General features: G+C 41.7%; 8 protein-coding genes across 18 annotated transcripts; 7 read left to right on the plus strand and 1 right to left on the minus strand.

Annotated features, from left to right (window-relative positions):
- The first annotated feature begins 1,027 nt into the window (after positions 1-1,027).
- mbd1b (methyl-CpG binding domain protein 1b) lies at positions 1,028-12,857 on the plus strand. Of its 6 annotated transcripts, none has more exons than XM_084349503.1 (17): positions 1,028-1,132; positions 1,754-2,379; positions 2,763-2,903; positions 3,626-3,767; positions 3,856-4,145; positions 4,252-4,334; positions 4,468-4,511; positions 5,434-5,574; positions 5,668-5,754; positions 5,899-5,919; positions 6,249-6,341; positions 7,590-7,751; positions 7,849-8,025; positions 8,191-8,271; positions 8,355-8,432; positions 10,129-10,218; positions 10,319-12,857. In XM_084349503.1, the coding sequence occupies exons 2-17, from the start codon at positions 1,970-1,972 to the stop codon at positions 10,790-10,792; spliced, it is 2,514 nt and encodes an 837-aa protein (XP_084205629.1). In that variant the 5' UTR covers positions 1,028-1,132; positions 1,754-1,969; the 3' UTR covers positions 10,793-12,857. The 6 variants fall into 6 exon arrangements, with proteins under 6 accessions (XP_084205629.1, XP_084205633.1, XP_084205632.1 ...); XM_084349507.1 differs by having other exon boundaries at positions 7,870-8,025; XM_084349506.1 differs by having other exon boundaries at positions 5,668-5,745.
- Positions 12,858-15,147: 2,290 nt separating this feature from the next.
- Positions 15,148-31,241, plus strand: ccdc120b (coiled-coil domain containing 120b). 2 transcript variants are annotated; one of them, XM_084349129.1, is made up of 12 exons: positions 15,148-15,614; positions 18,844-18,969; positions 22,638-22,796; positions 22,882-22,981; positions 24,133-24,263; positions 24,859-24,960; positions 25,056-25,176; positions 25,337-25,396; positions 25,750-25,903; positions 26,435-26,536; positions 26,879-27,916; positions 28,849-31,241. In XM_084349129.1, exons 4-12 carry the CDS (start codon positions 22,933-22,935, stop codon positions 28,937-28,939), a joined length of 1,848 nt encoding a protein of 615 aa, XP_084205255.1. In that variant the 5' UTR covers positions 15,148-15,614; positions 18,844-18,969; positions 22,638-22,796; positions 22,882-22,932; the 3' UTR covers positions 28,940-31,241. The 2 variants fall into 2 exon arrangements, with proteins under 2 accessions (XP_084205255.1, XP_084205254.1); XM_084349128.1 differs by lacking the exon at positions 18,844-18,969.
- A 1,938-nt stretch (positions 31,242-33,179) lies between these two features.
- LOC311255495 (SRSF protein kinase 3-like) lies at positions 33,180-44,656 on the plus strand. 3 transcript variants are annotated; one of them, XM_084350021.1, is made up of 15 exons: positions 33,180-33,288; positions 34,530-34,834; positions 34,918-35,026; positions 35,149-35,236; positions 36,363-36,450; positions 37,438-37,544; positions 37,689-37,854; positions 38,032-38,057; positions 38,174-38,230; positions 39,861-40,227; positions 40,443-40,534; positions 43,472-43,579; positions 43,697-43,766; positions 43,849-43,941; positions 44,144-44,656. In XM_084350021.1, exons 2-15 carry the CDS (start codon positions 34,603-34,605, stop codon positions 44,326-44,328), a joined length of 1,788 nt encoding a protein of 595 aa, XP_084206147.1. In that variant the 5' UTR covers positions 33,180-33,288; positions 34,530-34,602; the 3' UTR covers positions 44,329-44,656. The 3 variants fall into 3 exon arrangements, with proteins under 3 accessions (XP_084206147.1, XP_084206149.1, XP_084206148.1); XM_084350022.1 differs by lacking the exon at positions 33,180-33,288 and adding an exon at positions 33,529-33,715; XM_084350023.1 differs by lacking the exon at positions 38,174-38,230.
- A 1,464-nt stretch (positions 44,657-46,120) lies between these two features.
- comtb (catechol-O-methyltransferase b) lies at positions 46,121-53,965 on the plus strand. The gene is made up of 6 exons (XM_084348033.1): positions 46,121-46,231; positions 47,387-47,558; positions 51,886-52,003; positions 52,112-52,305; positions 52,397-52,528; positions 53,639-53,965. Exons 1-6 carry the CDS (start codon positions 46,137-46,139, stop codon positions 53,816-53,818), a joined length of 891 nt encoding a protein of 296 aa, XP_084204159.1. The 5' UTR covers positions 46,121-46,136; the 3' UTR covers positions 53,819-53,965.
- Positions 53,966-54,975: 1,010 nt separating this feature from the next.
- Positions 54,976-70,136, plus strand: grm6b (glutamate receptor, metabotropic 6b; the record flags this gene model as incomplete). Its single annotated transcript, XM_084349941.1, is given in 12 exon segments — positions 54,976-54,990; positions 56,386-56,416; positions 56,419-56,978; positions 61,472-61,688; positions 62,786-62,921; positions 63,074-63,228; positions 63,523-63,663; positions 63,783-63,983; positions 64,713-64,852; positions 66,147-66,770; positions 66,844-67,155; positions 69,298-70,136. Coding segments are annotated over 12 exon segments (2,772 nt in total). The 3' UTR covers positions 69,538-70,136.
- An 87-nt stretch (positions 70,137-70,223) lies between these two features.
- On the minus strand, positions 70,224-75,655 carry traip (TRAF-interacting protein). Of its 2 annotated transcripts, none has more exons than XM_084349943.1 (16): positions 75,494-75,655; positions 75,172-75,290; positions 75,022-75,079; positions 74,849-74,932; positions 74,614-74,653; positions 74,395-74,522; positions 74,190-74,284; positions 73,615-73,728; positions 73,415-73,502; positions 73,236-73,325; positions 73,064-73,152; positions 72,803-72,958; positions 72,641-72,686; positions 72,459-72,563; positions 72,323-72,373; positions 70,224-71,491 (listed from the first exon to the last, which is right to left on the minus strand). In XM_084349943.1, the coding sequence occupies exons 2-16, from the start codon at positions 75,267-75,269 to the stop codon at positions 71,384-71,386; spliced, it is 1,350 nt and encodes a 449-aa protein (XP_084206069.1). In that variant the 5' UTR covers positions 75,270-75,290; positions 75,494-75,655; the 3' UTR covers positions 70,224-71,383. The 2 variants fall into 2 exon arrangements, with proteins under 2 accessions (XP_084206069.1, XP_084206068.1); XM_084349942.1 differs by having other exon boundaries at positions 75,447-75,655.
- A 527-nt stretch (positions 75,656-76,182) lies between these two features.
- mon1a (MON1 secretory trafficking family member A) lies at positions 76,183-82,598 on the plus strand. Its single transcript, XM_084346957.1, has 6 exons — positions 76,183-76,446; positions 76,923-77,074; positions 79,237-79,620; positions 79,712-80,477; positions 80,613-80,760; positions 81,456-82,598. The coding sequence occupies exons 2-6, from the start codon at positions 76,951-76,953 to the stop codon at positions 81,594-81,596; spliced, it is 1,563 nt and encodes a 520-aa protein (XP_084203083.1). The 5' UTR covers positions 76,183-76,446; positions 76,923-76,950; the 3' UTR covers positions 81,597-82,598.
- An 896-nt stretch (positions 82,599-83,494) lies between these two features.
- Positions 83,495-103,084, plus strand: mst1rb (macrophage stimulating 1 receptor b). Of its 2 annotated transcripts, none has more exons than XM_084347982.1 (21): positions 83,495-83,641; positions 86,405-87,711; positions 92,045-92,221; positions 92,315-92,437; positions 93,001-93,171; positions 93,275-93,435; positions 94,474-94,609; positions 94,708-94,844; positions 95,203-95,382; positions 95,536-95,635; positions 95,773-95,991; positions 96,087-96,233; positions 97,274-97,427; positions 97,601-97,690; positions 97,775-97,990; positions 98,097-98,177; positions 98,308-98,489; positions 98,609-98,718; positions 98,846-99,011; positions 100,091-100,227; positions 101,978-103,084. In XM_084347982.1, the coding sequence occupies exons 2-21, from the start codon at positions 86,506-86,508 to the stop codon at positions 102,207-102,209; spliced, it is 4,125 nt and encodes a 1,374-aa protein (XP_084204108.1). In that variant the 5' UTR covers positions 83,495-83,641; positions 86,405-86,505; the 3' UTR covers positions 102,210-103,084. The 2 variants fall into 2 exon arrangements, with proteins under 2 accessions (XP_084204108.1, XP_084204109.1); XM_084347983.1 differs by having other exon boundaries at positions 97,778-97,990.
- Positions 103,085-137,186: the final 34,102 nt, after the last annotated feature.

Below are 137,186 nucleotides of genomic sequence, written 5' to 3' on the forward strand. Positions count from 1 at the left end.
ACAGAGCACTTGAATTGAAAAATCAGTACATATTCGTCTGGTCATTTTTGCCTTAATGTAGCCAACAAGAAGCATATTCCTTTTTAAGAGTTACTATTCATGTGGGGGAAAGATACAGCCTGAATGAGCAGAGCAGCTAGTGCCTCATGAGGATAACTGTATATTAAAAAATAAATAAACTGGTGGCTATATGTTGGTTCCCTCATTATAAGAACATTACAAGAGGTTCTGTTGTTGGTGACGTTGATTCCCAGGAACCTAAAACTGTTCACCTGCTCCACCTCAGCTCCACTGATGTACACAGGTGTGAGTGTTTCCCCTTTTTTTTCTAAAAACAACAGTCTTGGTTTTGCTGACGTTTAGCAGTAGATTGTTCTCTGTGCACCATTCTGCAAGAGTGTTGCTTTCCTCCCGATGTGGAGTCTCAACAATGTTTGTAAGGCTGCCAATGTTAAAGTCACGCATAGACGACTCTACCCGGTCCTGTGCGCTCACTATTCTTTCTAATGACCCGTGAAGGCATCATAGTTAAATGACAAAGATGAAGCGTATAATCAAAGAGGATGAAGGCGGGATGAGAGAAGTCGCTCCATTCCGTCTCCACGTCCTCATCCTCATCACATCCAAACACATTATAACTTGTACAAGTTTTACTTTTCTATGCAGTCCGCTGTGTCTCATTCTGCTTTTCTCTGCTGGGAGAACATAAGTATGAAAGGAGTAATATGTGGACTATTGAAATGTCTCATAAACAACAAATAAAATCATGTGGGGGCTTTTATGGAAGCATGGCTAACTGATAAATTATAATTCCACAGTCACTTAAACTTAAACTTGTTTTAAAAAAAACAATTGAGTAATTGTATTTGCTAATGGAGAGTATGTTGTGTACTACAGCACTATTACAGCTGAAATGCTGGTCGTCCTTTCTGTAGGCGGCGTCGCAGTCCACATCCATGGACTGGACAGATTTGCATTTTGGTGTCTCGCCTTCCTTTGTCCCGCCACTGTTTCCGTTAGTGCTAGTTGCATGGTAGCTAGCAAACATACGTCAGCTCCAGCTTACCTCGAAAAGTGTTTTGTTGACTGTTGTGAACAGAGTGTCAAGCATCTGGGAAATATAAGCCTAAAGGTGTGTGTGCGTGCGTGTATTGTTGGCCCGCCTATAGGGCAAACATTTGTAAACTGGTAGCGATACACAGCTCTCAACTATCAGCATAAGGCATAGAGACCATGGAGGTACGCTAACTATAGCTAAAGGTTGCTAACGTTACTTACGTTTTCGGTTCCAGTGTTTTTAACACCAGCAAACCTAACGTACGTGGCCTTAACATCGCACTACGTAGGCCTTTGTGGTATGTCGCAAAACTACGTATTAAAAAATACTCGGTGCCAATATCAGAGCATCTGAGCATATCCAGCAGTTGGTTAGCAAGTGTCGCTAACGTGTTTGCCGGCTAAGTATTTGCTACATCTCAGTGCTAGCTAATTTACTATGGATAAGCTGCAACCTTAGCTAGCTTTATATTTATGGAAGCTAACTACCAACGTTCACGAAATTGTGACACACATACAGCCTGTATAGTTATATTGAAATGGTGTGCTAACTGTGCGTTAATGTCTGCTCGTTAAGACTACAAAACAGCTTAGTAGTAACATAACCAGCGAGCTAGGTTAACTGTGTGTGCTGTAACAGTTACTGGATATATGGCGTGTTTAATCACTATTTATAAACAACTTATTCTTTTTCCAGGTTACCGGTCTGTCATGTTAAACTGAGCAGCTGTCAACCCTCCTGACAGTCAGTCCATACACCTGCCTCAGACCTGTGCACCAAGGTCAAGTGGCTCCATCCACGGACAGTTTGAGAATGCACCACTTTAATGGGATGTAAGATCAGCTGTAGAGGATATCTTATTTGTCTCCAGGAAAACACTTTGGACTGTTTGCGACCTAAACAGGTGCATCAATGAACGAAGAGACTCCTGAAGAACCTCCCAAGAGCCCGGTCCCTGGCAGTGAATCTGTGGAAGAAGATGTAGGACAAAGCACAGAGAAGAAGAGCAGCGAGGCGGAAAACACCTCTCAGACAGCACCAGCTCATGAGCCCATGGCTTCCCCAGACAGCCTCGATACAGAGGAAAACCCCAGCTCAGATCCAGTAAAGGAAAATGAGAAAGAGATCAAGGAGGAGGAGAAGGACGACATTAAGGTCACTGCTGGTGAGCCTCCTGTTGACTGGTTTGAGCCTCTTGAGGAGGATGATGACGATGCCGATAGTGTTAGTAGGAACGATGCAGAGGAAGAAAGCCTGGCAGGAGAAAGCGAGAGGAGTGAGAGCGTGCCAGGCAGTGAGAAGACCTTCAAAAAGATTTATCAGTAAGTTGAATAATGTTGTTTTACTCCAGTTGTGCAAGCACAAGAGCCACAGCATTATCATCACCATCATGGAGCTGGCAGTGGTGATGCAAATGTGTAAAGATGACATACTACTTTTCTGACTGAGATTAACAGGAAAGTATATTTAATTAAAGGGAACGTTACAAAATAATGTACACTATATATACTTCATTTATTAACGTCTGTCTCAAAGGTTGAATAGTAATATTCAGAGGAACTTCTATGTTCCCTCAATCTATTGAAAGAAACACAACATAACTTTGCATATTAACATTGTTTTGGCATCTTGTGCAGGCTTTTTTATCCCATGTGTTATAAATGTTTCTTGCATGTCTGATTCCCATCTCCACTCTTAAATTTAGGCTTAATGCTCCCCGCCGGAAGCGATCACATCCTGATGAAGGATGGGTCGAGTGGCCAATACTTGGAGAGGGGTGGAAACGCAAAGAAGTCGTTCGGCGCTCAGGTTCCAGCATTGGACAGAAGGATGTATATTACTTGGGGTAAATACTTTCTATTATAAATTTAAACAGTTCAAATGGACAGCTGTTTTTCAATTTAATACATTTGATAATTTCTTTAAGTACTTGTGCTGATATTTATACTCCACCTCCACTGCTTTCACCTTTGTAAGCATTTATAGTGGTCACACAACTTGTTGTGCATTAGGGCTCGGCAATAAAGCAAAAACAACCAATATCAGAATAACGTTTCATATTTATAACTAATGATAAATTGATGACGATAACAAATTTCACAGCCTGAACAGAACTGAAGTTTCTCACCAGAGCTGCAACAGTCAGCCAATGATTCGATTCATTTTGATAACTATGATAACTATTTGAAGACATCATTTTGGGGAAAAAAGTTTTTAAGATTTTATATACTTAATGATTTCTTGATTAATTGTAAAAATAATGAGCACAGCTAATGATTGACTGATGAATTGCTGTCCTAATTTTGTGCTTTTTTCTTCTATATGTTTATATTCTGAATGCCTTTTGTTTCTGAACTGATTTAAAACCTTTTCCCCCACATTTTATAGATTAAACAGTTGACTATTTATAAAGAAAAAAATAATGAGCAGTTAAATCAATAAGAAAAATAATTATAAGTTCAGCCCTAATACATTCTGTGACTGTATGACAATAGGAATTGTAGTTTTTTTGTGCTTGGCCTCCAACTCTTTGCAGTTGTAATTGTTTTGTTTGATTTTCCTTTGCAGTCCGCGGGGGGATCGAGTGAGAAGCCGAGTTGAACTGGTTTCAGTGCTGGAGGGATTTCTTGACTTGTCAACATTTGATTACAAGACAGGAAAGTTCTACGAAGGTGTAGTACCACCCACAAGAGCTCGAAACAGAGTGAAGGTATTGGCCTCTTTTAGCATTTAACACTTAAGACATTAGAGATGTGTATGTCTTAAGTTAATTTTTTCTTCACTTTCAAATCCATTAGAGAAAGATCCGGGAGCGTTCTTCTTCAGAGTCCAGCTGGGTGGAAAGAGGAGAGGGGGCTGACACACCAGACTCCCACCACAGGCTCACCCCCAGTCAGGTGCCCAAAAACCTCAGCTACAACCAGACAAGTTTCTCCTCAAATAGTACGACGGGAACCTCAAACCAAGCTCCTCGCAATGAGGAACGATCTTCGGAAGTTAGAATTAAACTTCCTCCTCCCTCGTTATATTCCAAACCGATCCCGATCCCTTCCATAAATGGAGACGTTATGACGGAGGACAATACTCTGTGAGCTCCTTATTACTTCAGTTCATACTTCAAGACTTAATCTTATTATAACTGCTGGTGTAATTAACAAGACAAATGTACTGAGCTTCATCATGTTTCTCTGCAGGTTCTGTGCCAAATGTGGCATTTCCTTCATAGGCACATGGTATGACAAACAAAGGAAGAGGCCCTGCTGTCCCGGCTGTTGGGGTATGTCACTTTAGGAGTGTGTAATGTCATAATTGTGGGGTAAACATAGTGTTAGATATAGGACAACATCATGGAATTGACTGAGGTGCGGTAAAAGTGACGACCTATGTTTGTTTTATTTTTCTTATTACAGCGGCATCAAAGACGAAAGAGCATCCGATGATTCGTTTCAGAAAGGTAAAGCATTATCTTACAACGGGCTGTTTGAATGGACTGAGATATTTTAGCTACACTAGCTACCTTAACCTTTAAGGTAAAGTCCACCCCCAATCAAAATACTTTTCCCTTTATCTGTAGTGCCATTTATCCATCTAGATTGTTTTGGTGTGTTACTGAGTTTTAGAGATGAAGGGAACTAGGTGGCACTTGGCTTGAGATGAGAAGTCATGACCAAAATAGTCCACAGATCTTGTTGCTTTCACGTAGGATTTAAGGATTTACAGTATATTAATATAGTAATTTACAGTAGGATTCAATTTATAAACTTGGTTACTCATACCAAAACAATCTGGATGAATAAAAAGCACTACAGGTAAGGGGGGGGGGGGGGATGTCTTTTTGATTTTGGGGTGAAATGTCCCTTTAAGCATATTTTCCAATAAAAACAGTATTTGAACAATGGATGGACATTATTTCAGTTTTCAATATAAGTGATCACTTTTTACAGTGTGAAACTTTTTAATTAACTTTAAAGAAAAGGTGAAATTTGGGGCGCAGAGGCTCAGCTGGTAGAGCGCGCGACCCACACACAGAGGCTGTGTCCTCGCTGCAGCAGCTCAGGGTTCCAGCCCGACCTGCAGCCCCTGCATGTCATCCCCCTTCTCTCTCCTCCCATTTCCTGTCATATCTCAGGCTGTCCTATCAAATAAAGCCATGAAAGGCCCAAAAAAATAGAAAAGAAAGGGGGGGAATACAGAAAAAAGAAAGAAAAGGTGAAAATTATGAAAATATTTTTCAACAGTGAGAAGTCACTTTATCTATACTGTATGTGTTTCAATAATTATTCTGATGAAAGTGTAAAATGTATAAAAACAATACTAAAGTGCATATTGATGAATTAACAAACCTGCTTTTCTTTTCTTGTTCGTGGCACCTGTAGTGGATTCCTTGTGGACAGTGTGTGGGATGCCACAACAATGTAAACTGTGGGCTGTGTGCCAACTGCAAGCACGGCCTGCAGAGCCCAGAGTCCCGGAAACGCATATGCCGGAAACGGAAATGCATATGTCCCATTCGCAAGGTAAGTTGATGAACAGTTATTGCTTATTTTGATGCTTATTGTTGTGACCTTAAATTTGCATTCATTTTCATTTTTTCCTGTATGTTCCCCCAGGGCCCTGGAAGTGCAGGCTACATGCCACCGACACCTTATAATGACATTCCTGACACATTTGATGACCTTAGTTTCCAGGTAATAAAGGTTTGTACAGTCAAATTCACAGTTTATGTTTACTGTGCCTGCTGGAGGCGCTTTGCTCTGAGCTTTTTCGATTTGTTGAAATTGTGTCTTTGTTCTGTGGCAAATTTGGCACAATGTTCTAACAACAACTGTTTTGTTTTTCAGAGTGAAGTTACAGAATCACAGGTAACTTTTGTAAAATGCAAGCAAATTATGTTTATTAAAGGGGCTCTGTGCAACTTCTGTGTTGTGCTGGAAGCTGGTTGTTGATGTTAGTGGACTCCATTTCTAAACTAGCATTAAAACAAATCCACAGGCTTGTATAATCAAGCGAGAGACGGGGAAGGTCTCATTATTTACGTTTCCTTCCAATCTGCTCACATAAGGCCAATAAAAAAGTGATTAATACATGTTAGTTGATACAAACTGGTACATAAAGCCCCTTTAATAATACTCCATATGATTGCTTTTATCTGCTTTTTCCTACTCTCACTGATGACGTTTTATTCACACAGCACCTGAGCCTCAAAAGCAGTGACACAGAGAACTTCTCCGTCAATGTGGACGTCGATGATGAGGATGACTTGTCAACCGACGACGATGATGATGTGAGTTTTTTCTTAACCCACTCTCCTACAGACAGGACGACATGATCACCTCAAGTGATACAAAATTAACCAAAATCTGTTTTGTAACAGTGGCTCAGCCCTTAAAGGCCTGAGGTAGTGGCAAGTGAAAGCAGGCATAGTTCTTCTTCATAGAGAATCGCTTCAAGTCATAGACGGTACAAATTGGAGTGAAATCTGTTGTGCAGTGGGCAGCCACTGTGCGGCGCCCAGGGACCAACACTCAGACCAGTGCCTCAGTCAGGGGCACTGACAAGAAAATTGACCTAACATGCATGTTTTTGATGTTGGGTGAAACTAGAGCACACAGAGGAAACCCATGCAAACACAGGGAGTACATGCAAACTCCACAAAGAGGCCCTGCCCTGAACTGAAATTGAACCCCTGGTTAGCTTGAATTCATGTTAGTTGCTGTGTTACCCCAGCAGTAACTATTCATGTCAGGGAAACAATGATCATAGAGATTCACAAACCACGTCTGCAATATTTTTTCATGTTTGTATGCTCAGTACATTTGTTAGAATAGGGCTCATTGTACACTTTTTTTTTTAACATTAACCCACATTGACTGTTCACAGCAATGCCAAACGGGGTGAGGTCTGTGGGTTTTGACAGCGTTTATATATGAGTAATTGTTTTTGGAAGGGTTACTAGTTGTACATTCACTAAGAAAAGTTTGCATCCAAATGTAGCCCAAATTTTAAGGGAATTTCCAGAAATTCGGTACAAAATAATGCAATTGAACGCGTGTTTGTGGTTTAAAAGAGTCATTCACACCTCAAATGATAGAAAACCACTTCGAAAATGTGATTTAATAAGGGATTTCTTGTTTGCATGTATTAATGTGAGGAGAGCGTCAGTGGAGCTGATACATGCTTTGTGTACGTTATGATTTATTCAATGATTTGATTTATTCCATTGCACCTAGTCACATCCTCACGCTATCTTTCTAATGTTTTTACTCAGGTTTTTCATGCAAATTCAAAATATGTATAAAAACAGGTAGATGGATTTAGGATGAGTTACTGTCATGGAAAAAAACGCACACATCACTTTTCAAAGGTGTAGAAGGTTTTGAGTTGAAGTAATCAGACACATTTTGATAAAAATGCCCCGTCCTCTTCCTATGTAATTGACAAAATTATAAAAGTATAATTGCTGCTCATTTTTTGACCTGTTACATAATGCCTTTATATTTGTGCTAAGATTTCTTATTGTTCTTGTTTTCAGTGGCATAAGAAGCGGAAGCGGAGATCATGTGGTGAATGTAAAGCCTGTCTCTGCAGGAAAGACTGCGGCACATGTGATTTCTGTATAGACAAACCCAAATTTGGAGGCAGCAACAAGAAAAGGCAGAAATGTCGACTACGGCAGTGTCAGAGACAGGCAATGGTTGGACCCTATCAAGTTTGAGTGAATTAATTGTCTGTTGCATTGATGATGTAACGGTGCAGTTTTTAAAAAAATGTTCTCTGCTTACATTTGGCAGAGACATTTGCTGCCTTTCCAGATGGGACAAGGTGACTTCGGGCCAGATGGCCAAATTCTTCCGGGCAGGCCTAGACCTCACTACACATACAGTCGGAAGTCAAACTTCAAGAAAAACAGAGCGTCGGCATTAGGCTTGGACTTCACTGACAATGAAGATGATGACAGTAACTTACCAGTGAGTTCCCTGTGCCTTTAATGTTCAAGCCTTTTATTGTTTCTTTTTGCTTGTAGTGGTTGTTTTTTGAAGATTGTTGCAAAAAAAAAAGTCAACACATTAGCATTAAAAGGTTCAGGAAGAATGAGTGGTTTCTTCTTACCTTTCTTATGTTCCACTGTTAAGATGAGTTGGATCTCTGAATCTGCCAGTGTTAGCAAACACTCCTACGAATTGAGTTTGAGAAACCATCAATCATCTATGCAGGTTAGAATAGATTATTGTCTGCATGTTTCTGTCACTCAACACTCTCAACAAACTGATGTCAATGTGCTTTTGTCTTTCAACAGTTTAATCATTTGGATTTCGGACAGAGGAATGGATTGCCTGACAGAGTCCCTCACATCGGCAACCACAACTCTGAACTGGTAAATTTACATTCTTCTTTTTTTAATGTTTTTCTAATAATGCACATTTTTTCTTCATCAGGTGAAATGTATTGCATTCTGTAGATAGTTGTAGTCTTCTGGCTGATGGTGTACGAATCCTTGCTGCCCTATGCTAAACAGCACTGATCATGTGTCATCACAGCCTCCTGTTTACACCTTCCCTCACAAACGCTCCTGGCGCCTTGTCCATTTCCTTCTGTGTATCTGTTATCATGCTGTTCTGTGGCCTGTGGCTCAGTGTGATGAATCCAGGCCTGGCTCCAGCTCTGTTTGACCAGTTTTTTTGCCAGTCCATAGTAATGGAATACATATGTCTAATTGTTCCACTTAATGAATCCTTTTGCTAAGGGTGTGCATATGTTGATTCGTGTTGTCTTGTCTCAAGTTTGGGTGGTCTTTTCCTCTGTTATCTTGTCCATACGACAGTACGGAGGACATAGACGGGCATAGAGGGAATGAGTATATTGACAGAAAACATGAAGAGGGAAAGAGAGAGGCATATGACATGCAACAAAGGCGGAGGGAATGGGGATGAAATTGAAATGGGGATGTTGCAATTATAGGATACATGCCTTAACCACTTGGCACTGAGTCCCTCCCAATAGTTAATTTGATCTCCTTATAAAGGATGCATATCACTGCCAAGTTGTTTGCTCTGTGTCCTCATCACCCCTCTCTTCTTGGCCGTCCTTCAGTCTGTTCTTGTGGTCACTTGAAAAACATCTGATGCTTTGTGACCCATCATCAGTGCTGTAGCTCTCAGTTACTGTGTTTCTTGAGCTCTGCCTAATTAAATAGAAGTAGGAAAAATGGAGATTTTCGTATTTGACCCCTTAGCAGTTAGTTTTTCCTTTCATTTCCCCTTAAGTATAAACAAGTCATTTGTATTCCACATTGTGTTTCATCAAAGCTATACTGCATGTTTACGCAGACTGCTTTTTGTTATGGCTGCACCATTACATCTAATAGAAATGCCCTGTAGGTTACGGTAGATGCCTATTGCAAAACCTTTATACACGTTTTGCCAGATATATGTGGCATCTTTGGAGACTTTTCACTGGAATTTATAATACAGTTCTCCATTGTGAACAGTGTTTACTTATACAGCTTTAATTTGCAATTTCTGACCCACAGGCGCTTCATTGGGGTTTAAGAGTTAAGTGGTGTTTGCCACATGTCGCACTGCTTCTTGCAAAGGCAAAACTATTAATGTTGTTTAGTAAAGTGTGCAGGAGGAGGCCTCATAATCCTGGCTCTATTGCATTTACTGATACTGGACGAATTTCCTGTTTTTAGTATTTTCGTCACGTAGAATGTCTCAAACGCTGATGAGGTAGAAATGTAGACACTCTTAGTTTGGTGATCTTGCTTGTTGCTGGCAAAACGTGTAAAGCATCTTGATCTTCTCTACTCTTCTAACACCCCAATGGCTGCTGAGATGTCGAGCTTTATAAACAGACAGATAATGATGATTTGGCACATTGTCCATGATCGAATCCAAACAATAGATACAATCATCACATTGCAAACTCATTTTTTTTAAAGCTGATCTGATGCACCTAAAATTCAGTTTCAGTTAAGTGTTGGTTTGAAATGATTTGTATGACAGATGAGTTTTTACTGTCAGTAGTTATAGTCAATAGTTGAGCTCATGAAATCACCCTTGTCAATCCAGGACCAGCTAAGCAGATGGGATGCAGAGAGATCACACTCAAAGTATGTTGATGATGATGACGATGACGAAGATGAAGATGAGTTGCCCATGGTAAGTTTCGGGCTGAGACTATTCATAGTAGATTTCTAAATAACCACAGATGATGCAAACCTTTGTTGTGTATTTATTCTCATTCTGTTGCTCCCTGCAGATCACACAGATCTTCAGTTTGGCTGATAACCCGGCTAGCAGCAGTGTCGACGTAGAAAACCAGCTGATGAAGCTGTTACACTCTTTGCGCTCCTCGGTACTGCCAATCCTTTGGTATGCCATAATGGTGGAGGGACCACAGCTGCAGCTCATCCAATGTTCTAAACAGTCCACCATGTCTGACACCATTGTGCTGATCGACCCGGGCTTCTGCTATCAGGTCACCGTCCAGAAGCAGCCGCTGCTCCCCACCCATTCGCTATACGACATGTACCCAGGGCGCCTGACCTCAGTGACCGAAGTGGTCAATCTGCTTTTGGGCCTGGAGAAGTACGTTATGTGCCAGGGACTGCCACCCAAACAGCCATCATCTAATAAAGACCCAGTCATACTGGCGCGGGCATCAACGTGTGATTTCTTGGTAAAGAGGAAAGTGAGCATCTGTGTTAACTGCAGAGCACTAAGAGGACTTTAACGCCAACAGAGACAGAAGCCCACTGGTTCTATGGTGCAACTTTGTGCCATTTTCTTGCTTTTGTTTCTGTTGTTCTTTTGGTATAACACATATGACAATTTACAGATTTACCTCTGGACTGCAAAAGTATGATTTAAATATCTAAATCACCAAAGGCATTCCAGGAGCTGTGACATTATAATCCAGGCGTGTTCCTTCTAAGATGTTTTCTGTTACGTTGGTTTAGGGCTGGTCTTCATGACTGTTACGTCAGATTTTGGGCAGTGTGATGGGTAGAGCCCACTGTGTGGTTATTGTGCTTTTAGTTGATTCACACTTTTACTTGAGGAATCTTTAACCCTCACCCACTCAACCTTATTTCACTTTTTGTGGTCGTTTAACCCCAAGCTTTGCCTCTGTTCCCAAAAATGAAAGTGAAATTGTTAGCTCTTAACCCTCTTAACCCCCTAAAGCAGCAATTTTGGGCATGGTGTCAACAATGTTGTCATGCTATCTGTTTATTATGTTCCAAATTGGAGGTAACCAGCAGACTGATGGTTTATGGTCAAATTTAAAAAAGTGTTTTTTTTTTATGTTCACTCATTTCAATTTAGCAACAATTCTGAGATTTTTTTTTGTAGAATACTGACACTAACGTTATGTTAAAACCTCGAAACAAGCAGTATGTGCAGTTAAAGTAATTGTAAAAGGAGACTGTGAAACATGCTAGACTCTGATGTCATTAGACAGATCAGTGTACTTTTAAAATAATAATAAAAGAAAAAACAAAGAGCAAAAGGGGAAAACAAATCTCCACAGATACAAACAATTGAGTGAGTCACACAGCGTTGAATAGAGAACACTTGTGTTACTGAACAGCACTGGTGGAGTAGGATTCTAGATCATCTTCAGGGCGTGGAGCTCAAAGGTCAGTCTTGATGACCCTCATGGCTCCATGGCTCATGTGGCAGACGGTGTTGAGACTGTTTCTTTAACAGTTGCAGCTGCATGTCAGAGAAGCAATGCTGCTATTAAAACCTCAAGGCATCTGAGGTTGTGATTGTCATGTGGGAGACTGAAATCAAGTTAAATAATGTTCTTTAGTCAAATGGGTTTAAAAACAACAATGCTATTGTCTGGACATCAGATCTCTCTGACATTTATTGCAAGAATAAATACCACCATTTAATATTGACTCGACAGGAGTTATGCAGTCGTTACGTTTGTGTCATATATTTGTACTAATTTAAATCAATTTGATCTTTTTCGCAGATAACATCTACTCAGACGCAATGTTTTAAAAATAGCATTAAAATGGGGGGGATGCTTTTTTTTTTTTTAAGCACTGTAATTACAATGCAGTAAAGCTGTTCTGTTGTCACATTTAACAACAAATTAACATTTTACAATTAACAAACATGTAATTGTTTGGTGCTTAGCAAACGCTCCTCTCTGAGACAATAGCACTTTTAGTAGAAGAATCTTTCCTCATTCAGCATCATTTCTGGCTGCATGAGATGGTTTTGTACTTTAGAGGACGTATGCTGGTTTCGGCAGATTCAAAACCAGAAATATGCTGAAATGTAACAATACTGAGATCAGAGTATGTCACTTCTTTATGCTTGTAGGATCAAGTAAGGTCCTCAAATGAAACTGGTAGAGGTGGTGAACTTTGTTAGGTCAATACAAAGTGTGTTAAACCACACCCTCACATTTCGCCTGATAAAATTGGTTTGAATTGGTATTTGTTGTATTTCAAACCTTTTGAATGACTTTTGGAAATTGTATAATAATTGATTTTTTTCTCCCGTCCGCCGCTTCATTGGGATATTTATGGAGTAAATGAATAACTTTAACAATGTGAGCATTTTTGCATTAACATGTATCAGATTTATTTTGTTATCTTCATTTTCCTCAAGTAATTGTGCAGATGTTGAAATGTTTGGGATCTGTTTATTATTCTTTAAAAAGTTATTGTTATTAAGTCTTTGAATTAAAACATTTAAAGAAGTGAAACAAAGGTTTTCCATATTTCCTGTCTGTGTGTTTTTCTGAAGGCAGCGTGCAAATAAACTTTGATCGCTGACTTGCTTTTAATATTTATCAAATCTACCTGATGGACTCACTACATCTGATACACATTAGGAGAAGAACTAAGTGTGAGCTGACTCAGAAAGAAGATGTGAAAGCCCAATAATTTATATTCAGTGACAGCGGTTCATATTATCCACTACTTCATGTTTATAAGGAGCTATTTAATCCTTGTTTGTCGGGCTGCATGACGTGATGGGACAACAGTAAACTGAGCCAGATACTGTTTCACTGACTGTCAGAGTGGTTTACTTGTTGGCTGAGTTATTGGTTTTAATATAAAGCATTGTTTCTGTGGGAACCACAGCTAGTGCCTTTAAATTAAGCCTGAGCTGTATTTTATATTGCATAAGAGACTTTGATCTGTGGTCCACTAATGTCTGTATGTTTGAGGTGAAGCATCTCTGATGCCCACAGAAACTAGTTTAATTGATTTACAGTAGCCAAGCTTGTTATGTAGGCATGTAAACATTTGGTATGCTTGTGTTCCTGTAAACCAGGGCTGTGCAAACTTTTTCCCTTGGAGGGCCAAACTAAAACGTAATGGTGGGCCATGGCCAAAAGCAAACACCTTTTGTATTGTATTGTATTGTTGAGACTCACTGGCATCCAATGTTTCCTTTCAGCGTAACTCCACCCATTTCACACATTAAAGTGTGTGAACAGGTCTTGGGGAGAACTTCTGCATATGTGGAAAAGTAATATAAAGCCTTTTATGTCTCCAGCAGAGGCTGCATGTAATCTTGCTGAATGGCATTGTGGGTAATGTAGTTGCCAGGTTCTGAAAAAAGTCACACTGGTCAGACATTGCACTCCTGTAAGACTGTTGGTCTCATTATGGACAGTTTAAAAACACATGGTCAAGATCAATACAGAAGAACCAGAGATATCGCCTTTTTATTCCATGCATTCTTCTCTCTTTTCAAAACCTGGTGCCTACATTACCCACAATACAATTTAGCTACATAGTGACATCACTGGAGGCAGTTTATCAGATTACATGCAGCTTCCTCTGGAGCTACTTTTGTCACACATGCAGTCGTACTGCTCAAGACCTGTAAACACAGATTGTGTGAAAGTGGTGGAGTTACCCTTTAACTGCCAGACTTCCTGTTCAAAGTGTCACTGCCCATTGTGCTCAGATTATGAAAAATAATAATTAGGATTAGTTAGGAACCCACATAGTTAAAGCTGCTGATAGTGGTATATACAGTATATATATATATTTTGTAATCCATCAGTAATCACAGTGTTTGGTCAGTAACCGACATCTCTCCTCCACCTGCTCATGCAGTAACAGAGAAAATAAATTATCTGGTATCCCTGCCAATTTTATCCAATCAGGACAGAGAATTCGATGAAGAGGTTCTGCCTGCTCTGATGACAGGCAGAGAGCAGGATCCTCCTGTTCTGGTACCGACACCAGCAATGGTGGAACAGGTAAAGCCATCAATTCTAGTTTGCTAAAACGACAACAATGCTTACAGCAGCTTGAAACACCTTTTATACCTCACAGAAAATAAAGCTAAAAAACCTGAAATTTATTAAAATAAATATTTATATTTTTTTCCCTAGAGATATCTGGTGGGCCACAGTGAACCTTATGCTGATCAACATAGGCCCCAAGCCCCCAAGAAGAGTGCATGGCTTTGAAGACAGTTTATGTAGTGGCCAAACTATAGATACATTACAGATTTTAATGTAATGGCCTCGGTTGGCCTGCGGGCCTCACTTTGGGGAGCCATGCTTTAACTAAAGGAAAGAATCAAATCCAACCTACGAACATTTTAAAATGTCATAACGCACTAAAATTATGTTTGTGATGCATTTTCCGTGGTTTGAACTAAACAGTGTTTGAAAAAGGCTTACAGGCTAGTGTGTCGGCAACGTATTCATGGGTAAGAGAGAGTTGTAATAAAGTAGTTTAGAAATGTGTAGACATTTTTTAATCCCAGTAGAATTTCTTCATCACTTACTTACTACTTAAAAAATATATTAATTTAATTTTCTTTTGGCTACCTGTATCGACAACCCACAACATGCCAGCGTTAGCATGCTGGCTATGGCACTATGTTGGTTTTGATATCTCAGCTTTGTTTTTTTTTTACACATATGAGGGTTTTCATGACAGGATAAGGAGGTTTTGCACTTGAAACTTATTATATCACTATATTTAAAGTATTCTTCACAGAATAACTGGATAAGGACCGAGCACATGAGCACCACATACCAATTCAAGCTAATGTGCCCTCTCCCCCTCTTTTCTATTGAGCGTCCCTGAACGCAACAACTAGGTGAGCATCACGGACCTGTAACCAGACGAGGATACCTGTATCACAGGACGGACTGGCGCACATTGAAGGCATGTAACATCTGGGAGGGGCGTCGCTGCTGGCTGTGACAGTGTGGAGTCAGTGTGGAGTCGGTGTGCTGAGAGAAACAGAGGGTTTTCATCCGGCGCAGAAGGGAAAAGCTTTCTTGTGTGCTGAGCTCAGATGCGCAGAGGCTCCGACACAGCGGAGAGGTCGCGACGCTGCTGGTGAATTACAATCGGGACACGAAGCTGCCATGAACGAGGGGGGAGACCTGTGTCTCGTGTAGCACGAATTGCAGCACGTTTAATTAACCAAAGCTTTCTTCAAGGGGGGGAGGATTTTTACACCGTGGACCCCAACGCAGGAATGGTTTTCCTCGGCTTGGTTTTGCTACAGCGGACCGTGGAGACCTCGGAAGGCATCGGTCATGCTCTCTGGTAAGAGGAGGATTCAAGCTCCAAGATGTCCTTCTTCATCCTGACTGGGGCGTATTAATGAGTAGCCGACAACATAACCTATATTCTCTGTCATGAATTGCTTGGCCTACATAGGAGACTACAAGACGCTATTTTATCTCTCAGTCGGACGTGCGTTTACCTTCGCGATTGACACACCTGCGATATGTCTCCGTGAATTAGTCCGGCGTGTTTCATTATGAGGCGCCTGCACCGATTATGCAGATGCAAGGACGGCTGTTGTTGCAGCCTGAGGAGCCGGGCTGTAATGTAGGGGCACATAATGCTCTCCACGCTGAATAACACGCCTGTAAATGAAATGCAAGCACCGGAGGAAATAAAAAGCCCGGCGCCTCTCTCATCCGTGCTATCTCTGCAGCCTGTAAACACAGCAGCGTTGAACGCAGCCCGGTGCCTCAGCAGCCATGGATGTGGACGCAAACAGGCAGATTTGAATGAGTAAATAAAATGTGTCACGCTTCTTGTGAACACACAACTTCTCCTTGCTGCATTGTTGTGGAGCAGAGCAGGCATGTGTCTGCTGGGCCCTATTGATTTCACTGTCCTCGCATATAAATCCTGCTCGTTCTCATGCAACAGTGTTAAGCCCCTATTATTAACAGATTCCTGAACAAGGATGTCTGTCTGGATCTGAAAAACACTCATCCGCATGTATGTGTGTGTGTGTGTGTGTGTGTGTGTGGGGGTCAGTCAGTGCCTTCAGTCAGGGGTGATCACTGCTAGCCCACTGTTTGGTGTATCTGGGAAACACCTCTCTGTTTTCAGAAGAGGATTTTCCACTTTGCTGCCAAGCATTCTCCAAAGTGCTGATCGCTCCTATTTTGGGGTTCTTGTATTTTGCAGAGGGCGTTGAGTTTCTCGGACCGTCAGGCCATTTGCAAAGAGGTCTGGTGGAGTTGTTTTATTACAGGGGAAGCCTGGAGGCCATTCATGCTCTGTTTTGTCTTGTTCGGGGGGGGTTTGACACGTGTTGGTGTTTGTTTTCGCCCCTCTCTGTTCCCTGTTATCTTCAAATTGGTAACATGGCGCCCGCCTTTTCTATGAAGCAACTCCCTGTTGTTTTCATGCCACTTTGAGTGTTACAATTCAATCAAACACCATGGCATTGGACCATGACCCAGATGGGTGCAAACACAATGGTAGTCTTTAGCCATGCTGTTGCATCAAGGTGACACTGCTCCTTTTATGATGCCCCCAAGACATGGACCGACATGATTGTAGCATCTGGTTCAGGAGTAGTTGACTGACAAGCATGCAGGTTTATGATCTGACCCTGATCTGGATCCTGGACCCTTCAGCAAAGCCTTTTACCTGGACATTTGCATGGATTTAAAATGAAAATAAGCTTTCGGCTCCATCCAAAGTGGTGGGTAGCTGTGTGTGCGAGCTCAGGGAACCAAATCCCAGACCTTATCAAGTGTCGAAAATGTAGCAGAGCAGCACGGCTTCGGATAAGGGAATTCACCCACATTTCTTTTGTCGTCAGGAACAGAGAGCAGAGAAGAATCAGACTAGGCTGTTGTACATGTGAAGCAATGAAGTGACTGGCTGTGGCTGCACATCAGAACCAAACAAGGCGGATTACAGCCACATTGAGACATGAAAACGACAGTGGGAATACATACTGTACAGAAATCCCTCCAGGTGTTACGGAGCAAAGGGGAAATGCATAGGAATAATCCCCTCGGACGTTAGAGCCACATTCCTTTCTTTATTACTCCCCCTGCCTCAGCTTAGCAGAATCCAGGTGGATAGCAATCACCAAGATTGCTCTGTTTCACCCGCGGTGGTTGTGTCAAACGTGCAAAGGTGAGCGTCAAGGCCGGGGAGGAGGAACGCTGAGCCCCGCGATTGGTCTGTCCGAGCTAAGCTGCCCTGCTGTATGCCGATAAGCGTGTTATAAATCAGTATTTCATGGATATAGAGAGCACAAGAAGAGATCATATTAGCGTGGGGGGTGGGGAGTTGGGTCGCCTGACCTTCTATAAGCCCTTCTTTGGTTGGGGTTGGTCAGGTGGAGGTAGTTCAGTAAATCCTCTGCACTGAATCAGCTGTATGTCAGCTGATCTGTGTTCCTGGAGTTGCATCCCCCTTTTCTCATCACTTCAACTCACCAATGGGGGGAGAACATCCTTGGAGTTTGATGCTGAATGGCAGGGAGAGCCCTCAGATAAAGGTCACATTATCGTTCTCTTATAAATGAACAAAGCTGGGTTCAGAGGTCAGACGCATCAAGAAAAAACCACCGGAAGCCACTGAAGTCATTGTGCGAGCCGACCTTGCAACGTTTCATCTGGATTTTTTCAAACCCACACACTCTGCAACACTATTGGCCTCGTTCTGACTCCTCCGAAACAGTTTGCGGAGCGTCGCCCGTCTCTGTCAGGGCTGGCTGTATAGCGGTAACCCTGCCCTGGTTACCATGTGTAAGTTCACAACAGCAGCAGCTGTGTCAACACCAACAGTCAACATGCGGGCTGCCAGCCTCACCTGTCTGTAGAGAGCAGGAGGTGATATCTCAGCTGCTCTCTTACATCTCAGCTGCTCTGTGCTGCCTGTTGAAAGAGACTAACAGAAGAATCTGCTGTTCCTATTTAAGACAAGCTGCGCTGTAAGTCATGAATATATCTGTTATATAAATGCTGTTGACAACAGTAGCCTGTTCCTGGGACTCTTGGGCCAGATAAAAGCTGACAGCAGACAGAGTGAATCTCTCTGAGAAGCTGGGAGGCACCGTGTTTATCAAGGGATGAGAAAACTGGATGTAAGAACTGTTGCCTATAGTAATTTAGCTATAGTAATATGTATGACTTCTAAGCCTAAGAGAGAGCAGCGTGGACATGGTAGGATTGGATCTACCTTACAGGCTTCGGCGTTTAGCCCGTCGGACCTGAATATTAAACCCCCAGCTGATTTGCATTCGTGTGATGCACGCTGCACAGGGACAGCTCACTCTCATCGCACGGCTCATGTTTTAATCAACATGGCTCCCACAGTGCTATCTACAGCCCCATCACCACCCAGAGCCCGTCCCTCACCCCCGCCTCGCACATGCTAAGACAACATGTGTTTGATGATCGCGTTGCGTTCGTATCTCTCGGTGCTCGTTTCTCCTCTGATCCCTCCTTTGATGCTGCTCTCAGTGACTCCGTTTATCTGATTCTTCATTGTCCCGCCATCTCTCCTGCAGGCTTCTCTCTGGAATGTGATGAGGTCTCTTGTTCTGCTACCTGTACCTCTGCACACATCTGTACACCAGATGTTTAAAAGCAGTTAGCACCCCGACTTGAGCTGGTGAGACCGCTGATCCTCTCAGGTGTGTTATTTGTCAGACTCAGTAGTGGTTAGAGGGGGACTTGTTGCAGTTGATTGATTCACCCTCGTCTTTAAGGGATACTTGAGGGAGCCCTGGGGAGCCTTCATGTGTGTGTGTTTTCTTGAGTGTGTGTAGGGGAGTGTATTTGGCATTAAGCACCGACTACTGTGGTGTTTTTGCTCACATATCATGTCAGAAATTGTGGCATTTTCTTTTTTTTTTACTTTGTTTTTTCTTCATTTCAGTTCTCTTTCTATACTTGGCTCATTTTCTCCTTCAGTTTAGATGTTAACTGAGCTGTAAGTGGTGCTGCTAGCTCGCAAACTACATTCATCTTCTGTTCATTCCAAACAAATAGCAACAGCTGTTGTTGGAAATCTGTCACACACAGACTTACAAGAGTGTTGCAAGAAGCAAATGTAAAAAGCCTTCATGAGATGGAGAGTAAGACTTATGTGTAACCTGTTGTGCAGCCTTCGCAGAACAACAAAGCAATTAAGGGATGATGGTAAATGCAAAAAACACAGTGTGAAGTGCATCACACGCTGCCTGTTTTGTGCAGCGTCATGTTATTTCACATGCGTCAATCGATGCCAGTGGCACTCAACCGAACGCGTGACAGAAGGAGTTGTGTCGGTACAGTAGTCACTGTGTGTTGGAGTGATGAAATTACTGTTTATGTGGAGGGCTGATGTGCGTTGACGCCACAGGTGTGTGTTGCCCTATACAGAAGTACAAATCAGAGAGTTATTAAGTTAGTTAACTGATTAAGTTACTCTGCAGTATTTACTTGCTAGTGTTGGTTAACATCAGCTATTGGCCTGAACGCTATAAGGAAAATATGCAATGTGCCATAACGTGATTAAATGAAAAAGACAACAACAAATATTTAAAGTGTAAACAGACACAAGCATTTCCCTGTGGTATTACTGGGATACTGTCGTAAAGACGGTGTTAGCAACATGGCTACAGCTAGCAGCCTGAATACTGTCCAAAGCAAAAACAACTGTAAGAATCCCAAATTGACCAGGAAATCCTGATTCCAGTGCTTTTCAGTGCTTATGTAAAACATCCGGTTGTATTAATAAGTTGGCTTTAGGGCGTTGTTTTGCTGTTAAGGGGAAACACATATCAGCATATCTATCTCTCTCGTTCTTTGCCTCCTCCATCGGGGCTCTTTCTCTTTTGCAGCGTAGAGTTTCCACAGTTAGTCCAGTTGTTCCAACAATACCTGGGGATAGCATCTGGGGAAAACAATGCCTCTTCCTGTTTTGGTTGGAAAAGGCTCCGGGAAAAATCAAGCCCGGGAGCTGCCTGAAAATAGCATAGTGAAAGCGAGACTTGGAGTGAATCAATCTATATTGGGATGGTGTTATTTATTCACAGTCATTACACTTTGCAATCAGTATGTACTTAAGAATGATAAGTTACAGAATAAAAGTTGACTGCTGCAAGTTTAATCACTCATATGAGCCCCTTTCTCCTTCAAGCCATCAAGCTAGCTAATCTCACAGTGGCCACCAAACTTGCATCAAGTAGTCTGACGGTTGCTAACGGCTATACAGGGCTTCATCTGATTGGCCAATTGAGATGGGTGAATGGGTGAAATGTTAGCATGATAAATAAAATGATTATATTATTATTCATCATCTTCAGTCTTTTGTGATGCATTTCTAACAAATGTAATATCAGGATGACGACAAAACTGAACTGAAAGCTAATGCTCATACTAGACGGAGGAGGGCTGTAGCAGTAAAACCCCTGAGTTTGTTGAAGAAAACAACAGTTGGTTTCATTGGTAATGCATTTAACATTTGGTGTATAAGAGGAGGAACCCTTTGTTTCTTTCTTTGAAAGGTTACATCACTATTTTGTAGGAGCATAAATGAAACATCAGTTAACCCAGAGCACTAAAGTCAAAGGATTGTTACTTTGATAAAGAGATAAAGGACACATTTTAGTGGGTGGAAAGTATAGCACCACTTTCTCAAGCAAATGTTTTGTTTGCTGAACAAAGCCATTCGTGAGAGGCATGGCAGCCTTTTGGCTCCTGTTCTCAGCTGCCCAGCGACCATCCAGATGAATACCAAATGTCTCTGTCTGTCTTCTCTTGACTGCTTCTCCCAGAGGGTTTACTGCTCAGCCTCGCTGTTCAGCAGAGACCAGACATGACACGCTGCCTTGTACATTCCCAGGTGAAAGTCCTTCCCGGCATATTAGATTAACTGAAAATCTGATTATCACAGACTCGCTTGTGTTTAACGAGGTTCATGTGATGAGCTTTTGTCCGAGTGGCGGTCGTTACTCTGCCACTTGTTTGTGTGAAAGGCTCCTACTTGTCTGTCAATGGGAGGTCAAGCATGCCGGGGGTTTTCACACATACAGGAGCAAACAGCAGCTACTGGTTCAGCTCCAGCACAGGAGCAAACTTGGTACAAGTATTTCAAGTATGTCCTCACACAAACTAGGCCTCATTCTCTATGTTGTTTGAGAAAGGAAAACAGAGCTGTGTCTTTCTGACCTGAAAAGCACAAAAAAAGCTGGCCAGCTGCGTTCAGAGCCTCGACACAGCCGCTCGGTAACTGATAGATAAATGTTTCCTTTTTGAAAGATGTGATGCTGGCAGAAGCAGTCTTTGGATGGGTAATTTTGATTCAGCCCTTGAGGCCTTCCGTCTAGATTTGTGGGTTGAATGGAGTCGTTTTATGATTTACTCGACTGGCAAGATGCTTGTTTATGGCAGCGATTTGTGAGCAGCGTTGAATGAGAGGCTTTTGGCAGAAAACGCTGTCGCTATTTTTGGATGTCAAGTCTCCACTGGGTATTAGGGAAGAGGCTTTGTTTGTAATGAACCTCCATTATGTGGGGAGAAGTGCACATGAGAGGTTGCTCACTCGCTATAGACAAGTGAAGGCAGCATTTCTTGTAATTTCCCAAAATTTGGCCACTTGTTCAATTTTAGGCAGTAACGGTTTAATTTTTTTCTTCTCTTTCCCGGATGATTTGATATGTAGAAGCTATAAGATATAGTAAAAGTAATTCCATGAAAAGTGAATTTCATGTAAACCTGCATATTTATTACGGCTGCAAAGAGGAAACTCCTCTGAACGCTGCTTTTATTCCCCGCCTGTGTTATTTATTCCATCACTTTGCTCCTGGCTCTATCCCTCTGGCTCCCTCTCTTGTGTAGCTACTGAGACATAAAACACACAGGGATTAGATTTCTCCCTCTCTGCTTCTGTCCATACATTATTAATGTTACTTTTTCTGTCTTGCTCTTCCTTCTCTTTGCAAATTAATTGGTTGCTAATTGTATCTGAGAGCTAATTTTAGACCATAACTCATTTTCAGAATGCCTCGAGGAGCAACTTAAGTTATGCTCAGACTTTTGATATTTTCTAAATGTTCTATAAATCCAACTAAATGCATCTGATATGTTTTTAAATATGGCTTCATATATTGTTAAATCTGTTTTTATTAATGCTTTTAGCTATCCTGATAATTATCTTTACAACATGCAGTTAGACAGATCCACTCCCACCTTGCTGAGTCTCTGATGAGTCATGTGTATGTTACAGTCACAGAAAAATAAAAATATTGTTCCACTATTCTTTTCTTTTTAAGCTCTATTACTAATGTTTTTTGTTTTTTTTAAAATCTTTTTCAAGGATTCAGCTATAGACACCTGAGCAGAGGTGCGGTGGCTCCCCCTCATGGTACCTGCTGTAATCTGATCTAGGAGAGACCAATGCTTATCTACTGCTGACTTGCCAGAAATGCAACCATTGACTCTCCACCTCAAGAAAACACATGGCTGATACTGCAAGGTTAGAGAGGGGACAACATCCAAATCTGTGCACATTTAGTCGTTGCATCTCAGCAGCAGTTAATCCTCAGTTTGTTTTTCTTTAGGTGAGGGCGTGGCTGGGAGCGTGAGTTGTAAAGTCCCCAGAATTACATCACATGGAGGTCAAAGGACATCTGATCACATCCATGGGTTTGGGGGCTCCTGGTGAGTAGTAACGACTTCTCCCACTGTGAAGGCGGACACTTTCACGTCTGGACAAGCCTGAAGCGGCCTGGCAAATCTATCAGCTTGTGTTTTTTCAAACAGTTCAACAGAAGGAAAACAAAAGTGTTTTTCTCAAGGGAACAGCCAGCTGAAAAAACAGCTGTATGTGTGAAGGCCATTTGTTGACGTTCTGTCACCACAGCTGTCAGATAATCTTATCAGAGCACTGAGGAACAGACACAAAAAGCAGGCATTGTGAAACAGCTCAAGCCAAAACACTGCATTTTAAATTTAAAAGTGACATTTTTTAGTTCTGCATTCCTGATTTGGTCTTAAAAGAAATCTTCAGTCTCATGCTGTTTAAAAGAAGTTTGTATTTTTGTGATGGCCAAAAAAATCCCATCCGAAAAAACCAACAAGGTGTTAACCCATTTCTCAAAACGTTCTGACTTCCCTTCCCCGTCTGTGGCTCTTATGCTGTTTCTCGCTGATAAAAACAAAAACATAGTGTCATTTTTCTTTTTAAAAAGTGCTCTGTAACTTCTGAAAAAAGCTGGGCAGTGTGACTTTTAGTTAAAGGTGCCAAATGTTAGAATTTTAGTTGAGAGATTAAAAAATTGAGCAAAATTATCAACATAAAGTGAAGACATAACAGTTTAGATGTTATGTCAAAGACATGCTAACTAGCTAGCCCTGTGTCTGAATACCTCGGTCAAAGCTGGCTGGCTACACTGCCAAGTGACTAACTAGGTCAGTTAGCGACAGTTAGCAGTTACTCTGGTGACATTTGTTGGCAGTATGAATTCAGCAGGTAGTCAGTTCTTACATATTGCACCTTTAAAACAGGAGAAAGTTGAGAAAGTTGAGTGAGTGAGTATTCAAGCAGCAGGTTGGTTTGTATGTGCCGGACTCAAAATAAACCATTTTCAATGTAGACTGTAATGAAGGAACAGCTCCAGGAGCTCTGTGCAGCAGAAGAATAAGATATACATGTATATCGCTTTAGATACAGACACATTACGTGACAGTACGATCGACTCATTGGTGGTCTTTTCATTGGATGTGTTGACAATAAAAAATATAGAACATTGCCAGCTTTAAAATTTAGTTAAGTCTTTCTGAAGATGCGTTGCATGTGCTGTGCTTTGTAGATGTTCAAGGCTGCCAGGACGGCAAGCTGCAGGCTGAGAGGATTGCAGCTCTGCAAGAGAGGAAGCAGGCCCTGGAGGCTCTCCTCAGCTCCAGAGTGGGGGAACTCAAACAAGTCTGTTTGCAGGAAGCAGTGAGTAGCTCTCACTTCACTTTCAAAATGTATTCATCTCATCTCACTCCATACTCACCCCAACTTATTATGACAACTGCAGTTTGTTACTGCAGATATCGCAGTGCATTATGAATTAAAGTATATTTTAATATTCTGTATATTTGAACCTCAGATCTTAGGAGCAACTTGTAAAGAAACCGTGATAATCTTTAGAGCCCGACAGAGACATCAGTTGACGGATATTATCAGCTGTTATTGTGCTGTATTATTAAGAGCTGTCTTAAACATGTTTACACCTCGATGTATGTGAGTGACTCACTCTGCTCTATTCTAGGATTCACAACTTGTCTAATTCGTTTTCAGTGTAGCTAATTTAAAAGTGTGAATCTCTGCTCATCTGTGCAGTTCTCCTGTTTCTGTTTTAGCACAGAATTATGATAGAAATAGTATTTCTTATTTCATCTTTTTCAGTGCAGTCAACTATTTAAAGGGTGTTTTTATTGAGACTTACAGTAATCTCTTCAGTGGTCTCATTTTATACAACACTTTGGAGCTTACAGGCCAGTGAGACGATGGATTTTAGTTACTGGGGGCTAATGAATGTCCTCTGCAGGAGCTGACCGGGAAGTTGCCACGTGCTTTCCCCCTAGAGACGGGAGAGAAACCCCCAGCGGTGCAGCGCAGAGTTGGCCTGGCGCCCAACACCAAGGCAGAGGTAAGTCAACACCTTGAATATCAATAGTGTTTACGCAGCAGCTGTACCTCTATGTGTACTTGTGTACTAACACTGCTGGCTGTCTCTGGTGTCAGGATGAGGCTGCCCAAAGAAAGCAGATGAAAGCTATCTTCACTGGTGCTCTGTACAGACACTCAGAATCAGACCGAAATGTCCCAAATAGCAAGAGGACAGTTCATCGAGGCTGTCACACAGGTATGATTTCAACACCCCCACTTTAAAAACAAGCATATCTGTGTTGTTGTTAACATTATTTGCCTCTTTAAAACACACTGAGCTTTGCACTTGTGTCAGCAGATGTGTCTTAATCCATGTGTCATCATCTGTGACCTGTGCATGGTTTGTTTTCTTTCAGAGGACACTGTCATGTCGGAGAGTACAAGCTCCATGTCAGATTCAACATCCCATGACAATGGTGAGTCAACCGAATACAAACTGTCTTTCAACATCTCTCTGTGTCTCTGGTGGATGTACAGCATCTCCATATTCATGATGAGCTTAACTGGCGCAGTAGTAGGCAGGCAGCAGAATTAGCTCAATGTATTTGCATCGCATTCAAAATACATCACTCACACTTAGCGGGTGGGAGACTCATTTGCACTTCTGGTGTTTAGACACTGAATTCAAATATGCAGTTGCATCTCAGTTGTAAACCCAAAATAGCACGCTTGGCTCTTTGTGTTGTTAATGGACGTGATCAGTTTTTTTTGTCATCTGTGAGAGGGCTTCATTAAAACACAATTTCTTTGTTTTTCTTCCCCCAAAAAGAGTCTTCTCCCAGCGTGGCCGCTGACCAGCGCTCTCTGTCTCAGCCCCGGCTCACTGTGGGCAGCCCTGACCACAGGATCAGCAGGAAGCTGTCTCCAGTCGAGATTTACTACGAGATGAGGACACGCCGCAACTCTGTCACAAGCTCTGTCAGGTACTTCTCTTAAAGTGACCCTATACTGCAAGCTGTGCAGTCTGCTTTTTACACCAACATTAGCATGTATATGCAGGTTTTTTAAACATTGGTAATCCTCCTAAAACTAGCGGATTCACTCCCTCCAATTATCAGTAGACGAGTTTGCCTGTCTGTGTTTTTTTTTCCTGGTTTGTCACATTCACTGTCACAAACACACTCTTTCAAACTCAACACGGACTAAACAAAGTATGAGTGCTGCTTGAACGGAGATAGACAGAAAACCATCTATGCTGCAATGCTCAGAACTTTAATTTGCATCATAACATCACACTGGAAAAGGGGCAGAAATTAGCGTGTCCACGTGGGTGTCTTGTTTATCACTGCGGATCAGTGCTGGAGCTGATAAATACCCATGTACAACCCGAACTGCAGAGTCACTTGACCGGGGAATGAATGCTGGTTGAATCTTTGTCCCACTGAAGTCAAAAGCCAGATGTTAGTTTAGCAAATGTTTAATGCACCCATGTCTTCTTGTGTTGCTTCTCACAGCCCAACTCACTCTTTACCGAGAAGTGCATCTAACGTTGAAGGCAGAAGTGTTCCGGCCACTCCTCTCTTGGCCCGAACTGCTCCAATCAGCGTTCACGTCAGGTAACCTGCGATACAGAACTGTCTGATCCGTCTGATGAATCACAGCTACAGCTCCCTCCCACTGTGATAACTGTGTGCTGGGAATTGGCTTAATGACTTAGTTGAATGCAGACACAGAGTCAGGGTTGTTACAACGATTAGTGTCAAATTTAGCTACCAGCAAGGGCTTGAGCTCGTCGTTTGCTCTTTGAGCATTAAAAATTGTGTCCCGTCTTAAGTGATTTTCTGTGAAATGCTGTTACACGGTTTTGATTAAAATTGCTTTCACTCTCTTTTCTTTATCCACAGCTGCTGCGAGTCCTCTCCTAATGTAATTTGTTGTTGTGCTTATCTCTGCCTCAGGTCGGATGCGTCAGGTGGTAATGGGTTGAAGCAGTGGTCTGGCAGTCTGGATGTTCCCTACATGATTCCACTGGCCCAGGAGGGCTCCTCCTCAGACCGGAGAAGCTGCCCTTACAGCTCCCGGGCCAGGCGTAGTAACAGCTCCGAGGCCCTGCTGGATAGATCGAGCCTTCCTGACGATCCTGCTCCCAGAAACGGGATGCCTCCCCGAGGAGGGCCCTACAAGAGCTCTGAGACACTGACTGATGGCAAGCTGCGACACATTCACCTGGGCAGCCCTGAGAGACACGTTGATAACTCTGTGGAACAGGCCAAACTGCGTCTGTCCATGGGTGGCAGAGGGGCTGGTGGAGGCTACAATGAGCTACTGATGGACTATATCTGGGGGAAACAGCAGAGGATGCAGGTGCAGAACCACCTGTACCAGTCCACAGGCAGGATCTGGCAGGACATGTCCTCTCCTCGCTCCTCCACTGCAGCGGCGCCTCCCCATGCCAATGGCTTTTCACATTCCCAGGTGCATCTCCCCAGTGCCGCACCTCCTTATAGCCCCATGGTCCTCCGAGGGTCCCAAGCTGAGCTGCGCAGGGTCAAAGTCACCAGAACCAAATCTTGTGGACCCTTTATTCCTTTGCAGCCACATTCCCAGGATGCCATCCTGCTGTCAGCATACGAGTCTCCTCTTCCTGCCTCTGGCACCACCACGTCCTCCATCCCCAACCTGCTCCCCTACCAGACCGAGCTGTCTGGCCCCTCCTTCAGCCGCAGACCCCCACAGTTCTCTCTCCCGACCCCAGAGGACTCGACACGAAGCTTGCATAAAGCCCTGGCTCTGGAGGGACTGAGGGACTGGTACCTGAGGAATGCTCTCGGCTATCCTCCTGCTGCCTCAAAGAGCCACGAGGCGGGGATCTCTCGCCTCTCACACCCCCATCCGCTGGTGCACCAGGCCCAGTCTGTTCAAGGTGAAACAGCCAACCTCCACAGGTCTTCGATACCCCAGTCAGCCAGCTTCCATGGTCACCCGTTGCATGGAAGGTCAGTACTTTTGTCATTTTTGTGTCTTATATATGTATATGTCTTAAGTGGGAAGCATCATGAACGTTGTGATATGTTACCTGATTTCAAGGGACACTTTGTTTGTTTTAGTAGCTGTATAAGAATATATTTAATTAACTACATATCAATATGCATGTTTGTAAATACAATCAATCAGATTTGCCTAAAGGTGCAATATGCTGTTCCTTCATTACCGTCTACAATGAAGCTGTGGTTTATTTTAAGTGCTTAAATACTCACTTACTCAACGTTTGAGTAAACTTAAAGGTGCAATATGTAAGAACTGGCTACCTGTTAAATTCATATTGACAACAAATAAAGGCAGCATATCACCAGAGTAACTGCTAACTGCAGCTAGTTAGCTCATCTCTGCGACACAGTACATAGACACCAAAACTGTTATGTCTTTACATTCTTTTGATTGTTTAGGTTAAATTTTTTTTATGTTTCAAACTAAAATTCTTACATATTGCACCTTTTAATATGTTTCTCACTGGAAGCCTGGCTGCTAGTCCTCCAGCAGAGGATGGTGCTATTACTCTCACTCTATTCCCCTCCTATCCATCGATCACACTGTGACTTTTACAATCCTGGCTGTTTTATTTTTGTTTGTCTTTGTATTTTGTGAGGTCAGCATTTCCTGCTGCTGTCTGCCTCATGCCAACATCCGGCCACTCTGATGTCTCCTGATAAAAAACACTCAAGTTTTCTCACATATATTCCTCGATGTTATCTGTGAGAGACAGTAGTTACACATGAACTTTCAAGGACATCCCTCCCCAAGCTCCCTTCTAGCCATGATCCATACTTTACTTACATTTCATGACTATGAATCCTCACTGTGGCTTCACCCTCCATTCCTGCCTCTGGTTTGTGAATCACTGTATTGATTTGTCTTTCCTCCCCAACAGGTCGATGGAGTTCTCTCTCTACCAGGAGACTCCACAGATGCAAGAAGCGACCCCAAAGGAACCCAGTGCAGACCCAGGCACGCTAGTCTGAAGCAGCAGAACACACACACACTACACTATATGAGCAAGAACACTGTAGCCTCACACACACACACATTCACTCAGACTCACACAGATAAGTTGATACAATGTGACCTCAACAGCAAAGCAAAACACGGCAACCTCAGCAGAAAGAGACTGGAATAAATGACAAACTGTAGCTGTACAGTGTGAAAAAGCCTTGGCAAGTCCCCCCTGTTATAACTAATCCCACCAGTATATGAACTTCAAACCCAGTGATCCCATGTGGATGTGCACTGGGACTCACTAATAAACAATATGGTCATGCTGTACTTCATATATCAAAGCAGTAAAATCCTTCCTAACCCTGAAAAATCTCCCGAGATATACTTTTTTACAGAATATATACAACTCTAAATCACTATTTTGTATCTTCTGAGATATAAATAACAGTTATATTAAAGAGGTAATTTATTGCTCATTAATCGTGTGATATACGAAGATGTTATATGAGCTCACATCATTTGAAAAAGTATTAATACATGCCGGTGAATGTGTGTTTGTAAAACTATATAAAAACGCAAAAAACATGCTTCGGTCTCCATCTGCTGTTGATTTCACAGCCATTTGTATTTTTCATGTTTGATAAATGAAAGGGGCCATGAACTGTAGCGTGCAGGTGTAGCGGACGGGAGTGCCTAAAAAGTTTTAATATAAACCTTGGTTAGAAAACTTTAACGTGCTTTCTATTGATCTGAAATGTTAGCAGTAAGCCGTGTGAGCTTAGTCTAATCAAATAGTGAGAGCAGTTTACGATGTCACTAAATTAGGGTATTTGGAATGATGTCATAAATATTGTGATTTTTCAGTTTGTTTTCTAGATTCAGCTCGGTGCTGGCCGATAAATGTAGCTTTCTCTGTGCCGACCTTCACAGAACAATTAGACCAGTTTTAGGACAAACCTGAGGGCTGTTGTGAGACCTACTGTGTGGCAGTAGCACATGTCTGTATGACAAGTATTTACTCATATCAAGATGATTTTTTCTGCAGTTGGTTGTGGAGGATTTGAGTGTCATATGGAGCACTTTATGAACATCTTAAGCCTTAATTCCCTATGAAATTGTCTCCAAGAGAGATGAGAGGCAGTATGAAGCTTTTGACAGGGTTTATAATTGGGGGAAAGTTTAAGGAAAGCAAGTTTTATCAACATCTACTGAAGGTCTATCTGAGTCTGTATATAGCGTGGATTGTACTGATGAGTTTCAAGCTGATATTTTATCCCCGTACTAACAATGTAATTTCTCAACTAACGACATCAGTATTTAATCAGAATAACCTCCCCAACTCATTCCACCCCCAAGTGAGCACTATTTAATTGGTTGTAAAAAGTGAGGTTGGTGGTTTGAACAGAATAGGGCTGCTGCAGTTTTGAATGATGGTGTGAGCAGGTCTCATGCCAGTGAATTTGTTAATGAGAATTCATGCTGGCTGATTTTTTGTATTTGTAATGATTTCAACTCATTTCATGTGCTTGTTTGTGTGTCGTTTAAAAAAAAAAAAAGAATTAACTTTACATTTTTTAAAAATCAGAGTAGTTATGTGTCATGATATATTTGTAATCAGAGTCTTAACAGCTGCAATGTTCAGAAAAATCAGAAGAATAAAATCCTCAAGGAAGCTGAAAGTATTTGTCTTACTGTAAACAGAAGTTAACATATTTTTAAGTATTTTTCCATCGGCCATGTTGGGACTCATTTGAATGTAATTCTTTACGTTTTTCACTCATGATGTTGTTTTCTACTCTGTTACAATCTGTAGCACACAGAGAATGTTACCTGGTTTCTTCTGCTGTCTGATGTGTTCACATCCTCTCAGTATCCAGCTTCATACAGCTTCTTACAGCTGGTTAAAACCTGAAATCAAAGACCAAACTGCTGTGCACTGGGGGTCGTAAATGTATTTTTCATATAATGTACTCTGTAAGTTTAAAGTAAATGATATAAATTTAGCTCTGAGGCAAATTTATTCAAACTATATTATATTTATGAACCTATAACATTTTGTAGCTATCTACTGTAGCTCTTTCTCATCAGTGCGGGAATCGGTAATGTGTGTTAAATTTCATTTCATCCAGCAGTGTGACGTGTTAATATTTGATTCTTCTTCTTTTTTTTTTTCTTTTTTTTTTTTTTTAGATATTTAAGTGCAGCTGTTTTCTCTATCCCTCCTCTCTTTATAACCAGGCCTATGAAATATGACTTTAGGCCCGCCCTATACTGTATGTATGAGACTGTGCATTCATTCTACTAAATAAAGTGTCATGTTGAAATCAACACAGGTGTATAACATTTCTTTGTTAAAACATTAAGTTTTCCTGTCTGTTTCTGTGTCTTATGACTCTTTATTCTTTGGTCTGTTGTTCTTTTTCTGAAATAAAAAGGAAAAGCAATTTGACGCGCCATAATAAAATCTAAATGTTAAAGGAGAAGTTCACTATTTATCTAGTCTGTCATAAAACAATGCACAGACGATTGCTTGCTGAAATGATTCCTGCTGTTTAAAGTGGCCATTAAGACATTCCTTCTTAATGTGTTTCCAAAGTAAGAGATGGAGACAAAAGTCACGGTTTTCTCTCTCACTCTCTCCTTTTGTTTTAACTTTATAGGCCCTACACATCCATAAGTGTTTTCAGTTATTCTGACTACTCTATTACTTTAACTCATCAAAAACAATCCTCACAATTAACCGGTTTATATTTTTGGCGTTGTGCACATTTTGGATGTGCACCTTTATTGAAATTGTATATTTGCATAATATCTTTCTTACTTTGCACTGCATCATTATCAATCTTCACAGCAAGCATTTTGTTTTGACTTGTCAGGGTAGGAAATTACGGAAGCCCTAAAGGGCCATGCATTGATACATTTTATTTCCTCCGTTTTCCCGGGATAACGAGTTAATTTCATTTGTTTTCTCAAAATCTCAAGTTATTATCTCGAAATAACAACTGCCGTTTTCATGAGATAACGGGATAATTTTCACGAGATCTCGAGATAACGAAACTTTGTTTTCCCGAGATAACAATATAATTAATTCGAGATCTCGAGATAATAACTGTGATATAATAGGCCTGAGATTATGGAGACGCCCGGGACCTCGTCAGCTATGTAGTTAACGACGACATCAGGCTCACTTAGATTGCACTGCCGATATAGCTGAAGCCTGCTAACCGTCTTTTTAGATTATGCACACTAATGTGTATATTATCTGTAATAGCAAGGCATAATGCTATTTCAGCCTGTGTCAGGCCTTGATTGAAAAGATATGTGACGTGGTGATCGATATGCTCCTGCTCCTCTGACATTGCTACACTGAATGACGTTTCCCGCAATGATTTAATATACTACACTATCGTTTTGTTTTCTCAAGATCTCGAATTAATTATTTCGTTATCTCGAGAAAATGATCCCGTTATCTCGGGAAAACGACAGTTGTTATTTCGAGATAATAACTCGAGATCTCGAGAAAACAAATGAAATTAACTCATTATCACGGGAAAACGGAGGAAATAAAATGCATGAATTGTAGGGTGGTTGACGGTCAGCCAGTATACACTGTTGCAGCGTCTTGAAACTACAGTAGTAACACTAAGTGGAGCATGGCACTTAAACTTGGTATCACTAATCACACCTGTGGTTTTGCTGCTATCAGTCAGCAATGTCCCTGATTTGAGTTCAGCCAGGACATGTGTTTATTTTAGACCTATATAATAATGGAGTGGAAAAAATAATGAGGATTAATTATGTATAGAAATACGTAAATAAAAAGAAAAAAACCCCCAACTTATTCTAATAATTACTTCATCTCACCAAACTGTATGTAGGCCTACTTGTAAAAGTACAAAAGGTTTAGGTTGTCCCATAAAAACAGGAGAGACAAAAGTATTTCAATTAATTTCCTTTAGATAAATTATGTCTTTGGCAAATCTTATTTCTATACAAGAGTGAGTTAATACTGACCTTATGTGTTTATTATTATATTTCCTGTAGCACTATTCTCTCATGGAGACCTGCTGCACGTCTAGAGGCTGTAATTGGATTATAGGAAAGTCAGCCACAGATAAAATAATCAATAGACAGATAACAGAATGACCTCTGGAAACAGAAGTGGTAGCTGCATGGTGACAAATGTCAGAAACACAGGACAGCAGCGGCAGCAGCAGCGGCAGGTCTATTCCTAGACCTGACACTGTTTTTCAGTCACGCTGACCAGAGCGAGGAGGAACCGAGCACGCGGGCGGAGGGACCCTGCTGACCTCGTGCCAGAACCGTTTTATTTCCCGCGTTTCAAATATTAAAAGTGGATATATCACACACGGGGGTAAGTACTGTAGGCTCCTCCTCTGGTGTTGATTTCTATTAATTACGAGCGAACAAGACTGAGTTTCAGTTGTCTCACCGTTAAAACCGGCGACAGCTCGGGACAGCACGAGAATAAACTAGACATCCTGCTGAAACCTTCACAATAAAACTAGTCTCGCTGCGGGAGTGTGAAGCAAAATAAGTAAAGCATACGCGGTAAAGCTAGAAGTAGACTATAGGCTAAACATTTAAAAAAGACTTGCTATAAAGCATTACAGAATAATGTAAAAAGCACGTGTATATCTGTAAAGTGTCATGAATTACAGACAAACCGACCGTACAACTGGCTGAGGACAAACAAGGCTAGCTTTCATGAATATTCGTGGTCGTTTTTATTAACTTGAACGCCATTGCTGGATTTTCTCTCCACAAGCAAGGCTAATACGGTATGTTGTTAGGTAAAAGACAAGAGTTTTGTTCCTGAAAAAAAAACGTGTTAAATATTTCCTTACTTTAATATCCAACAACATGAGAAACTTTTTAGCCTGTCAAGCTACAGATAAACAAGCTAGCTAGCTGTTTGGTGTACAGTTGTTAATTTTTTTGTTTACTGTATTAATATGTGACAGGATATGATGACTTCTCAGAATTTAACAAGCAAATTAAGACACATAGGCTGATGCAGGGCCAACATTTAGACTTTTATTTTGAAGTCGCAGTAATACTTTGTATTTTCCTGTTTTTATTTTATTCAACATCAGATAACTTGCTCTCTTGTAGCCATCAGCACCTTTTGACAGTCCCATGACACAGTGGGTACAACCACACAGAAGTAAGCCCAGCTCACCGCTACTGAATACAGTTAGAGCTGTATGAGAGACCATGACTTTACTGTCTTAACAAAATAATTGCTCTTGTCAAATAGCCCTTGAATGGAAATGAATTCATTTGAATTGCCAGCCGTTCGTGTTTACAACTGTGGCGCCCACACTGTAGTCGTCCATACAAAATCAGAGAGATAGAACAGAGTTCAGTTGCAGCTGGGCCAGTGACAGGAGCTATTTACGTTGACATGCCATTCGTCCAGCTAAAAATAAACGTACACATCCACTGGCCCATTTGAAATGTCACCGCAAACAACCTCCTGTAACAAACAAGCTGCCAGAGACAAACAGCTAATGAACTCTTGTTTCAGGGATGTAAGCATGATTGAAGAACTCCTTCTGTGTTTGAAAGTATGCAAATGCATTTTTCTTGTAGCTTTCTCCCTGAGAGCTGCTGTCATCTGGGCCTGTCTTCAGCTGTGCCTGAACTCATCAGGCTCCAGATAAACATGTCATCTTCATATGCTGCTGCTATATCAGCCCTCCTTACAACAAACTCACTGAATCCACCCATCAAACCCAGCCCTCACCCCTCCCCAGACACAGTGGGGCGTCCCAAACCTTCTCCCCTGCCCAGCAAAGCTGCCCACTGCCCTCCAGCTGCACAGAAACATCCTCGTTCCCCCGAGCCTCTGGGATTTTACGATGAGCAACAGGAGAACCCTGAAGACTATGGCATTGGTAGGCTGCAACATTATCAACACCAAACTCCAACACACTGGTTGAGATCTTTTCTTTGATGCAGGCGCTACGTTGTGTTGCAGGTGGCTACTATCACGTAGAGATTGGAGAGATTTTTGTTGACCATTACCAAGTGGTTAAAAAGTTGGGATGGGGTCACTTCTCTACTGTGTGGCTCTGCTGGGATATGGAGTAAGTACAGGCTTGACTTTTTGACTTTTTATGTGACTTAATAACAAAATAGTGATAAATGTAGTGATAATATGATATAAACATCATTTCATTAGCTAACTTCCATAATTGTTTGCATGCAGGAGGAGGCGTTTTGTGGCTCTGAAGGTGGTGAAGAGTGCTCAAACATTCACAGAGACGGCACTGGATGAGATCAAACTTCTGAAATGTGTCAGTGTGACCAGATTGCTTTTGATTGAGATGCGTTCTCAGTAGGTTTTGATCATGTTAGAGTGCTCTTACAATCCACTAATCTACTAAGTGTTGATTGCAAGAGTACTTTGAAATTAAGTGTCTGTTCAACACCAAGAAAATATTGTCTTTACTGTGGTGGTCGTGGAGCAAGATTCACTAAGAAGCAGGCCCAAGAGTTTTTTCCAGTTTTCAGCAAAATGAGAATGAGAAGAATTTAAGGGAATGTTTTTTTTTGGCTTCTTTTTTACATGTAATGTGAAAGACAATATGCATTTTAGATCACAAAGATTGATTTTGAGCAAAAATATTAAGTAGATTTTAGAAGGACCTTTGAATTTAAGATTTGATTTCATCACCAACATGAGGGACTTGAGATGCTCCTCAGGTAGTCCGCGAAATGCTGACACAGTTTACCGAACAACACTTTTCTGTGTGCGTTAAGCTATTGGAGAATACATTTGCCCGATCCCTCGCAATTTTCCATGTTGACAAATCTTCAGCAGCAAATCCAATTTTTTGCCATATTGTTACGCTACACCACTAACTTTAATCTTAACACTAACTGAAAACAAAACACACAAACAGCTTCTCTATTCCTTTAAAATCTGCAGAAAGTCCTCAGAGTTGTTATCTGAATTCTGCGGGTGCAGATTCCGTGTGGGCCTGCCAATAAGTGAGACTGATACATGTGGCAAAAATTGATGTCATGCCATGTCTGATGTCAATTTAAAATCTCTAATAAGAAACACGTTTGGGCTTGTATCTGATATTGAAAGTGTGGGGGAAGATGATCTTTCTGATTGTGTGTGTGGGTATGTGTGAGAGAGACAGGGTGAAGCAATTTGAATTACAAAATTAATATACGCACGTACTTTGATAATGTTGAGTTCAGTGCTCTCTGGCTGCTCTCAGTCTTGGTAATATTAATACGACACCACCAGCATCTCTCACAGTGGCTTATATATCATTAAATCAAAACAGTCGCCATGTTATTGCATTTTAGATGTTAGCAAGTCATTTGATAACAGTGTGATTGTCTTTATCATTTTTACATAGTTCAGTTTTTGTTGATATTGTAGTATGTTCACTCTATGACGGGCAGGTCAGGGACAGTGACCCTAAAGATCCACAACGCGACAGAATCGTGAACCTCATAGATGACTTCAGGATCACTGGAGTAAATGGAGAGCGTATCCTTCAAAAAGACTATCCATCCATCCATCCATCCATCCATCCATCCATCCATCCACCCACCAACCCATCCAATCCATCCAATCCATCCATCCATCCATCCATCCATCATCCACCCATCCATCCATCCATCCATCCATCCATCCATCCATCCATCCATCCATCCACCCATCCAACCCATCCATCCATCCATCCATCCATCCATCATCCATCCATCCATCCACCCACCAACCCATCCACCCATCCATCCATCCATCCATCCATCCATCCATCCATCATCCATCCATCCATCCATCCATCCATCATCCATCCATCCATCCACCCATCCAACCCATCCAATCCATCCAATCCATCCATCCATCCATCATCCACCCATCCATCCATCCATCCATCCATCCATCCACCCATCCATCCATCCATCCATCCATCCAAACAAACAAACAAATAAACAAACAAACTATAACAAGCAAGTTCAACAGTATTAAACAAGGTCCTTCACTGCTCACCAGACGTCTGCATGGTTCTGGAGGTTCTGAACCAATCCATCCAATCCATCCATCCATCCATCCATCCATCATCCACCCATCCATCCATCCATCCATCCATCCATCCATCCACCCATCCAACCCATCCATCCATCCATCCATCCATCATCCATCCATCCATCCATCCATCCATCATCCATCCATCCATCCACCCACCAACCCATCCACCCATCCATCCATCCATCCATCCATCCATCATCCATCCATCCATCCATCCATCCATCCATCATCCATCCATCCATCCACCCATCCAACCCATCCAATCCATCCAATCCATCCATCCATCCATCATCCACCCATCCATCCATCCATCCATCCATCCATCCATCCACCCATCCATCCATCCATCCATCCATCCATCCAAACAAACAAACAAACAAACAAACAAACTATAACAAGCAAGTTCAACAGTATTAAACAAGGTCCTTCACTGCTCACCAGACGTCTGCATGGTTCTGGAGGTTCTGGGCCATCAGCTGTTGAGGTGGATCGTCAAATCCAACTACACTGGTCTCCCCCTTCCCTGCGTTAAGAGCATCCTCCAACAGGTGAAGTGCAACCCTTTAGTCCATCTTAAATCATCCCCCATCCTTTCACCACTGACTGAGCTCTTTTTTAAAAACACATTATCCTCTATTTTTGCTCCTCATTGACATGGAGTGCAGTGACAGTCTTTTCATTCCTTATTGCAGGTCCTGCAGGGTTTAGATTACTTGCACACTAAATGCAAGATCATCCACACAGACATCAAGCCAGAAAACATCCTGCTGAGAGTGGACGAGGTTTACATTCGGAAACTGGCGGCCAACACCAAGCTGTGGCAGCTACCAGTGTCGCCTGCTGTCACCAGCTCCTCAGGTTAGTGACACTGCATTAGCAATGTTTAGGTGCAATTATAAAGAAATCTGTGTGTACCAGGCTGACGGAGGCGTTCTTGATTAAATACAAGAAAATTGTTTCCTGCTGTTAGGTTTTTTCAATTAATTTCACATTCACTCCTCCTCATTACCTGCTGGTGTTTTTACTCCCTGCCAGTGAACAGACCCTCCAGAGAAAAACAGGTGTGCAACCTGAAATTTATTCTTCTGTTCATTATCATTGTATTCATTTTAGTAGGACATTTGTATTTTTGAATAATTGCATCATGACCTGTGCATTTCCGTTATGATTTCCTAAGAGTTTGTCCAGCTTGTTGGGGAAGCTGACTGGGGTTTTCCACACTCTTGGAGAGTGGGTAAGATAGAAGTTGTGTTTTGCTTTTGAACTCGAGCTTCTTAATTGCATCTTATTAACATGCGGAGTGTGGAACTGACTAAAGGACATGAGAAACCATGAAAAGGCAGGGCATGAGACATGTACCAATTGACTCTGTCAGATTACAGTCCCAGATGAGCACATCGCATTGAGATTTATTGATTCTGTTTGATATAATGATGACTGTGATGCTCAAGATGGAAGAGACTTGAATCCTTCATCTACACACACATTTATTTATGATGTTAATATTGCAGCAATTTCAACCCTCCACCGTTATGTTACAAAAATAACTAATTTTCACAAAATATTTGAGCAGAACAGCCTTGTTCTCGAATAAAAAAGCAAACCGCTTTATTTTGGCTAAAATTGGGATCTGTATATACAGGGGGTTTTGCATTTGCACTTACCTACTTGCCGCTACGGATCTCTCAATCAAAACAAATAAAACAAAAGACGTACTTTAAGGAAGTCGAGAAGTAGCGTGGGTTCATTGGAGTTGTTGTCTTCATGGTTTAACAACCATCATTGCCATTGAAATTCTATCTTACGTGATTCAGGCAGGTCATTCAATGTTCATGGACAAGGTAATGTATTAAAGTAAAATTCACATAATGTTCAGTTACACTTGCTGACTTCCTTTCTCACTCTCAGAATCTTACTTGGAAGTTAGAGCGACCAAATGAAATATTTTGTTACTTTATATACAGTTATATACACTTTATATACAGTACACACTTATTATATCTTGAAGAAATATAGGTCCGAAGTAGGTGTCCATCATACTGATTCTGTTGTACTTTTGCAATCACTTTTTGATCTTAAAGACACAGTGGAAACATCTTACAATATGTATTTAATGTTTTTGGTTCCTATGTCAAGAAAAAGGAAGAGCAGATTATCAGGTTAGAAAACAAGAAAATACTGTAATGTAATAACGTATTTTTACTTTCTGGTTGACTTTTATATCTGACAATAACCTAGTATCTGTAACTATCACAATTAGAAGCTGGAGACAGAAACACTGAACTAGTCCCTGATTATATTTTGCATGGTGACCTGTGCTCGTGTTGAATATGTGCTCACATTGACCAGCTTGCTGATGTGGCTTTGTTGTGTCACTTACAGGATCCCATAGTCCAAAGGGCTGGGTTACATGGGGGGTAGAGGGGGTTGCTTGTTGTGAAAACAGACAACTGCAGATTTTGGTGACCTTCCAACTACTTTTGTTTTGGTTTCAATATATCTTGTTGTGAGCAACTTACTGTTCTACAACAAGAGCAAAGTAACAGCCTCGCAATTTATTTTTGAGTTTTTGATACATGGATTTCATGTAAAGCTCTATTTTATGGGTCTTATGAACTACGGATGATTTGTGTTAGATGTATTAAGTTAAGCGGTTGATAAAATGTAATTCTTCTTTAACATGTCAATGTGATGTTGAATATTTTTGATGCTGCCATTAGGGGGCACCAATGTCATTTTCACTTCTTACACACAGTGGCTTTAATTTGACTGATTTTCTTTACTTTCAAAATGATGACAACTCAGTGAGTACTTTTCAGATAAATTGTTTTACTCAGTGCTCACCTCTGATGTCACCCATACAGTCCAGCAAGGTGTCCAAGAGCCCCATTAAGCGACTGACGAGGAGAGACAAGAGTCGACGAGGACAGGAGAGTGCATCTGACTGCCATCAAAAAGACAAGCTTAGTGTGTCCCTCTCTGACATCACTGCTCCCTCTGGTGCCCGTAGCTCCACCTTTCGCTCTAAACTCACAGGTCCTAAACTCACATTAAGGAGGCACACCCTGCTATTTGAAGACCGTCTGGACTCAGCTCCACGCAGTCACAGAGACGCCACCTGCTCCTGGACAGACCTCCACACAGATGCTCCTGTCTCTGGCTCCAGATCAGTGTTATTACATCAGACAGGAGACAAAGAGACGTCTCTACCTTCACCACCCTCTCCCCCTGGTCAGTCTCATGACATTGTGCTTTTTTTCTAAACTGTGTTTAAAGCAGTTGTGCTTCTTCCTGAGAGTTAATGTTTACCATTTTTCAAATGTCTGTACCTTTGTTAGCGTGTTTACATCAGCTAATATGTTACTATATAGATAGCCTAGCATCAACAGTACACTCAAAGTATATCCTAGATCATCACAGGTGTCACATTGTTTCCTGTATTTTAGGTGACTCGGATGTACTTCTGGACCTACTGAAACCCCAGAATGCTGATAAAATCGTCATCAAGATTGCTGACCTAGGCAACGCCTGCTGGGTGGTGAGTGATTATTTAACAGGCAAACTAAACCTGAAGATCTATAGAATCATATTTCATCTTCAAACTGCAAGGCTGTCAGTACACACCTCCTCCATGACATCATAATCCATCATTTATGTTGACAGAGCATTTCTTATTCTGATTTTTTTTTATGCATTAAAATATGCACAGTGAGCATCATGCTGATTGACCACGTATTTGGGTAATACCTGAGTCCAGCATCAGAATCTAGATTAATATCTGTTTATATTGATCATGCTGTCAAATTTTGCAGAATTTCGTAGAGTTGATATGTACATATGTCATCTAAATTCAGCTGCAACTGCTCAGTGTGTTTATGAGTTACGTGAAAATACCAAAACACCAATAAGAACTGTATAAATAAATAACAAGTTGATAACTGCTAACTATTATTTTATGGTTTATAAAAAAATAGCAAACTAAGTGAAGATTAGATAAAATTGGTTAAATTAGACAAGAGTGGTTAAATAAATCTAAGTAGTATTAGAATGGCACTTAGTAGAGCGCATACCTCAGCCAAAACCCAACAGTCCCCTTAAATTTAATCAATCCTAATCCAATATCAAACTCGATCAACTGGTGTCGCTCTAAACTTTAAACAACCCATAACTGCTTAACCATAATTTAAGCCCACTCATACTGTAGATAGCCACCTATCCATCCATCCATCCGTCCATCCATTATCTGAAACCACTTTACCATTTCAGGGTCACAGGGGGGCTGGAGCCTAACCCCGCTGACATTGGGTGACGACGGGGTACACCCTGGATAAGTCGCCAGTTCATCACAGGAAATAGCTACCTATATACGCCTGATTTTTTTTCACCAAGATCTATTCATTATTCCCTGAGTAATTAATGAAAATGTTGAATAACACCCTCATCTCGCAGAGAGAGAGAGAGAGAGAGAGAGAGAAAATCTGTCTCTCAAAAAGTTAACAGGGTGTATTCTGGGCCGAGACCCATCCTCCATGCAAGTTTCAGGGAAATTCCATTGTGTGTAATCCGGCTGACAAAACGAAGAACAAATAAAGGGACACGTGTGAAAATCTCATTGGCAGAGGAACTAAAAATCTGTTCAGCTGGAAACGGATGAGGCTTATCTTGACAGATTAGTCCTAAATCACAGACTCCAGGATAAAAAAAGAGTTTTGCTTCTATGTGTCACAGTTGTCAGAGCCATGAAGCAAATTGTGGTGTTTTATAAATGGCCATATATCTAGTTCAGGAAACCCCTTCAACCCATCAGTTATACAGAACTGAATGCAACAGATGGTTTCTGTAGAGCAGAGTATGAAAGCATTATTTACTGTGCCCTCCAGTGAAAAACACAGCAGCCATATGTTTCCAGTGAGACAAGACTGTGTAGGCTGATTTGAAATGTAGCTTGAGAAAGAAGTATAAAGCATGATGTGGTGAATTTCAGTGCTACCCAGTGGTGGTTATGCACCTCTTTTCATTGGCAGAGTCAGGGAAAGATGTTGTTTTCTCTGATGACATTTTTTTTTTTTTCATTCTGAATTATTTTTAGCCATGCTGCCGACATGGCTTTAGGAATGGGAATATTGCAATATTGCACAAAGTTCTACAAATACTTTTTTTCTTGAAACATGAAAAATGTATTTAGCATATTCAGCATTTATAATCAGTCAAATCAAATAACCCTCACAAAAACAGCACTGGCACAAACCACAGGTGTGCTGTGTGTTTTCTACAACATGTCGGATGCTGTTTCTTATGTGTGCTTCTTCAGATTTGAAGTCCATCTTTGCGGATGACAGCACCTTTATTTTTGGCTTGCAAAGTTTGCACTGGGCAGAAGCTGTTTTGGAGGGATGTCAGAGAAACTTTTCATGGGTTGATAGAGCTTTGGTCATCATGAAAACAGTAAAAAAAATTAAGTATATAGTCAAAAATGTATCAAGGAATCCTCGACAATGCCATTTTAATCTAATGACACATTTTTTCAATTGTAACCTGGACTGATTAGAGTTACTTATTTTTTGTAATCTGAATGCATAACATGTGATCCTTTACTACCCAACAATAAAAATACTTTGTAATTGAAATTGTACAAACATTATCGGTCCACAGAGGATGAATCAGACTAACTTTTGGTGATGTTTTCCTCTAGCACCAGGATGTTTAGTGTTTTTAGTGAAGCTTTTCGACAGCTATTAGATTGATTGCTATGAAATCTGGTACAAACATTCATGTCCCTCTCAGGATAAATTTCGAATATTTTTGTTGATATACTGACTTTTAATCATCGGGTCCAAATTTGTCCCAAAACATTTGGTGTATGACCGAATACCGACGACATTCCAAAAAGCTTTTTCTGTGTGTTATCACGCTCACATGCTTAACTAAGCTAGTGAACATGGTTAACATCACACCTGCTTAGTTTCAGCATATTAGCATTGTAAGAATGTTAGTATGCCAATGTTAGCATTTAGTTGAAGCCTGAGGTGACGGGAGGGATTGTCAGGATTAGAACATGTGAGGAATTCATATGAGGGGCAGCAAATCTGTTTGTGTCAGGTTTTATCAGAAAGTTAGATGAGCTGACATTTATTGTCCTGCAAAACATCAGAGCCATTGCTTTGGGGAAGGCATGATTAACAACTATCATGAGGTACGTAACCCCTGTTCTGTTGTTACCTGATACTACAGTATAGACTAGAGAGAACACTGTCCTACATGCTGCATTTATTAAAGAGATCTGATCATCACACCAAGTCTGATATTAGTTCAGTTTTGTAGTCATGATACTTAAGTCATTGGTAACATACCACATATAATAATTATTGAGATAATATCCTCATTTTGGGCAAGATAATATAGAGTATGTGGACAGATGATAGTCATGTAGTTCATTAATAGTGAAACATTAAGACCTCATCTCTCCTGTTGTCAGCACAAACACTTCACTGAGGATATCCAGACATGTCAGTACCGCTCTGTGGAGGTTCTGATCGGCGCTGACTACGGCACACCGGCCGACATCTGGAGCACCGCCTGCATGGTGAGGCGAGCACCTGCACAGATGTTCTTCATCTCTCCTTTCTGATGATGTTTCATTCCAGCATTGCTAGTTCTAGATGTGTCACAAGCATATTTTGTCCCTTAATGTGTGCTGTAGGCATTTGAGCTGGCCACAGGGGATTATCTGTTCGACCCCCAGTCAGGAGCCACATTCTCCCGCGAGGAAGGTTTGTCTTCTTCACAACATCCCTTTTGTCCTTGATCAAACTAAATGTGCTTATAATACTGTATCTGCTTGTGTTCTCTCAGATCACATTGCCCACATCATTGAGCTGCTAGGACAACTTCCATCCCAGTTTGCCCTCTCAGGGAGAAATTCCAAGCGATACTTCAACCGAAAAGGTAAAATGTACTAAATTCTTACTGCAGAGTAATACTTGCTAGTAATACTGCATCTTGCTCATCATACGATCAAATCACCTGCATTTCTTTAAGTAAGAGACAAAATTTAAGATAAGTTAAAAACTTGATATTAAAGAATTCTTCGCAAAAAAGTATTTAGTACAATAAAGCAGTGTATCAGTCTAATTCTTACCTTGTGCAGGAGAACTGCGACACATCTCAAAGCTGAAGCCATGGAGCTTGTTTGAGATCCTGCTGGATAAGTATGAGTGGCCACGGGAGGAAGCCGCCCAGTTCAGCTCGTTCCTCCTCACCATGCTGGAGCTGCAGCCAGAGAAAAGAGCAACAGCTGCCCAGTGTCTCAAACACCCCTGGATCATATCCTAGACATGCCAGTTCTGTCTTGTTCAGAGCCCAGTGGACTAACTCTCTCAGGAGCAGGCTCGGACACATCACACGTGACATGGGGACTCGGACTGCTGTGGGATGTACAGTAGTAGTCTGGTGCTGGCATCATGAGCACAGCTTTCATTAATATTAATCAACCTGAGTGAGAGCCGTTTCCCAGTTGGGTTGCTTGGACTTTTAGTATTGTAATAGCAGTCACATTTAATTCAGGCACAGAAATGACAAAAGAGAAGTCGTGTATTCTTGGAAAACCACCTTATGACATGATCACAACATTTTTGAATGTCAATAAATTTGCATAAGATTGGCTGATTTTTTGTTTTTTTAAAGGAAGCTGAATCAAGCGCTCACCTTAAAGAAATGCTTGTTTAAGTACTGAAAGGGTAAACCAGTCTGAGGCAGCGATGGAATGTAACTAAGCACATTTACGCAAGCACTGTTCTTAAATACAATGTTGAGGTACCTATACTTTCCATTTTCTGCTACTTTATGTTCCAGTATTTTGGAGGCTAATATCCTACTTTTTACGCCGCTAAATATACATATCATATCACCAGAGCAACTGCTAACTGCTGCGAACTGTAGCTGTCTTAGCTAGTTAGCTCAGTTAGCTGTGCAGCTGGTGGTTGTCCCTGAGACTGGGAACTCAGGGACAAGGGGACTGCTAGTGTTTACACCTGTAGCAAAGCAGCTCTGGACAAGGATGAGCCATCGCTAGCTGATTACACAACACAATACGTAGACGTCATAATGTCGAAAACTGCTATTTGTTAACATTCTTTTGATAATTTTAGTTAATTTGTTATTTTTGTTCATACATATCCCCTTTAAAGCAGCTACAAGCAAGGTGCTTTAATTTATTGTTGATTCTAGCGACCTCTGTGGACAAAAGTATTATGAGCACAACTGCCTCATCAAGTATTTTAATACTATTTTCTTTAAAAATAGCTGTTTTCAGGATGCATAGCAATGAGGTGCTGTATGTATTTGTGGCTGTGTAAGATTAATAACTGAAATTTGACGATGGTGAAAATAATTAAAATTTGTTTTAGTGCCGTACCACCAAACTACAGCTTCTTGTCTGAGGCTGTGAAACCCGTTCATCCTCAGCGGTCAACCATGTAAAAAAGCTTTTATTTTCTGACTAATCCAAACCATATCTGTTGGATCTGTCCTGGTGACGGACATTAAGAACATTATAGTAGTCATTAGGAAATAGGCATTCTTCTCTGTGATAGTCTTGTTTCCTAATGTAGGTTTAAGTACATTTATTGCCAGAGAATTCCTTTAGATATGTAATTACATAAAACACTAAACAGAGTACTGTTTGTATGAGTGACTCTTACTTTTACCAAAGTAATATTTTGATATGATATTATTTTGTATGACTTCTGGGTACTTTCCCAGAAGTAACACTTCTACCTCAAGAAATGGAGGACTACCTCAATGACTCTCGCAGAAAAAGGCAGTTTATTTGCTTCATTATTCAACAACAAACTGTGATAGGAACCTCATTTTAGGTAGTTTTGAAGAAAAAGCTGAAAATGTAATAAAAATGGAAATGAGACATTTCCGACAACTGGTTGCCACAGCCCTCACAGTTAACCTGAAGAAATCACTAAATGGCAAACAGAAATTACTCTGTTGCGCCCACTTGATTGTGTGTGTGTGTGAGTGCTGACCGTAGAGGTTTGGGCTGTTGGGCATTCCTTGCATGCTTATATTCAGCAGAGCTCCCAGTGGGGGATGGACGAAAGGAAGAGGAGGGAGGAGTTAGCCTCACGTAGATGCAGCCATATGTCCGGCTGTTAGAAAACTCACAGATTTTCCTCCAGCAGCAAGAGGAGGTAAGAGGAGGACAGGGAGCGCCGCCTGCCCTCACGTAAGTCTTGTTTTCTGTTAAATTTTAATTAGAGACTCTTTAAGAATGCATGAGTTGTTTTTGTTATTGCCTAACAGGTGTTTGTTCCAGTGTAGCTCAAGTAAACCATGGCTCAGTTTGGTTTTAATTCCTGCTTTGGACAGAAGAGTGTGTGCACATGTTGTTCTGTGAGATGTAGTGCCAAACTGTTGATACTCAGACAAACCATTTTCACAACAAATAAATGTATTATATCTGCAATAGTGAGCAGGTTTTTGATATTTTGATAACCTTTAAATGCTTCCTGTTCTTTTATTTGAAAACTTTTTGCTACATTTGATGTAAAATTTAAAGAGAGAATGAATTCTGTTAGTATGCACGGCATGTAACCTGTGCAACTGTCTCACTACACAATGATGAGAACTACAAGTATATGTGTTTATCAAGGCGTGCCATACTGTTCTGCATTTCTGCCTTTGAATCTCCTGGTTGTGTGTACGTTACGATGAAGCCAAAGTAAAGGTTAAAGCCACAGAGCTGTGTCTTTTGTGACACAGCTCTTAACCCTCAGCCAGTTGCCACGCAACTCAAACTCCAAATCAAAAGGAATTACCTCAACCACCACTGGTCTTCCACAGTTGCATTATGAGTGCAAGGTAATGCCGTTTTCCAGCAATGCTTTCCCACAGAAGGAGCCCTTGTTCAGAATCCTGGCTGTGCTTTTCTCCTGTTTTTGTTCTTCACAATTCATCTGTGCTCAGGATATCTTAACAGACTAATTACCTTGGAGAGTGGGAAAGCTGCACACAAAGCACTGTGTTGTGTGTTTTCCAGGGCTTATTGCAGTTGATATTAAATGATATCCTATAGTGATATCATCTTATTGAGGTGTGTGTTTGTGTGTGTGTGTGTGTGTGCAGCTTGGACCTGTCAACAGCAGCAGCTGATAATGGAAACAGCAGCAGGGACAGTATTGTACCTGCATAGTAAACACCCATCTCATTAGCCCCACACAAAGGGAGAGGTAGAGTGGAGGGAGATATGAGAGCTTTCATTTATCTCATGCAGATGTGTTGTTGTTGCACTGTGTGTCTGAGGTCTGTTTATCACAGCCTCTTCCCATAATGCAGCACCATATTGTGAATTGATGCTCACGGCTCTCTGTCTTGGTTGCAGGATGTGGCTGACTCTTTTTTACAGTTGCACCGGTGGAGCAGCTCTTATGTACACTCTGTATAGATGGGTGATCCCCGCTGCTGTTCAGTATCACGGAGGATTGGCACTCATGTGGCATGATGTCATTGTGGAGCGGATGCTGGACACACTGACCCAGTCCACACGACCTCAGGTGTGTCTTCAATACACAGTATTCATCTCTAACAAGAGCAGCACCAACATTATTGACTAGGTCTATTGCAAGTAGAGAGACTGAGTGATGAAGACTATTTGGCTGACAGAATATAGGGCTTTGTAAATAAAACAAGAAGGAGCGGCCACACTGTGGGTCAAATGTCAACACCACTAAAGTACATGAATACTTGTAAATACATTGTAAAGCATGTTTATAAATACTCTAACACAAATTAAATTGACCTTTAATATATATACCTAAACGACACAAGTCTACAGACAAGCTAGCTCACAAGCTAGCTCTGTGAGGCTGTATTCAGGCACAGTGGTGCTTCGAGCTGAATGCTAATCTTATGGTGCGTCCATCTGAGCTAAGAAGTCGGAATTTCTGAGTTAGCAGTTGGCAATTTGAACCGGAACGCTCCCTGAAGTCGTATTTCAGACGCACCTCACTAACCCTGACCTCCAAATCCAAGATGGCTGTGAAAGCTGTAGATTATATCGTTTATTAGCACTTCTGTCTTATTTGTGTGTCATAATCAGTCTTACACACAGTCCAGTCCAGCTTTTCTATTTGTGGACATGTTTGCTCAGTGTTTTGTAGTGCAAGGTACCGCGTAATGCGTTGCTATCAACTGTGATTGCTAACAATTGCTAAAAATGGCTAACCTGACTTGTTGTACTGGAATGCTGTCAGTTAGGTACAACTTCTGAGGTAAATCTGTTTGTTGGCACGAGAGGGAATTAAGCCCTTTTCATACAGTGATGTTAAAGATCTTATCCAGGTTAACTAAGCTTTTAGGAAAACAAGTCAGGTGCAGGTCAGGACTAGATTTAATATGAAACAACAGACCTTTCACATGTGTAACTAATACCATTCATATAGCTGCATTCCATTTAGGTGTCCCACTGCCCTGCGATTGTACATGCTGTACTTTTATGGCTATGACAAGCCAAAACCTTTAACATGCTGATGAGCAAAAAATAATCTGTTCCTAACACACTGGTCAAAACTCAACAAATCAATCAACTATCTTTCTCCAGAACCACTCACATGCTCTAACATGCATACTGTACATGGCTATCAGGACAAATAACTGAGAAGTCGAGATAACAGCGCACACAAAGAGAGTCACTTAATTGTCTGCTCAGAATGCCTTAACTCCACTATATCTTTACATTGCAAGTAGTAGTTGATTATTAATCATCAGACTCTCATACATTCAACCTGTAAAATAAGCATTTTATCTGCTGTTGAACAGCACAGAGATTTATGGATTTTGTGGTTTCACGAGCAGATGTTACGACATTCCTGATAGATGTACTTTGTCTCATTCATAAAATAAAACATATAAAGTATACATTATAAAAGGAGAGGCAGATAATATAATTTTGATTTACTACTTGACAATGAAGCCTTTCATATAGTAACGTCAGACCCAGTATGTGACGCAGCTATACACCCACACAATAGGTATGCATGCAAGCGTACAAATGTATGAGTCCACGCTCGGTTATTGTTTCCTGAGAAGAGCTCCTTCTTTTCTTTGTGCTAATTAATTAGGGCTGATGCTTCCCCATCTGTCCCTAATAAGAACAAGAAAAAAAAGGCTTTAAGCGCTGTTCGCTTTTGATCATGTGTTGACAACGTGGCTCAGTAAATGAACAAATAACAACAGCAGAACATTTACAAACCTGAAAGGGTAAGTTCACCTAAAAATGAAATTTAATTAATTATTTCCTCACTCTAATGCCAAAGTTAATCCACAGAACATTTCTGGAGCGTCACATCAAAACAGTGTTCCAGCATTTTCCTGTAAAAGTAAAGTTGGTGGGAACTTGTTTTAAAGTGTAAAAGTAACTGCCAAAAAAAACCTGAAACAAAATAAGGCTCCATGCAGCTTGTGCAGCATTAGCACATACCCTGCCTGAAGTGGGTGTACAAGCTCAACAGTGTGTCAAGGGTATGAATTATGTCTTTTCAAAGCAGTCTGGGCTTGGATTACACAATTTTAGGAGAATGCTGCAACTCCAGAAATGTTTTGTGGATAAGGAAACTTCATCCAAATTTCCATCAGCATGAGTAGGGTGAGTAGATAGTAAATGTTCACTATGAACTTATCCTTACAATTGACTTACAATTGTAAGAACCAAATGTGCAGATGTACAGTGAATATATTGTAGCCTTTAATATCAGTATCGCAGAGAAATTGCTTTCTGTTGTGTGTGTGTGTTTAGTATGGCAGGGTGTAGCTCACAGGTTGGAGTTGAGGAGTGGAAAGCTGCTGTGTTGAAATCCTGTGAAAATTGTTAAATGTGAGAATCTCTTTGAAACACTTAAACACACCCAAAATCCTGAGGCGAGGTTAGGCAACATAAGTGGAAATATTGAAATATGTGGGTGTATCATGGGTGTGTAGGGACTGCAGATAACCAGAGGATTGCTGTCAATTTCAGAGCTGACCAATGCAAAGTGCAACACCCTTACACACCCTTGCACAGGCATATGTCCAGCTGTTAGAAGATATATTATATAGATATATTGAGTCAACAGGAACAGGTCAAGGTGTAAAACAGCCAGAATCAGACCCAAATTAGATTTTAAAAGACACTTTGGTTCAGCTAACACAACTTTGGTCACTGTTAAAGCAAACAGTGAATGAGCAACAGGTAGGCCAAAGAATAAACAGACAGACAACTAGCTCGAAGGATGTATTGATAAGATAACAAGAGAATCTGTCAAACTCTCTTGAGAAGGTGCTGTCTGTACAGAATATCCAGGCAGCTTAACAAGCAAACAAGAAGCAGCTGTGAGGACAGAAACAGGTCACGGTGGTGATGAGCTGATAGGAACCAGGTGTGCAGGAGCAGAAAACATGCTGTGGGAGACGAGTAAGAAAAAGAAACATAGCCGACATATGCCTCATATACGCCTCGGTCAATGTGTGTTCAGGACATTGCAGCAGCCTTTGAAAAAATAAATGGTTTAACTGGACAATAATAAGATTATCTTTTTTCATTAGGCTTCCTATAATTTCTTGATGATTACTTAATAAAAACAAATGGTAATACTTACGGTAAATGTATAGTTAGTTAAAACTTTAGTTAATAGTTAATTCACTGTTAAACATTGAAAAGCTTTATAAAACATTTATCAAGCCGTTTATAAACATCAACTGAGGCAGCCAGGTAACTGAACAGGAAGCAGGCTTTAATGCAACCAAAGCTCCATGAAATCCAAAAAGTCCAAAAGTCCAAAGCAAAAGCCAGACAAAACCAGCTAGCAGCAAAACAAGAGTTATCCACAAGGAAAACAAAACACACAGCAAACCAGTACAACACGAGGACTCAGGCAGCAAAGCAGGAAACACACAGCGAGAACATGGGACAACGAGACTAACACATCCAAAAATGTGCAATACATACTTTCTACTTTATTCCATATTGAAAGAAACCGTGTCTAGCCTTGTCTTCAAAGTGTGCAGGCTCGAGCTGGAGCGATGATTCAGTTAATCTGTTTCTCAATTAGTCAAAAAGAAAATTCATCACCAGATATTTTTTATAAATGATTAATTGTTTTAGTAATTTTTCCAGCAAAAATATGGAACATTTGCTGGTTTCAGCCTCTTAAATGTGATTTACTACCTTTCATTGTCATTTATGACGTTGTCATTTAATATCAGTTCATTATTATTAACCATTGTTAGCATGAAAAACACTGTTCCAGTCACAAATTCATCCAGTAATTCCTCTGTACCTTTATGGACAAGAAAACAAATATTTATGAAACATATACAAATGAATGCTATGAATTATTATTATTATTGTTATTATTAATGGAATTAAAAAGAAAAGGTAACACACTCAAAACTGGGACAGGTGCAGCGTACAAACATCAGTGCAAGTAGAGGGGCAGCCACACACTGGAGTCATTGCTGGTGACACTTTAACAACGACTGGTCTTCAAAAACTCGCATGAAGAAAGAGGAACAGAGCACCTTTGTTAAATGTTTATTTAGCCAGCAGTGTTTTGGGTGACAGTTAAGATGCAAAAGGTAAAATTGCAAGCTCTACACACATTATTACTGCTCCTCAACAATATTCTGTTGAATCTCAGGGAGATCCACATTAAAAGAATCAGCAGAACAAGTGGACAAACACCCTCAAATGGGACCTGTCACTTAAATATGTGGTCACAACCTGGCAACGCAAAAGTTCTTTAAGTATTCTAATTAATAATCTATTAAAGCGTGAAAGAATGAATAGTTAATGAGGGGCTGTTCATGACACCTCTTGGAAAACTATGCTGTTTTTTTCTCCTCCAGCGGCTCCTGGGTGCAGTACAGAAGAACGCCACTAGAGGAGACCCTCGCAGCGTGGTGCGAGCCATCGATCACTTCTGCAGACACAAGGAGTGGGCCATGAACGTGGGCGATGAGAAAGGTACTGACTTCTCATTACGTGACTGTGTGCTTTCATGTATAAAATCATTTCCTTACTTGACCCCGCTGTGTGTTGTGGTATCCACTTTTTCTCTGTTTTTGCCCCCAGGCTGCATTCTTGACTCAGTGGTGTCCGAGGTAAACCCAGCCACTGTGTTGGAGCTGGGGACCTACTGTGGCTACTCTACGGTGCGCATTGCCAGCCTGCTGCCCCCTCACGCCAAGCTCATCACTCTTGAATTTAACCCAGACTTTGCTGCAATTGCACGTCAAGTCATTGCTTGGGCAGGATTGGAGGAAAAGGTAAAGCAGGTAGTCTCCACAGAGACAGAGAAACAAAGATTTACATCGTGTGTGCAGGTCAGGAAAGAGTGTGTTTCTGTCTTCTTTCTAGGTCCAGTTGGTTGAAGGGGCGTCTGGTGACTGGATCCCAAAGATGACGGAGCAGTTTGGGGTGAAAACATTTGATTTGGTTTTCCTGGATCACTGGAAGGATCGCTACCTTCCTGACACAAAGCTGATGGAGGCAAGTCAGTTGTGCTCAATTTAAATTGGGCTGCACAGTTGATCGAAATGTTTTCAAAATCACAATATTCAATATCCAAATCACAGGAGCTGCAACTTTTTAATAGAGGCAAAATGTGTCACAACATACACATGCAACATTTAAATAAAGCATCGTGATGCTACAGAGATGCACCAGCCTACAAATCAGACGAGGGCTTATTGATAAGTTCATGGCCTAAGGTAGGAGAAGTCAATTTCAGAAAACCTGATCCGTTCTTTAACATCCAGAAAGTGGTCCACAGCAGTGATAAGTCATCATCACTGTCAAAATGGCAACCACTTAGCTCCCTCTTCATCTTGGAGAAGAGAAGTAGTCTGAGGGTGTCAGGTCGGTGAGTAGGTATATGACGAATCAACATTCCTGGACAACCACGTCACCACTGTGGATTTGTGGGCTTGTCCATTTACTCAGTGATAACTTCCAGATTCTGTTACCTGAAGATTCTGTTTCTGAAACAACTTCACATTTTCTGCATACTCACTCAAACAGCTGAGCTGCACATGTATAGAACAGGAGCTGTTTACTCCTGTCCTTCTGTCTCAAGATGTGAACCTAGACTGGGGGTGTAGCAATATCACGATATTCATGATAACAGTGATATTTAAAAACATGAAAAATGAATAATGTGTTAATGCACATCATAATATCTTGTGAGTAATGCAGCTGCCTTTTCAATCTTTTCTTTGAGTTCATCTGTTCATCTATTTTGGGGGTAATTTGCTTGCCAAAAAATGACAATAAACACACAACAAACAAAGTTTAAGGTAGATTTGATGGCCAACATTTTTATTTTCAATTTCCCATAGATAATGTGGTAATAACAAATATGATGATATTGTGACAGCCTTACCCAGACATAAGGGAACATACTTGTTTAGTACAATTCCCAGCAAAAATTACAAAATAATTTTTCATAAATGAAATGTGAAAATGACCATTTCCATTAAAATTATGTCTCATATCTCTATCTGTCAAAAATACTCGCAATATCTTATTTTGCAGCCCTATATTGTACTGATCAAACTCTTGATTTACTTACTATGACAACCTTTTTTCCTTTTTATTTAGGAGTGTGGCCTCCTCAGGAAAGGCAGCGTCCTGCTGGCCGACAACGTCATCTGCCCTGGAACTCCTGACTACCTGGAATATGTCCGCAGCAGCCCGCGATACGACAGCCAGTACTTCAAGTCTCACCTGGAGTACACCAAAGTGGAGGATGGCTTGGAGAAGTCTGTCTTCTTAGGGTAGTTTTTCACAAAAAAAACACTGGTACTAGTTAATTTCCGACCTCTGTTTTGTTGGATTCACTGAGCAGACTTGAAATCACTTAAATCTGTTTTTCTAATACGTCATTTAGTGTTTAAACTTGAAATTAAAAGTGTCACATGAAGGGAAAACAAATCATCTGTGTCGTGTGCTTTAATTTTTCTAACACCACATAGTTGAAGTCTCATACTTGATGCACTCTCTGAGATGTCTATAATGGCAGGCTACAGCAGGCGGCAGCAGTGATGCTATGTCGGAGCATCTAATTGACAGATGAAGAGCTGCAAACTGATCCGAGGGGCTGCATTTCCCAGAGCATCGACTCAAATCAATAATAAATCTAATCCAGCTGCATTCTGTGGTGCAGGAACCTATTTTGTGCTCTCATATTCTCCACCATTGTGCCAGTGTTGACAGGTGTGTGAAGAGAGTGACTGTGTGTGTGTGTGTGTGTGTGTGTGTGGCATTTTAGTGTGTGTGTGTGTGATTCAAATCGCTGCTCATCTAATCTCTCAAAGTGACAGAGTTCCATCATGCTGGGGGGGAGGGTTCAGCATTTGGTCCAGCTGTATGAAAAAAAAAAAAAAAAGAAATGGGCTCGTCCACCTCGTGCTTTCTTCATAGACGCCTGCATGATAATCCCAATCTGTGGCCATTAGTGCGCCGAGAGAGCGAGCGAGGAGAGAGTTCAACAGCGAGGGAGAGGGAGAGAGAGAGGGAGAGAGAGTGAGGGGGGGAGTGCCTGGACAGAGATGCACACAGAGGGAAAAGAGAGAGAGAGAGAAAGAGAGAGAGCTTTTAAGGGATTTGGCAGTGATTTGTAGAATCTCACTGCTGTAATGTTGTGCTTTTCCTGCACTTTTCCCTGATTCTGCCATGATACTATAGCCTGAAGCAGCAACAGTCAGTGTTTTTTTTCTTTCTGCTCTTTGTGTATCACAACTACTTCTTGTTCAGCCCAGTGTTCTCAGTGCGTCCAGGTTATTTTTGAGAGTGCACGGCGGCTGTCTGAGATGATAGAGGATTTACTTTTGGTGAGGAGAGGAGAGCCTTGCCTCTAGATAGATAATCACATTTTGGACCATGGATGGAGGCCTGTTTGGAAGAGCTCATGTGATGGAGAAAATCAAGACCGGTCAATGAAGAATGGGCAGGTAAGTGTTTTTTTCTACTTGTCTGTGAGGGTATTTTAAAAAGGGAAACTGTCTGCAACAGTTGTTTGATTAATGCAGATTTGTGATGCTCTTGTTGATTTTGAGAACGTTTTAAAGAGTTTACATAAAATCAGACTTCACAAGAGCTGTACGGGGAAAAAAGATTTGGCATCATGAATTTCAGTATGCACTGCTGTTTGAAAGAAAGTCAGTCTGAAAGCTTTCAGATTGTTCCGTTTAGATTTAATGTCATATCAGACATTTGGATTTAATACTTAGATTTCAATAAAATTAAAGGAGCACTATGTAGTTTTTGGGAAGAAATTTTTAATCAGAAGAGAAAAATCTTCATTGACTGATTTTCAGGCTTAAACAAACTGAATAAACAGACTCTCTTCATTTTCATGACTGAATAAACAAACTGACCTTAAAGGACAACACAATTTCATACTGTTTTACTTTGCTTATATGTGGCGGACCCTGCCACCTTTCTAGCTTCAAACAGTGTTCTGGGACCTTATTTTCCTCTGAGAACAGCTTGTTTATTCAGGCATGGAAAAAATAAATATATATAATATTATTAACTCAGTAATATTGTAAATATGAACATTTGAATTTATTCTCCAAAACTACATATTGCCCCTTTAAGTTACTCCATAATAAATATTCTCTATTCTGCCTGGAAACATTAAATATATTTACACTCTTAATAATTTAAGTCTGTTGGATTATTTGTTCACTGCTGATTTCTGATGATCCTCGTACAGATAAAATTAACCTGCCTCAACTTCTGGAGCATGAAATGCTGTGAAGCCTCAGTTGATGTTTTCTGTTTTGCAAAATTTATAGTGTTTTCCATCATGGGCTCTCAGCTCTGCGTGATAAAAGCCTCCAATATTCACTCTGTGTCATCACGCATGCTGACTAAAATCTTCTCTGCTTCCTCCCTGTGTGTACACGGATTCTGTTTTGTTTTTCTCTTATTTTGTCAGTTTGGGTTTAATGGACCAAAGTAGACTACAGCTTCATTTTTAGAGTGTTTTAATTCTGAAGATTTGTGGAAAATCTTTAAAAATCTATACATTTTGTTACCTGACACGGGTATCATCTGAGCATTTACCACTTCAATAATACACATCCATTAGCAGGTATACAATTACACTGTAATGTGTTGAATATGTTAACATGTATAACATGTACATGTAATATGTAACATTTTAAAATTGCATACTATATATTTTACAGTATCATAGCTTCACTGTGACATTATTTGTGGAAAAAACCTGATTTGTCGAGCTTCAAAACTGAAGGGCTCACATAAACATGTAGCAGCAGTGGGTGACATCACGATGAGGTGATAGTCAGACCTTAAGGCCCCTCTCTGGCTGTCCTCAGGTGCCAAAGGTAGAGGGAGTGGCCTGGTGCTGTCAGTACCTCTGCTGCTCATCATCATGACAACAGAGGCCCGCTCATCCCATCAGTGCTGCTGGCCTGCTTCACCTTCCAGACACCAAACATGGCATCAGCTGATGTGGGTGCTGCTGGTGGCTATCAGCCCGGGCTCGTGGGCTCAACAGGGCACCCAGCCCCAGTCCATCAAAATCGAGGGCGACATCACCTTGGGCGGACTGTTCCCTGTGCACTCTCGGGGACCTGCCGGGGTGCCCTGCGGGGAGGTCAAGAAAGAGAAGGGGATCCATCGATTGGAGGCCATGATGTACGCCTTGGACCAGATCAACAGCGATCCGGACCTGCTGCCTAACATCACTCTGGGTGCCCGGATCCTGGACACCTGCTCGAGAGACACCTACGCCCTGGAGCAGTCGCTCACCTTCGTCCAGGCCCTCATCCAGAAGGACAACTCAGATGTGCGCTGCTCAAACGGAGAGCCTCCCATCATCCCCAAACCAGAGAGGGTGGTCGGGGTGATCGGGGCGTCTGGCAGCTCCGTGTCCATCATGGTGGCCAATGTGCTCAGGCTGTTTGCGGTGAGTTTTCTTTCACTTCTAACTTCTTCGTTAAACACTGAGAGGGAAAATTATTTGGGACAGTTCCTCTTTTCTTAAGTAAACTGATGAGCTGAGGTGAAAACCATGCTGATTTTTTCTTCTTTTGGGTCCAAAGATGTTTAAAGATATAATATGGAACATCTTCTGCATTAAAATGATCACAACTTTTTAATTTATTTTGCTGAGTTGTGTACTTCCATTATCCTAAATGTTTCTAACAATGTTCAAACCCAGAGAAATACCTCATTACATCCACAGAGGAGGTCATGTTCTCACCCATGTCTGTTTCATGGTTGGTTTGTGGTTTGTCAGCAGGATTACACAAAAACAGAACAGATTACCATGAAACTTAGATGAAGGATGTGTGTCGGCCCAGAATATACCCCATATACTTTTGGTGCAGATCCAGATAAAGGGCCAGAACCAGGAATGTTTTCTAACTTTCTTAAACGTTGAGAGTTTTTCAGCATATCTCAGGGGAAAATGCATGAATTTTGAAGGAAAAAAAGCAGATTTCATCATATTTAGGTGGCTGCTGTCTCTGAGTGAGTACAACTCGACGACTGTTTGGCCTTGGCAGAGGTATGCGCTCTACTGAGTGTCATTCTAGTTTTATTCACAGTAACGGTGCTTTTCATTTGGTCATCAGATGATGTGTCAGGGAGTGAGGAAGTATTAAAAGTTAAGGTTCACAATTATCTCCATTTATGCAGCCTGGTGTTTAAAAAAAGACCCCGCGCTACCTTAAAACTCCATTAAACTACATCTGTTACATTCATTGTTTTGAATGAGAGACCCCTTGTGGGAAAAAATGACATACTGTGCCTTTAAAGGGATGGGAAGATTACGCTTATTTATCTTTTATTTGACTTATTTTTGTTTTCGTCTTTGAATTATGGGATTCTTGGCGAGTTTGCGACATGCGCCACATAATGGCAACCTCACCAGTTTGATTCCAACCAGAAGCCAAAAGTGTTTCCTGTCTGTCCATTCTGTCGTACTATCAAAATAAAAGCAGAAATGCCATGAATCTTGAAATATATATACAGCACATATTCTGGATCCTTTCATTTTAAGGTTTTTTAACAATTAGAGAATGATAGAAAAACTATCAGGTACGTCTCTGATAGCTTGCGTTTTTAGTTTTGAATATCTTTCAGAGATATCTGCGACCAGCCGAGCTCAGAAAAGAACTCCTGATGTGTCGCACACAAACTAAGGTACCAAAGACTGAAACTTTCTGAAGTTGAATCTTCTACTTCACTGAACTCTCTTCATGTTCATGTTTGTACTGTTCAATTAGCTCACTGCTGATCTAGTTGAGATGCACTGCTGCACACAAAGGTCTCATTAATTTGAAGTCCACTCTTTGATGATGTAAAACCTAATTACTAAGTACTCCTCACATTTAATAACATCATCTCTCTGGATCCGTAGACTGATAATATTGCATATTTCACTTTTTTTGCTGCAGGACAAACATATTCAGCTCATATTCAACCTGATATGATTGTGAAACAAGTCATTTAAAACAATGTATCAATGAGTTTCTGTACTGATGGTTGGTACACTCCACAGGATTTTGAATCCATTGTCATGGTCGGCCTTGGCGGGCTAATCCGCGTGATGTGTTCACTGTAGAGCACAGTGTTTTTTATAACAGATGATTGACCTTTGATAATTGATTACACTGCTTATAGCGATGATGGGACACTGAATCTGTGTAAATCCCACACGATGCCATGTTCACATCGACTTACCGACATCGTCTGCCAGAAATGGAGAATCTAAAAATAAACACTAGACTGGGGTCAAATTGGCCAAATTAGTTTTTCATGAAAAATGAGATATGTGCTTGGATGTTTCTTGCTGCAGTGGTCTTCAGAATGAGGATGCTGAGTTGTGAGTCAAGGAGGGGCCGCTTGCATACAGGGCAGATGTTAACTACAGAATTATAGATCCCAACCTCCGCTAAGCCCCTCTCAGCAGCTCAGGACCCTGGGCTGAAAATAGAGCATCAGGGCAGCGGGATGACATTGGTTCTAGGATAACTGCAACTTATAGCCTGGACGGTGTGGAGTAGATTTAGCTAAATGGTGTGTCTCCTCCTACCATCCATATGTGCTGCTCTCCGGACCGCGGATGCTTCTCCGCTGATGCTCGCTATACATTGAACATCTGCTCTAAGCCGAAGCAAGGGATGCTTCAGCTTCTACCACACGTGCTGTAATCATGTTGGCTACAGCAGGTTTGAGTCATAATATTTAATCAGAAGTTTTACTCAACGGCAGATGATGAAATACATATCATATGTATCACATCAGTTCAGCGTGTTAAATAACAGGATATACAGCAGATCCAACAGTAGATTCACTCAAATCTTTAAGAAATGACCATTTAGTGCTGAAATGTTCATCAGTCGATCAACAGATTATTATTATTATTAAAGCATTTAATTGTAAGGATTTGCTGCTTTTCTCTTTTTTACATCACCGCAAACTGAATATCTGATCAGACAAAATTAGTGATTTGTAAACATCACTTTGGATCATTTTCATTTATAATAATAATAATAATAATAATAATAATAATAATAATAATAATTTTAAAATATTATAGTTAATCAAATGTGTAGACATATGTATAAAAATGTGATTTGTCTGTCATAATGGATGAATTTACAGTGAAAATAAATCACATTGCGATCTTTAGGACAGATATTATGACCGTGATATGATTCACGATTAGTGGGAATCATCATTTTTGCATTACAATTTTCATTTACACTGAAAAAAGCGGTTAAATTCTTGCTGATGTGACATTTTGTTGGGGTCTTCACCAAAACAAACATGTTTCCTCACATCTGGGGAAGAAGATTTGTTGTCCAGGACACTTACACCTACAGCTACAGTACTTCATTATGCTGCTAAAAAATGACAGCTTCTGCAGTTTGAATATTGCTATATTACATTATTGCAATTTCAATTACATTTTGATTAATGTTGATTGATTGTGCAGGAGTATTTCAATACACAGTACATAATCTGACAGACTGCACAGTTAGTTTTTAAGTTTTTTCTCAAACTTAACCCCTCAACTCTGTTACAAAGTGATAATAATTGAATCAGTACAAAAGAAAAAAAAAAAGAAACCCGTCTATTTCCTTTCAGGGCACGTGTTATGCTTTAGATGAACACTGGATCACTCCAGTCTTGCCGATCATAAAAGTAAATGTAACATAAATACACGCTTGTCATCACATCTTGGACTTACACACACTTACGTCATGACTAAGCCTCAATCATATTTCCTTATCTTGGCTCCTGAAATAACTTTGTCAGTTTCAATCATTAAGAGATCGTGAGAAAGATTTCAGCTGTGCCGGGCTGTAAGAGGATCCTTGTGTAACTGATACGGCTCATTGATTTTACAAAGTCAATTGGTGCAGATGCTTCTGTGGGATTAATTTGGAGAGGATTATGTGTTTTCTTGTTCGTTACAAATTTGTATGCAAACAGTTGAATCACCTCGCTGACACTGACAGACTCCTCCGGACACTGCTGTCGCATGTCACTCATCAGACTTGTCAAAGAAAGTGACGGAAGAACCTTTTTTTGGGGGGGGTGGGAGACCACATCCTCCCCTGCTTGAGGATGCGGTCCGTTACATCGAGGCTGACCAGTAAACTCGAGCCTGACGAGGTCCACGCACAGCAGCGAACCGAAGCTGCATGTGGCCATCAGAATTAAATATATTGTATGGCTTACAGCTGAGGAATGCTAGCCTTTTTCTAGTCTCCTGATCTCTGTCTCTCCCTCTGTGCTTAACGTAATTTGACTAAAACCCCTATAATCCTTCCAGATAATCTGTGAAATGGTTCTCTCGCTCCTCTCCTTCTCCCTTCACTACCCCTTGTGTCTACCTTTCTCTCCTCGTCCCCCTCCAGAGGGCCCAACGCTAAGCCACCCTGGGCGACCGGCATTAGCAGGGTCAGGGTTGATACTGTCGACATAAACTGTGTCATTAAAGAACTAGCACACCAGTAAATTAATCTTCTCATCCATTTTTTTTCTCCAAACAAATGCTTTTACAGCTGTGTTTCCAACCATCTGTATTTCACTGTGACGTTATACTCTCAGTACAGACCAGCTCCGGGCAGATCGTGCTGTGAAGTTCTGAGAATTATTGAGAACACAGGCTGTTCAAGAGATGAACGCTCTCTATGATAGTCCAATTTTGGGATTTTAATGCGCTACAACACATCAGTATTAATGTGGAAGAGTTCCATTTAGACCCTGTTAAGGTTTTGGTCTGTGAGTAAGTGGTGCATCATCCTCTGACATGGTTCACTGCTTCATCTAGTCATTCTTTTTTACCTTCGGTATCACATATTGGCCTAATAATCAGCGCTGCTCATGTTTTCCACTCGACCTGACCCTTTCGAAACCACTGACCCATCCCGTGTGTCTCAGATCCCTCAGATCAGCTATGCCTCCACTGCCCCGGAGCTGAGCGACAACAGCCGCTACGAGTTCTTCTCCCGTGTGGTGCCTCCTGACTCCTACCAGGCCCAGGCCATGGTGGACATAGTTAAAGCCATGGGCTGGAACTACGTCTCCACGATAGCCTCCGAGGGCAATTACGGAGAGAGCGGGGTCGACGCCTTCCTCCAGATATCCAGAGAAGCAGGTCGAGTGTCTGGCTGTATAAATGTGAATTCACTGCTGTCACAAAAAGGGATTACTCATTTATCAAGCCGCGTTGTTCTCGCTCATTAAAAGGGCTAAAAGTGGAAACAAAAATCCTTTAATACGCAAGATGAAACAGGGCAAACAGAAGTCATCACTTCAAATGGGTTGAAAAGCTCAAATGATGTTACTTGAGTTCAGGTTTCATATTGTCAGAACTCATACACGCACTGCACTTCAACATTTGCCAACCCTGGACAGCTCTATGAGCAAACTAGCAGTGCGGCTGGTCCGCCACTTTAGTCCTAACTGAAATATCACAACAATTATTGGATTTGCCACTTTGGATGAACGTTCATGGTTCCCAGAGGATGCATCTTTGCCCCTAGTGCCACCATGAGGACGCCATTTGGAGTTTTGAGTGTAATGTCTTGACACCTACAAATGATTGCCATGAAATTTGCTACAGAAATCCACGTTTCCATCAGAATTGCATTCAGCTTCAGCTGTAGACCTACCTATACTAAATGTTAGCATGCTATCATACTAAGCTAACATTACATACCTGTTTAACAGAAGCATGTTAGCTTTGTTATTATGAGCGTATTGAAGGAAACGTTTACCAAAAATGAAAATTCAGTCGTCTTATCGATTAAGAACTTTAACTTTAACATGCTAACAATAGCACAAGTCTTAAAGCTGCTAGCTTGGCTGCAAACTCAACGTAGTAATTTATTACATGTTTCCTTGTTTCAATATTGGATTCATCTGATGCTCGTTACCTAGAAAACAATCTACAGCTATGCTAACAGCTCAAGACCTACTTAGCACAGGGGTGCTATGAGCTAAATGCTAATGACTGCAGGCTAACACACTCACAATGCTTATAGCAAGGAAATATCACGTTCACAAAACCTCCTTGAATTAGCCTGTTAGTGTGCTAACCATAAGGCTGGTCAGGCCATTAGCTTTGAAGGTATTTTGCTAGATGAAATCCAGAATATCACCATTTATCCTTTAATCTATAACGCACTTTGTAAGGCTTCAGCTATGATATTGATTATTTTAAGTATTCTATCTCCAATGTCTCTGACACAGGGGGGTTGTGTATCGGACAGTCCATAAAGATTCCCAGAGAGCCCAGACCAGGGGAGTTTGAAAAGATCATCAAGAGACTAATGGAGACCTCTAATGCTCGCGGGGTCATCATCTTTGCCAACGAGGATGACATCAAGTGAGTCAAGCTCTGCTGCACGCCATGTTTGAGAGAGGAGCCAGATGATAAAATGTGCACAAAAATACTGTATTATATTTGTCAAGTCTTCTGTAAGATAAGCGGCCAGAAGCAGAGGACTAAAGTAGGCAGTAAAATCTGTCCTCTTTCAGGCGGGTGTTGCAGGCTGCCAAAAGCGCCAACCTGACAGGCCACTTCCTGTTTGTCGGCTCCGACAGCTGGGGGGCCAAAAGCTCCCCCATTCAAGACCAAGAGGATGTGGCCGAGGGCGCTGTCACCATCCTGCCCAAAAGAGCCTCTATTGATGGTAGGGCATATCAAAATATTACATTTAATTTTAACCAACTGGATGTAGTGCGAGTATCTAGCCTGTGACACAATGATTGATGAGTCTAATACCAAGACACAAATAAAGGAAATGAATGATGTTTGATAAGTCTGCTCGTGATATTTCCATCCTGTCACTTAATATAGATTTAATCGAGTCATAGCCATATTTTATCGTGGAAAAATTATTTTAGCACAGTGTGATTATATGCTCGTATCAATCTTAGCACATGACATTTTCATGAAATGAAACAAAGTCTGCTTTGTGATCCAGGGTTCGACCAATACTTCTCTTCACGATCTCTGGAGAACAACAGAAGAAACATCTGGTTTGCAGAATTCTGGGAGGACGACTTCAAATGCAAACTAACCCGCCCTGGCATAAAGTACGAAGCCGGTAGAAGAAAATGTACAGGTGAGCAGGCTGCAGTTCAACGTCCAGGAGACTCCTTGAAAATACAGTTTTCAGAGTTGTGTTTGTGAGCCGCTTGTTGTTGCATCATTGCCGCTTTTGACGCTTTTGTTGTCTGTCAGGTGAGGAAAGAATCAGTCAAGACTCTCAGTACGAACAGGAAGGTAAGGTGCAGTTTGTGATTGACGCTGTGTACGCCATGGCCCACGCGTTACACAGCATGCATCTGGACCTGTGTCCTGGCTACATGGGTGTCTGCGAGAAGATGGACCCTGTGGAAGGACGGATGCTCCTCCAATACATTCGCTCTGTCAACTTCAACGGTGAGCTTTAGGCTTTCAATCTGTGTTCTTATTTTCTTTCATTTGCAGTCTGTGATGTTTAGATTCAAGAAATACGAGGGATTTATGCTGGCAAAACAGCTGCTGCTCTCCATCACTGCAGAAGGTTTGAAAAGAAGCATATCTGAGAAAGAAAACGGGAGAAGGGAGGTCAGGTTGAAGCCTTGAGATGTTCCTGCTAATGTACCTAGCTACAGAGCACAGCACATTTCTTCAAAGCACGTCCCCTCCCTAGGGCGGCCTCCTCGCTCTTCCCTTTACACAGCGCGCCCCCTTTTCATCCTCATCTTTCATAAGAAAAAAAATCACAGTTTGGAAAAAGAGAAAAAAAGTGTTTTGTGAAAGCATCCTATTTACTGCTCTCTTCTTGCTGGATGACCTTGGCTTGTATGGAAGATTTTCTGAATGAGCGCCTGCAGGGACCTGAGAGGAACATTCAATCACGTTAGGGCAACAGAGCAGAGTGCACTGAAAGACTGTACGTGTGGAGGAGAGCCTTCACTAAAGAGCATCCTGCACTCAGCTTCCACATGACTGCACAAGACTGAAGAAAGCAAACACGGGCTGCATTCAACGTGTGTGGGTGTTTTCGCCATCATGGAATGGGGGCGCATGACTCCAGCTTACAGACTTTGAATGCTTCATCCCCTCTGACTCACTGTGCTGTTTTGATAGCACACAACACATTAAAACTCTGTTTCCATCAAACAGGCAGCGCAGGAACAGGAGTGATGTTCAACGAGAACGGAGACGCTCCCGGTCGTTACGACATCTTCCAGTACCAACTGTCCAATGTCAGCAACCCTGGCTACAGGCATATTGGCCAGTGGACGAACCACCTCCGAATCAATGTAAATATATTTTTTTAAACTTCTGCTACTTCTGCTAGCAGTTTGACAATTTTGAGAAGATTGATAGCACTTTCATGTCTGTGGGCTATTTATGTAGCTGGAGCAAGCAGCCAGTTAGCTTAGCCTAGCATAAAGACTGGAAACTGGGGAAAACAGCTAGCAACTCCAGCTCTAGCTACATAATTAGTATATGAGCATGACAGTGGTCTGAGTCTTCTCAGCTGAAAATGTCAAACTGTTCCCAATTAATTCATGTGTCAGGTTCCTTCTTCTCTTAGATCGTAGAACACGAGCTGGTAAACATGGAGCCCCTGTTGGTTTAATCCTTCAACAGTTTCAATAAAAAATACAACTTCAACTTCTTTCTGACATTTTAAGAAGATTGATACCACCCTCATGTCTTTATACTATGTAGCTAGAGCCAGCAGCTAGTTAGCTTAGCTTAGCATAAAGACAGGAAACTGAGGTAAACAGCTAGCAACTCCATCCAAAGGTCATAAAGTTCCATTATCTTGTTTGTTGAAGTGTAAAAATGTCATGTTGGGGTTTTATGGAGGGTTATGTTTCGGACTATTTCCTGGCCAGGTGCAGTAACTTCCTGGAACTAATAAGCTAGCGGTTTCCTTGCTTCCAGTCTTCATGCTAAGCTAAGCTAACCAGCTGCTGGTTCTTGCTATATAGTTAGCATACAAACATGACAGTGGTATTGAACTTTTCAGATGACTCTCGGTAAGAAAGAAAGTAAGCAAACTTTACCAAAATGAGTTTGTAAGTGTCAGGTTCCTTCTTCTCTTAAATTGTGGTTTATCTTTAGCCGGGGAAGACGAGCTGGTTAACATTCCAATAAAAGTACAACTTGAACTTGAACTTCTACCTGACATTTTAAGAAGATTAATACCACTCTCATGTCTGTATGCTAACTATGTAGTTAGCGCCAGCAGCCAGTTAACTTTGCTTAGCTTAACTTATACCGCTCCAATAGTCGTAAAACAACCACTACTGTTTAAAAATGGATCTTTTGACATCAGCCATGTTGAAATTCGGACCACGGCACTGCTCTAACTTCAAGATAGCCGACCAAAATTTTAGTGATATCTAAGAGCCAAGTCGTTGATCGTTCAGACAATGAGTCAGATGTCATGACCCCCTCAAACTGCCCATGTTCAAGTTTAGCTTAATCTGAACCGTGTGTCCACTTTAATGGCAGCAGTTCTCAGAATTTTACAAATTCTTAGCCAGTGCTTGCTGTATTTCAAATAAAGTAAGACCTTCCTTGTGTGTTTGTACACCCTAGCAAGAGGAGATGCAGTGGTCAGGCGGTGACCATAAGGTCCCAGAATCGGTGTGCAGTTTCCCCTGCGAATCTGGAGAGAGGAAAAAGATGGTGAAGGGCGTTCCCTGCTGCTGGCACTGCGAGCTCTGCGATGGCTACCAGTACCTGCTGGATGAGTTCTCCTGCGACATGTGCCCCTTCGACATGAGGCCCTTAAAGAACCGCACAGGCTGCCGGCCCACGCCCATCATCAAGCTGGAGTGGAGCTCTCCCTGGGCCATCATCCCTGTCTTCCTTGCCATCCTGGGCATCCTGGCCACCACCGGAGTCATCGCCACCTTCATTCGCTTCAATGACACGCCCATCGTTCGGGCCTCCGGCAGAGAGCTCAGCTATGTGTTGCTGACTGGCATCTTCCTCATCTACCTCATTACCTTCCTCATGATAGCCGAGCCGAGCATAGCCGTGTGCGCCTTCCGCAGGCTGCTGCTGGGGCTCGGCATGTGCATCAGCTACTCTGCCATGCTCACCAAGACCAACCGGATCTACCGCATCTTCGAACAGGGCAAGAAGTCGGTCACGCCCCCGAAATTCATCAGTCCCACCTCTCAACTGATCATCACCTTCATACTCATCTCAGTGCAGGTATGCATGTATGTTTCTTTCTCACACGCATCACCTACATCCTTTGTAGCACTCTAACTAACTCTAACTGCAGGTACTCGCTGTGTTCATCTGGTTTGGCGTGATGCCCCCCCACACCATCATCGACTATGAGGAGCAGAAGCCCCCGAACCCAGAGTTCGCCCGTGGAGTCCTCAAGTGTGACATGTCTGACCTGTCCCTGATGCTGTGTCTGAGCTACAGTATCGTCCTGATGATCACCTGCACTGTGTACGCCATCAAGAGCAGAGGAGTCCCTGAGACCTTCAACGAGGCCAAACCCATCGGCTTCACCATGTACACCACCTGCATCGTCTGGCTGGCCTTTGTACCCATCTTCTTTGGTACAGCCCAGTCAACAGAGAAGGTGGGAATTGTAACATTTCTGTAGGAATGACTGATCGCTGAGCACTACTGTAAACTTGTTAAAATTAGCTCCAGCCAGCTAAATCATTTAAATGCAGCTTACATATTAAAGCTGCTGTAAACGTTAGCGATCCCCTTCCTCCTCTCTGTGTCACCACACATGCACAACTACTTTCTTTTCCAAGGCATCTCTCTGTGCCTCTTTCTTTTTTTCAAGCGTTTTTCCTCACTTGGCCTGTTTGTATAAGCTGTCCCTTGAGCGCTGAAATTCATGGCTTTCCCTGTTCCGCCATCGTTGGTGTCGGTACCAGAACAGGAGGATCCTGCTCTCTGCGTTCACCCTGAGATAACAGGACCGCCTCTTTATGGAGTTCTCTATCTTGATTGGATAAAGTGGGCAGGGACACCAGAATCTTCTTGTTTCACTTTCACTGCATGAGCGGTGGGAGGAGGGACATGGATTACTGACCAAACACTCTGTAACAGTGATAACTGTTGGAAAATAAAGCAATCTAAGACTTATTTTAATAAAAATATAGCACTTGCAGGAGCTTTAACACATCAGAAATAATGATTCAATAATAAGACACTCTTACAGGGACACTTTGCCACATAAAAATGACTTACTTTCAATACTTTATATTTTGCCTCTTAACATTTTTGTACATCTCTTTCTGTAAAGTCCTGAACACAGGACCTTTACTTGTAAGAGTATTTTTAATGTGATATTGCAGATTATTTGCCCAATTTCAAATTGATGGATTATTTGGACAATGTAGTTTTGTAATAGAATGAAATATCATATGAGCATCAGTATATTAATTTCTTAACAGTCATTTGGGGCTCTTTACTGTAGACCCTTTATGCTAATGGGAGCATTTTAAGTCATCTGGTGAATCAACATTATGCAATACACAATAACTCGTGCTAACAGTAATAGAGTAAATGATTCCCTCAGATGTTCTAAGTGAAATCTGAGTTTGTTGCCTGTCATATCGCATTTGCTTCCTGCCGTACTCGGAGGACATCCTGCCTCCACTGTACTGAGACTTTCATTTAGCTTGTGGGCTCTCTCTGCCGCCACAAAGTACGAGACTGTTGGGGGAATATTTGAAAAACAGAGATTGGCTTTGACTAATAGAGAGCAGTATTATGAATCAGTCAGGCTGAAACAATTAAAGCCCGAGGTGCTTTCAAAGTCTTTTCACCTCCTCCGAATGGAAATGAATTGAATTAAGAAAAGTGAGGGAGGGAAAAAGAAAAGAGGTCAGATGAGCCAAGGGACGGTGGGGACCCGTCGTCCACCAATTCAGCCATCCCATTCAATTAATCATCACTTAGAAAAAGAGCTAAATATAGACAGTAACTTTTGTCTGGCCCGTTGAAATGGTGGCTGTTATCCTCCCGTCATGTGTGGGACCACGTGTGGGAGGAGCTGATTTACCTGCTTGACGTCTGTATTTACATATGGATGAACCAGGCAGCGCTCCTGCGCCGGTCGCTCTGCTCGCCTCGGGGGCCAAGCACATGAATACAATCCACTCTGTGCTCATAAATCACCACAGCTCCTTTTTAGAGATGGAGCGGTCACTGAGAGGAGCCGATAAAAAGCTTGACAGGGATGATAAAAGAAACTCTACTGTATGAACATCCGCCTGCGAGATACCAGGATGTGCTGCCGCTGAGGATAGTGTACAATTTATGACTTATTTATGGCACAAATATATCTTATTTATGGCACATGTGTCGTGATTTATTTATGAGCTGTGAATAATGAGTTCATAATTTATTGGAGGCGGATCTCAGGAGAAGTCCCCTCTCATTATTACTGTTGTATTTGCAAGAAGAGGAGGAACAGTGAGGAGGAACAGTGAGGAGGAGACGTGGTCAAAGCCCAGAAATAGAGTCTTCTTTCCTGCCTACATACACAGGTCATAAATCATTCATCAGGGGAAAAACACTGCCTACTGTGCTTTGAGATGAAAATTGGTAAGACTGCTTTGTGACAACCTACCAGATGATATATAGGGTGTTTTCTCAAACCAGTGTAATCAATTATTAACTGCACACTGATGGATGCTCGCAGAATTCTGAGAAATGAGCAGAATTGAATCGATAATTCACCGTGTCCATCCGTTTGCAGATGTTCATCCAGACCACCACCCTGACAGTGTCCATGAGCCTGAGCGCCACTGTGTCCCTGGGCATGCTCTACATCCCCAAGGTCTACGTCATCATCTTCCACCCGGAGCAGAACGTCCAGAAGAGAAAGCGCAGCTTCAAAGCCGTGGTGCAGGCAGCCACCGTGTCCACGCACCTGTCCCAGAAGTCCAACGACAAACAAAACGGAGAGTCCAAGATCGAGCCGGACAGATCACAGTGAGACACATGAAGCTGGGCTGATCAGTGAAAAATCAGCGTTTTCTGTAGTTTTGGCTGGATTGTTCTTTTCTCCCCTTTCACTATGGATTGAAACACCAGCAAAGACGTTCCTGGATGTTGTTTCTTCTCACTCTTATTTAGTTAACTTTAACTTTACTAAACCTGGAATGAAGCACAGAAGGAAACAGAAATGCTCACCCTTAAAACTGAGAACTGGAGGGGTTCTGAGCTGCAACATTTAAGAGTTTTATTTTATTTTTTTGGTAACAACTTCCATATATACACCTCAACTTGATAAGGAAGTATTGTTAGTTTTAACTTTCCCTGGGAAACGCTGTTTAGGATTAAAAAAAAAAAAAAAAAAAATGTTAAGCTTGAACGGCGACCTTTGCCCTACAGGAAGATGTACATCTATGTGGAATCTCATGGGGCCAATGAAACGTTAGAGTTTCCTGTCTCCAAAAGCACTGCATGGATTGTGTTGTATGTGTACATGAATGTTTTTGAAATATCGTTTGTATGGGGTGCCACGACTCTGTCTTCTGATTGCACTGGAAGGAACTTGCTTTTAAAGACGCACCACCATGTCCTGTTACTATTTCTGATAAGCTCCCCTGAGAAAGAAGGTTTGATTAATCACTTAACTAGAATCACTCACAGGAGAATCATTCAATGTCCAGTCACTAATGCAACAAAGCAGTTTATTTAAATTAGTGTCACGTATGCAACTTTCATGGTACAAGCTGGGTTTTCATTGTGGAAACTGTAAAATGGTGAGTGCAGACAGGATACAAGTGATTGTGAACAGGATATTTATGTTCTACCTGGTACTTTTACTCCACAGTGGGAAACAATGTTTGGCATTTCCCCATATTGTCTGACAAGCCATCTCCTCGAAGGCCAGTCTGTAAGGCGACACACCACAATCATGGACAAGCTACTGTTACGGTCATGCATGGGAACCTCGTCAGAAAGCTTCATGTCATCAGTTGTATTTGATAGATTTAGTGCCATGATAAAAGTTCCTCCATCACGAGAAGTTCTCATTTCTGCAAACATTATTTAACATGAGGTCACTCCTAAATTTGACGCTCCTTTATTTGCCAGTATATGATTTGCAGTGTACTTTTTGTTACTTGATCACAATGTACAACTCAGGTTTTACTGAAGGTGTTTTTCTTGATCATTTCCTTTTGTACTGGCGCAGCCTTTTCAATGTGAATGGATTCGGCAGTCCCCACGTGCAGCGCGTTTGTCCTCGCAGTTGAGGGGGGCTGTGAGATTCATGTCCTCATGTGAGAAAACACTGTTTGTACTGCCCTCTGCAGGAGAGCACACCTCAGTGAAATGTTTGTGAATAAAAGCACAGTCAAGAGGGAACTGTTTGTGGACCCCACACACACCTTAATAAAAAAATATTGTTTATTATTTGATTTGGTTTACATCGGACCATTTCCACTAAAAATACCAGCAGTGTGTCCACGTGTAGGCATTAAGGTTTTTAAATAAGTGCGAAAAATAATAGATCATTTTTCAGAGCGCGGAGAATAGATGCAGCAGTGACTGAAATGACAATACAGAGCACGTTCAAGTGGTCTGCAAATATGTTGCTTTTTCACACACATACAAGACAACACCACCACAACAACAAAAAAATGCTGGTCAAGACAAAAAAATCTACAGAAGGTTTACTGGCATAATCTTAAACTCAGATTCTGAGCTCTGCATAAGTAAAGTTCAATCACAAAGTCCTGTTTGGTGCCGAGTGGCAGAACTGCTGCCGGGCTGGTTCTACACACACAGCATCCCGAACTTTGACTCCACATCCAGGAAGCAGAGGTCAGCTTTTACTCGAGGAAGCTGTCCAGAGTCAGGCAGGTTGCAATCTTGGGTGGAGGCCTGGCGACCTTTTTCCTTTTAGCTTTCATCAGTGGGCGAATCTCTGACAGAGGAGACTGCAGTGGAGTGCATGGTTAAGGAATGATGGAGTATTTATTGATGTTTTCTCCTTCTCAAATCATTTTATAATCATTTTGAATATGTGCTGATAGATTTTCATTTGTTCCCTGATTATACTTATATTGTAATTATTCCTAATGACTGTCACCGGGTCGGATTCTGGGACCGGGACTTTTCCCGGTAGAATTAGTCATAAAAGGAAAACAATTTTTTGTGCTGAGAGCTGAGGATGCATTGAGGAGTCTCTGCTCTGTAATCTGGTGGTACAGCACTAAACCAAACTTTGTTTCACCATTATCATATAACAGTTATTAATCTTATATAGCCACAAACCGATACATCGTCATGCATCATCATGCATCCTGCAGAAAAATAGTGTTAAAAATATGTTACGTCAATCAACCTAAAAAGAAGCTGCTTTTAAGGTGCACTATGTCATTTTGGGGAGGAAATTTAAAATCAGAAGACAAAGATCTTCATTGACTAAATAAACTGAATAAACAAACTGACCTTAAAGTTTCATTTTTACTTTGTTTATATGTGGCAGACCCTGCCACCTTTCTAGCTTCAAGTGTTCTGTGGACTTTATTTTCCTCTGAGAACAGCTTGTTTACCAAGTTATGAAAAATAAATCTTTCTGAGTTTGTATTATTACCTCGTTTATATTGTAAATATTAAAATCCTGAGTTTGAATTTCTTCTTCAAAACTATATAGTGTCCCTTTAAAGCTGCATTCATTTTCACCATCTGGGACCAACGAACAAAGTTAAAACACAACACTGACATGTTATAACTACATAAAGTTTTTACATGACGAAAAAGGATACAGGTTGGAAGAATTTAGTTCGTCCTCCTAAACCATCATAACCAGTTTTCACCTGAAACAAGAAGAAAATTCTATCGTCAAACCACCAAAAGGAAAAGTGACACGTTAAAACACCATGATGGTTGTGTTGTACATACGGCTCCAAGTTTCCTCTGAGGGTCCAACATGCTACCAAAAGTCTTCTTTCTGAAGAGGAGGGAGTTCCTAAAAAACGGATCCATGGATCCCTCCTCGTCTCGAGCCTGAGGGAAGACAAAATCTTGAGGAACATGTACAAATAATTTGAAAATGGATTGTTGAGGGATGATTGCAAACTTACCTTGCTTTGACAGGAACTTTTCTCGTTGTGTTTGGACAAAGACGAGCTGAAAAATCAAACATTTAAAAGCATGTCTACCTTCTTCAGAGTACAAAAACAGAATTTAAAGAAAATATCTGAGATGACCACACACATTCCCTAAATGAGCCACGTTAAACTTACGCTGGATGGTCAAGTCGCATCTTCTTGGATGGGACCTGCTTCGGTCTCTTGGCCACATCATCTGGTGTAGTGATGTCGTAGGTCATGTTGAGGTCAATGTCCTCGCTTCCTGCAGGGTGGTGGAGGTGAGGCTGCTTAAGCTCCATCGGGGCCGGGCTGAACGATGAGCAGACAAACATCATGAGTAAAACTGCACATAGTTTATCATCTCAGATGACTCAGAGCATGAGGAGATTTCAGTCCAGTGGCTGGGTGACGCACCTTTCAAAGACGAGCCGACTGAGGGCTTCGTTCGTCCGTGTCGGGGTGCTAAGAGTCTTCTGAAGAAACTCCACTTTCTTCTTCAGACTCTGTGAACACATTTAGATGAAGGATTCACAACCATGCAGGTCTCTGATACTGAAAGCAAAAGCATTTGGTGGATTCGCCTTACAGAAATCTCTTTATCAGCCCTGGCCAGATCGTTCTGCAGAGACTTCATTTCCTCCTTGGTCTTGCTCACCTCCACTGAGGCTTTGTGAAACTGAAATGACAATTAGAACATTTAATATAGAGATCACACTTTCAAGAATCAATTCCTCTGGGTGTGATGACTTAATAACATAAAGTTACCTTGTTGTTTGAGGCAAGCACTTCTCTCTTCAGCTTCTCACACATGTCATTTGAAGACTTCAGGCTTCCTTTGAGATTATCGTACTCTCTGAAGCAGGAAGGGAAGACATGAATGCACAGTGAATGACGACAGGGAAGCTCATCCGTGTGGTGTGAAAATTATCTATCACTTAGTCATCAACACCCATCGGGCTCCTTACTTTTTGAGCGAGATGCAGTAGATGGACAGCTGCTCCACCGCCGCCTGGCTGATCCCCATATCAGTGATCATGGACTCCACCTCTGCTCTCTGGCCCTGCAGCAACACGTCCAGGCTGTTTCCAAACAAGCAGTGTTAGTGCACAGGATGAGCATGACTTTCTCTTACGAGTTAGTCTTTTGTTCTTGAAACAACTTTCTCCACTGAATCAAATCGTCAAATTCTTCAATATCTTTCTCCAGTTGTTGTTGATATGGAAGTGATGACGTCTTGATGGAGTGCAGAGCGAATGCACATACATAATATGATCTCCTTTTTTTATTACGACTGGGGATTTAAATTTTAAGCAGTTGTAGTTGCTTAATCATTAATAATATATAAAACATGTTGGACTTTTTTCCATTATTAAACAGAGCAGGCAATACCAGGAGTTCAAAGAACGGATGAAGTGAACACCGTGTTACTTGAATTCTTAATGGCGATTAATCATTAACATCCCCTAGTCAATACTGTGAATTATATTGTGACCATACTCGAAAGCCTTAACATGACATGTAGTTATACGAGTGCAAATACTTTTCATAGGTTTTCATTTTGGTCCTGAGTCTCCGGGCCTCCTCCTTGGCAGTCTGAACTTCATTCTGTTGCGTCTCCAGGTAGGTCATCTGTTTCTGTGAGAATTCAAAGAAAAACGTACAAATAAATAAAAGACGTTACAGAAACAACGAGATATGAGTCATTACAGAAAATGTGTTCAATAAATAAAGAACAGACTGCTTACTCTGAGGGCAGAACAGATCATCTCCTTTTCCATAACATCTTTACGCATACTGTCCAGGTCTCTCCTCTGCTTGTCCACAGTGTCCTTCAAACCGTCCACCACCTTCTGTTTGTCCCTCCATTCTCGCTCTGCATATTTATTTTTAGACAGACGACGATGAGCTTGTTGCCCTTGCCTTGTTTTAACAATCAAACATCACAGCATGGTCAAGTTTCTTACCTTTAGAGCTTAAAAGCGCTTTCATTCGATCAACGTCATTCTAAAGAAGGGAGAAAAACACAATCAGAAAAGAAATATGACAATCGAAATCAAATCCTGATGATGTAATGACAAGGAAGGATCTGTATCATCTTTCTGTAGTGCAAGAGCACCAAACTCAGCTCTTGTCATACAATGTCTTTGTTAAAAACAACACTGACATTTTGTTTAGATAAATTTGTTCTAAGTTTGGTACCTGCAGGCTCTCTGGGTCCGCTGAGGCCTCCTCCTCTCCACCAATGTCAAAGTACAGCTTGCTGATAATGTGTCTGGTGCTGACCTACACACAGAGCACAACAACATTCATTTTTCTTCTGTTTGGTCTGCTGGCAGCAGTCTGGTGGTGTTAAGAAGGGTAAGGTACTGTACCTGTTTTCTACATTGTGGACAGGTTTTTGTGGGCGCTGTCTGAAACCACTGGAGGAGACTGAGAAGAGAGAGGAAAGGTAACAATTAGCCTTTTAAAACGTAAGAAATGTGTGTTTGTTGTAGAAGATTTGGTTTTCTATAACAGCTTACCATTCATAGTGGAAAGTGTGTCCGCAGTGGATGGCAGCGACATCTCTGGAGTGATCGAAGAAATCGGAGCAGATTGTGCAGTATGCTCTGATAGGCATCTTACTGACACAAGGATCGCCCTGTTGGGAAAAGTACAGAATACCTGAACATGTTAAGTGACGTAAAACAGCGTACGTCTCCACAGAAACATTGTTCGTGTACACAGTGTGTAGGCTGAATATCACTGCTGGGCTAACTCTGTAGTGGCCTCGCACTGCTGCGCTAACGCTAGTTACCTTTGGTAAATGTTCGCTGTCTTCACAGTCGCCAAAACGTTTCTTACAAAGCGAAGACGTTAAGTTACTCTGCAGCTCTTCGTAATGAAATCAAGCATGTCTATTCTTGTGTATAGTATGACATTTTGACCGAGTTAGACTGACACTAACAGACAGGACCCGTCATAAGCTAACACAAACACAATGCTCCTCCATAGCGGCCCTGTTGTTTCCCCGCTGTACGTTCAAACGCAAGTCCCGCCCCTTCCGCTGCATTCAAGTACTGCACGTAAACGTGGTAGCGATTCCTGGCCACAACTAATTCTGAACAGATGTGTCTTAATTTAAAAATGACCTGACGGGGTGTTTTAAAATGATTAAGTGACAACAGAGCCTCTATTTTAAATTGGTAATATCTTCACCGGAGCGGCTGAAATACATTGGGACAAATGTATAACCACTCATTTGCATTAAATTACATTTTTTATTAGCATCCCCATTCCCATATATCTTACGCATGCACACTCACTTTGTAGAGATATGTGAAAGAAAAAAAGCAGTTTTACTTTACTTTAAATATAACTATTGTCTTGCTTAAGATAATGGAATGTACGTTTCGTAACAGCTGGAAAGGACTGTTCTTTGATGTCCGAAGTGCACTGAATGCACCATCAAGATCAAATAAGGAATTACCGGTAAACTAAACAGCGCAATATAAACATGCAATATGCAACATGGAGCTACCAGACTAATCCACAAATAATTCAAAACCAACTGTCTGATTTATTTTTTATTTTATTTGAGTCAAGTCGGCTTGTTTACTACTCCGGAGCCATTCACATTCACACACATTCACAGAGAACTTCACATCCCACAATTCTTACTTCCGCAACCGAGCGGGGCATGTTGACTGGCAAGTAGTACTTCTGTCATGTCCCTGCTTGTTTAGCTAGCTGCAGTAAATGTGACAAACGAGTTTTGGAGCACAACGATCAAATGCAGACAGCTCCGGAAATGAAAGGTAAAGATTTGTTATTAATTCAAAGTGTCCCGAGAGCTCTGTGTTTAATGAAACCAGCGCGAGCTAACGTCACACACTGCTGAGTGTCTGCTAAAGTTAGCTATCAAAGCAGCGTTTGAAGTTCTTCATCAGTATAATAGACGTCTCTGAGACTGAAGGGTGTGACATTAGAAAAGACATGACTTATATAGAAGGAGGATTCATACACGAAGGAGAAATGTTATATTATATCAAGAGTCTCTTAGTTTGTCTTCAAGTTCAGTGTCACACCAGCCATTGCTAGTAGCAACAAGACTGAGACTGAAGTTTCTCAGGAAATAAAAAGGGTTAAAGTCAGACTATAAAATGTTTACGACTCATGCAGTGGTTTCCATGTCATAATGACAATACTGTATATCACCACCAGCTTGTCTCACTCTGAAGCTGTTGACCTTTGGCCCCTTGCTCTCTCTCTGTCTGTATGTCTGTCCTGCCAGGTGTGTGTCTCTGCCATAAGTAGCAGTGATGGATGAAGGACCCCAAAAGCCGGCTGTGGCATGGGAGAATGGCTTGCTGGTTCCTGTGGACCGCCTTCGCACCGAGAGGGCGGAGAGCCCCACGCCAGGTCTGGTGGAGGGGACTGAACCAGGTGAGGCTGCTCCATATTCAGCACCGTGCGTGTGCAGCTTGTCAGTAAGCCGTGAGACAGACCTACAGTGAAATTTAAGTTTAATTTAAATGTTGATAATCTGAACCACTGCAGACCGATGGTCTCTCTGATAGGATTGGAAATCTCAAATATACTGAAATTGTGCTGCAACCCTCGTCTAGACATAATTAGGCTTGGATAATGAATGAATAAATGTAATCTTATGTTTGTAAGTGTCATGCCATCTTGTAGCCCACCCCTCATGGGATTATATTACAAAACATAAAAAATGTTTACAGTACACGGGTATAACGTTTACAGTACACCAGCATCTCTTATTCAGAGAAACAGCTTCCAGTTGGGCAGGTCACGCTTGAGTCCATGTATAGGTAGATATTCAGTGTCCTAAATCATGAGTAATAACTCCTGTGTAAAGTGTCATTGATGCTGTGTTATTTCATTGTGTTTGACATCCAGTCATAATGTAGGTTCTATGATTGCTGCTTAATTTTGCCACATTAAAAAAATAGAAATAGAAAAAACTGCAGTAATAATGATTTTCAATAGATACGTAACTGTAGCATAATAGAACATGTTTAAAGACGGTACTACTGTTCTTTAACTTCCCTTATTGGTGAAAAGTGTTTCAAGAGAAGACTTCCTACTGGCCAACACTTGGGCACTAAAACCAGACTTAAAACCAGACTTGATTCTACCTTTGCAGCAAACTATTTAACAACACTACACAACAATTATAACACAATGTAAAGAAACCTATCTGGAACATTGGAAAGAAGAAACTAAAAGCCAAAGTAGATGGAAAGCAGAGACAGATCCTCACCAAGTACAGACTCAGTGACCACAAACTATCAACAATCGAAACAGGAAGACACAAAAAATCATGGAAACTAAAAGAACACGTGGTCACTGCTCGACAGGTGAGGCTGAGACAGAGATGCACTTTCTCCTACAATGTAAAACATTCAACAAAACGAAGAACAACATGCCACAACCTGAGGGACAGGGAATGACCCGCACACACACAGGCACACACACACTGTATATACTGTATATATAATTAATGTAAATCAATCTTGGTGTTGTGTTTGTGTTGTTATTTGTTATGTTCTGTCCGAATGTTTGGACAAGTTGTGTTTTGATGCTTTGGCAACATTGTTGTAAAACTTTCATGCCAATAAAGCCCCTTTGAATTGAATTGAATTGAGAAAGAGAGAGAGAGAGAGAGAGAGAGAGAGAATGAGTATGCACATCCTGTTTGTATAAAGAAATGTAACGTGCCTTTTGTAATCGGCACACGACTTAGTTGGCTGTTTGAGGGCAATGTTTTGACAGTAATTGATAAAAAACACATGAATGCATCATTAATTTGGGGCTCTGTGAGAGAAGGCTCTAATAATAGTACTAATGTCTCTGAATTAATGTGACCTTGCCATACTACCAGTATAAGAAGACACTACCATATACTCTTTCAATAACTGCAATCATACAGAAAGCTCATGACTGAACTCTTTCAAAAAAACACCCGGAAAACAAGGCTGATTTTGTCATGGTGAAAGTATGTCAGCAGCAGCACAGGTCGGTCACATCCAGCTTGAACAAATCCAACTTTGACGGGAGAAATGATGAAGCTTTTCCCGGATTTAGTCTAAGTCTTGAGATAAACAGGACATTTTTGCAGTGTTGTCTAAGATGACTCATCACCAGACTTGTCATTTTCTTCTTCTACTTTCTCTCAATGAGATTAGCTGTGAGTTTGTTCATTTCTCTCTCTGTGACTCATTCTGGACTCTCGTTGGAACTATATATATAAATATATATATATATATATTAAAAAAAATTGTACTTTAACAAGCTAAACAAATTTAAAGAACTGGCTGGTTTGGCAAATGTATGTCTGGTTAACCACACCACCCCCATGAAACAGTACACAGCTGCTTCCCTCAGCTTTTCTAAGGGAACAATTGCTGACTGCCCCCCAGTTAACTGTTAAGTTAAGACTGTTAAGGCCAACAAATGCTGAACAACTGAAAAAACATCCCAAACAGAGCTTAATCATTTTTATAAGCTTAATTATTTATTCCAAGCACATCCATGCATTATACTGGCAAACGCAATAATCATTTATCCCTGCATCATCTCAGGTGCCGGGCAGCAGAGTGCTATGTTCGTCCATGCACAGTCTTTCGAGGATCTGACTGCTGAGGCTGAGGAAGAGGTTGAAAGGGAGGGTGAACTGGACGAATCAGGAGAGCCTGCAGAGGAGCTCAAGGTGCTGGTGGGAGAGAAAGCCATCGAGGAGCAGCACAACAATGACATCTCATCAGAGAGGGGGGCTAAGGAGGAAGATGTGTCCAGTGAGGCCTGGAGGAGCCACAAAAAACACGTGTTTGTGCTGAGTGAGGCTGGAAAGCCAATCTACACCCGCTACGGCACGGAGGAGGCTCTGTCCAGCACCATGGGGGTGATGATGGCACTCGTGTCCGTCGTCGAGGCTGAGAAGAACATCATTCGCTCCATCCATGCAGGTCAGAATTTACTCTAGGATGTGTTTCATAAGTCAGGTAAATGGTTTTAAAGAGCTTTCTGAAATGTGTCTGTAAACATTTTGTGTGTCAGATGGCTGTAAGGTGGTTTTCCTCGCCAAGAGCCCTCTGGTCCTGGTGGGCGTGTCTCGAACCTGTCAGTCAGACAAGGAGCTGCTGCGGGAGCTGCAGTACATCTACTACCAGATCGTCAGCCTTCTCACCCTCACCCAGCTCAACCACATCTTCCAGCACAAGCAAAACTACGATCTGCGCCGCCTGCTGGCCGGCTCCGAGTATCTCACCGATAACCTGCTGCATCGGCTGGACCGCGACCCCGGCCTGCTGCTCAGCGCCGTCACCTGCCTGCCTCTGGCCAGCTCCGCCAGGGACGTGGTGTCGACGAGCCTGCAGGCCGCCAAGGCCAAAAACCTGGTGTTCTCCATCCTGCTGGCGGGGGACCGCCTGGTCACTCTGGTGAGGAAAAAGGACCAGTTCCTGCACCACATAGACTTGCACCTGGTCTTCAACCTCGTCGGCTCCTCCTCTTCCTTTCGCGAGGGTGAAGGCTGGACGCCGATCTGTCTGCCAAAGTTCAACACCGCAGGATTTTTCCACGCTCACATTTCTTACCTGGAGCCCGCATCCGAGCTCTGCCTCATCCTGGTCTCAACCGACCGAGAGGACTTTTTTAACATGTCCGACTGCAAACAACGATTCCTGGAGAGGCTTAGCAAGCGCAGCGCCTACCAGGCCATGAAGGAGGCACTTAAATGTCCCAGCTACTCTGTGGAGCAGGTCGGCATCCCGGAGCTCAGGCACTTCCTGTACAAATCAAAGAGCTCAGGGCTGTACACCAGGTGGGCAAGCCATCTTGTGTTAAATTTATGTCTTTGGTTCTTTGAAGAAACATGCTAACTGATTCGAGTCATTACAGTTTTTCTTTAATTCTTGATGTCGCTGTGTGCAAAATCTCTTTATTTTTATTCCTCCAGTCCAGAGTATCCTGACGTCTACCAGTCTGACGAAGAGCAAGAAAGGATGATGGGGTTGTACCAGGAGCTTCACAGCCACTTGCATCATCCAACCAGACCTCTCCGCTCCTTCTACCGCTGCAGTGAAACTGAAAACCTGCTCGCATGGGTAAGTCTGGCATTGTGACATGAGATGCTATAATTGCTCTGGCTCAGAGTCCCAGAACATGAAATTAGGAAATAGAACTTGAACAGAGTTTACCAAAACATCACAACATTGTTCATGCTTGTCTATAAATTTAGACTATTGTTGCATTAAAGATATTATATGTAACATTTGTGCATTAAAATGTCTAAAAACAACTCTTACATTATCCCAAATGTTTCCAACAATGTTCAATCCAAGAAAAATCCATACTTTTTTCAAGGTAATTAGGCGATTCATTTCAGATTTTCATCAGCAATGCTGATTTTTCAACAATTAAGACAACAGCTCTCATGATAACACAACTTTCGTCTTTCTTTTTGTTTTTGATTGAACAGCGGAAAGTACATTCTGTGCATTTAAATAACAAGGCCATCATCAAATAATGTTCTCAAACATTAACAACTTCTCATTTATTCTGTCTGCAGTGACCATTTCCTAAAGATCATACAGATAGCACGGATAAAAAAATGAAAATTTTAAGCAGAAGTCGTTGTGAAACTAGCGCTAATATGAGATGGAGCGCATTTTGTCTTTTAAGGTGGTAGTTTAGCAAATCAGTTTGACTCTTTGCATCGAGGGGTTTACATATAAAAAATGTAAAAATACTGTAATACAGCCTTGTCACGCCTTGTCTCGGTCTACCCTCTGTCCTGCAGGTGACGAGCGGCTTCGAGCTCTACCTCTGCTTCAGTCCGCTGGGGACCAAGGCCTTGGCCGTCTCTGCTGTCAACAAACTGCTAAAGTGGATCAGGAAGGAGGAGGATCGCCTCTTCATCCTGAGTCCGCTCACATACTGAGCCCTCGCTGCCTGCCGGCTGACCGCCTGGAACAAAAAGCTTCACCCTGAACTCCGACAGGCCTGGTGCTTCTAACAGTGGTGGATGATGCAGCAGTCAGTTCAGTGTTAAGAATGATTGTCAAAGCAATTTTTTCTCTCTTCTTGCTTCTGGGTTCCTCCAATCTAATTCACAGGTTTGCGATGATGTAGATTGCACAATGAGGGTAAATTAAAGCAGTGTTTTATCTGGCTAGATTTTTATACCTTTAAATGTTGGATCAACAGATGAAGCAGCAGCATCATCATCGACGACACAATAACAGCAGGTGGTGTTTGTACGCTGCTGAAGTTGTTTCACAAATGATTGTTTTACTGTAACACGCCTATTACGCCTCTCAGAATATGAAGAATGCTGTGTTTGTTTTTTTAAATGCTATCAGTTCTTAAAAATGAAGATTACATTTGAATTTAAAAACTGGAATTGACTAAAGACCTGCAGTAGAATGTATTTTCTTGTTATAAGACATACTGTCACATGTGTCAGCCACATTCCTTTATCTTTACATGACCAACAACTGTAAGAACCATTATTGTTTTACCTCTATGCACTTTCTTTATGCAAAACACACTCCAAGAGAAATGTGTGGATGAGTCTGTAACCCGTTTACTGCTGTTTGCCATTTGATTGTCTTAACATGTGTTGTTCACGTCAGCGTAAAGGAATCTAAATGTGAGTCCATTAATCTTACATGGTCCATCAGACACTTATGTTGCATTTCCCATAATAATTAAGAAAATGAGTGTGTGTGATGTTTTAGATGCTTGTGGTTAAGTGCATTTCATTGGGTTTGCTGCTTTGCATAAGAAATCAAATGTTGCCACATCTGCCTCCACTAATCATGCCTTAACTAACGGTCATTGTGCAAAGCCAATAGAGGGTTGCAACAGTGCAGATTTACGGCTGCTGCGCTATTACACAATTATTAAATATGATTAAATAAATGGCTATAAAGAAAACCAACTCCTTTTCAAGTTCTGTGTCTTTCTTGAATGTGTGGTGATTGCTTACTTTTATTAAAGTAATATATGATTACCTTAAAGCGACACCATGTCGTCAAACTCAGTTGTAATATTTATAATTTTAATGAGTTTATAGTACAAAGTCGGAAATTTTATTTTTTTCCATCACTGAGTAAACAAGCTGTTCTCAGAGGAAGAACACTGTGAAGCTAGAAAGGTGGCAGGGTCCGCCAAATATAAAGAAAGCAAAACATGAAATTGTGTTGTCCTTTAAGGTCGATTTGTCTATTCAGTTTATTCAGTCATGAAAACAAAGAGTTTGTTTATTTACATATTTTGTTTAGGCATAAAATGAAGCTCTTTCTCTTCTGATTAAACATTACATACTGCACCTTTAATAATATCAACACAACCCTATTTTTAGTCCCAGTATAATAACACAAATATTATTATTCAGTTATTCCAGCTATTTCCTTACAGTTCATCATATTTCAGGGGACCATCATCAGATGAAGCAGTAGACATGCAGGTTTGTTGCCTAAACAATAAGAAAACTAACTACACTGGGAGTGAGGCTCAGTGAAGAGGGGTGAAGTGTGCAGTGAGTAATCTTCAACTGGTTGCTAAAAAGACAGAAACAAGCCACATAAAAAACACAGTAAACAATCCAAAAATGCACAATCATGTGTGTCCTGGTTTGTTATGGTCATCTGCGTCACCGGGAAAGGTGAGTTAACCAATCCAGCGCGTGGGTTCACTGGGTCGGTGTGTATGTGTCAGTCTGGAGCGGTGAGGAGGAGGAGGAGGAGGAGCCAGCTGCTGCAGCCACTGAGGCAGAGCACACCGACTCATACTGGGAGCTGAAGTTAAACCCGCTACTAACACACTTCACACGTTGTAGCTGTTTGTGAGGACGGACAGGCTCCAACTTTAAACACAAGTTACTTTTATCGTGTTGTCTGAGGAGGGATCAGTCATCTGAAGTCAGAGGAGGACCAGCCCTCACTGCTTCCCTGAAGAGAGGACAGTAACTAACCTGTGCAGGTAGGCTTTTCATAACACTCACAGCTGCATGTACTGTACATGATGTGTTTGAACAAGGTAGTAAATAAGAAGCCACTGCTTAGTATTTCAGGTTTCACAGTAAACATGCAGCCACTGTAGGTATACAACTGCCACAGAGACATCACACAGGGACATTGTAACTTCATCTTGTTTCTGTGCATCACTTACAGAATTCAAATCAATGACAATAAGGGGGGAGCTGGGGAATTGTCTCGTTTAATGTTTCATTCATAATGTGAGAGTGATGAAATGTGAACATCTGCATTTATAACTGGGTTTATTCTCAGTACAGTGTGTGTAATGGACCACATTACCTGACAGTAACTATTCATAAAACTCACAGAGCCAGTGTTCCTTTGTTTAACCTTTCATATCTGGTGCAGCTGAAGGGATATCAAATGCCATCAAACATGTGGGTCAGGGCCAGAATGCACTGGCACGATTTCACAGGACTTAAGGAAGACTGGGAAGATAAGAAAACATGGAAGCATGAACATGGCAATGGAGATGAAATTAAAAACAAAGGCTTCGACCAAAAAAAAATGAACAGAAATAAAACAGATGAAAGCTAACAGAGGCTAACAATGATGCTGCTTCTGTACACTTTTTACAATTGATTGTCCATTGATTGATTGATTGAATACTTTTGAAGAATAAGCCCAAACAAAGAAATCATTCTTTATCTGAATCCTTTCAAAATAAAGTAAATGCTGAGCTGTTGTTTCTCCAAACTGGTGGGTTCTGGTGGTTCTGTAATGGTTTGGGAGGCATTTCCTGCCACTGAATCGATACATGTGTCCTTGGGGTCCAATGTGTTTTCACCATTGATTGTATGCACAGCAGATTGCCTCTTCAGATCCCTGTGGATATCTGTGCAGTAATTCATTATTGTGAGGTGCTCTCTTTCACTCTAATTAACTACCACCAGAGTGCCCGTGAGCCAGGCACTGATCCAATAAAGCTGTTGCATTCAGTCTGCATCCCTCTATCTGTAGCCTTGCAGGTCATTGTTGTTAGTAAATGATAGTAAGGAAACATTGTCTTCTATATAAGATCGAATAACTTAACAGTGACTATAAATCAGAATCATATATAATCTGGTTGATATGTTGTAATAACAGGACAGAGGAGGCTGGTATCCTCTTTACTTGAATGCACTGATGCAGTCTGTAAATAGCACTATAGTACAATGAATGGAAACTCAATTTCAACCATTTGCTTTATTAACCATGAACATGAAGAAAGTCAATCAGTGCCATTACTATGTATACCCATGTCCTCTCACCTTAACCTCGGCCTCACATGAAGGTGCAAATGTTAAAATGTAACACGAAGTTAGTGCGCTTCTATGAATTATTGATGTAAAGACACCAGACTCTTGACTCCAAACTTTTTTCCACATGACTGCTTACAGTGAGAATAAGTGCCGGTTTCTTGAAATAATTTGGGTCAAAATAAAGTTTCTCTGCTGCGAAATAATTTCATCAGTGTTGATGAAATTCTTTGGCACGAGCAGGCGAGTCGTTTCTTTTTCACCTGGGACTTAAAAAGGCACATGTCCCTATATGACCATCCGTCCGTGCACATCTTTCCCCCTGAAAGGCACGTAGTGGTTGTGACAGGAATCCAAAGTAGAGAGGCCGGGGTTCTTGAATACAGCCTTACCGTGATGTGTCTGGTTAATGATCCACCCGACAACGTCTGTTCAGGTTGAGGACCCGGCTAGCAGTTTGAAACATGGTTCCATTTGGTGGGCTGGTTGTTCAGAGACTGATGAAGATGTGCCATGGAAAAATGCTGAGTTTTATATGATACATTTACTGCAGTATAGTTGAACTGAGGCCATAAGCTTGGTTTGTCACAGAGTGTAACTCTGAAAACAAACATGACTCATAAGGGAAGTAAAATAGACAAGACTTTGGGTTAACCAGAATAAACATGACCAGGCAGATATGAATGACTTGTGCAGGAAGTCACAAAAAATAGTTTTATCCACTGTCTGCTGTACTGAGCGACACTAGCACAGTCCTCTGTTTGATTGTGTAAACACTTCTCAGTGGGAGTCAGAAGGAGCTTTTATCTTTATGACTGCATGTACATTTATCATCATCTGGCCAAACCAAGACGATGATTTTTGTCACCGCAAGTTAAGTACGGAACATAACTAAGCAGACTGAAATGATGTATACTCCCAGATAGCACCTTATCCGTAAAACAACATATCTTCTGTGATAACTTTGGGTTTGGACTATTTCTTTACTGGGAGCACTGATTTCCTGCAGCCTTCACTGGGAGCCCCATGGTAAATACAGGACTGAAGGAAGTCAGAGCTCTTAGCAGTTTCAGATGTGCTGATAGGCAATGTCTACCAAATTAACCTATGACGATGTCCACAGTGAAACATTGTGATGGATGATGACGTTGTTGGCTGGGAGACGTGGGGCTTATTATGGTCCTTAACTTGAAGTACTGTGTCCCCTCATAGTTGCCACAGTGCTGATCCCCACTGTCGCTCTGACCTACTGATCACACCTTTCCTGCCGACCAACATCCATCCCCGTGTCGACTTTTAAAAGGGTCTTCGTTTTTGCACCACATGTCCATAACTTAGCTTTGTTTCCCCCATTTTCCACTATTTATGCTAAGCTAAGCTAACTGTCTCCTGGTTTTGTACTTATCTAGCTCTTGTCAAGAGGGCAGATGTTTTCTTGCTTTAAAGACTCTGTCATCTGTTTCTTTCAGGTATCAGCGGCTGGTGTTAAGGATGCTTTGGCCCCGACATCAGACCTGGAGGTAGCCCCACATCGTCTGTGCTGTTGCCCCCCGTGCACCCCGGAGTGGAGATGGTCCACTGGATCACACATTGGGGGACAAGTGTCTGGCTCCAGACTCTGCTGGCCGTTGCCTTGGGCAACTGTTCCTCTCTTGCCCCCAGCCCTGCCAACTTCTCTGTTGTTTATACCATGCCCTTCTTCCAGGCCCGGGGCCCCATCCAGAACATAGTCAACAACTCTTTTTACCAGGAGGTGTATGTTGCCTCTCAGAATGTGATCGAAGCTGTCAACAGAAGCTTGGAGAAGGTGTGGGAGCTCCAAACAGGACCGGTGGGAAGCCCAGAGTGTCAGATATGTGATTTGTGCGACGTTGACAAGGATCCCAACTTCCTGGAGGACACCGACAATCAGGTCTTGCTGCTGGATACTCTCTTTATGTATTTATACTCTTGTGGAAGTTCTCAGTATGGTGTGTGCTATTCCCATCAACTAAACCAAGATGGAGAGCCGCCTTCTCTTTCAAAGTGTTTGTTTAGAGAGGATTCGAACTCTGCTGCCTACTGTCCTGACTGTGTGGCGAGCCCTCTGGGTACCAAAGTAACCATGGTCGAAGAGGGTCAGACAGTCTACTTCTTTGTTGCCAACACTGTCAATGACAGTGTGACCCAGCGTTACGGAAGGAAGTCAATATCAGTGCGTCGACCTCTGGCCACAGAAGATGGTTTCTACAGTGATGTGCGGGGCCTGACTGTCCTCCCGGGCTTGCGGAGTACATATCATATCGAATACGTCTACAGCTTTTTCACTCAGGAGTTTGTCTACTTTCTCTCAGTTCAGAGAGAGAGCCCAGATTCAGACTCATCGCCATTTCAGACTCGCTTGGGTCGACTCCCACGGAACGAATGGGAAATGAAGCGGTATCGTGAGGTGATCCTGGAGTGTCGCTTTGAACCGAAACGCCGGAGGAGGAACGTAGCCAGTGAACCCTACAAGGATGTGGTGTACAACGTGGTCCAGGCAGCCCATTTTGGTAAGGCTGGCAGGGAGCTGGCAGAGGAGTTAGGGGCGGAGGAGGAGGATGACATTCTCTACGGGGTTTTTGCGGTTACTGACGACAACGGGGTCACAGAGCACGACTCGGCCCTGTGCGCCTTCCCCATGGACAATGTGAACATGGCAATCGTAGATGGGGTGGATGACTGCTGCGAGTCCGGCCCAGAGCAGCTCTCCAGAGGGCTCTGCCATTTCCAGCCCTGTGAGAGCTGTCCGCATGAGGTGAGCCTGACAGTCCAGGTGATTAATATGACCTCAGGTCTACCTTTATTACTTAGAAAGAATCCCTGTTGGATTTTCTTCAGGATGCTGGTTGAAAGGCAAATTCAGTTGTCAGAGTTGTGATTGATTTTCCTAAGAATGAATGAATGACATGTATTCAGACATGTGAAAACAAAACAAAAAGTTAAATTAGTTCAACAAATGAGCATAATAAAAAGAAAAGCATGTTACAAAGTGTATTCCATTAACAAGCATTGACATGCCCGAAAAGGAGTAGGAAGAAGTGCACACTTATTTAATCCTAGCCCTTCTCCTACTGAGAGGGAAAGTATTTGGAGTCTACAGGATAAAATGATCCACTCCCTTAAAATAAAAACATCTAGGTATGTTTCTGAAGTGCACACATTGTCATGGATACTTATTTGCTGACTCAGGGTGCAGGTATCTTGATAGAGCCTGTTTACCATGTTAATATGTGGGCATGGAGCTATAAACTATGCCTCGTGTCTGTTCTCTTACCATTTGTGTAAATATTGAAAGTATAGTAAACAAAGCCAGGCCACTGAGACCCTGTTGTGGCTGAATGAACTCATTCGGAACTTAAGTTTGTTTGTACACGAACAGTGGAAGACAATATCCAAACAGGTTAATTAAATAAGTATTTATAGGAATTCCTTCCAGAGAAATATCAGTTTATGCAATCATGGACACCCCTCAACAAAGCAACAGTCTCCCCACAGTACCGGCAGGAGCAGCGTCACTGCGCAGTTGTACGATGGCAAAGCCAAACATGACGAATGAAATGAGAAACAGACTGACTGTAAAACGGTTTGATCATAGCACAGAATCAGCTCCAGCTGCATTATAGTCTGACTCACTGTTTTCCATGATGGATCTGTCAGCCAATTATTGTGTAAGATTAAAGGTGAAAATGAAAGTGAAGTTTTGTTTTTATCGGAAATGTGAATTAAACTTACCCTTGAGAGCTTATTCATACTGCACATGACGACTGTGCTCCGGTTTTTTAATTGAGCATGAACACATGAGAGTGGCATCAATCTTTTCATCTAATGTTTGGCAAGAAAGTGAATAAGGCTATTTCCCCAAAGGTCAAACTTTTACTGGATTTTTGTTTTTTCCTTTATCATTACTATGGGTCATACATACTGCACCATGGTGACAAATGAAACAGATATAGGTATACATCTTCCAATAGACCATTAAAGCTCAGACAGACATCGGGCCGTATTTCAAGGTAAAACAACATTTATGATAAGAGCTTCCTATATACAACAATTAATGATAGCATTCAACCACTTCCTGGCTAATGTTACTGTTTGATGCGATAGGAAAAGTGTAAATAAACTCTATCAACACACATCTCAACACATGAATGCTAACGTTAGCTAATGGGTTATCAAATGTTATTTTCCTTTTGAATATGGCTCGCCTCCAGATTTTCACTTTCCATCACCTTTCAAGTCGCTGACCAGTCGAGAAGTGCTGAAATGATAATAAATTGACGTAATCCCAGCATTTGAGCTTCCCTGAGCATGGCAGAGGAAAATGGCTGCCATGTGAGGTCTATTATGCCCATGAAAGGGAAATTTTGTGCATTTCCTTGAAGTACCATTCAGGTAATTTGCATCCCAGCCGACAAAGAGAATGCAACTACAACTTGCGTCAGCTATCAGTCAGCACTTGCTGTTAAATCCAAGAAAACAAGGATACAAATTGCTCTTTGGATTGGAAAATAAATATGGAAAAGGCGGCTTACACACTTATTAGGGACCAGTGGAATGAAAATTGGAAGGAGGCCAGCTGGCAGTGAGTGCAGTGGCATTAAGACTTGTTTTCTGTATCAGAGTTAATATATCAGGTCAGACAGGAAGACGGAAGAAAAGAAAAACCTCAGAATTTATCTCCTGTCAGTCAAAAACATTTTCCTCATTCCTTCCTATTATATTAGTCTGTGTATAACTGGCACTGGTGTTGTGAGTGTATTCAGTATCCTTTTAAGGCCGTAGTGTGCATTTGGATATATATTTTTAAAGGTCTTATGATAGCTTTGTGTTTTTTGTGTCGACTCTCTTGGGAAAACTGCTTTTTACCAGCAGATCCCATGCATATTATCATATTACATATTTTTAATGTTATTATATTCAGTGTTGGCTGCTGGGGAGAGGAGGGTTGTGGTCCGACTTCCTCATCCCTATTTAGTAAAAGTCAATTCTAGCCAGTCTGAGAGTTCAGTAAAATTCCCAGAACTGAGTTGCTTTCTTTGCAGCCATGATTTCATAGTTTGGATGTTGACTCTTTGAACTTGTAGCAGGAGAACAAATGTTGGTTCTCAGAAACAACCCCGTGAGGTGAAAGCTGGCTTTGATTTCAGCTGTTAAAAGTTGGACCTTATATGAAGTTTGAATGCTCTCTTTTGGATGTTCTTTCGGCTATTTGTCTTCGGAGAAGCACTTTCTACTTGGAGCAGTGAATGTTTCTCCTCCGGCTCCTTCTGTTTTGTTGCTTTTGGCTGCTGGTCTGAATGTTGAGTAACCAGCCGGGGGATTGTCCAACAATCTGAAATCCTGGTTCTTCCATTTCTCAGTGGATCAAAACACCTGCCAATTTCATCTCTTACTCATAAATACTATGCTTTTCTGAACATCATTGAATTATTTACGCATTAGGAAAGTACAAAAAAAAATTCAGTATGAGTTTGCAAATCTGTTGATCACAGGATGTTTATGGCTTATGTGCTCATATAAATATTTAGCACAGGATATGATAAATACATCAGATTTTGAATAGTGTTCTCGTTCACACATTTTCTCAATATCATTTTAGAGTTGGTCCTTGGAGATATCTCAACCTTTTAACCTTCATTAATTTCATTGGCTAGTTACGTACAAGCCTCCGAAATAATGTTGTTTTTTAAGATAAAAGGTCAGTGGAATTTGAGTTTTAGAGTTCAGGAAACAAAATTATAACCAAGATTTTGTGCACATCTGGAGTATGGAGGTTCATGACTTCAGTCAACATCAATGCTGCAGTGTATTTTTCCTTAAGCCCTTGGCCCTTGAGACAGGACAGTGGAGCCGAATAACATCTTCCAATATTTTTTTGCATTCATTTGATTGAATTCCCAGTTTCCTGTTTCCACTTTTATATGCCAAGAAAACAATTACAAAGTGTAATTTCTTTGTTTTCATATCTTGGCATCAGAGATATTAGTCAGTGTTTACAGGAAGACTCCTTTAATCAAACAGTGATCCGACCGGCTCAGTGTCTATAGCTACAAGGCAATCCTTCTGTCAGTAATGCTGCACATAATCATTTGTCACGGCCTCTTCAATTATGTAATGATCGTATTATCATGACCGTTTCACCTTGTGCCTCTGGTGTTCCAGGAACTGTGTTTGTCCTTATTACCTTGATGACCAGAGCAGCTCATACCACGTCCTTACAAGCAAACAGCTGGTAATACATCTGTGCATTTTAAAAGATGGAAGATTTTATTTAAGACATTTATACATGGATGATGGTTCATCAGTTTTAAAAGGGCATTTTTACATGAATATAAGCAGCAGATGGCGTTTGCTTAGTTGTCATGAATGTGGATATGTTATGATGCCATCCACAGCACTCAGGACACGTCTGTCTTTACTTGTAAGTTCAGGATGTGAGTTCATTCTTGACCTTAAGGATGGCAGTTTAACAGAACAGTTTTAATTCAGGGTCTAATTATGGGCTCTGTCCTACAGATCCATTTCCATGATAACTGAGCAAATTTAATCCACAAATTTAACACAAGTGTGTTACCATTGAAAGTGGTACGTTTGAGCAAGAAGGGAGGACCCAAACGCAGGACACTCAGGAGCTAGGCAAAGGAAGAACAAAGACCGAGCGCGCTTAGAATAAAGCTGTAAACCGTAGTCCAATAAATACAAAATACAAAGTCCAAGCACAAAAAGCTGGCAACAGAAACAGAGGGAGCAACACATGTAAGAGAAAAACACAACCTTAAATAGACTAATAAACTAATCCAACACAGGTGAGCAGGAAAAACAGGCGGGAAAGGGAGGAAGTGAAAAGCAAAACATGATACATGAGGAGAGAACTTACAAAATAAAACAAGACATCACTAAACCAAAAACTCAAACCATGAAGAATGTCTGACTCGTGGGATCCAAACATTTTCAACAAGTCCAGAGCATCTACAAGTCAAAATGAAAAAATATTAAAAAAGATGGATCATGTTGAGTGTATTTTCTGCCTCACCTTCTCCCTCATCGTCTCATCTTCCTGTCCTCTGCTGCTGTGGCCTTGGTACTAGAGCATGGAGAACAACGCCACATGCAGAGACCATCCTACCATGGTGTCAAAGCCCTACTACAGAGTGGACCTCTTCAACAGGCAGATGACGGACGTCCTCCTCACGTCCTTGCTGGTCACAACCATAGAGAACAAGACTGTTGCACACATCGGCACCTCTACTGGACGCCTGCTGCAGGTACACAACATGATGTATCAAATACCTGTGTGACTTGACTTGACCGTCGTATGATCCACTACTAATAATCATATGTTGTGTGTGTGTTGGCAGCTTGTATTGACACGATCCAGCCCCATTATCTTTGCCAATTACTCTTTGGTAGAGAACCAGAGGGTCTCATCCATTGCTGCTGTTTACTCATCAGAGTATCTTCTCTTTGTGGTTGGAGACAAGGTACAGTAGCAATCCATGTCTTTAAATGTGTGAAACAGTTTTTCTGGGCAGTTTTTATGTACACGTACACTGGTTTAGTGGATATTAACGTCATCTAATGGCAGGAGGCTCTTAGGGTCGGCTTTCCTCCCAGAGTACTGTGGCAGGCAGGTCAGATTACATTACAATTACAAATGAGGTGGGAGTGTGATTGATTGGCCTATGAAGCTCTGGAGACCTCCCCTGAGTGTTATCCTGCCTTCAGCCCAGTGCATGCTGGGACGTGATGACTCTAAGAACTAATAAGTGGCAGAAGGAAATCGATAAACTTGATATGGCTCTGTAGTTTGGGGCAGGGTGGATATTGGAGTCTGACACTGGATCAGTAATCACATCGGTCTTCTGGTGTTTGAGACAATCAGCAACTTCAGCATTTTTTCACATGTCTGGTTATGCTAGATAACAGTTAATGCCATTTCCTCCCAGAAAATGACACATCTTTTCTTAAAAATCATGCAAATAAACTGTAATGATGAAATATCATGCAGCATCCTTCTCCTAAAATGGTTAGCTCTCTGTTGCAGATGATCCAGGTGCCCCAGAGAGGGCCGGGCTGCCAACACTTCCTGACCTGCGCCAGTTGTCTGACAGCCCCAAAGTTCATGGGCTGTGGCTGGTGCTCTGGAGTGTGCACCTGGGAGAGCGAGTGTGAGAGTCGATGGAGGAACGAGTCCTGCCCACCAGGGATCACTGGGGTGAGGTTTGTTCTGTAAGCCCAGAAGCATCTCTCTGTGCAACTAACAATTACATTTCATTTCAAGGTGGTACTATACAGTATATTCTGCTTTATTGACGCAGTTCTTTCCACGGACTGCTCCCCCTGATGGTCAAACAGAGCTAACGGTGTGTGGATGGGAGTTCCAGTCCCCCATAAGGCCCGCCATCAGCTCCAGAACCCACCAGGTCCGACTGGGACAGACCGCCTGCACTGTGATTCCAGCCAAGAGCAACAACACACAGTGAGTAACCACGCAGATCTTAATCTGGCTCTGAGTACAATCTGTTAGTACTATTGCCAATTTGGTTTTATTTTCAAGGGGCAAGGAACTCCCAGGGGTGGATTTCAAATATAAAGCTTGTAAATTCTTACATGAAAACAAACAAACATATCTTTGCTGCAATGTGATCTGGTCTATTGAGGCTACAGTTTGTGGAGAAATTGATATCTGAAACTCTACTACAATGTCTGACTGTATAGACAAGGGGTCTACAACATTTTTCAGTCCAAAAGCGAAGCTGATAGTAAGACGGACAGAATATTGTATAAAATTATGTTGCATATTAAACTGGGCCTACAATAACATGTAGAACGGCCTATAATAGTGCCATGTATGACCAGGTTAGCAGCATTTGTAGCATGGCTAATGTTAAGCGTGTTCACCTCCTCAGTTTCACTGGCAGTCTCTGAGGTGGAGAGTTTGTCAGAGTCAGCATAAGTATTTTCAGTCATAAACTTTAGAAAAAAAGAAAAACCTTTACAATATTATCAAATGTAATTTGCAGCAGCTTGTGACACAATGTAGCCAGTTTACATTCACCAAATACAGCTACGTAGCCAATATGTAGGCTGCAGTTAAAAAAGACAAGAGTCTACAGTCATGCTAACGGTTTTGCGAGGCTATCGTTAGCGTGTTAACATTCTCACAATGACAATGCTGAAACTGACACATGCTGATGCTTACCAGGTTATTTTTTACTATGTGTACCATCTTAGTTTAGCGTGTTAGCATGCTGTCAATAGCTAATTAGCACTTGACACAATACAGCTGAGGCTAATGAGAATGTCATTACAGTTTTGGGGAGTTTTGGGTCAGTTAGCTTAGTTTGTTGATACATTTAAGGTTTGAGAAGATATTTTGTGATAAGGGATTCAACAACAAACTAATTCTATAAAGACAATGTCGTTTTTGATTTATGCTAACTTGAAAGCTGTATGTTAACAGTCATTGTCATTGGCGTTGCTGCAGTAACTAATGTTTTATTGTGCTGCTCTTCAGCCTGGTGTGCAAGATTCGCTCTGGGGCAACTGAACTGTCCAAACCTGTCAACATTACAGTGGAGGTACATGAGGGCAAGGTGGAGGGACGCTACTCCATTGATGGGAAGGCAGAAATGCCAGGATTCACGTTCGTGGTAACCTTTGCTATTATCAAGCTGTACATATTTTATACACTATGTGATTTCTGGAGACTGTTTATCTAACCTAATACTATGACAAACTGTCACTCCAGATCCCCAACATCACTGAAATCCAGCCAAACTACGGGCCTCGTGTTGGGGGCACACTCATCACAGTGACTGGACCCTATTTAGATGCTGGGAAGACCAGGAGGGTCACTCTCAATGACGTGCCCTGTCCCATAAAGAGGTGTGGAAATATGTGAAGCTTTCATCACCAGCCTCTGTTTTACACTGTTTCCCTGACAGCGTTGTGTAGATGCCCTACTTTGTAGCGGTTAAGATGATGAGATGCTGCTCGGAGCATTTTTATTGCCATGACGTATCAAGCAAACACGTTCCAACTTGTTTGTAGATAAGTGAGGTTTGAGAAACCACAGGCTGACACACACAAAGGTTTTGGCATCCAGAGAGTGACTCGGAGCTAAACTTTTTTGCCCTGTTAAGGCTACTGAACATTAAAAGATTTTTAAAACCGAAAGCTTTTTGATTTACGACGTTTATCTGTCCATCTAGCATGTAATTAACATACTTCTGTCTTTTTACAGAGTCACAAAGCCTAAAGGCAATGTGTCCTCCATCATCTGTCTGTCCCAACACATCTCCGAGGTGAGGGACGTCCCTCTGAGTGTGTTCATCGACAAGTCTCCTGTCCTCACCACGAAGGTGTTTTACTACAAAGAAAACCCAAAGATCACAGCTGTTCTGCCTGGCTGTAGCTTTGACAGGTAGGCCAGTGAGACCTCAACACAAACAGCTGCTAAATCATCCTATTGGATCAAGACATAGAAAAAAAAAAATTCAGTCATAACAGGAAATAGTCTTACTTTCTCTAACATCATGGAAAGGTAACCATCCCTCACTTTTCGTCTGAATTGCAGGGGGTCAAAAGTTGTGGTTGAGGGGGAGAACCTGGATTCTGTTTACCGCACCATCATCCGCTTCAAACCCAATGAGAGCCACTTGAAACCTGTGACAAGGGTACAGTGTTCGTCATAATGCACAGGAGATACATTCAAATGCATTATTTTTAAAATTACTCGACTTCCCTCGGAGGTCATATACATTTTACTGTCTAGTGCTCAGCGTTAAAGTCTGATCACACTGCTTTGTTTCAGGAGTGCATAGGCAAGTCCTTGCCCAACAGGATGGAGTGTATCACTCCTGTGTTTCCCAGAGATGAGACCGAGGAAGGAGAGCTGTCTTTCGACATGGACGGAGCGTTGGGACTTTGGGACAAAGAGTTCTCCTACCATCCTTACGGCGAGCCCATACCTTTTGAAACAGATGGACACGTGCTGAATTTGTACCCTGGGTTTGACGAAGTGTCTTTACATGTAAGAGATAGCTCTGAGGGGATCTGCTTTTGAATTAATAACAATTTCTTAATTTTCCAAATCCTGACATATCGACATGACCTCTCTGTGCACAGCATCAGAAGCTGAACCTGGTGAGCTCCTGTATGACCATCATTATGACGGTGGCGGGTGTTAACTGCGATGCTAAAGTCCTGGATAATGAGATCACCTGCAGGATCCCCAAAAACATGACCATCCCCAGTGAGGGACTGCCGGTGAAGGTTAGTCAGGCTGGAGGTTTGAATGATCATTAACTGACTGACTTACCAGGATCCAGCATGCAACACAGGGCCACAGGTCATGTATGTGCCATCACCAAACACTCTTGTGCATTGTGCAAGAACACTGTCCAGCTGTCGTTGGATGGGATAGGCGAATAATGCAAAAAGCAAAAGCTGAATATACAATATGTCCCTACCCCAACCCACCTGATTCAAATGATCAGCTCGTCATCAAGCTCTGCTGCACCCTGATAATTACCTATTCATTTCAATCTGACGTGTTGGGGCAGGGAAACATCTAAAACATGGAGGGAACACTAAGCTAAAAACGTCAGTGTGTAAAATCATTTTGTTTTTATTACCTTGACAGAGGGAGCAGGTCCTCCTTCACAGAGTTCGCCTTATTGCACTGCTGTGTTTCTGTAGTATCCCAGAACAGACAAACCGAACGTTGACTTTAGACAGTTAGGGTGCATTCCCAATCACATGCTTTTTCTTTTTGCTTTTAGTACATACTGCAGTTGTGTGTACATGTGTCATCGGCCAGCGAAACAGCCAGAAAAGCATGCTGGCTTGCGTACTGGTATTTTTGGCATACTGCTTTTCATAGTTAGTTTTAGGACATACTAAATCTTTTTCTGGCATACTAAATGCAGGGTTGCTTCTAGGATTTTGGGGTTTTTATCGGCCGTTGTAGAGGTGGGTGGAACGAGTTGTGTTCATTTGGTAGCAATCTACACACACACTGCTAGATGTCACTAAATCCTCCCTCTGGATCTTTAAGGTTTGTCAGGAACTAGTTACCTTTCGAATGAATCATGAGCAAACCATCAACAATGCTGACAGAGTAAAGCAATCATGATTTTCAGGATGTGTGTTTGAAGAAGTCATCTAACAAAGAATCATTTAACTTAAATTTAAATGGTACAGTTGAGGCACTGAAGTTCAGTTATTAATGTATATTTTCTCTTTGGGACTGCTACAAGAAAATAATGCAGTAATAATGGTATTCACTATGTGTCTGTTGGACTGTTCGTTAGATCTCCATCAACGGGCAGGTCCACAACGTTGGCACGGTGGCGAGGGTCAGCAACCACTACATGGTGGGCATTGTTCTGGGGATCCTGGCTGCTCTGGTGGCGGGAGCTGTGCTGGCCTTCGTCGTCATGAAACACTTGCGGAAGAAGAAGAAAGGTGGGCTCCTCTCTGTTAGGTGGACCTTGGTCAGACCTGTTTATACAACTGCTACTGCTACCGGGAATTTGGGATGAAGTCTTTCAACTGGAACATCCCTGTTGTTGCGTAGGATGTACAGGTGTCCTTCTCCGCGGGTTGATGATTAAAATATGTTGTGAAATGTTTTTCAGCCTCCATGGTGGAGACCCGTTTGACCCACAGTGCTAACCGCTCTGGCACAAATAATGTGGAGCTGTCGCCTGTTGGGGACTACAGGAGAGGTGAAGCAAATATCATACTCGCTCTAATAATTCATAGCTAATTTGCTTCTCATTAGTAAACCCCTCTCTCTGGACCTCTACCAGTAGTATCCCTGAATCCTCCGACCCCGCTGGTTGGGCCGGTGGTGTTCCCCAGCATGGCCTACGCTGCAGGCAGCATAGATCCTACACTCACCCCCCTCATGCCTCCAGAGAAGATCTCCATCTCCAGTTTCAGGCCAGAGCTGCTGGAGGAGGTGAAGGACGTTCTTATTCCCGCTGAGATGCTTCTTGTGCAGCACCACAGGATCATAGGGAAGGGTAAGGAACACCTCTCTCCGATACAAAACACTTGTTATGCAGCCTGTATCATATTTTTAAGGAACAGCAGTAGTCATGTCTCATTCTTTATATGTTTTTCCTGCAGGTCATTTTGGCACCGTCTATCACGGCTACTTCACAGACCACAACAACAGAGAAATCCACTGCGCTGTCAAGTCTTTGAATAGTGAGTAATATCTGCCTCTGTAAAGTCTCCACTTCCTCTTCTGTAGAACAAAAAGCCACATGATTTAGGATGTGTTCAATTCCTCAAAATTGTGATTTCAGTGTCTTTCTTCCTTTTTGTGTGCCATCAGGAATAACAGATGTGGAGGAGGTGGAGCAGTTTCTGAAGGAGGGGATCATCATGAAGGGTTTCCACCACTGTAACGTGCTGTCTCTTCTGGGCATCCTCCTGCCGCAGGAAGGGCTCCCTCTAGTGGTGCTGCCGTACATGAAACACGGGGACCTGCGGCACTTCATTCGCTGCGAGAAGAGGGTGTGACGGCGTCATTAGAACACAATTAACCATCTGATTGACGCACAACTGTCTGTTTAGTACCTAGCAAACTATGTAACACTGTTTTTTTTTGTTATGTGTATTTTGTATTTGTTCAGAACCCCACCGTGAAGGATTTGATCGGCTTCGGGCTGCAGGTTGCCAAGGGGATGGAGTATTTGGCTCAGAAGAAGTTTGTGCACAGAGATCTCGCAGCACGCAACTGCATGTGAGTCACCGAGATGTGCAGGGCCATCAGCAAATTTGTTTCATGCTACAAATTGAGGATGTTACATCACAGTGCTCAGTTACGATGATTTGCAACACAAACATCACCTTCCCTTTTCTGTCTGTAGGCTGGATGAGTCGTATACAGTGAAGGTGGCAGACTTTGGCATGGCCAGAGATGTTTTTGATAAGGAGTATTACAGTGTTCAGGACCACAGGAAGGCGAAGCTGCCTGTCAAGTGGATGGCCATTGAGAGCCTGCAGACACAGAAATTCACCTCCAAGTCGGATGTGGTGAGCAAATGAAGATCTGCTGTAGTGTGATGGCGGTCGCTGAAGTAGTTGTCAGGATTTTGGTTCTCAGGGTGTGCAAGTGTTGTAGGTGCTATAGTGAAAAACAGCATTATCTGACAGAACTTTGTTTGAGGTGTCGCAGTATAAGCTGCTTTTTCACATCAATTCTTACCATATTAATTTATGAAAATAATCAATACACTGTTAGATGCTGTCCTCTGCATCACTGGTTCTGAACCTATTTCCTTAAGGGACCTCTATTTTATCATTGAGTAGACTTGACTCATATCCCCTGAACAAGTGACAGACTTTATGGAACAATTAACTCTACAATTAACTCAAATAGTTAACATTATAACTGCAGGAAGTTTATGGAAATGAGCAATTTGGATGAATTCTGAGGTGATTATTTCCTGTGATTATTGCTTCAGTGAGATATTTTTGGAACTTTTTTCTACAACTCTCTGTCTGTATTATGTATTTAACAATATTTAACAATCACACATGATGAATAGATTCGTTTTTGACAAGTGCAGTGTTTTCTTTTCACTGATGTTTGGCAGCTGTTCTATTAGCTCTTTGTTTTAACTGGATACTTTTCAAATGCTGGAGGAGTCAGTTTATAAGAAAGTGAGGGCTCTGTGAATAAAGCCCATGTTCAGATCTTCACTGCGCCTTATACCTTTTTTGGGAACCAGTGCTCAACCTCAGTGACTGACCCGACAGATTTACCTTGCACTAAATCACTACATGATGAACAGGATAGAAAAGCAGAGAAAAAACATTCTTTTATAGCATAATTTTACCTCGTTATGCCCTTTGGTTGAAATGGTCCCGTACAGTGTACATACTGTATGTAAAGATGGAGACGTGGCTTTAGCTAAAGGGGTCACAAACCAAAAAGTTTTGGGAACACTGGTCTACATAGCATTTTGTCCAGTTTCAGGGAGACAAAAATCAACAAAAATGTAGCACCTTTAAAGTTGTAAATAGTTGTTTAAATTTTTTCCACGTGTAAAACACAATGCTGATTTGTTGTTGACTGGTCCTTGCTTTAACTCGTGCCTCTCCTGGTGCAGTGGTCCTTTGGTGTGCTGATGTGGGAGATGCTGACCAGAGGAGCGAGCCCCTACCCAGAGGTGGACCCTTATGATGTAACACATTATCTACTGAAGGGCAGGAGGCTTCCCCAGCCTCAGTACTGTCCTGACCCTTTGTAAGTAGCAGGAGAGTAATAGCATTATGTTGTTTGTAACTGTTGCTTAATTTCTGTACATCCATTGTAAAACATCACAGAACCAAAGGCTGCTCTACTACGAATACTAAAACAGCAGTGATACCAACACAGATTTATAGTTACAGGACGGTGACACAAGGTCTGAGGACAAAGTCCAAGTAGTCAGAACAAGATGTTTGAATGGTCACTCAGTCGTGCAAAACCTGTAACTTGTCCACTATTTGCTATTCCAACATGGTTAAGCAATGCACTGTGGGAGTTAATGTGTACGTCCACACACACAAACACACGCAAAACCAAACACACACACACACACACACACACACACGTTGGTCTTCAAAAGGAATTAGCCGACAAGTTTTTGCTGTTTTAATGTTAAATCCTTTGGACTGGAAGCTTTCGCCCACTTACAGATTGATGGAGAATAAATCAACCATTCACATCCGGTGTACACTGAGGCCTGGTCATATATCCAACTTGGGAAAAGTGTCACCCAGCGACCCGTGTAGGACACACTGGACATTAGTCCATTGTTGGATAGATGTTTTGGGATTTAATCCTATTTGCCTCTGATGAAAGTTAGATGAGATACAACTCTCATGTGTGTCCACCCAATATGAAACTAGAGGCAACAGATGGAATGGCTACTTTTTTGACTGACTACGTCTGGGCCGGGAACAACTTCCTCGTTGCTTGGCAACTGGTCCTAGCCAAGAAATAATTTGGCACATAACACCCTCATAAAACGGCAAATTGTCAGTTTTACACTTCTGTTTTTGTTTGGATGTGACGAACAAAATGTGTTAATTTGTGAGCTTTAGAGGCGTCAGTAGGTAGATTTTGCAGCCTTTAGCCAGAGCAGGCTACCTGTGTCCCTCATCTGTTTTCATTCTGCTTCCAGCCTGTCTGCTAAGCTAAGCTAACTGCTGGCTCCAGCTACATATTTACAGTACAGACACATCAGTGGTATCAACCCCCTCATCCAAGCAAATACGCATTGCTGGCAGATTGTTGAAATATATCTGGCTGAACATCAGCCAGTTGTAGGACTTTTGGCTGATAACACTGACCACAGAAAAACATTTTTATCACAGCTCACCATTACTTAAAACTAAGTGTTTTTAGGCCTCCAAGTGAACTGATGTGAATACTTTTCTGGCCATTATTCCAACCAAAGTCGGCCCGACACAAGGTTCAATTTGGCTCAACTCTCTATCAGTCCTCTGTGGCCTCTGTTTAATTAAAACAGCACGTTCCTCACTGGAAATTGTCCACTGGAGTCATACATATCAGTATCAGTATATACATGTATACAGTGAGAAGTCCCTTCAAAGTCATCACTACATACAGTGTATTGCATCAGTCTGTACACACACGGATTTGAACTGCAACCTGTCTGGTTGGCGGCAGCATGTAATCAGGAGGTGGTAATTCTGGCTGGTGCAACATAAATAACAGGTGGGTCAGACTTCAGGCACAGTGTCTACATGCCCACACAGTCCTCAGAAGATGTTTAATCAGGCATAATAAGCAAAAACACTTATGTGGGTGGACTGTGGCTGCGTCGGGTCTGAAAGATCCAGTAACCTTCAGACAGAAAACATAACACTATGAACTTCTGCTCATCACTGCTGAAAGGAAACATAAATATTTTGTTAAGTGAGTAAGTATAGATTATTTTGACCAACCTCTCCCTGCTTAGACACACACTCTGTCCATGTGTTTCCAGGTATAGCATTATGCTTCAGTGCTGGGACCCTGATCCAGAGTTGAGGCCCAGTTTTGCCACGTTGGTGTCGGCTGTCTCCACCATCCTGTCCAGCCTGGAGGGAGAACACTACATCAGTCTGAACGTCACTTACGTCAACCTGGACCAGCCGCGGCCGTACCCGGCCCTCACAGAATCCGCTGACGAGTACGACTCCACAGATGTTGAAGACTCTGGCTCGGTCTCCTCCTGATCCGCTCTTCATCCTCTCTCAACAAACTCTATCGGTGCTAACAGCGAGAGCACAACGAACCACTGCCAGGTCAACAGTGTCTCTTACCACAAACAGATACACTGCCTAATGTTCGTGTGCACAAATGTAGCAGTAAGATGCTTTCAGCTGACACGGCATCTCTTTGGGCAGCCATATTGGAGGCTCATCCATAGCTGAGTTAGCTTTCAAACTTGGTCATCTGAAAAGTATTGAATAGACGTTTAGTTTCTGCGTTATTTGTCACCGCTGGCAGATGTCACTGATGATACGTACATCAAATCAGTTTTGCAGTTTTTAAGTCTTTTTGTAAACAAGCTAATTAGACTTAGGCCTGCAGGTTAGCCAGCTAGCTAACGAGCGAGTTTGTTCGAAGTAACTGAAGTGAGGCGTTTCAAACACCAAAGTATTGTGCAACAAAGCTAGGTAACCAAATCTGATTCACTGCTGTTCACACTGTTCCCACACTGCTGTAGGAGTCTCTTACTGGATATGTGTGGGTTTTTTGCCCACTGGTGTTAATGTTGACATGAATGTAAAGTCAGCTCCTCCATGTCTAACAGTGTTGGCTGCAGTATTGAGGGAAAGGAGTCATAAAAAGCAGAGCTACGATTCACACAAGTAAAACCCATGTAATTCAGCGGCACGCTAGCTTTCTTATACTACCTGCAACATAGAGTACTGTAACAGCAGCGGAGCCCATGTGTAAATACGTTTAGGTATGGCATTCCTACATTTGCTTTTAATTCTTTTGCAGTGTATTGATTGTTGTCTGTGTATTTTGGATCATACTTCTGTAAGGCACAATGTTGACCACAATCTGACACCACCCTGTTGCTTGTACTTCTGACACAATGTCTTTGAGATAGTGTAATAAATTAAAATATTTATTTGTTTATAGATTTGTTCTCATGCTGTTGACTTGAGTAAATATGAGAATTTATACACTTTGCCATTTGAAGTTGATTGATGTATTTTCCCTCATGGCTGCTACGTAAGCTGCCTCCACATGTGTGGACACAGGATGTCTGTGACTGCTGAGGGCCGTCCAAACCCAAAGTCCAGTCAGACTTTCTGCAGACTTCCAGAGTCTATGCCTGAGGTGCAGACTTCACCGGACTTCACTGATTTAATTAGCCACAATTAATTGCAATATGGACACCACATTGTAGAAGTTATTATGAACGTCCTGAACAATTACTTTATTAACTTTTTACTTGAATAATGTAGGCCAGAAATAATATTCAACCACATCATGATACAGAAATATGAATACAAATATTTTATTACTGTCGTCTTTAGGCCTGTCTGTCAGTGGCTAATATTAGTCTTACAGATTTGACGTGATGACAGTGAACACATCACAGCACGTCCACCCTCTGGGCGTCTGAAAGTCCAGCGGGTGGACATTTGGATTCAGCCATAAATTGACTGAACTCACACAGTCCATTGCTGCAGTTCTCCACTAGAGGTCAGCATTCTGTTAGAAATCCTCTTCATCGCCTCTGCTCTGCTCCTGGAGATGTTTCCAGCAACATGGATGCATTCTCTGTACGTGCATCATTTCTCTAGTAGCATAGCAACATGAATGACCCAGTCTTTCCCCCTATATCTGAAAACCAACCAATGAGCCCCCTGGATGCCACATAAGATATTGAGATACAACAGACCCACCAGGCATGTCTTCCTCTTTTCCTCCTCTTTCATTTGTTCTGCCCTCAGAAATGTTGGCAGGAGGAGCAAACGACTGCATTTTCAATTAAATGAGTTGAGGAAACAGCCAACATAGACAAACAATCTGTCAATCTCGCAAAGAAGGCAAACAAACGTCTCACTCGTACAGTAGCAACTCCCCGTGCTGCGAACAGTCGTCACACACAACGAGCAGAGCACACTTCCCCCCACAACACAACCCGAGTCAGATAAAACCAGAGGGAAATAAACATCATAAAGTTTTCTCTTTTTTCACGCTGCCAAGAACAAAAGTCAATCCCCGCACGGTGGGGCCTTTGATATAGACAGAGAGGGAGTGAGCCCAGCTTACGTTGTCAAAGTGTGTGTGTGTGTGTGTGTGTGTGTGTGAGGCCACATTTTGCAGGGCAGAACCCACAGGATCCACAGTGGAGAAGATTCAAGACAGCCATGACCCCCGCCCTCTCTCTCCCTCTCTCTATCTCCATGTCTCTCGCTCCCAGTTGTATTATGAGCTATAAAAAGTGCCGAACCTGTGAAGAGTGCTGCTGTCAGCTGTGTGACCATCTCAAGCTTTATTGCTTTTCTCCTGAGCCGGGTTCACCATCAGGTCTCGTACTGTAGGCCCTTCAGTGTGTATCTCAGATTAACATCCATTTTCTGCCTCGCTTCTTCTGTTGCGATGGTTTCAAACAGTGCATGCTGGTTGGTCGTGATGCAGAGAGTGTGTGCGATTTATGTCTTTATACCGTATGTGTTACATGGCAGCCTCATCACAGGGAACATGAATAACCAGTGCTTGAGCGCTGTGTCAAGTTTGGAGGGAGGGAAAGCAATCTGTGAGATTGGCCATCTGAGCAAGACTCTCTGAAAGCGGTAGGCTAATTATTTCCGTTGCTATGTGATGATGGCAGACCCTCACAAATAAGTGCCAGAGCCAAACTGGGAGCTCTTGGATTCTCTTCCAGTAGGATCTAGTGTTAAAGAAGTCCTGTGAAAACCCATATAGAGACAGCGAAGCCAAGACTCTCATCATATGTTACACTGCGCAGCAGCAAAACAGCCAAGATGACCTCAGAGAAAGAGGACTTTTGTCCATCCTCAGCAGAAAAGTACCACCGTGACATCACAAGTAAGTCTATATTAGGATACTGGGGTGACGTTTCAGTTGAACATCACACTGCGGTCCTTCACACTGATCTGTAAACACACCACAAAATGAACCCGAAGAAGTTACACGCTGTTAAATTTTGCAACCTTGCACTTTCAGCCCCGAGCAGCTGTGGTGAATATGGAAACGTATGAGCGCTGCACAGAAATCATTTAGTCTTTGGACCTTAATGTTTCTGTAGTGGCTGTTAGAAGCAGACATGAAGAGCAAAATATTTTTGTACCACGCTCAAACATAATTGACGCATCCAGTTCTACCTGTTACGAGCACTTAGTGCTGTATCTCAAGTTATTACTTACTGTGTGCTGATTTCCAACGACCATACAACACACACCATGAATAGCACTTAATGCAGCAGGTTATTTGAGCGGGGATGTCGCCCCACTTGTGAGCAAAATGACTAAAATGCATCCCCCTTCTCCATCTCCTTACAGCAGAGAGACTGCAGGGGCAGAGGGGTTGTTTAGTTGGATGTGTCTGCCTGACTCCTCGATCCTTTATCTGACTGAGGTTTGTTCAAGGTAGAATCGAAAAACCCCGACCACGGCTCTGAAATATCAGTAACTGTGCTGTGTATTGATAAATCCACGGTGCTGTCTGTGGTGCTCAAGTAGCAGACAGAACTGTAATTGTGCCTTTTTATCTCAGTTCTGTCCTTCTGTCCGTCTCATCTCAGATCTGTAATATTCTCTAAACTAAAGACTAGAAATACTCAATTGTATACTATATCGCAGCCTGACAAGTAGAAGAGCGAGAGGATCATAGAGACACACTGCTGATGTTTTATTCCCATAACATTTCCATGATCATTTAGACGGGTCTGTCCTGCTGAAGATACACCCACAGACCAAGCCACCCTGAATATATTTTAGGTGAGACATGACTTTATGTTATTTGCTACAGATGTTTGGTGGAAGGTGTCCTTGGAAAACTGAACGTATCACAGACTGACTTACTGAGATTAATGTATGTCTCCCAAGTCAACATCATTGTTCCTCTCAGTTGCAGCAGATTTTGTAGTCATTTTGTAGATGTTCACGTTTAATTGCTGCGAATGAGCCCTTAACTGTTGAAGCATCTTTCATACATGTGATGCAGCTCACGTACAATCTTATGAATAACATTTAAACAAAAATGAAAAGGCAATAGACATTTTTTTTCTGCTTCAACATATCATTAAGAATTAAATGTTGATTGCACAATGTAATGGGTGTAGAATAATAAAACCATCGCTGTTTACATTAGTTCCCTTTAAATCTCACTATAACTATACAATTTTGTCTCCCAGGACAAGGTTTACTGCTGATCCATTGCTGTTATAGACTTAATGATGATAATGAACTCACGTTTTGTCCCGTGTTGTTGTTATTTGGGACTCAGTTCCGATCCAGTTATTTTTGCAACAGCAGCGCCAACAATAATACCACTAGGAAACGTTATGGGGGTTGAGTTGTCTATTGCCACTTTAAGTAGTGGCACATTTTTTAATGCTGTTGTGTTCAATGACCTAAGGTAACGGCTCGCAGTACAGAGGTAGAGACAATCTGCTAACTCTGATTTTTTGAGGGGTAATCTAGTTAAAAGTGCATTGATCTAAGACCAAAAAGACCAAAACGGATGGAAAACTGCATTCTGAGCATAATAAATATGTTTACTGAGGTTTAAATCAACCATGATGGTACCAGGTTTGCTTCAAGTTTTGCCAGAATTTAAGTCTCCTTAGAACTTCATCTCTTTTAAACTAAGCACCAACAACAGCATTTCAGTTTTGACATGTTTTAATGAAAAATAGTTGTCACACACATACTTTTAGATGCGGTCTGTTTTTTATCATCTGTGAATACATTATAATAGCAAGTGGAAGCACATCTTTCTAAAAAGCATAAATCTCTGTCTGTCTGTCTTTCTGTCTGTGGTTTATATATCTCAAGAACAGTTCATCCAATCTGCTTCATACCCACAGCCATGTCGGCGCTGGTTATACCCAATCGGGATCCACATGTTAGTGTCGACCTGGCTGGAAGTCATCAAGAAAACACTGAACTCTTTTCTGTGCACCTCCAAGCCTTTACACACTCCTCTTGGCCTTTATCATTGGCCTGTTTGTTGTGAGTCTGTGCAACAACAGCACTGTAAAGGCAACTTGTAGGAGTGATGTGGACTATAACCTGACAGTGTAGATGTGAGCCATCCATCCAGCCTATAGGCAGCTGAGCAGTCATGCCCAGCTCTGCTGAGTGCAGCCCCTCTAGCTGAGGAAGATGAGAAACATGCAAACTGTTGCTCGGTCGATGTCGGTTCTGTATCAGTAGAAAAAACTTCACTCCCTTGAGAGTTCTGGCCTGCATCTGTAATGCAAGCCATTAATAATTTACACATCTTTTTTCACAGAGAGAAGAAAAAATCTAACTTTTTTCTCCCCAGCCTGTGTTGACAGCAGAAAGGAGATGCGCTCTGTCAGCCTGATATCGGTCCAGTACCTGAGCTTGAAATATAGTGATGTTAAAAGCTATTGATTTTACAGCATCATGGCTGACTTATTTCACCCGGGAGGTAGAGTATGAGGTCAAGACAGACTGCTGATGTTTTTTTATCTGGGGGGACTTAGCATAGATTTGAAAGTAGGTGAAGAGAAACTAGTGTGGAAAGTGTGAAAGGCCTTTTCTATCAGGCAAACTTTGTCCACCTCTGCCAAAAAGTGGATTAGAAAAACACAAACACCAACAAATTCAGTCTGCCGTAAAGCAAATCATCTCTTCCTCGTGGTCATCAATTTATTTTACAAGTGCCTGTAAGTATACATCATACTTTGGGAAATGGTGCCAAGCTCCTTCAGCAGTTTTCAACTCATCTCTTTTTTTTTCAATACAGATCAAAATAATTAAAATGAGATTGAATCGCACCGTTCTTCTCAACACTTAGGCACTTGTTCTGGGACTCGCAGCTGTGTCCTAATCGAACATGGAGCAGGGGATTAATGATTTCCTGCCCCCATTAATCTTTATCAAGCTGTGGCAGGCTTCTCAGCTGTCCCTGGATGGTAGTAAATTGTAAACAGGAGAGCGAAGAAGAGAGTCCTTTAGGTCCATTCACACCTCTGGGCGAGGGTGCAGAGTGTATTGAATCACTGAAGTGTGAACTGTGTGTTAAAAGTGGTCAGGGCTCCTTCTGGAGTACAGAAATGACTGACAAATGCACTTGCTGGATTACTTTGACAATTTGGTTGCACCAACAGAATAATTAGTTTTTATCCACATAGTGAATAAATGGTGCAATGCAGTCTGGCAACACCACATTGAGCTGTAATTTGAAATAAAACAATGACCATGAAGTCGAAGTGCTGACATTTAGAAAAGTTTAGAAACTTGAGCTGGTTGTTCATTTCGTGACTCAAACACTTTGGTCCAGACTGAAGTACTGTGTTTTAACTATCACTGGATGGATTACTGTGACATTTGGCACAGTTATACATAAGCCACAGAAAAGACATAACGACTTTAGTGATTCTCTTACTTTACGTTTAGTGTCACCCAGTGACAGACGACAGAACCACCGTGACATCAACCACAGGTTTCTGAAGAGCTAGAATGAAGCTCAACAGGTGGTACCAGCCATTGCCAACTTGGCAGTGCCTGACTCACATAACTCACAGGTGATCAAAAATGGGCAAAGACTGGGAGTGTGGGTGGAGCTGAAGCGGGCCTAGGTAGTTAAACAAGCCCAACAAAAGTGAGTTTGATCGTGGGATCATTTGTGTTTATTCAAGTTGCTGGCCTGAGTTTGACTGCTGCTTTATTTGCTCCAAACATTCAGAATACCTTAATGTCCATTAGCCGCAAGATAGCGAGCAACAACAGCACGAAGGTTGTGTGTGTCTGTGTTTGTATTCAGTTTTGTCTCTGACCAAAGTGAGCACTCACCAGATACTCAGTTTCTTTGTGCTACTCTGCAGTGTCTTTTCTTTTCCCCATTTCTTCTCTGTATCTTCATCACGTAAAGTACATTCCCTTCCATTCAGCAGTCAAATAAGAGGGAATTACAGTACAGTGGATTTCGGCGCCTCTGTGGCTCGTTGCGGCAGACAGGTTGAGAAGCCAGAGGGAGGCTGAATCCACTTTTTAATCCTCAAAGTTTAAAAGATAAACTCTGTACTCTCCTCAGCTCCAGGTGTTTATTCCTGTGTAAATTAACAAATATTAGCATGCTGATACGAGGTAATCAGATCTGGTGAACATGGTAAACAACATTACCTGAAAAAAATCAAATCCAGTTTTATTTTCGAATAGACTCACATAGACATTATACACAGTACAAAGCAGCAGAACGTATGGTGAAATGATCTGTGCCCAGCTCCAGAACAAGTCTAACTAGCAGATAAATAAAATAATGATTATTCTAACAATAAATGTAGAAGAATCTAAAAACATCAGCATGTTAACATTATTATTTTGAGTCTTTTAGCATGTTGACTATAGCATTTAGCTAAAAGCATGGCTGTAAACTGTAGACTGTTTAGTCTTGTTTGCACATAGACAAGAATTAATTGGACAAATGAACATTTACATAGTCATCATATTTGCCAATCATTATTAATCAATGATTGTCTGAAGTCTGCAGGTCTACCTGTTGGCATCAGTATCTCTCCTGGTAATGCTCTGCAGTCCTACAGTACAGCCAACATCACTACTGACTTATTCTGTGGGCTTTTGGCCGTGTGACTGGTCTTCCTCAAGTGAAACACATGCTCAGTCGGTCAGTCGGATTCTAGTAGTTGAGGATATCACATTATAATCTTGGTTGGGATACCAGCACCCAACAGCCACTGAATGAACTTACCTTGTTAAAACCACATTAGAAGATGATCTAACAACATGGAGGAAAACTCCCAGCTGCGTACCCGGGCTGATGTCTATTTACCTTGTAGTCTTTTATTCAGCTAATCTATTATTGATGAAAAGTGCTTCAAATACTGGGTTGATGGATGCTCTCGAGAGAAAAATAAGATAAGACCAATAAATTATTGTAAACACCCTTGACATTTAATGTAGGGTTTTGACACGTGGTTTGACTTAGAGACCCGACATGCTTTCCTTTGCAGAACAGCTCATGTCAGGGGTGGAAAATTGTTTCAAGATGATTTTCTGTTCACCAAATTCTCAAACCGTGTGTGTGCAGCGCTGTCTGCACCTGACTTATAGTGTGCTGGATTTTAGAGTAGAGTTCGAGGTGTAATGAGATGTGCTATCATATCCAAAGATGGTTTCCAGCCCAAGAAAATGTAACAAGATAAAAAAAGCGTATCTACTCACCCCCCAAAACACAGTGTCCACACAAATGTACCTCAAGCAGTAAAATGAAGCATGACAAAGTCCACATGAGGTTTAGTGAAATTACATAACGCTTGAATAATTCATTCGTCCCAAACAAAACATTTATCTAATGTGATCTCGATCGTAGGCTCGTCCTCTCCATTAGGAGCTTCATGTAATATTCAAAAAGGCATTACAGCTGTCCTTCAGAAGAGAAACTACCTTGAGGCATATTGAAAGGAGCATGGTCATGATTTGAACTATCTATACACAGACACAAGAACTTATAATCCCCAGATCTCAACCCTTTGGGCCCATTCGGGAGAAAGTAAGATCATCATCATGGACTGGAAGTCCCTGTGGTTGGTTTCTGGCACCTTCCTGAGTCAAGGCTTTAAATAATTCACCCTTTTCTGAAGGCTAAAGTAGCTTCTGCTTAGTAAAACCAAGGTGTGCGAGAGTTCACTGCAGCGGGTTAACAATGAACTGTGGTTAAAGGTGAACTTTCTGCTGGATGAGCATTAGCATATGTCTTTGTCCTATGTGGTAATAAGTGGTCTTATCATCAGGTGCTGCAGAGCAGGGGCTCAGTGGATAATCTACCAGACCCAGGCTGACCTGAGCAGTGCCGGTTCCTTCTGTCTATACAGTATGTGAAGGCTGAAGGAGAGGAAACACAGGGGTATGCTGAAAGAAAACCAACATCTACAGTAAATCTTCCCTGAGCAAATAAATATTGAGAAAACTTTTCGCATAATACATCACAGCCTTCGAAACATATTGAATTAATGATACCTTGCCCACAGCAGAGGACGTTTGGAGAGTTCTCTTACCAACAATGCTCGGACCACCTTGACTCTGGCTCGAGGCACGTTCATCTTCTCATCTCATTTGGCTGTCATGACATTAATTACATTTATTTAGCTGATGCTCACGTTCAACCATGTGGATACAATCTTATTTACATAAGTACATGTCTTATCCTCTAAAGGAGGGAGTCTGCTTATTATTAAAAGAAACAGAATGATGAAAAAAAGTCCAGGTTATAAATGATGAACAGGCAAAGTGCTCAACAGGCCCATGTGGTGATGAATTTTTACGGCAGACTTCTACCTCTTATTCACCACAATCTCCGCCTGCCAGTGTTTACCTCATTACATCCATCTCCAGGGTCAAGGAAAGTTCAACCTTTCCCCAAATGCCAAAACCTCTTCTATTCATTAGCAGTTAGGCCACTGAATCGTCTTGCACGGTTGACACAATGCAATCTTCAAATTACACCGCCATCAATATTCCTCTCATGAAATCTTCACTGCCTTATTTCTCTAAAGACACCAAGCTGGTTGCGAAGTATAAGAGCTGAGGATCTAGCTGAACAGAAATACTCCCTGTGTTGAACATTTAGCCATTCACAATCTCACCAGCTAACCTAAACAGCTAAGAGCTGCTTTGTTTGGCCATCAATATAGGAATGAGTCACCCAGAATAGCCGCCAGTGGGACAATGGTCTGGTACCAGCAACCGAAGGCAGAGCTCAATTATAGCCGGCTTTGTGTGAGTCCCTTTCCTTGAGTCCTGCATTGTATCTCTCCGGTACATAGCAAAATTAATGATAAGCCCATCTTTTTGGACACCCGTGTCACTAATTTGTGCCTCGGGGTGTACAGGGTGATAACACTGCGGCACAATGGGAGGCGAGAGAGCACATATTTGGCTCATCTGTGTAATTGTCACACTTGGTAATGGGAGTTCTCAGCTATTGTGCCTCCTTAACTTACTTTGATGGAATTTTCTTTTCACCCCCGTTATCTCCTGTGTCCTCTATCTTACAGGAAACTGATGATGTGATAGAAAGCCTAATTTTCTCCAGTAATCATATTATCATAGCAGTTAATCAGTGGCGGCAGGGTGCACGTGTAAAGCTATTAGGGCTGGTTTAGGTTTATTGGATGGGATTCAGCCTCTCGGTAATGGCTTATTTGAAATGACGTGATGGAGCTCAGTGATGGGGATATGTTTTTGCTCATCATAAATCCGCTCAAAAACACTAGAAAAAAATAATCTGAGAGTAGTAATACAGTGTATCAAAATGTAGCCAGTGTAATGGATTGCAGAGGATATTGACAGCAGCTAGAGGGGGTTGTTTTTTTTTGCTCAAGGGCACCTGGGCAGTAGCCAGGAGGTTGACAGCTACAGTAATTTGATAGATTTGGATTTTAAATGCAGAACATCATATCTTATATTATAATCATCTCATGATAAAAAAGTCAGAAATAAGTAACTTATTTATAAACCTTCTTTTAAAGAGTGTAACGTCACGAGTGCTTCATAAAAATCATCAAGGCAAGAAACATAATTGCAAACATGCGAAGGTAGTTAAAATAGAAGAAAATAGAAAACTACAAAGGCAAGTCTAAACAGTTGGGTCTTCAGCTAACTTTTAAAGGAGACATTGTGTTTATTTTCAGGTTCATGACTTTATATTACGTTGCTACTAGAATAGGTTTATTCTCCTGTCTTCTCTGATTGGTCAGCTCACACACACCTGAGCCAGCACTGCTCACCGTGTCTCCGGTCGGCTCTTTCATGTTTTCAGCTTCCAGTTAGCTTCACTTCTACCATGAATACAGGCATAAACGATGTGAATGTGAACCAGAGTGATGTAGTGTGATGTCAAGAAGTCACTGAATGAAAGGCCGGACGACTGAGGAGACGTTTCAGGCGTTTCAGGAGCAGTGTTTTCTGTGGGAGAGAGGAGCTTCAATTGCCGCAGACTTTGGGGCTCAAGTATTATAACACACTGAAGGAAAGGGAAGAAAATGGAAAAGCATAATAGGTCTCCTTTAAAGATGCCCAAAGTGTCTACAGATCCTGAGTCCAAAGAGAGAAAGTTTAAAGAAACAAGTAGTGAACACGACACTGACACATGAAAACCTTTTAAGTTGATCTGGAAAACTTGTTCCAAACTGTTGCCTCCAGAGCAACATTGTGAATCTAAGTACACAGTTCACTCTTGTTTCAGCTGTGTTTCTGGTCTCTACCAGCTTCTGAGGGAAATATCTGATTCTTTAGCTGCTAATTGCTACATTACGTTCACTAGGTGCTGACTGTGGCTGTCTGCTGATCGGTGCTGGGCAGGTAGTGTATACGGTGGGAGTTAATGCAGTTTGTTGCTGAAAACAGCTGCCCGGTGGGGTTGTGGGCGGGATGTGGGCACCATTAGTTCGGTTGTTCAGTTAAGTTAGTCTGGAGGGGAACAAAATCCCAGGCCATGAATATACTGTATATACACATTTATGTATGGCTATGAACCGTTGAAAAAACTAATAAAAAGATAACAAAAAGGAAACAGTTGTCCGCTGGAGACCACAATAAGAGTGGTTAGATTGTACACCAGAACGGTGTCATGACTCCAGCCAACTCTTTGTTTGTTATTATAGAATATAAGCTATAGCTGCTTTAAGTAATTTTTTCTAACAATACAAATGTCTACATTTCTCACCAGTGGATGTTTGCATGTCTTCATGTGTGGCAGTCATGTATTTGAGGCTAGTGCTACAAATAACACATATCTCTGAGTTCCTATCTTGTCCAAGTCAGCATTGCACCACATTTTCAGATTTCTCCCTCTAATCAGAAGAACCCTGTGTGAGACCGAGGTCTGCATATACAAACTGGCTGCGACAGCTGAATTTCTCATGCATAGAAACTAAAGCTGTCCTCTCCTCATATCTCACACATGGAAAGATTTGATAATGAGGAACTATTTCCTAGTCATGCTGCCATATACTGTATGTAGGTCTACAGGTATTCAATATTTTAGAGACCACATCTCAACAACTTTCCATTTATCATCAGGTACAGTATATGTCTTTTTTCTGCTGAGCTGACTAGTTGACAAGCACGGGATACGAGCCTCGTAAAGAAAGCATCAATCATGCAAATCCTCTCCGGGGACCGGCCTGTCTCTGAGCGCACTCCGCTCGCTCCATAATCAATAACCAGCCAATGAGCTCCACAGCCAGAGACAGAAATCTGACTGCTTTTTTTTTTTTTATATGAGTGTGTTATGGCAGCATCATGCTGACATTCTCTCTCGCATCAGCATCCATTTTTAATCACGGTATCTGGCCTCACTGCTGCTCGTCAAGTGCCTCAGCCTCCTGTCAGAGTTTGGGCTTGCAGAGAAGGATAAGAGCTCTTACTGCTGCTATGTGGAAATAGATGTGCTGGTACAACTGCCCACCTCTCCTGGACCATCTGTGGAGTGGCAGTGCTCGGTGACTATTACATAAGGCATTCACAACAGGCCCTCTCTTTCCCACATTATGTTAACAAGTCCTTCAAACCATTTGAATTTCTGTCTCCAATTGTCTTTAACACCATTTTGTTATTCAGTGTCTAGGTCTTCTGCTAGAAATGAACCCTTTCCTCTTTTTTTGTTTGATGTCTTTCTTTCACATAAACTGAGTTCAGGTTTTACATTGAGTTGCTCCTCTATTGTACAGAAAACCTTGTGTCATAACATATTTTCACTTACAGTTCATAAATGGCTCTCTATGGCACAATGAGGGCGGGAAAAACTGCTGTAGAGAAGGTTGTCGCTAACTATGCCTGATGTTTGATGCAGTCAAACAGGAGGAGAGACACGACTCAAGACTATTTTTGGTAAATTAACAACCCGATATTAACAACGACCCTCACAGCTATCATGGCTTCAAGAGCTCCCAATAGTCCCATTAGAATATTACGTAGCTAGTTAGCTTATCTAACAAAACTTCAGCAGACTAATGACTTTCCAGTGTTATTTAGCAGCTGTGCATCGTTCTTCCTGTCGTTTTAAAGATAAGAGGCACAGTCACTTTTTCAAAATAGGCCAAGCCAAAGCAGTGAACACTGAAATGTGGGGTGAGAGAATGTTGACTTAGCTATCTGATCCAATCACACTGGGAATTTTTAGTAATGTAGAATGGTGTATGTAATTCATTATTACCATTATCATACCATTATCTTACTTTGGGGCATGGTGGGAGAAATTAAGCCCCGGAGACATGTTAGGTATTCACTTTATTTCCAAAAACAGCTGAAGAAGTGAATGATTCTGCCTTGATCAGACCAGACGACAGCTATCAGATGTAGCGTTATGTAATATTAATGGCTAAGTTAAAGCCCGCCTTAAAGGGCCAGTGGGGTTACACCAGAAGCCATCTCTGCAGCAACAGGTGAAAGTCAGAAAGTGGAGCCTGATATGCATTTTCTTCCTTTCCACTAGTCTTTCCTATTGATCGTTAGAGTAATTTTTAGAATATTTCACAATCCAGAGTGTTTGTTCCTGTGCAGCTTAACTTGAAGATGGTCCTTGAACCCAACAAGGACGAGGTAACAAGAGGCGGGTGTTTAATTCTACATGGTATGAAAAATATCCATGGATGGACTCGGCCCATTGCTTTGCATGCAGACATGTTTCACTCCCGTCTGCCCCTCCATCTGCTTTCACGTCACTCTCTTGTTTTGCAAACTGGAAATAGCGCTATGAAAGGATGGTGGGATTGCAATACATTCCAAATCAGAGTACCATGGAAACGGCATATTGGCATGGTCTGAACACAAAAAGGGGAGCTGAGAGTAACGTATGGATAAACAGTAACAACAAAAAGTGAAAGAGAATTAGGACTTGTGGCAGATGTCTTGCTGCTTACTGATACACAAACATATTCCCCAATGAAGTCATCTTTAGTAAGACGAGTCAGATATAGTGGGAACGTTCTGGCCGTATTGGAATATATAGAAAATCATGATCCATGTGAAAAAAAAACAGAACAGGACGGCAGTACATGACAAGCTGATAATTCAGATGCTTCAAGCCCGAGAGAAGATCATCAATTATCTACAGAGATATGGTCTGGAGTACAAAACCAATCTTATGTCTATAATGAGCGGAAACATGCGGGTGTTTCTGCAGTGGCCAATCATGCATTCTGTGTGCACTTCAGTGCACATTGCCTGAACTTATTCTAGCTGTTACTGTCAAGTCAGTACTCGAGGCAGCGTCGCTTCTTTTCATTTCCACAAAAGCTACAGTATACGTCTTCATGCTGGGCTTGTACACCACCAACGGCTCAGAGTTCAGAGCTTCAGAACGATTAGGAACACCAGAGGGGCATGCAGTCATTTTGCATGCCGTAACATGATGGACAGGCTCCAAGCAGGGTTCTGTGCCCGTAAAGATATTGCTGTGAGGACAGTTCTGTGGAGGCACAGGGCCAACCTTATCTTTCACTGGACTTCTAGCAACAATCTGTAAAGTGTTGGTTGATCCGATATGCTACATTAACTGTCAGTAGACGTAGCAAGAGATGTTGAGCTTTGTGAAGAACTTCAGGACCAGCCTGGTCTCATGCCCAACACGTCAAATACAGCAGCCTGGTCAGTGGCCCTATGCTTCATTGCTTCTAGCATCATTGCCAGAAGCTCCCCTCTAGTGTATGAAGAGCAAGAAAAGTCTGAGTTGGGGGGTGGTCGGGGTAGGTGGGTGGTTCATGTATGGGACTTTACCCAAGGTGAATGGGGTTTGTGGCTGTGAGTGACTGTTAGGAGTGATAGGGGGTTATTATTCCCCTTTTTCTCTCTTTCCTGTCCATTCTTAATATTGAACTCGTTTTCAGTGAGAAACAATGGTGGGGGGTGGGGGGGGGTTAAGCTGTAATGATGTCCTGAAGTCTCTTTGTGGTGAGCGTGCAGCGTTTCTGTAACTACAGTAACAAGGCTCAGGTGTGAAAACTCAGCTGCAGTGTGCGAAGTTGAGTCACCGTCAGTTGGAGACGCCAGTTGTGCTGTGACATGTCATGGGACACCATTGCAGCTACACACACCTACTACTCATGACCTTTGTGGAAGACCAGTTTGGGCACAGCGTTCACATATCGAAGACCAGCGCTGTGGAGGCTTCCTGCTTACACGCCAACAGACCTGACGGCTGCCGCCTGGCGAAATAGCTGGCGGGTGTGCTAAGCACCAAATTGCCTCTCTAGTCTTCCAACCAGTTCCACCCACTTATATTTCTGTCCTCAGCTTGTTTCCTTCCCTACACACTCTTGGACTAGTATTATGTGAAAACATCCTCAGATCTGACCCGTCTGTAACAGTGGCCAAGTGACAGCATTGATTGGTTTTCAAGTTATGTTGCATAAATAAGTTAACTTTCATATATCCTGTAATGTGAGCTACACAAGCAACATGACTGAACCTTATTTACCACAAAGCAGGATGTTTTCCTTAACCTAACCAAACTGCAACCACAAAATAATAACAGTCCAGATCTTTACAATAATCATATTCAGTCATAATATGTGAAATGTTTGTCAACAAGCTTTATTTTGAAAAGCTAACTGGTCACTGACCAAGCTGGTGTATCTGACGAGATGATAGTGGGAATCTGTTGTAAGGACATGTGTCAAATTAACAGAGAGGTCCTAGATATAGCTAAAAAATACAGCTGACGACCAACTCCAGACTGGAGGAATCTGTAGTGACATTCACTGTTGACGAGCGTAAGACTGACCAAGATAACAAGGATGTTTTTTGAAAGACATCTCCTTTTCAATCCCTGACGCTTTATTAAGGGCGTTACAGAAACGGTTCTTCAAGCCCAACTGCATCATGATGAGAGGTGTTCAAGCACTCCATCCCAGAGCCAGAGTCACTTCATGTTCTGTTAGCAGAGATCTACGAGTCAACCATAAATGATCTGAGGCACAAGCTGCACCGAGCCAAAATGACTTTGGAGAGGAAAAAGGAAAGCAAATTGCAGTTCGCTGTGTTCCTGGAGCCTGTTCCATTAACTCTTCCAGTTATGCAAAATTGCTCTTGCAACCAGTAAGCAGCGCTGCTTGTGAACAGAGTTTTACCACCGTGAAATTGATCAAGAATCACCCACGAAAAACCACGAGTGATGAGCAACGAGTGACCTGAGAGTGCTGCTCAGTTTATTTGAGTTTTTAGTAGCCATCATAAAAACCGCAGAATGCAGCTGTTCTGTGGCAGACCAAAGCCTGCATGTGTGACGGTGCCATTAACCCACATTAACAGACCCAGATTTCAAGCGTAGAACATGCAACCACACACACATGCACACACAATGCAATGTTTCTCTTGAAAATCAAAAAGTTGAATGAATAATTGATGCCTGTAATGTTTTTTTATTTAGTAGAACAAAACTGTGTTGTTCTATCTATGCAAAGAAGTTCAATGCACAACGATTTTCAGGCTCTTGGGCTGTGCTACTTTTAATGTAATCCCCCCCCCCGAAGCACGGGACACTGCACAAGAGCCTGAAAGGTATTTTCTAAGCCAATTTTCACTGCTGTATTTACTGTATTTCTGATACAGTCAACCCCCTCCACCCTTTACTCCCCACTGCACCTCATTAAAAAAATCCTAGAATTACCCATGGGTGCCGAGCAGTAGTGTACGTGGGCTTTTTAGAGTTATACTCCAAAAACAGCTGCCACGATGCAGCTGTAGCTGAAACTCACTATTAAGGGCCGTCAAGCCGAGGGGAGCTGCAGATGCAGTTGAGTTTTATCAGTTCACTACCACGAATAACTACTGTCACATGCACATATTCATGTCATTCATTGTTAATGGATTATTTTGAAATATAAATTATTGTGGCTTCCGAGTATTGTCTGTTTCACCTCGTCTTTACTTTCGATGGGGGCTAGCTGTTTCCCCTTTTTGCTAAACTAAGCTAAACACATGAAACTGATATTAATATTGTCATGCAGCTTTCGGTTCTGGTGAGTGCTGAATTTAGTGACTGACCTGAATTCAAACACACTGACGCACACACCCTCAATGCGTGCTGTAGCATTGAAGTAATCTGGCTGTTTGGGTCGAATTAACACTGACTTGACTCAGGCAGAACTGCTCATGAACGAAGTTGGATGTTTTAAGGTTTTATTCAAGTTACATTTAGTCTCATTCGCTGACTTCCTGACTCGCTCTCCGACTCTCTCCTGGGAATCATAGTGACAGGTGACCAAATGTCAAGTGAAGTCATTGTTAGAAACATTTGGGATAATAAATGTACACAACTCAACACAATATCTAACAAGGTCTAGTTGTTTTTAGACATTGTAATGCAGAATTCTTACATATTATATCTTTAAAGCTAATAAAGTACAAGCTGAATCATATATGAGTCCCATATGGTCGTCATCACTTATCACTGAGATGCTCCCTAATTATTTCAGTACTAAGTAGAACACAGTGAGTCATTGCAGGGCAGTCATAATGTTTAATGTCAATTAGTTGGTGTGTGTGTGTCTGTGTGTGTGAGTGTTTGCGCATGTGTTCCTACGTCCATAAATGTTCACCCTTGACGTGATCTCTCAAACGCATAATGTCTGTTACCAGCTGCTAAACATGGCGGCGGATCTGTAACGATATGAGGAGCCATCTAGCGAGTCATTACGTCTGATAATTACACTGCATAGTTGTATATCAGCCACAGAATATGAGGCCATTTTACACAACCAGCAGCACCCCAGGGTGCAAACACTGTTTCCATCATGATGGTCTCATCTTTCACATGATAACGCTCCCATTGAAACTGCAGAAGTGGTTTCCTGGAACACCACAGTGATAATGGCTCTGGAGGGCTTTCTTCTTGCTGAAAGGTCCAGTATCCACTAGGCACATTTCAGGATGCTGTGTGACAGCTGTGCCAGGAAGGATGAGGCACTTGTGAAGAAAGACCGCGTCTCTGCTTATTTATTATGAGATATTTATAATGATATTCCATCTAGTCAAAGCGATCACCAGTTAAAATAGTTAATAATACTCAATTCTTTCTCATTTCTGCAGAACAATTAAGCTGTTAAGTAGAAAAATGAGACTACCACAGTGGAAATGTTTTAACAAAGACTGAATATTAATTTCATATCCACAGTTATACACCTGCGAAGGAGAAATATCTTTTTCCTCATTACTGATTTTGCTCACACAATAATTAGATGACTGAAGGGGACTTAAAAGAAAGCTAAGACAGTGAAATATGCACATAATCAATAGCGCCACATAAATCAACAGATACTTAAACACATTAGGCTTTATTTTAAATGATTTAGCCTGGAGCTGGTTCACTCTGACAGTTTTCCAACGAGTCCACTGGGAGAGAAGATAGTCACAAAGCAAAGAGTGTAATTAAAAACCATGTCTTTCAAGCATAGATGCCAGCCAATGCAGCGGGAGCCAGAGACGGCAGTGGGCGTCATGGAAACAGATGACGGATGGAGACAGACAGCATGATAAAGACAATGACCTGTCAAAGGGCCCTGCTGTGTGTGTGTGTGTGTGTGTGTGTGTGTGTTTCTTCCTAATCTCTGGCTATAAAGAGATGTTAAACCGGACAACGGCAACGATTACGTGCAACCGAGATCTGTTGTGTTCATTCACAGTGAGGCTGCGTTGACTTCATTCGCATCATCAAAGCTTCATGAAGGGACCAATTACACATTTCTTTCTGCTCTTTGGGAGTAACAGTGTCAGCCCACGTCTGTGTAAGAAAAAGGCTGTTGTGATCCATCACTACACAAGATAAGATACGCGAGGCTTCCACCCTTTTAAAAAATTAGCACTCATCTCCAAAACTAATGAAAACCTGAAGCTCCTCAATCCACTGCAATGGCAATTTGCATAATAATTACAACACAGCGAAGACAGTGGAGGAGGACAGCGAAACAAACCCCTGCCAGCTGAATGAGTATAATTCAACGTACAGTAAAAATAGCTGTGGCTTCTTCCTAATACAGTCAGCCCTCCATATTTTGTCTCGCTGCTTGATTAATATAGCTGTCCACAAGTGTCTGGAGCGATGTCCGTGTCACTGTGGAGTTTAATTTTGCTTATTAAGGCTGTGGTTTTCAAAAGTGGGGTCAAAATGGTAGTTACAGTATGCTGGGCGCACACTGTAGCTCACCCAATTTTATGTTTGTATTTCCATAAACTTGCAACCACCAAGAGTGTTGATCACTAATGAAACACAAGTACCATGTGAAACAAAAAATAAAATAAAAAACGATTTGTCTACTTATCAGTGTGACCTTTGAAACTCCATGCTTCCATTTTAAAACATAAGCTTGCTGTTTAAAGTTACAGCATCCAAATCAAAGCTGAGGAACTTACCCAGAAGACATCATCAGGGCCTCAGCCTTTTGAAAGCTCCTCCACAAGTGTTTCTACTGGATAGGACAGGACTCCTAATTGTGAATGAACAGATCTTGATTCATACAAAAATGCTGTTTTAATCATCATACGATCAAGAGTGGATATTGCCTGGTACTGTAAATGCAAAGTATTTATCACTTACAGATGCCATTTATGTTGCAATATCTATATTGCATTTCAGTGACAAATGAAGTTACTTGGCAGCCTGATCCTGGAGCTCTGAATCACTGCCCACATCTGATTTTTGCTCAGTGATCACTTCCAGCCATTGAAGAAACAACTGACCAATGAGGAGTAGTATGGATTAAGCACAGGAGGGCCATCTTCCTAGATACAGTACATTCATGTAAAGATAGCAACAGAAAAATGTTAGCAAAAGTGGATCAGATCAACACAGCTGAACTGAGATATTTCTCTGATCAAAAAACACTTTGATCAATAAAAATGTAAACTAGTTGTAGCAACCCGAACAAGTTTCCATGTCAACTGAAAATGCTGCCAATAGCATATGCCATCGATTTGCAACTTAGGAAAGAGACCATAAAAAACACACATAGAAATTATTTTTTCTAACACGTAATTAAAGGGGCTCTATACAACAATTTGTAGCAATTTAAATGTATTAATCGCTTTTTTATTTGCAATATGTGAGCGGATTTGTAGCATGACATGAAAAATGAGACCTTCCCCGTTTCTCCCGGTTGCCTATACAAGCCCGTGGATGATTTGTTTACGTTGTTTTATGATGCTGGATTGTGGATTTCATTGTGAAGCACTCGGGTCGGATTTTCCGCAACAGTCCAAAGGATGCGACTTAATGCACGTTCTTTCTTCCAGTGCCTCGTCTCAGTGCCTCTCTCCAGTCCCTTAACAGAGAGCAACAGTTTGTAACGTCAGTTTAGAAACAGAGTTGGTTATACATAAACGACTGGCTTCCACCACAACACTGAGGTTCCACAGAGCCCCTTTAACATTGGGTTTATTTAAACTCTAACCATTATCTTAAACTTAACCAAACTCTTTAATTTAGTCTGATTCCTAAGCTAGTTGATTCATGGTGTATTTTTACCAGGTAATACAGCTTGTGAAATGTAGATGATGTATGGTCAGGTGCACATATTCCTAGCTGAACTACAGTATAGCCTGTCAGTGATGAAAAGAAGCAACCCTAACCATCAACAGTAGATGTCAGATGTGGTCAGTCCTACAGAATCGCAGGTGTGGACACGTCATTGGTGCAGAGGCAGAGGCTGTAGTTTAACCATCAGAGACTCAGACGACCAGCATTAAATTCTTAGTGAAGGATGACTTTTTAACAACCGGAAAACCTCAGTTCACCCTCACCGTACACACCCTTACCTTCAAATATAATGTAACAAAAATAACACAGCCAGCTCGTATCTGTCTCTGGTGGTTGTTAAAAGGCATTCTGGGCAAACATCATGAACAGACGCCAAACTAGAGGAGGCAGAATGAGGGAAAGTAGATTGTCCAAAACCATAAATCATGACAGCGGATCTAAAAGACGGGTCAGCATACAAATATAATGTCTGTTCTGTGTCTTGTACAACATTCAGCTCTTCCTCATGTTGGTCCACCAAAACCTCTCCTACAGCACGCAGTCAACTGGCATTAAGTTTAGGCTACAGATGACACCAGATGGTTTCACATTAATTGGTGATGAACATCACCTATTTAACTGCACAGCAGGACAGACAGACACTCCAGCTGCATTTTGCTTTGGGTGCTGTGTTGGCAGCGTTGCCTCTGTCGTCTCTGTTGGACTTAATGTTCCAGCTCCACTGACACCTTGCTTCACGCTGTCTCACCTCTTATCTCCCACTGAAAACCCTCCTGTCAGTCATCACACAGATGAGGAGCTGGGCGCTCAGCAACCGCAGCCACCTAAAAATCCCCCATCATCTCTCCTAATCTATTTCAGCCGCTTTCTCTTTTATGGCAGACTGAAGCGAAGAAGACAACTGTTGTTAGCTATTTAGTAGGTTTTCCCATGCTTATTCTTATGGTAATTTGTCTAAATGCGTGTGTTTGAGCCATGACTCATCGGGTGTTATTTTGAGGGGAATGTATTGTAAAATGCTCTGGCTTTTGAAAAAGTGCAAGATTTTTACCTTCTCAACAGCAAAGTGATCTAAAGTATGAGAGGATTTGAAGAGCTCATAGAGTGGAAGGAACAGGACATTTCCTTCCTAGCATCAGCCTTAAAGATGCAATTTGAAAGATATGGTCAAAATTTTAGTCTAAAACATTCAAAAAATTAAGTACCATTATCAACAGAATGTGAATAACAGTGGTGACGTTCTGTCAAAGACATCTATGTGCTGTGTGTCAGAGATGTCCACTGAAGTTAGCATGCTAAGTAGCTAGATAGCGAGCGGTGAGTTTATTACTTGCTCTCGTAAATAAACAAAAATAAACTAAATAAAATCAAGAGCTGCTGTAAATCACCTCCTTATCGTCAAACTGGTCCCTGTCAGTCTTGGATGCTGTGGTCAGTCCCAGTCCGGTGTCCGGCTGTGTTCAGTGGGACGCGACAGAACTATTTCCAGCAAATAAGCTCATAAGGTTTGTAAAAAGGACCCAAATGGAGACACAGAGGCAGGCAGATTAAAAAAAAGGTGAATTTTATTAACAAGCCGGAATCCAAAAATCTAAATACAGGCAAAGAATGAGGCAAGCTTGAATATGTGGGGACTAATTAACTTATGAAACACGGATGAACAGGAGAAAGGTGGGAAAAAGACAACAATAGGAAGTGTACAGCAAAACCTGACACATGAGGAGAGAATCTACTAAATTAAACAGGAAATAACAATTAAAAACCCAAACCATGACAATTCACATGTTTGTTAAAATAATTCTTCAAGATAATGTGAAAATACCACAGTTTTAATTAGATAAAGAGATTCAGACACTGGGGCTTTAACAATATCAACAGAGAGTTGAGCACAGGTCATGCTTTCTGAATAGCTACAGTATGTTCAAATGATGAAATAATGTAATATCCTGCTGCGACAGCTACACTTTTTCATTAACTACACATTACTGTTTCTACTCACCAGGACATATTTCAAAGAAACAAATAGTGGAGAGAAATCTCTTCAGCTGCTAGTTTATTAGGTACACCTGGCTGGACAGATGCCGTCTAATACAGCAGCCCTGCAATAAATCCACCTTCATTCAAGCTTATAATTTGAAAATCTATCTTTAGGTCAGTCCTCAGTAGATTTCCAGCTCTGCACTCGCCGACCTTACTCAAGTTTGTCTGCCCAATCCACAACTGATTGTCACAACTCTTTCTGCTGGTATACAGGGGCCACGAAGACACTTGAATCATTAGCCGTTGATGGGCCCAGAAAGGATAACTACAGTGTCCATAATTTGCTGCTACGCCCCTGTAAGAGAGTAAACAGTGATTTTACCGAGTCTAGACAAGGCAACAGACATCTACAGTTGGCAGTCCAGCCTGTTCCTCAAAGATGCCTCAAGCAATTTGTAAATCTGGCTGCTGATATGTTACTTACAGAGCGCTGGGAGTTCGTGTTCATCTGCCTGCCTGCTTCTCTCTTGCATAAGCCAAAAAAAAAAAAGAAAAATGAAAAATTAAAGAGGAAAACAAAAAGTGTAACAGTAATGCAATGCTGTTCTCTACCTCCAGCTTGCAAAGGCCTTGCACAAGGAAAACAGAAGTGAAAACTGGACTTCACATGATTGTCTGTCCCCACCAACTTGATTCATTTTCCCCTTCTTTGTGCTGTCACAGAGGTGTCTCCCCACACTTCAAATTGCCTGGTGGGAGGAGAGGCATGTAATATAGCTACACTTTCACAGAGGCTTATCAGCTCTGGGGGATAGCAGGAGAATTCTGCTGTAACACAAACACATAATTCATGAGGTAACGCTTCCAGAAAGAGATACTGAAGCAGAAGAAAGGAGCTAAATGTGTTGGTTTTTTGCGTGCTGCTGATTAGAGTCATAAAGTTGAACTTTCCACATGATATATGTTCATGTGTGTCGTGGTGTTGCAGTAACCGGCTGCTGGTTCTTCTTCCAGAGACAAGAAATTCAGTTTCACTGGGGCCTCAGGATTCTGCTTCCGGCAATGAGAGAATCAAAGAGCTGGGAAACATACATTTTTCAAGGGAGGAAAAACTGTTCAGAGAAGAACTGCCTTCAAAAGGTATCACACTGCCGATGTTGAATATGAACACTGGCTTGTTATTCACTGTATTCTTCTGCATCTTTCCAACCACGGGCTTCCTCTTTTAACAATTTGATAGCTGTAGGTGTTCAAGCTGCGCCAATATTTTTATTGTAAGAATGAGTCAAGTGACTCACTCGACTCTGCGGTTCCTCTCAGCTCTGCAGGGCATTTAAGCATCTTTCAGCCTATTATATTTGTTTAGCTGCCCCGTCACAACCTGATGTGAGGAGCTGTCTGATCTGAGTGGACGCGCAAACACAGAGCGGCGCTAAAACTGGGAAGGGGACATATTTAATCATTTTAAGATTTTAAGATTCTTCAGATAAGATTTTGTTTTTGGTTCCTACTAGAATTGGTCTACATGCTTTAATATAAAAAAAACCCCAGCACGTTTTCTCATACTGTCCACTGTGGCAGCAGCAATGTATTCCTCCTCTGTCTGAAACGCTCTGTTTTAGCTCCTGACTCTTTAAGGCCCGCCTCCTGAATACTCAGTCTGCTCTGATTGGTCAGCTCACACACACCTGAGTCAGCACCGCTCACTATGTCTCTGTTTGGCTCTGTCATGTTTTCAGCTTCCAGTTAGCTTCACTTATACTGCCATACCTAGCTGTCCAAGATGGCGGATTCGCTCGTGCAAAGGAAGTTACATTAAAACCTGGACACAGCGTTGGAGACGGAGCCCATTCACGCTGAAAGTTATAGAACGTGGACTTACATTATTTCAAATGTTGCAAAAAAATGTTCAAACCAGGAGAAATACAATAATTTTTTCCTGTGTCTACTTTTCATTTGATCACCTGTCACTATAACATCCAGGTAAACACAGAGGAAGGAAGTCAGGGATGTCACTGAACATAACAAACCTTTAATACATTGCCTTGTCTTTGAACCTGATTTCTGCCAAAAGACAAGGACCTCTAAATGATTACTTTGACTCATACCATGTATGTCCATTATTGCAGACACGCTGCTTATCTGTCAGGTATTCTAACAGGAAAACCCTTCCTGCTTTTACAGTCATAAATCAAGGGCTGAACAGGAGAAGGCTGAGCTTCAAATCACTGCTTCTTGATTAAAAGGGCCTGTGTGTGAAAATGATGAGTGTTGCATTATGTTCATAGGAGTTCATAGGAAGGACTTTTCAAGGAAACACTAAAACTTTTTTTTTATTTTCAGCCCCAGTCCAGTGCTGATGTGTCTTTCTGAATCACGTTTTAGCTTTCAGTGACAGTGTGTGGTTACAGCTCATCTAGCATGCCATTGCACGACATTGAAGTGTGCCCTATATTCAGTAGTGATTACTGTAAATGTGGATGCTTAGTGCAGACTAATGCTCGGAAATCTGGTTCATTAACCACAAGTGAAAATGAGACTTCATTTCCCGACGCTGCTAGACAGACAAAAAGCAAATGATTCCCACCATGAAATGACATTTCTATGAGCGGCTGATAGATTCAATCAAAAAGCTCAGCAGAAAACCCCACTGGGAATCAATCCTGGGGTTCAGCGTCTCAGAACTGCAGGGTGGATTGAGTGATCAGATCATGGGAGGGGAAGAGCTGCTTGTCTGCTGTCGCCGCAGGACGGATCTGAGGAAGGAATCTCCTCAAATTGCTCTGGACATCCAGGCCTTTCAGTACCCAGAGGGCTTTGCTCCCTGGAAATAGACTGAAAATGTGAAATGCCATCTCAACATATTCTTTATAACCTCTTCATTGATTTCTGACATTATTGGTTTTCCTCTGTCTTTGCTTATCTTTGACAATCCTGTGACAATATAGAATGACAGAGTTTTAACCTCGCTATCAGGACGGCTATATGATTATACATTTCTTGTATGGTTTATTATAGATAATATTTGGGCGTTTTTATAATCAATTTAGGTGGATTTTGAGAGATGAGTTCATCCTTTTAGGTCCGAGGATGTCTGAGGTTTTCGCTCTGTTCTGACATGAAGGCCAAGACTTCAAATTCTATTTCACGACCCCATCTGTTACTTTCAGTGCAGTTTGGCTTCTGTCTGAATAGTTTCTTTCGTCTGATGGAGTTGCAGACATTTTACCGAGTCGATTGTGGATAATAGATATTTTCTTCATGAAACTCTTCATGCAGTCTCTGAACCTGCTGCTCACTGCTCGTGTGAGCCAAAAAAGGAAGCCTTCATTTAATGCAAATGTGCAGTGTAAATGCTCCCTCTCACTGTACCGTGTAGCTGCTCAGCTGATCACTTTGTCTGTTTAGAGACTCAGTGTTGGTGCATCGACTTCAGCATGAAAGGAAAGTAAAGGAGCCCACATAAACAGCCTGGAGTGGGACTAATAAATGAATTACAGAAAAACACATAATGAGCAGCTGGCACAATATTGATAAAGAAAATCGAGGAGAAATTTCTCACTGAGAGAAAAAAAAAATCAAATTAACATTCATGAAATTCATGCTGTTTATCCAGTGATCCCTTTTTTCCTCGTAATGATTCTTCTCTCACAGAACAGGAAGTGGCAGAATGTAACCGACAAATATCCCATTTTCAGCACTGGCAGGTTCAGCACCGCGGACAGCTCCACGTCTCTTTCATCCAAGACTGTATGTGATGGTGATAAACAAAACAGAGGAACAGAGGTCCGCTCCGTCTCATTTGTATATTCCGACTCATCCTGCTCGCTGTGCTTTCACAAAATTGTTGTTGTTCTCCACATGAGCCAATTAAAACACTGTCTTCATCCCGGCCAATAAACTCAAACCTTCCACCAGCTGCCGTGTTTACTCACATAGCAAACTGTCCAGAGACTCACTATTACGTTCGCTAAAAAGATATTATTCTCTCATATTCATATAAATTCCAACATAAAATGCTGTGTTGAGAAGAATTCACAGAGAGCAAACACAATCCAGATTTGTATTCCCATCTCGTCAGTTATATTATCTCCTCACTGCTCTGCCTTCAGATGAAGCTGGCTCAATAACTTATGTTGTGCTTCCACCACACACACACAGGCTGCACACTTTGGCTGTTTTATATACATATACGCACATTTTGTTTTTCTCAAAAATGCCAAGAACGCGTGACTCATTTCTACTTTCTGTAAATAGACCTGCGCTAAATATGTTTGGCTGACTTTGCCGGCGTGTTTCCAAAGTGCTTCCAGTCAGATCACGTTAAAATAAACTGTGCAAACAAGATAGAAAAACCTCTATACATCGCGCCGTGGTCAGGGCACTGTATATCTGTCGGCCCACGACAACGATTGAATTAGGTGACAGTTTTATATACAGAGCAATTCTACATGTTGTCACTGTCATAAAATCAATTTAGTCGTGTCTTCAGGGGCTGAGGCTTACACCGTAAATCATTTCACCTCGTCAGACTGGAGGCTTCTGATTACTGATACACAGCTTGGAAATGTGGAATGCACTCAGGTATGACAGTGTATATGTGTCAGAAACAAATTCATTGCCATTTATGCTTGTATTTCATTGCCATAGCTATGTATCTGATCATATAATTTATTCATTACTTTATTCATGGACTTTTATTGACATATTTGAGGGACCACGGACATCAACAGGTTTCTGTCAAATCATATGATGGTCTGTTACGAACTCATTTCAAGGCACACATTGACAATGTCACGGCTGCACAATACAACTGAAATATCTGGAAAATAGTTAACAATGGATGATTGAAGACTAAGGGTAACAAACAGGAGGCAGCACATCACCAGAGTGAGCTCTTTAGCTGCTGCCAAATGCAGCTGCCGTTAGCTACTCAGCTCAGTTAGCTGTGCAACTAGCGGTCCAGACTGGGAGATCAGGGCACCTGGGAAATTTTGGTGCTCACATCGCTAGAACAGGAGTGAGAGGGCTAGCTGTTAGCATGCCTTATAACATAATAGAGAGACACTGATCCTGTTTGAATTGTGCTGTGAATTACACATATGATGTTTGTGAATTTAAAAGATAATTCAATAAACAAGAAAAGAATTTCACAGTTTGTTGTAAAGATAGTACAATACCATTAAGTTGTGTGTGAAACTGCTCAGTGCACAATATATATCACCAACCCCACCACTGCCATCACCTCAGAGCTGAAAAAGTATTAGAAAAGGTGAAAATCACAGTAAGTCATTTTGACAGCTGCAGTTATGTGAAAGGAGAGTTAGTCAGTTTTGTGAGCTTAGGACCGCCTGAGGGTTTCGGGGATTGTTAAACGAGACGTCACTGTTGTCGACGTGCAGTCTTTCTAACTACCTTCACAATTACCTTCATTATCGTCACAGTCTTCTCAAAGAGTTGTCGTTTAAAATGACAAACATCTGTGTGTAATTCATGGCAATGAAAATCAAACAGGAAGAGGAAATGATTTGTCTTTTGCTACAGTACTTACTATACCATACATATACACATATATATTTAAAATAAGGTTCCACAGTGCTCCACAGGAAGGGGCATGACTTCACCTCTCTATAGAAACTCTCCCAGAACATTTCTTTTCTCTTTCATTGCATGAGCAGGAGGAGAGACATGAGTTACTGACCAAACACTCTAGAAAGGTGATTACTGTTGGAATATTTAACACTTATTTTAATTTTTAAAAAATCACTTACAGCCTCTTTAATATTTGCGTCACATGCAAAGTGGTGTAATGACACTCTGAATGGAGCCTGTTTGTTCCTCTTGGAAAACTTAAGCCATCAACATAAAAATGATACGACTAACTCGGAAAGAAAAGGAAAAAAAATTCTCCTCATGGCAGAAATGTGATAATGGGTTGAAGATGAACTTTCTCAGTGATGGAGTGCCCACAGACCAAATCCTGTTTGCTGCACAGAGGAGCAAGGTTGGTGGTAATTAGATTTTGGTTGGGTGCTATTCCTTCAGGCACACTGAATATAAGTTGTCAACATTCATCTGAGGCAGTTTCTGTGGAGTGAGGCCACTGTCATGGCTCCCTTGTTACTGGGACATACTGTATGTACACACACACACACACACACACACACACACACACACACACACACACACACACACACACACACAATCATAAAGTCCACACTATATGATTGGCCTCTACTCAAGCCCACTATCCAGCAGAAGTTTGATAAAACCCATGTGAGTAGAAACCAGAGCATCTTCCCGGCTTGATAACACTGACAGATCCAAACCCAGGGAGACAATTCCAACTGCTTGTAAAGATAAAATGTCACCAAAAACTAAAGCATGGCAGTACAGGCTGTGACAAATCCAAACCGCAAACACGGTTCCTTCTTTCTTCAGAAACCCATTGAAGCGAAGCAAGACATCCAAATGTGTGAAATTCCTCTATTGAGATAACAGCTTTCAGATCTCATCTAAAGTCTTCAGTTACCAAATAAACCTAACAGCTGTGATTGCAGAGGAACATCTGTTGGCTTAAGAGAACAAACTCATCCAATTACCCCCATCAAGACTGCCCCGGGCGAATATGCATGAGCAAAATACTGATGTTCAGTTAAATTGTGGAGGAAACTTTGTCACATCTGTTCGAGTCGATGCTATTAATTTATTCCTTTGTTTGCTCAACTCTGGAGAGGCTCCAGTGAATTAACGCTGGTAGGTGAGAATGAAATTTCTATGAGCGAGGTGTTAGAGGAGAAAGAAATGTGTCCATTTAACAGAACACCCTCCATGGGTGTTGCTGTTGAGATGTTCGAGATCACGGTGAGAGTGGCTGTACAGTAAATGTCCTTGATTATGTAAATCTATCACACGGCCCCAGCCTCCACGGCACAGCACGATGTGTTTGTCTCCTAAGATGCCCTTATTGTGGTGTGCTTGTTACCAAGGTAACTGCTGTTTTCACAATGAGAATGTGTAGGATGCCAGAAGCAATGCCAGATTTTGGTTCAATATAGATAACCCAGGCTTTACTTGTACATTGCAACAGATTTGTAGAAAAATGGATATGTACTACAAATGGCTCCAGTTATAGTAAAAACATGTCGCCAAGTCAGTTGACTTCTACTCAAAACAGATTTTTTTTAAAAAAGGGCTGTTCTGATTGCTCCTGTGAGAGGAGGAAATGTAAATAATGGATTAGATCAGTATGAGACGTATGAATTGTGTGTGCCATGAAAATCTGAACCTCAGGCGATATCACACCTCTTCTGAAATGCTAATGTTACATACATAAGCTCCAATGGGTCATGAAATGCATTTTTGCTAACAAATGTAGAATAAATTGGAAAAATGACAAAGAGAACAAAGCAGTCTAGGAATTCTACTTGTAACAATCTCTTTGTTGCACTGTGGGTAAATGTTCATACATAATGAGGATAGAAGAAAACAGCAATTATATCTGGGATTAAGGAACTGGATTTCATTCCAGTTCACCCCAGAAGCCATCGTACGCTGCAGAACCTCCTGCTAATAAATGACTTTTTAATACATTTTGCTCCATATTTTTACAGTAATTATAAGTCTACAGTCATAGCTTTAAGTTTGTGTGTTAATTAAAGAGCTATAGCCAATAGATGATTAGCTTTGCTTAGCATACTGTAGGACTCTATGAAGGGGGGAAGAGCTAGCCTGGCTTTTGTGTGGTGCAGAGCGTCCTGCTAAATAAGTGACAGTTTAATACATTTTGCTCTTTATTTCTAAAGTAATTACAAGTCTATACTCATGGCTAATAGAACAGTTTGACATTTTGGGAAATACGCTAAGTCACCTTCAAGTTTGTGGTTGATTAAAGTGCTATGGCCAGATTAGCTTAGCATAGCATATTCAACGGTGGGAAACAGCTAGCCTGGTCTTTGTCCAATGTTCAGAAAGATGTCTCCCAGTCCCTCTGACACTCACTTAATAACACTTACCTGCTTTTTTCAGAACATAAGTGTAAAAATGAAAAGTTGTGGTTTCACAGGAAGTGAAAAGTTGGACGTCTGTCGTCAAAAAAGGGCAACAGGGCACAATGACTTCATGAGTTCAGTGAAACTCAAAAGAAAATGTGTCAGTTGGCTGGTAAAAGCATCAGTCAGTGGCTCTTGTTGTATTTCATAATGATAAAACTGTGTACAAGTGTGTATTATCCTGCAAGACACAGGAAACTTGCTACAAGCTTGAATAAGCTATAGCTAGTAGGCTACATTACTCATTGTAATCTCAAACGCCCTTAATCTTCCATTCAGGTAAGTAAACACTTTATTGTCACTAGTTGGTAAGAATGCATTTTCATACAACTTTTATAGTAGTAGTATAAAACAGCTTCAGTAATAGAGGAAACGTTCTTTTACTTAAACAGAAAACAAACCAAGCAGACCTTTCTTGGGGCATGTGCAGTGTAAGCTAACCAGTTGCTTACTTTAAAGCTAGTTAACTCACTTACTTTGTTTGCAAGCTGATTTGACAACTGCAATGAAGTAAACACTTACCTACTACATTTTTTATATGGCTTTTGGTGAGTGTTCCCACTGTGAGCGTTCACAATGTTGTGAATAATGTCAACAGAATCACTCAAATCAAATCAAATCAAAATCAAAACTTTATTTTGACTCAAATGAGACCTGACTCCTACCCCTGATACCTTTGACCCTTGTCTTCACTTTTTGGGTTTAGACAGTTTCCCTGTAAGTCCCATGGTGACAACACAAGCCACTGACTAAACCACAGCTACTACATCTGCCCATGTAGTCACATAGACTCAGACCTGAGGACCAAACCAACAAGAAGGTACTTACTCACAGAGGACGAGTGATTCACTGAATAATTCAGCTCAATCAGGCCAGTTTAAACTTTAATGGGTGAGTGGGAGTTCCTCTCGGCACCTCCCTGGGGACATACAGTAGTTGAGGAGACACTCTAATTGCTAACTCTTGTCCAGTATAAGTCTTTAATTAAAGTGAGTGGAGAGTGCTGGAGCTTTCCTTGGAGCTCAGCCCGTTGGCCTTTGGAGCGAGGCGGAGGGTGACAAGTAAAGTGGTCCCCCTCTGGCCTCCACACTCTCTCAGCCCTGTTAAAATAACATGGAGGGATACTGCCTTCGACTACATTAAGGCATATTAACTGAGTCAGAGCAGATGTCTGAGTCAATTCACAGAAAGTATTATCATGTGACATGTGCTACAGTCGGTAAAAGGCAAATCCTAAGGTCATTATTATCAAAACCTTTGCACCCCTTCATTTGCTAAGTAGTAGTTTATCTTTTCAAGGGTTGCTTTACAATAAAGAAATAGATCTTCATACACATTTTTACCGGACAAATTCTAAAAAAACCCCAAATGTTTTTATTTAGTCAACGAATGTAAAAAGTACATTAAATCCTCATGAATGTGATAGAAAAAGACCCAAAGCTGATTCAACCCTTTACAGATAACATTCCCTCTACCTATTACAGCCATGATGTAGTGGTTCTCTGATGTTCACAGTTTCCTGTTGTGTAATGTATGACTCTGGTATGCAGTGCTTACTGTATGTGTGGGCGATCCACCCGAATATTGTTCCAATTAGATATCAAGTTATAACAGGACAAGAAACAACAAAATATATACCAATGTATAAGTATAATGTAAAATGATCAGTGCTCCTCACTGAAACTTGAAACCATGCATTTCTACATTGTGTGTGTGAGGCCCAGCTAGAGCCTAAACAACACAGTGTCTCTCCTCAGCACTGAGTAAAAGGCAGAAGCATCATTCAGTGGATACTTAAACCAGGTTCCATCTTTTAAAAACCCATTAACAGCACAAACCATACCTCATAAATTAGACGCCATTTTAAGGCAGACACATAAAATGGCAATTTTTTTTCGCTGTCGAAAAAAATCCCATCCGGTAATGACAAAATCAATACATCATCCATTATCATGCAGCTGAAACAGTATCAGTGGTTGCAGGATATGACTGAAGAGGGGTAAGAGTTGCAGAGGTAGGCATTTATCAAACATTATTGCTGCACCACACATCACAAGAATGAGCTGGGTTGTTAATTAATGGACGCTGTGTTAGAGGCGCTGAATAAAATATAAAAGGATGACAGGAATATCAGAGCAGGACATACATTCTTGTAAGTGAAGGGAGCATGTAAGTTGCTGATTAGTCACACTGGTCTTAGTTAGATTTCATACGGAATATTGTAAATAAGATTAATTTTTTTATTTGGCTTTTGTATATTACATTACTGGAGTCCTATTAAGAAAATCAAGCCTGCATCTAGTTTCCAGATAGTTAGCACTGGTATGAATGGATCATTTCAGATAACGGATTATCATACATACTCCAGTTATTCTGTGTTGCCATAGTCTTTGCTGCTAACTACACATTTATCCAGCCCATTCTCACTCCCAACATGTCAAATACAGCAGCCTGGTCAGTGGGTAGTGGCCTCTAGTTTCACTTCTTAAAGGTGCAACATGTAAGAATTGGCCACCACTTACTGCTGCTAACTGTAGCTGCCATTAGCTTGGTTAGCTGTGCAGCTAGCAGTCCTATCAGTAAGTGCCCACCACCTGAGGTCTGAGCTATATCATCAGGCAGAAATATTTATTGCATATACAGTATTTTCACAGCTAATCCTGTCCTCCTCAATCTTCTGATTAAAAAACGTCTTCCCAAAAAACTACATGGGTTGTTTTATTTTAACCAAAAGCATGATTTTGTCCCCAAACCTAACTGAATAGTTTTGGAGCCTATACTGTACCTAACCAAACTGCAGACCCCTGTTTGACAACATTAAGAACAATCCCAAAATCATAACATGTCATAATATGTGAACTGTTGTGAACAAATTATGTGAACTGTCAGCAAGCTTTATTTTCAAAGTGTAACTGGACGTTCCATATTATGTATTATTGCTAACTTGACGCGACGTAGAGAGGATGGAGGGGACTGTGAACGAGCGCTTACAGCAGCTTTAACTACACCACCTCTCTGTCCCTGCATTCTCTCTTCTGACAGGAAGTGGAGGGAGGGGATGGCAGGTTAACAGGCAGGATGCAGTTTAGTCATTTTGCTCACAAGGGCGATGACATCCTCTCTCATCCCCCTCAAATCGCCTACTGACCATTATTATCCACTGCATGTCACCAGCTGGATTCACAGCAACAGGACGGCCACATTTAGCATCCAAACCTGAGTGGTGGTTTATGTAACTGTGTGGACCAACCTGAGTAATCACACTGTGGAGTCATTAAACTGACAGAAGTGCGATGAAGAGCCCTCACACCAACCCTCCCCCCTGCTGAAAAACCATTAGCACCACAATCACCACCTCCACTCCACAGGTCTGCCCACCATCCGATCCTCTAACCCACCCACCTGCCCACCCACCCCACACCTCCGTGCACTTTTGACCCCGCTGACGTCAGCTGTTTCCATGGCAGCGTACAATAAAAATTTAATGCTGCCCAAATCTATTTTTACAGAATGTATTGATCCTCATCATCTTCATCCTCTCGATCATCATCATTACCACCATCCTCATCCTCCTCCTCCTCTTATTCCATATGTGTGCTTTAGAAGACACTCATCCCCTGCAGCTTTGGAGTGGCCACTTTATTATATGGGCTGATGTGAGAGTCTCTCTTGAACTGAGAAAATAATCAGTGAACACTGATGCTTGGGAGAGGCTTCAGAGCCCTTGATTAGGGAGGCTTCTCAGAGGTCATTGAAAAGGGTTGTCAAGTCCCTCGCTGGTCCAGTGCGTATAAGAGGAGTTGGAGGAGTCGTCCAAAATAAATGATCATTCTGAAATTAGATGTCCACCCAAAACACATCAGTGATCGCAACAAAATATCAACAGATGAGCAGACATGTAGTTTACTGTGGAAAAACCTCAACAAATTCAACTTTAACTTTCTCTAGTTAGAAACATGCCCACCCACAGCTCCCCCTTGTCTCCTCTGTTTTCTTCTGGCATCCCGATGTTTATGTGAAGGTGTCAGTATGGAGAGAAAATTCACTCGATCTTCAGTAAGCAGTAGTTTAGATCAGTCAATTCCTCATGTCATGATGTCTGGCTACTTGGATTGGTTGCGTACTCAAATGACTTATACCATTTTCAGGAGAGGGGGTTAGAAAGAGGCTTATTAACTTGAGGCTCCTTTTGGAAAAGCACTGCTGGAAAGTAACTCATTATATTACAAGATTACTGCCATTAAAAAAGTGACTTGTTACGTTATTGCATTATCTACTGAGAAAAGTAACGCGTTGGAATATTTTTACATATATTTATATATAAAAAAGGAAAGGAACATTTTCCTATTGCATTTTTTTTCCAGAAACAGATTACTTTTATGAAAAACTAATTAAATAACAGATTACTTGAATTGCAGAAGTAACGGGTTACGTCACTTGTTACAA

Source organism: Pagrus pagrus (assembly GCF_965226575.1).
Source record: "Pagrus pagrus genome assembly, chromosome: 3".
Taxonomy (NCBI): Eukaryota; Metazoa; Chordata; class Actinopteri; order Spariformes; family Sparidae; genus Pagrus; species Pagrus pagrus.

Excerpts from the sequence above, each read along its gene's own strand:
- mbd1b (XM_084349503.1), top strand. The coding sequence starts at position 1,970 with ATGAACGAAGAGACTCCTGAAGAACCTCCCAAGAGCCCGGTCCCTGGC. Across the intron at positions 6,342-7,589 it reads CAACCGACGACGATGATGAT|TGGCATAAGAAGCGGAAGCG; the intron begins GTGAGTTTTTTC and ends TCTTGTTTTCAG. Across the intron at positions 10,219-10,318 it reads ATGAAGATGAGTTGCCCATG|ATCACACAGATCTTCAGTTT; the intron begins GTAAGTTTCGGG and ends TGCTCCCTGCAG.
- ccdc120b (XM_084349129.1), top strand. The coding sequence starts at position 22,933 with ATGGAGGTCAAAGGACATCTGATCACATCCATGGGTTTGGGGGCTCCT. Across the intron at positions 22,982-24,132 it reads CATGGGTTTGGGGGCTCCTG|ATGTTCAAGGCTGCCAGGAC; the intron begins GTGAGTAGTAAC and ends TGTGCTTTGTAG. Across the intron at positions 25,904-26,434 it reads TCTGTCACAAGCTCTGTCAG|CCCAACTCACTCTTTACCGA; the intron begins GTACTTCTCTTA and ends TGCTTCTCACAG.
- LOC311255495 (XM_084350021.1), top strand. The coding sequence starts at position 34,603 with ATGTCATCTTCATATGCTGCTGCTATATCAGCCCTCCTTACAACAAAC. Across the intron at positions 35,237-36,362 it reads AGATCAAACTTCTGAAATGT|GTCAGGGACAGTGACCCTAA; the intron begins GTCAGTGTGACC and ends TATGACGGGCAG. Across the intron at positions 36,451-37,437 it reads CACTGGAGTAAATGGAGAGC|ACGTCTGCATGGTTCTGGAG; the intron begins GTATCCTTCAAA and ends ACTGCTCACCAG.
- comtb (XM_084348033.1), top strand. The coding sequence starts at position 46,137 with ATGCAGCCATATGTCCGGCTGTTAGAAAACTCACAGATTTTCCTCCAG. Across the intron at positions 47,559-51,885 it reads CCCAGTCCACACGACCTCAG|CGGCTCCTGGGTGCAGTACA; the intron begins GTGTGTCTTCAA and ends TTTCTCCTCCAG. Across the intron at positions 52,306-52,396 it reads GGGCAGGATTGGAGGAAAAG|GTCCAGTTGGTTGAAGGGGC; the intron begins GTAAAGCAGGTA and ends TCTTCTTTCTAG.
- traip (XM_084349943.1), bottom strand. The coding sequence starts at position 75,269 with ATGCCTATCAGAGCATACTGCACAATCTGCTCCGATTTCTTCGATCAC. Across the intron at positions 74,654-74,848 it reads CGGACCCAGAGAGCCTGCAG|AATGACGTTGATCGAATGAA; the intron begins GTACCAAACTTA and ends TCCCTTCTTTAG. Across the intron at positions 72,687-72,802 it reads ATGCGACTTGACCATCCAGC|CTCGTCTTTGTCCAAACACA; the intron begins GTAAGTTTAACG and ends TTGATTTTTCAG.
- mon1a (XM_084346957.1), top strand. The coding sequence starts at position 76,951 with ATGGATGAAGGACCCCAAAAGCCGGCTGTGGCATGGGAGAATGGCTTG. Across the intron at positions 79,621-79,711 it reads CATTCGCTCCATCCATGCAG|ATGGCTGTAAGGTGGTTTTC; the intron begins GTCAGAATTTAC and ends TTTGTGTGTCAG. Across the intron at positions 80,478-80,612 it reads AGCTCAGGGCTGTACACCAG|TCCAGAGTATCCTGACGTCT; the intron begins GTGGGCAAGCCA and ends TTATTCCTCCAG.
- mst1rb (XM_084347982.1), top strand. The coding sequence starts at position 86,506 with ATGGTCCACTGGATCACACATTGGGGGACAAGTGTCTGGCTCCAGACT. Across the intron at positions 97,428-97,600 it reads CTTGCGGAAGAAGAAGAAAG|CCTCCATGGTGGAGACCCGT; the intron begins GTGGGCTCCTCT and ends AATGTTTTTCAG. Across the intron at positions 98,178-98,307 it reads CGCTGTCAAGTCTTTGAATA|GAATAACAGATGTGGAGGAG; the intron begins GTGAGTAATATC and ends GTGTGCCATCAG.